This window comes from Arctopsyche grandis, chromosome 11, assembly GCF_051622035.1.
Source record: "Arctopsyche grandis isolate Sample6627 chromosome 11, ASM5162203v2, whole genome shotgun sequence".
Taxonomy (NCBI): Eukaryota; Metazoa; Arthropoda; class Insecta; order Trichoptera; family Hydropsychidae; genus Arctopsyche; species Arctopsyche grandis.
Genome location: NC_135365.1, coordinates 29,520,068 through 29,664,246, shown reverse-complemented (window position 1 = coordinate 29,664,246; position 144,179 = coordinate 29,520,068). Strand labels below are relative to the sequence as shown.

At 38.7% G+C, this 144,179-nt stretch overlaps 3 protein-coding genes across 3 annotated transcripts; 2 read left to right on the top strand and 1 right to left on the bottom strand.

Annotated features, from left to right (window-relative positions):
* Positions 1-40,516: 40,516 nt before the first annotated feature.
* On the top strand, positions 40,517-134,760 carry LOC143918646 (uncharacterized). The gene is made up of 4 exons (XM_077440588.1): positions 40,517-41,236; positions 134,267-134,392; positions 134,545-134,597; positions 134,697-134,760. Exons 1-4 carry the CDS (start codon positions 40,517-40,519, stop codon positions 134,758-134,760), a joined length of 963 nt encoding a protein of 320 aa, XP_077296714.1.
* A 2,909-nt stretch (positions 134,761-137,669) lies between these two features.
* LOC143918645 (zinc finger MYM-type protein 1-like) lies at positions 137,670-140,283 on the top strand. The gene is made up of 2 exons (XM_077440587.1): positions 137,670-137,989; positions 138,060-140,283. Exon 2 carries the CDS (start codon positions 138,103-138,105, stop codon positions 140,281-140,283), a length of 2,181 nt encoding a protein of 726 aa, XP_077296713.1. The 5' UTR covers positions 137,670-137,989; positions 138,060-138,102.
* Positions 140,284-140,766: 483 nt separating this feature from the next.
* Positions 140,767-142,234, bottom strand: Gbs-76A (Glycogen binding subunit 76A). The gene has a single exon (XM_077440586.1). It carries the CDS (start codon positions 142,231-142,233, stop codon positions 140,767-140,769), a length of 1,467 nt encoding a protein of 488 aa, XP_077296712.1. The 5' UTR covers position 142,234.
* Between the last annotated feature and the right edge of the window lie 1,945 nt (positions 142,235-144,179).

Sequence of the window (144,179 nt, the reverse complement as noted above, 5' to 3'; positions counted from 1 at the left end):
GGTTAGGTTGGGTTAGGTATTGTGAGGTAAGCTCGTTTTGTGGATATTTTGGCAATGCCTAATTCTTTGATTTCGGTGATCGTTAGGTTCAGATGGGTGAGGTTTGGTAGGATATGAACTCTTTGTGGATATTTTGGCAATGTCGAATTCTCTGACTTCGGTGATGGTAAGGTTAGGTTGGGTTAGGTATTAAGGGGTAAGCATGTTTTGTAGATATTTTGGCAATGTCTAATTCTTTAATTTCGTTGATGGTTAGGTTCAGATGGGTGAGGTTTGGTAGGATAAGAACTTTTTGTGGATATTTTGGCAATGTCGAATTCTCTGACTTCTATGATGGTTAGGTTAGGTTGGGTTAGGTATTGTAAAGTAAGCACGTTTTGTGGATATTTTATTAATGTCCAATTCTTTGATTTCGGTGATGGTTAGGTTCAGATGGGTGAGGTTTGGTAGGATAAGAACTTTTTGTGGATATTTTGGCAATGTCGAATTCTCTGACTTCGGTGATGGTTAGGTTAGGTTGAATAAGGTATAGTGAGGTAAGCACGTTTTGTGGATATTTTGGCAATGTCCATTTCTTCGATTTCGGTGATGGTTAGGATCAGATGGGTGAGGTTTGGTGGGGTATGAACTTTTTGTGGATATTTTGGCAATGTTGGATTCTCTAACTTCGGTGATGGTTAGGTTAGGTTGGATAAAATATAGTGAGGTAAGCACGTTTTGTGGATATTTTGGCAATGTCCATTTCTTCGATTTCGGTGATGGTAAGGTTCAGATGGGTGAGGTTTGGTAGGAAAAGAACTTTTTGTGGATATTTTGGCAATGTCGAATTCTCTGACTTCGGTGATGGTTAGGTTGGGTTAGGTATTGTGAGGTAAGCACGTTTTGTGGATATTTTCGCTATGTCCAATTCTTTGATTTCGGTGATGGTTAGGTTCAGATGGGTGAGGTTTGGTAGGATAAGAACTTTTTGTGGATATTTTGGCAATGTCGAATTCTCTGACTTCGGTGATGGTTAGGTTAGGTTGAATAAGGTATAGTGAGGTAAGCACGTTTTGTGGATATTTTGGCAATATCCATTTCTTCGATTTCGGTGATGGTTAGGATCAGATGGGTGAGGTTTGGTGGGGTATGAACTTTTTGTGGATATTTTGGCAATGTTGGATTCTCTGACTTCAGTGATGGTTAGGTAAGGTTGGGTTAGGTATTGTGAGGTAAGCACGTTTTGTGGATATTTTGGCAATGTCCAATTCTTTGATTTCGGTGATGGTTAGGTTCAGATGGGTGAGGTTTGGTAGGATAAGAACTTTTTGTGGATATTTTGGCAATGTCGAATTCTCTGACTTCGGTGATGGTAAGGTTAGGTAGGGTTAGGTATTGTGAGGTAAGCACGTTTTGTGGATATTTTCGCAATGTCCAATTCATTGATTTCGGTGATGGTTAGGTTCAGATGGGTGAGGTTTGGTATGATAAGAACTTTTTGTGGATATTTTGGCAATGTCGAATTCTCTGACTTCGGTGATGGTTAGGTTAGGTTGGGTTAGGTATTGTGAGGTAAGCACGTTTTGTGGATATTTAATCATTGTCCAATTCTTTGATTTCGGTGATGGTTAGGTTCAGATAAGTGAGGTTTGGTAGGATAAGAACTTTATGTGGATATTTTGGCAATGTCGAATTCTCTGACTTCGGTGATGGTTAGGTTAGGTTGGGTTAGGTATTGTGAGGTAAGCACGTTTTGTGGATATTTTGGCAATGCCTAATTCTTTGATTTCGGTGATCGTTAGGTTCAGATGGGTGAGGTTTGGTAGGATATGAACTCTTTGTGGATATTTTGGCAATGTCGAATTCTCTGACTTCGGTGATGGTTAGGTTAGGTTGGGTTAGGTATTAAGGGGTAAGCATGTTTTGTAGATATTTTGGCAATGTCTAATTCTTTAATTTCGTTGATGGTTAGGTTCAGATGGGTGAGGTTTGGTAGGATAAGAACTTTTTGTGGATATTTTGGCAATGTCGAATTCTCTGACTTCTATGATGGTTAGGTTAGGTTGGGTTAGGTATTGTGAAGTAAGCACGTTTTGTGGATATTTTGGCAATGTCCAATTCTTTGATTTCGGTGATGGTTAGGTTCAGATGGGAGAGGTTTGGTAGGATAAGAACTTTTTGTGGATATTTTGGCAATGTCGAATTCTCTGACTTCGGTGATAGTTAGGTTAGGTTGGGTTAGGTATTGTGAGGTAAGCACGTTTTGTGGATATTTTATTAATGTCCAATTCTTTGATTTCGGTGATGGTTAGGTTCAGATGGGTGAGGTTTGGTAGGATAAGAACTTTTTGTGGATATTTTGGCAATGTCGAATTCTCTATTTCCGGTGATGGTTAGGTTAGGTTGGATAAGGTATAGTGAGATAAGCACGTTTTGTGGATATTTTGGCAATGTCCATTTCTTCGACTTTGGTGATGGTTAGGTTCAGATGGGTGAGGTTTGGTGGGGTATGAACTTTTTGTGGATATTTTGGCAATGTTGAATTCTCTGACTTCGGTGATGGTTAGGTTAGGTTAGGTTAGGTATTGTGAGGTAAGCACGTTTTGTGGATATTTTGGCAATGTCGAATTCTTTGATTTCGGTGATGGTTAGGTTCAGATGGGTGAGGTTTGGTAGGATAAGAACTTTTTGTGGATATTTTGGCAATGTCGAATTCTCTGACTTCGGTGATGGTTAGGTTAGGTTGGGTTAGGTATTGTGAGGTAAGCACGTTTTGTGGATATTTTCGCTATATCCAATTCTTTGATTTCGGTGATGGTTAGGTTCAGATGGGTGAGGTTTGGTATGATAAGAACTTTTTGTGGATATTTTGGCAATGTCGAATTCTCTGACTTCGGTGATGGTTAGGTTAGGTTATGTTAGGTATTGTAAAGTAAGCACGTTTTTTGGGTATTTTCGCGATGTCCAATTCTTTGATTTCGGTGATGGTTAGGTTCAGATGGGTAAGGTTTGGTAGGATAAGACTTTTTTGTGGATATTTTGGCAATGTCGAATTCTCTGACTTCGGTGATGGTTAGGTTAGGTTATGTTAGGTATTGTAAAGTAAGCACGTTTTATGGGTATTTTCGCAATGTCCAATTCTTTGATTTCGGTGATGGTTAGGTTCAGATGGGTAAGGTTTGGTAGGATAAGAACTTTTTGTGGATATTTTGGCAATGTCGAATTCTCTGACTTCGGTGATGGTTAGGTTAGGTTGGTTTAGGTATTGTGAGGTAAGCACGTTTTGTGGATATTTTGGCAATGTCCATTTCTTCGATTTCGGTGATAGTTAGGTTCAGATGGGTGAGGTTTGGTGGGGTATGAACTTCTTGTGGATATTTTGGCATTGTTGGATTCTCTGACTTCAGTGATGGTTAGGTTAGGTTGGGTTAGGTATTGTGAGGTAAGCACGTTCTGTGGATATTTAGGCAATGTCCAATTCTTTGATTTCGGTGATGGTTAGGTTCAGATGGGTGAGGTTTGGTAGGATAAGAACATTTTGTGGATATTTTGGCAATGTCGAATTCTCTGACTTCGGTGATGGTAAAGTTAGGTTGGTTTAGGTATTGTAAGGTAAGCACGTTTTGTGTATATTTTCGCAATGTCCAATTTTTTGATTTCGGTGATGGTTAGGTTCAGATGGGTGAGGTTTGGTAGGATAAGAACTTTTTGTGGATATTTTGGCAATGTCGAATTCTCTGACTTCGGTGATGGTAAGGTTAGGTTGGGTTAGGTATTAAGGGGTAAGCATGTTTTGTAGATCTTTTGGCAATGTCTAATTCTTTAATTTCGTTGATGGTTAGGCTCAGATGGGTGAGGTTTGGTAGGATAAGAACTTTTTGTGGATATTTTGGCAATGTCGAATTCTCTGACTTCAGTGATGGTTAGGTTAGGTTAATTTAGGTATTGTGAGGTAAGCACGTTTTGTGGATATTTTTGCAATGTCCAATTCTTTGATTTCGGTGATGGTTAGGTTCAATTGGGTGAGGTTTGGTAGGATAAGAACTTTTTGTGGATATTTTGTCAATGTCGAATTCTCTATTTTCGGTGATGGTTAGGTTAGGTTGGATAAGGTATAGTGAGGTAAGCACGTTTTGTGGATATTTTGGCAATGTCCATTTCTTCGATTTCGGTGATGGTTAGGTTCAGATGGGTGAGGTTTGGTGGGGTATGAACTTTTTGTAGATATTTTGGCAATGTTGAATTCTCTGACTTCGGTGATGGTTAGGTTAGGTTAGGTTAGGTATTATGAGGTAAGCACGTTTTGTGGATATTTTGGCAATGTCGAATTCTTTATTTCGGTGATGGTTAGGTTCAGATGGGTGAGGTTTGGTAGGATAAGAACTTTTTTGTGGATATTTTGGCAATATCGAATTCTTTGACTTCGGTGATGGTTAGGTTAGGTTGGGTTAGGTATTGTGGGGTAAGAACGTTTTGTGGATATTTAATTAATGTCCAATTCTTTGATTTCGGTGATGGTTAGGTTCAGATGGGTGAGGTTTGGCAGGATAAGAACTTTTTGTGGATATTTTGGCAATGTCGAATTCTCTGACTTCGGTGATGGTTAGGTTAGGTTGAATAAGGTATAGTGAGGTAAGCACGTTTTGTGGATATTTTGGCAATGTCCATTTCTTCGATTTCGGTGATGGTTAGGTTCAGATGGGTGAGGTTTGGTGGGGTATGAACTTTTTGTAGATATTTTGGCAATGTTGGATTCTCTGACTTCAGTGATGGTTAGGTTAGGTTGGGTTAGGTTAGGTTAGGTTAGGTTAGGTTAGGTTAGGCTAGGTTAGGTAAGCACGTTTTGTGTATATTTTTGCAATGTCCAATTCTTTGATTTCGGTGATGGTTAGGTTCAGATGGGTGAGGTTTGGTAGGATAAGAACTTTTTGTGGATATTTTGGCAATGTCGAATTCTTTGACTTCGGTGATGGTTAGGTTAGGTTGGGTTAGGTATTGTGAGGTAAGCACGTTTTGTGGATATTTTATTATTGTCCAATTCTTTGATTTCGGTGATGGTTAGGTTCAGATAAGTGAGGTTTGGTAGGATAAGAACTTTTTGTGGATATTTTGGCAATGTCGAATTCTCTGACTTCGGTGCATGGTTAGGTTAGGTTGGGTTAGGTATTGTGAGGTAAGCACGTTTTGTGGATATTTTCGCAATGCCTAATTCTTTGATTTCGGTGATGGTTAGGTTCAGATGGGTGAGGTTTGGTAGGAAATGAACTTTTTGTGGATATTTTGGCAATGTCGAATTCTCTGACTTCGGTGATGGTTAGTTTAGGTTGGGTTAGGTATTAAGGGGTAAGCATGTTTTGTAGATATTTTGGCAATGTCTTATTCTTTAATTTCGTTGATGGTTAGGCTCAGATGGGTGAGGTTTGGTAGGATAAGAACTTTTTGTGGATATTTTGGCAATGTCGAATTCTCTGACTTCGGTGATGGTTAGGTTAGGTTAGGTTAGGTATTGTGAGGTAAGCACGTTTTGTGGATATTTAATTAATGTCCAATTCTTTGATTTCGGTGATAGTTAGGTTCAGATGGGTGAGGTTTGGTAGGATAAGAACTTTTTGTGGATATTTTGGCAATGTCGAATTCTCTATTTTCGGTGATGGTTAGGTTAGGTTGGATAAGGTATAGTGAGATAAGCACGTTTTGTGGATATTTTGGCAATGTCCATTTCTTCGACTTCGGTGATGGTTAGGTTCAGATGGGTGAGGTTTGGTAGGATAAGAACTTTTTGTGGATATTTTGGCAATGTCGAATTCTTTGACTTCGGTGATGGTTAGGTTAGGTTGGGTTAGGTATTGTGAGGTAAGCACGTTTTGTGGATATTTTATTATTGTCCAATTCTTTGATTTCGGTGATGGTTAGGTTCAGATAAGTGAGGTTTGGTAGGATAAGAACTTTTTGTGGATATTTTGGCAATGTCGAATTCTCTGACTTCGGTGATGGTTAGGTTAGGTTGGGTTAGGTATTGTGAGGTAAGCACGTTTTGTGGATATTTTGGCAATGCCTAATTCTTTGATTTCGGTGATGGTTAGGTTCAGATGGGTGAGGTTTGGTAGGAAATGAACTTTTTGTGGATATTTTGGCAATGTCGAATTCTCTGACTTCGGTGATGGTTAGGTTAGGTTGGGTTAGGTATTAAGGGGTAAGCATGTTTTGTAGATATTTTGGCAATGTCTTATTCTTTAATTTCGTTGATGGTTAGGCTCAGATGGGTGAGGTTTGGTAGGATAAGAACTTTTTGTGGATATTTTGGCAATGTCGAATTCTCTGACTTCGGTGATGGTAAGGTTAGGTAGGGTTAGGTATTGTGAGGTAAGCACGTTTTGTGGATATTTTCGCAATGTCCAATTCATTGATTTCGGTGATGGTTAGGTTCAGATGGGTGAGGTTTGGTAGGATAATAACTTTTTGTGGATATTTTGGCAATGTCGAATTCTTTGACTTCGGTGATGGTTAGGTTAGGTTGGGTTAGGTATTGTGAGGTAAGCACGTTTTGTGGATATTTATTCATTGTCCAATTCTTTGATTTCGGTGATGGTTAGGTTCAGATAAGTGAGGTTTGGTAGGATAAGAACTTTATGTGGATATTTTGGCAATGTCGAATATTCTGACTTCGGTGATGGTTAGGTTAGGTTGGGTTAGGTATTGTGAGGTAAGCACGTTTTGTGGATATTTTGGCAATGCCTAATTCTTTGATTTCGGTGATCGTTAGGTTCAGATGGGTGAGGTTTGGTAGGATATGAACTCTTTGTGGATATTTTGGCAATGTCGAATTCTCTGACTTCGGTGATGGTTAGGTTAGGTTGGGTTAGATATTAAGGGGTAAGCATGTTTTGTAGATATTTTGGCAATGTCTAATTCTTTAATTTCGTTGATGGTTAGGTTCAGATGGGTGAGGTTTGGTAGGATAAGAACTTTTTGTGGATATTTTGGCAATGTCGAATTCTCTGACTTCGGTGATAGTTAGGTTAGGTTGGGTTAGGTATTGTGAGGTAAGCACGTTTTGTGGATATTTTATTAATGTCCAATTCTTTGATTTCGGTGATGGTTAGGTTCAGATGGGTGAGGTTTGGTAGGATAAGAACTTTTTGTGGATATTTTGGCAATGTCGAATTCTCTATTTCCGGTGATGGTTAGGTTAGGTTGGATAAGGTATAGTGAGATAAGCACGTTTTGTGGATATTTTGGCAATGTCCATTTCTTCGACTTTGGTGATGGTTAGGTTCAGATGGGTGAGGTTTGGTGGGGTATGAACTTTTTGTGGATATTTTGGCAATGTTGAATTCTCTGACTTCGGTGATGGTTAGGTTAGGTTAGGTTAGGTATCGTGAGGTAAGCACGTTTTGTGGATATTTTGGCAATGTCGAATTCTTTGATTTCGGTGATGGTTAGGTTCAGATGGGTGAGGTTTGGTAGGATAAGAACTTTTTGTGGATATTTTGGCAATGTCGAATTCTCTGACTTCGGTGATGGTTAGGTTAGGTTATGTTAGGTATTGTAAAGTTAGCACGTTTTGTGGATATTTTCGCTATATCCAATTCTTTGATTTCGGTGATGGTTAGGTTCAGATGGGTGAGGTTTGGTATGATAAGAACTTTTTGTGGATATTTTGGCAATGTCGAATTCTCTGACTTCGGTGATGGTTAGGTTAGGTTATGTTAGGTATTGTAAAGTAAGCACGTTTTTTGGGTATTTTCGCAATGTCCAATTCTTTGATTTCGGTGATGGTTAGGTTCAGATGGGTAAGGTTTTGTAGGATAAGACTTTTTTGTGGATATTTTGGCAATGTCGAATTCTCTGACTTCGGTGATGGTTAGGTTAGGTTATGTTAGGTATTGTAAAGTAAGCACGTTTTATGGGTATTTTCGCAATGTCCAATTCTTTGATTTCGGTGATGGTTAGGTTCAGATGGGTAAGGTTTGGTAGGATAAGAACTTTTTGTGGATATTTTGGCAATGTCGAATTCTCTGACTTCGGTGATGGTTAGGTTAGGTTGGTTTAGGTATTGTGAGGTAAGCACGTTTTGTGGATATTTTGGCAATGTCCATTTCTTCGATTTCGGTGATGGTTAGGTTCAGATGGGTGAGGTTTGGTGGGGTATGAACTTCTTGTGGATATTTTGGCATTGTTGGATTCTCTGACTTCAGTGATGGTTAGGTTAGGTTGGGTTAGGTATTGTGAGGTAAGCACGTTCTGTGGATATTTAGGCAATGTCCAATTCTTTGATTTCGGTGATGGTTAGGTTCAGATGGGTGAGGTTTGGTAGGATAAGAACATTTTGTGGATATTTTGGCAATGTCGAATTCTCTGACTTCGGTGATGGTAAAGTTAGGTTGGTTTAGGTATTGTGGGGTAAGAACGTTTTGTGGATATTTAATTAATGTCCAATTCTTTGATTTCGGTGATGGTTAGGTTCAGATGGGTGAGGTTTGGCAGGATAAGAACTTTTTGTGGATATTTTGGCAATGTCGAATTCTCTGACTTCGGTGATGGTTAGGTTAGGTTGAATAAGGTATAGTGAGGTAAGCACGTTTTGTGGATATTTTGGCAATGTCCATTTCTTCGATTTCGGTGATGGTTAGGTTCAGATGGGTGAGGTTTGGTGGGGTATGAACTTTTTGTAGATATTTTGGCAATGTTGGATTCTCTGACTTCAGTGATGGTTAGGTTAGGTTGGGTTAGGTTAGGTTAGGTTAGGTTAGGTTAGGTTAGGTTAGGTTAGGTAAGCACGTTTTGTGTATATTTTTGCAATGTCCAATTCTTTGATTTCGGTGATGGTTAGGTTCAGATGGGTAAGGTTTGGTAGGATAAGAACTTTTTGTGGATATTTTGGCAATGTCGAATTCTTTGACTTCGGTGATGGTTAGGTTAGGTTGGGTTAGGTATTGTGAGGTAAGCACGTTTTGTGGATATTTTTTTCATTGTCCAATTCTTTGATTTCGGTGATGGTTAGGTTCAGATAAGTGAGGTTTGGTAGGATAAGAACTTTTTGTGGATATTTTGGCAATGTCGAATTCTCTGACTTCGGTGATGGTAAGGTTAGGTTGGGTTAGTTATTGTAAGGTAAGCACGTTTTGTGGATATTTTTGCAATGTCCAATTCTTTGATTTCGGTGATGGTTAGGTTCAGATGGGTGAGGTTTGGTAGGATATGAACCTTTTGTGGATATTTTGGCAATGTCGAATTCTCTGACTTCGGTGATGATTAGGTTAGGTTGGGTTAGGTATTAAGGGGTAAGCATGTTTTGTAGATATTTTGGCAATGTCTAATTCTTTAATTTCGTTGATGGTTAGGCTCAGATGGGTGAGGTTTGGTAGGATAAGAACTTTTTGTGGATATTTTGGCAATGTCGAATTCTCTGATTTCGGTGATGGTTAGGTTGGGTTAGGTTAAGTATTGTGAGGTAAGCACGTTTTGTGTATATTTTTGCAATGTCCAATTCTTTGATTTCGGTGATGGTTAGGTTCAGATGGGTGAGGTTTGGTAGGATAAGAACTTTTTGTGGATATTTTGGCAATGTCGAATTCTCTGACTTCGGTGATGGTAAAGTTAGGTTGGTTTAGGTCGTGTAAGGTAAGCACGTTTTGTGTATATTTTCGCAATGTCCAATTCTTTGATTTCGGTGATGGTTAGGTTCAGATGGGTGAGGTTTGGTAGGATAAGAACTTTTTGTGGATATTTTGGCAATGTCGAATTCTCTGACTTCGGTGATGGTAAGGTTAGGTTGGGTTAGGTATTGTGAGGTAAGCACGTTTTGTGGATATTTTATCATTGTCCAATTCTTTGATTTCGGTGATGGTTAGGTTCAGATAAGTGAGGTTTGGTAGGATAAGAACTTTTTGTGGATATTTTGGCAATGTCGAATTCTCGGACTTCGGTGATGGATAGTTTAGGTTGGGTTAGGTATTGTGAGGTAAGCACGTTTTGTGGATATTTTGGCAATGCCTAATTCTTTTATTTCGGTGATGGTTAGGTTCAGATGGGTGAGGTTTGGTAGGATATGAACTTTTTGTGGATATTTTGGCAATGTCGAATTCTCTGACTTCGGTGATGGTAAGGTTAGGTTGGGTTAGGTATTAAGGGGTAAGCATGTTTTGTAGATATTTTGGCAATGTCTAATTCTTTAATTTCGTTGATGGTTAGGCTCAGATGGGTGAGGTTTGGTAGGATAAGAACTTTTTGTGGATATTTTGGCAATGTCGAATTCTCTGACTTCGGTGATGGTTAGGTTAGGTTAGGTTAAGTATTGTGAGGTAAGCACGTTTTGTGTATATTTTTGCAATGTCCAATTCTTTGATTTCGGTGATGGTTAGGTTCAGATGGGTGAGGTTTTGTAGGATAAGAACTTTTTGTGGATATTTTGGCAATGTCGAATTCTCTGACTTCGGTGATGGTTAGGTTAGGTTGGGTTAGGTATTGTGAGGTAAGCACGTTTTGTGGTTATTTTGGCGATGTCCAATTCTCTGATTTCGGTGATGGTTAGGTTCAGATGGGAGAGGTTTGGTAGGATAAGAACTTTTTGTGGATATTTTGGCAATGTCGAATTCTCTGACTTCGGTGATGGTAAGGTTAGGTTGGGTTAGGTATTGTGAGGTTAGCACGTTTTGTGGATATTTTCGCAATGTCCAATTCATTGATTTCGGTGATGGTTAGGTTCAGATGGGTGAGGTTTGGTAGGATAAGAACTTTTTGTGGATATTTTGGCAATGTCGAATTCTTTGACTTCAGTGATGGTTAGGTTAGGTTGGGTTAGGTATTGTGAGGTAAGCACGTTTTGTGGATATTTTATCATTGTCCAGTTCTTTGATTTCGGTGATGGTTAGTTTCAGATAAGTGAGGTTTGGTAGGATAAGAACTTTTTGTGGATATTTTGGCAATGTCGAATTCTCGGACTTCGGTGATGGATAGGTTAGGTTGGGTTAGGTATTGTGAGGTAAGCACGTTTTGTGGATATTTTGGCATTGCCTAATTCTTTGATTTCGTTGATGGTTAGGTTCAGATGGGTGAGGTTTGGTAGGATATGAACTTTTTGTGGATATTTTGGCAATGTCGAATTCTCTGACTTCGGTGATGGTTAGGTTAGGTTGGGTTAGGTATTAAGGGGTAAGCATGTTTTGTAGATATTTTGGCAATGTCTAATTCTTTAATTTCGTTGATGGTTAGGCTCAGATGGGTGAGGTTTGGTAGGATAAGAACTTTTTGTGGATATTTTGGCAATGTCGAATTCTCTGACTTCGGTGATGGTTAGCTTAGGTTAGGTTAAGTATTGTGAGGTAAGCACGTTTTGTGTATATTTTTGCAATGTCCAATTCTTTGATTTCGGTGATGGTTAGGTTCAGATGGGTGAGGTTTGGTAGGATAAGAACTTTTTGTGGATATTTTGGCAATGTCGAATTCTCTGACTTCGGTGATGGTTAGGTTAGGTTGGGTTAGGTATTGTGAGGTAAGCACGTTTTGTGGATATTTTCGCAATGTCCAATTCATTGATTTCGGTGATGGTTAGGTTCAGATGGGTGAGGTTTGGTAGGATAAGAACTTTTTGTGGATATTTTGGCAATGTCGAATTCTTTGACTTCGGTGATGGTTAGGTTAGGTTGGGTTAGGTATTGTGAGGTAAGCACGTTTTGTGGATATTTTATTATTGTCCAATTCTTTGATTTCGGTGATGGTTAGGTTCAGATAAGTGAGGTTTGGTAGGATAAGAACTTTTTGTGGATATTTTGGCAATGTCGAATTCTCTGACTTCGGTGATGGTTAGGTTAGGTTGGGTTAGGTATTGTGAGGTAAGCACGTTTTGTGGATATTTTGGCAATGCCTAATTCTTTGATTTCGGTGATGGTTAGGTTCAGATGGGTGAGGTTTGGTAGGAAATGAACTTTTTGTGGATATTTTGGCAATGTCGAATTCTCTGACTTCGGTGATGGTTAGGTTAGGTTGGGTTAGGTATTAAGGGGTAAGCATGTTTTGTAGATATTTTGGCAATGTCTTATTCTTTAATTTCGTTGATGGTTAGGCTCAGATGGGTGAGGTTTGGTAGGATAAGAACTTTTTGTGGATATTTTGGCAATGTCGAATTCTCTGACTTCGGTGATGGTTAGGTTAGGTTAGGTTAGGTATTGTGAGGTAAGCACGTTTTGTGGATATTTAATTAATGTCCAATTCTTTGATTTCGGTGATGGTTAGGTTCAGATGGGTGAGGTTTGGTAGGATAAGAACTTTTTGTGGATATTTTGGCAATGTCGAATTCTCTATTTTCGGTGATGGTTAGGTTAGGTTGGATAAGGTATAGTGAGATAAGCACGTTTTGTGGATATTTTGGCAATGTCCATTTCTTCGACTTCGGTGATGGTTAGGTTCAGATGGGTGAGGTTTGGTAGGATAAGAACTTTTTGTGGATATTTTGGCAATGTCGAATTCTCTGACTTCGGTGATGGTTAGGTTAGGTTGGGTTAGGTATTGTGAGGTAAGCACGTTTTGTGGTTATTTTGGCGATGTCCAATTCTTTGATTTCGGTGATGGTTAGGTTCAGATGGGAGAGGTTTGGTAGGATAAGAACTTTTTGTGGATATTTTGGCAATGTCGAATTCTCTGACTTCGGTGATGGTTAGGTTAGGTTGGGTTAGGTATTGTGAGGTAAGCACGTTTTGTGGATATTTTGGCAATGCCTAATTCTTTGATTTCGGTGATGGTTAGGTTCAGATGGGTGAGGTTTGGTAGGAAATGAACTTTTTGTGGATATTTTGGCAATGTCGAATTCTCTGACTTCGGTGATGGTTAGGTTAGGTTGGGTTAGGTATTAAGGGGTAAGCATGTTTTGTAGATATTTTGGCAATGTCTTATTCTTTAATTTCGTTGATGGTTAGGCTCAGATGGGTGAGGTTTGGTAGGATAAGAACTTTTTGTGGATATTTTGGCAATGTCGAATTCTCTGACTTCGGTGATGGTTAGGTTAGGTAAGGTTAGGTATTGTGAGGTAAGCACGTTTTGTGGATATTTAATTAATGTCCAATTCTTTGATTTCGGTGATGGTTAGGTTCAGATGGGTGAGGTTTGGTAGGATAAGAACTTTTTGTGGATATTTTGGCAATGTCGAATTCTCTATTTTCGGTGATGGTTAGGTTAGGTTGGATAAGGTATAGTGAGATAAGCACGTTTTGTGGATATTTTGGCAATGTCCATTTCTTCGACTTCGGTGATGGTTAGGTTCAGATGGGTGAGGTTTGGTAGGATAAGAACTTTTTGTGGATATTTTGGCAAAGTCGAATTCTTTGACTTCGGTGATGGTTAGGTTAGGTTGGGTTAGGTATTGTGAGGTAAGCACGTTTTGTGGATATTTTATCATTGTCCAATTCTATGATTTCGGTGATGGTTAGGTTCAGATAAGTGAGGTTTGGTAGGATAAGAACTTTTTGTGGATATTTTGGCAATGTCGAATTCTCTGACTTCGGTGATGGTGAGGTTAGGTTAGGTTAGGTATTGTGAGGTAAGCACGTTTTGTGGATATTTTATTAATGTCGAATTCTTTGATTTCGGTGATGGTTAAGTTCAGATGGGTAAGGTTTGGTAGGATAAGAACTTTTTGTGGATATTTTGGCAATGTCGAATTCTCTATTTTCGGTGATGGTTAGGTTAGGTTGGATAAAATATAGTGAGGTAAGCACGTTTTGTGGATATTTTGGCAATGTCCATTTCTTCGATTTCGGTGATGGTTAGGTTCAGATGGGTGAGGTTTGGTAGGAAAAGAACTTTTTGTAGATATTTTGGCAATGTCGAATTCTCTGACTTCGGTGATGGTTAGGTTGGGTTAGGTATTGTGAGGTAAGCACGTTTTGTGGATATTTTCGCTATGTCCAATTTTTTGATTTCGGTGATGGTTAGGTTCAGATGGGTGAGGTTTGGTAGGATAAGAACTTTTTCTGAATATTTTGGCAATGTCGAATTCTCTGACTTCGGTGATGGTTAGGTTAGGTTGGATAAGGTATAGTGAGGTACGCACGTTTTGTGGATATTTTGGCAATGTCCATTTCTTCGATTTCGGTGATGGTAAGGTTCAGATGGGTGAGGTTTGGTAGGATAAGAACTTTTTGTGGATATTTTGGCAATGTCGAATTCTCTGACTTCGGTGATGGTTAGGTTAGGTTGGGTTAGGTATTAAGGGGTAAGCATGTTTTGTAGATATTTTGGCAATGTCTAATTCTTTAATTTCGTTGATGGTTAGGCTCAGATGGGTGAGGTTTGGTAGGATAAGAACTTTTTGTGGATATTTTTGCAATGTCGAATTCTCTGACTTCGGTGATGGTGAGGTTAGGTTAGGTTAGGTATTGTGAGGTAAGCACGTTTTGTGGATATTTTTGCAATGTCCAATTCTTTGATTTCGGTGATGGTTAGGTTCAATTGGGTGAGGTTTGGTAGGATAAGAACTTTTTGTGGATATTTTGGCAATGTCGAATTCTCTATTTTCGGTGATGGTTAGGTTAGGTTGGATAAGGTATAGTGAGGTAAGCACGTTTTGTGGATATTTTGGCAATGTTTATTTCTTCGATTTCGGTGATGGTTAGGTTCAGATGGGTGAGGTTTGGTGGGGTATGAACTTTTTGTAGATATTTTGGCAATGTTGAATTCTCTGACTTCGGTGATGGTTAGGTTAGGTTAGGTTAGGTATTGTGAGGTAAGCACGTTTTGTGGATATTTTGGCAATGTCGAATTCTTTGATTTCGGTGATGGTAAGGTTCAGATGGGTGAGGTTTGGTAGGATAAGAACTTTTTGTGGATATTTTGGCAATGTCGAATTCTTTGACTTCGGTGATGGTTAGGTTAGGTTGGGTTAGGTATTGTGAGGTAAGCACGTTTTGTGGATATTTTATCATTGTCTAATTCTATGATTTCGGTGATGGTTAGGTTCAGATAAGTGAGGTTTGGTAGGATAAGAACTTTTTGTGGATATTTTGGCAATGTCGAATTCTCTGACTTCGGTGATGGTTAGGTTAGGTTGGGTTAGGTATTGTAAAGTAAGCACGTTTTGTGGATATTTTATTAATGTCCAATTCTTTGATTTCGGTGATGGTTAGGTTCAGATGGGTGAGGTTTGGTAGGATAAGAACTTTTTGTGGATATTTTGGCAATGTCGAATTCTCTGACTTCGGTGATGGTTAGGTTAGGTTGAATAAGGTATAGTGAGGTAAGCACGTTTTGTGGATATTTTGGCAATGTCCATTTCTTCGATTTCGGTGATGGTTAGGATCAGATGGGTGAGGTTTGGTGGGGTATGAACTTTTTGTGGATATTTTGGCAATGTTGGATTCTCTAACTTCGGTGATGGTTAGGTTAGGTTGGATAAAATATAGTGAGGTAAGCACGTTTTGTGGATATTTTGGCAATGTCCAATTCTTTGATGTCGGTGATGGTAAGATTCAGATGGGTGAGGTTTGTTAGGATAAGAACTTTTTGTGGATATTTTGGCAATGTCGAATTCTCTGACTTCGGTGATGGTAAGTTAGGAAGGGGTTAGGTATTGGGAGGTAAGCACGTTTTGTGGATATTTTCGCAATGTCCAATTCATTGATTTCGGTGATGGTTAGGTTCAGATGGGTGAGGTTTGGTAGGATAAGAACTTTTTGTGGATATTTTGGCAATGTCGAATTCTTTGACTTCGGTGATGGTTAGATTAGGTTGGGTTAGGTATTGTGAGGTAAACACGTTTTGTGGATATTTTATCATTGTCCAATTTTTTGATTTCGCTGATGGTTTGGTTCAGATAAGTGAGGTTTGGTAAGATAAGAACTTTTTGTGGATATTTTGGCAATGTCGAATTCTCTGACTTCGGTGATGGTTAGGTTAGGTTGGGTTAGGTATTGTAAAGTAAGCACGTTTTGTGGATATTTTATTAATGTCCAATTCTTTGATTTCGGTGATGGTTAGGTTCAGATGGGTGAGGTTTGGTAGGATAAGAACTTTTCGTAGATTTTTTTGCAATGTCGAATTCTCTGACTTCGGTGATGGTTAGGTTAGGTTGAATAAGGTATAGTGAGGTAAGCACGTTTTGTGGATATTTTGGCAATGTCCATTGTTCGATTTCGGTGATGGTTAGGATCAGATGGGTGAGGTTTGGTGGGGTATGAACTTTTTGTGGATATTTTGGCAATGTTGGATTCTCTAACTTCGGTGATGGTTAGGTTAGGTTGGATAAAATATAGTGAGGTAAGCACGTTTTGTGGATATTTTGGCAATGTCCATTTCTTCGATTTTGGTGATGGTAAGGTTCAGATGGGTGAGGTTTGGTAGGAAAAGAACTTTTTGTGGATATTTTGGCAATGTCGAATTCTCTGACTTCGGTGATGGTTAGGTCGGGTTAGGTATTGTGAGGTAAGCACGTTTTGTGGATATTTTTGCAATGTCCAATTCTTTGATTTCGGTGATGGTTAGGTTTAATTGGGTGAGGTTTGGTAGGATAAGAACTTTTTGTGGATATTTTGGCAATGTCGAATTCTCTGACTTTGGTGATGGTTAGGTTAGGTTGGGTTAGGTATTGTGAGGTAAGCACGTTTTGTGGATATTTTCGCTATGTCCATTTCTTTGATTTCGGTGATGGTTAGGTTCAGATGGGTGAGGTTTGGTAGGAAAAGAACTTTTTGTGGATATTTTGGCAATGTCGAATTCTCTGACTTTGGTGATGGTTAGGTCGGGTTAGGTATTGTGAGGTAAGCACGTTTTGTGGATATTTTTGCAATGTCCAATTCTTTGATTTCGGTGATGGTTAGGTTTAATTGGGTGAGGTTTGGTAGGATAAGAACTTTTTGTGGATATTTTGGCAATGTCGAATTCTCTGACTTTGGTGATGGTTAGGTTAGGTTGGGTTAGGTATTGTGAGGTAAGCACGTTTTGTGGATATTTTCGCTTTGTCCAAATCTTTGATTTCGGTGATGGTTAGGTTCAGATGGGTGAGGTTTGGTAGGATAAGAACTTTTTGTGGATATTTTGGCAATGTCGAATTCTCTGACTTCGGTGATGGTTAGGTTAGGTTGGATAAGGTATAGTGAGGTAAGCACGTTTTGTGGATATTTTGGCAATGTCCATTTCTTCGATTTCGGTGATGGTTAGGTTCAGATGGGTGAGGTTTGGTAGGATAAGAACTTTTTGTGGATATTTTGGCAATGTCGAATTCTCTGACTTCGGTGATGGTTAGGTTAGGTTGGGTTAGGTATTAAGGGGTAAGCATGTTTTGTAGATATTTTGGCAATGTCTAATTCTTTAATTTCGTTGATGGTTAGGCTCAGATGGGTGAGGTTTGGTAGGATAAGAACTTTTATGTGGATATTTTGGCAATGTCGAATTCTCTGACTTCGGTGATGGTGAGGTTAGGTTAGGTTAGGTATTGTGAGGTAAGCACGTTTTGTGGATATTTTTGCAATGTCCAATTCTTTGATTTCGGTGATGGTTAGGTTTAATTGGGTGAGGTTTGGTAGGATAAGAACTTTTTGTGGATATTTTGGCAATGTCGAATTCTCTGACTTCGGTGATGGTTAGGTTAGGTTGGGTTAGGTATTGTGAGGTAAGCACGTTTTGTGGATATTTTATTAATGTCGAATTCTTTGATTTCGGTGATGGTTAAGTTCAGATGGGTAAGGTTTGGTAGGATAAGAACTTTTTGTGGATATTTTGGCAATGTCGAATTCTCTATTTTCGGTGATGGTTAGGTTAGGTTGGATAAAATATAGTGAGGTAAGCACGTTTTGTGGATATTTTGGCAATGTCCATTTCTTCGATTTCGGTGATGGTTAGGTTCAGATGGGTGAGGTTTGGTAGGAAAAGAACTTTTTGTGGATATTTTGGCAATGTCGAATTCTCTGATTTCGGTGATGGTTAGGTTGGGTTAGGTATTGTGAGGTAAGCACGTTTTGTGGATATTTTCGCTATGTCCAATTCTTTGATTTCGGTGATGGTTAGGTTCAGATGGGTGAGGTTTGGTAGGATAAGAACTTTTTGTGGATATTTTGGCAATGTCGAATTCTCTGACTTCGGTGATGGTTAGGTTAGGTTGGGTTAGGTATTAAGGGGTAAGCATGTTTTGTAGACATTTTGGCAATGTCTAATTCTTTAATTTCGTTGATGGTTAGGCTCAGATGGGTGAGGTTCGGTAGGATAAGAACTTTTTGTGGATATTTTTGCAATGTCGAATTCTCTGACTTCTGTGATGGTGAGGTTAGGTTAGGTTAGGTATTGTGAGGTAAGCACGTTTTGTGGATATTTTTGCAATGTCCAATTCTTTGATTTCGGTGATGGTTAGGTTCAATTGGGTGAGGTTTGGTAGGATAAGAACTTTTTGTGGATATTTTGGCAATGTCGAATTCTCTATTTTCGGTGATGGTTAGGTTAGGTTGGATAAGGTATAGTGAGGTAAGCACGTTTTGTGGATATTTTGGCAATGTCTATTTCTTCGATTTCGGTGATGGTTAGGTTCAGATGGGTGAGGTTTGGTGGGGTATGAACTTTTTGTAGATATTTTGGCAATGTTGAATTCTCTGACTTCGGTGATGGTTAGGTTAGGTTAGGTTAGGTATTGTGAGGTAAGCACGTTTTCTGGATTTTTTGGCAATGTCGAATTCTTTGATTTCGGTGATGGTAAGGTTCAGATGGGTGAGGTTTGGTAGGATAAGAACTTTTTGTGGATATTTTGGCAATGTCGAATTCTTTGACTTCGGTGATGGTTAGGTTAGGTTGGGTTAGGTATTGTGAGGTAAGCACGTTTTGTGGATATTTTATCATTGTCCAATTCTATGATTTCGGTGATGGTTAGGTTCAGATTAGTGAGGTTTGGTAGGATAAGAACTTTTTGTGGATATTTTGGCAATGTCGAATTCTCTGACTTCGGTGATGGTAAGGTTAGGTTGGGTTAGGTATTGTAAAGTAAGCACGTTTTGTGGATATTTTATTATTGTCCAATTCTTTGATTTCGGTGATGGTTAGGTTCAGATGGGTGAGGTTTGGTAGGATAAGAACTTTTTGTGGATATTTTGGCAATGTCGAATTCTCTGACTTCGGTGATGGTTAGGTTAGGTTGAATAAGGTATAGTGAGGTAAGCACGTTTTGTGGATATTTTGGCAATGTCCATTTCTTCGATTTCGGTGATGGTTAGGATCAGATGGGTGAGGTTTGGTGGGGTATGAACTTTTTGTGGATATTTTGGCAATGTTGGATTCTCTAACTTCGGTGATGGTTAGGTTAGGTTGGATAAAATATAGTGAGGTAAGCACGTTTTGTGGATATTTTGGCAATGTCCATTTCTTCGATTTCGGTGATGGTAAGGTTCAGATGGGTGAGGTTTGTAGGAAAAGAACTTTTTGTGGATATTTTGGCAATGTCGAATTCTCTGACTTCGGTGATGGTTAGGTTGGGTTAGGTATTGTGAGGTAAGCACGTTTTGTGATATTTTCGCTATGTCCAATTCTTTGATTTCGGTGAAAGTTAGGTTCAGATGGTGAGTTTGGTAGGATAAGAACTTTTTTGTGGATATTTTGGCAATGTCGAATTCTCTGACTTCGGTGATGGTTAGGTTAGGTTGGGTTAGTATTAAGGGGTAAGCATGTTTTGTAGATATTTTGGCAATGTCTAATTCTTAATTTCGTTGATGGTTAGGCTCAGATGGGTGAGGTTTGGTATGATAAGAACTTTTTGTGGATATTTTTGCAATGTCGAATTCTCTGACTTCTGTGATGGTGAGGTTAGGTTAGGTTAGGTATTGTGAGGTAAGCACGTTTTGTGGATATTTTTGCAATGTCCAATTCTTTGATTTCGTGATGGTTAGGTTCAATTGGGTGAGGTTTGGTAGGATAAGAACTTTTTGTGGATATTTTGGCAATGTCGAATTCTCTATTTTCGGTGATGGTTAGGTTAGGTTGGATAAGGGTATAGTGAGGGTAAGCACGTTTTGTGGATATTTTGGCAATGTCTATTTCTTCGATTTCGGTGATGGTTAGGTTCAGATGGGTGAGGTTTGGTGGGTATGAACTTTTTGTAGAATATTTTGGCAATGTTGAATTCCTCTGACTTCGGTGATGGTTAGGTTAGGTTAGGTTAGGTATTGTGAGGTAAGCACGTTTTGTTGGATATTTTGGCAATGTCGAATTCTTTGATTTCGGTGATGGTAGAGGTTCAGATGGGTGAGGTTTGGGTAGGATAAGAACTTTTTGTGGATATTTTGGCAATGTCGAATTCTTTTGACTTCGGTGATGGTTAGGTTAGGTTGGGTTAGGTATTGTGAGGTAAGCAACGTTTTGTGGATATTTTATCATTGTCCAATTCTATGATTTCGGTGATGGTTAGGTTCAGATTAGTGAGGTTTGTAGGATAAGAGTTTTTTGTGGATATTTTGGCAATGTCGAATTCTCTGACTCGTGATAGGTTAGGTTAGGTTGGGTTAGGTATGTAAAGTAAGCACGTTTATGTGGATATTTTATTAATGTCCAATTCTTTGATTTCGGTGATGGTTAGGTTCAGATGGGTGAGGTTTGGTAGAATAAGAATCTTTTGTGGATATATTTGCAATGTCGAATTCTCTGACTTCGGTGATGGTAGTTTAGGTTGAATAATGGTATAGTGAGGTATAGCACGTTTTGTGGATATTTTGGCAATGTCTCATTTCTTCGATTTCGGTGATGGTTAGGATCAGATGGTGAGGTTTGGTGGGGTATGAACTTTTTGTGATAATTTTGGCAATGTTGGATTCTCTAACTTCGGTGATGGTTAGGTTAGGTTGGATAAAATATAGTGAGTAAGCACGTTTTGTGGATATTTTGGCAATGTCCATTTCTTCGATTTCGGTGATGGTAAGGTTCAGATGGGTGAGGTTTGTAGGAAAAGAACTTTTTGTGGATATTTTGGCAATGTCGATAATTCTCTGACTTTCGGTGATGGTTAGGTTTGGTTAAGGTATTGTGAGGTAAGCACGTTTTGTGGATATTTTCGCTATGTCCAATTCTTTGATTTCTGGTGATGGTTAGGTTCAGATGGTGAAGGTTTTGGTAGTGATAAGGAACTTTTTGTGGATATTTTGGTAATGTCGAATTCTCTGACTTCGTGATGGTTAGGTTAGGTTGAATAAGGTATAGTGAGGTAAGCACGTTTTGTGGATATTTGGCAATGTCCAATTCTTCGAATTCGGTGATGGTTAGGATCAGATGGGTGAGGTTTGGTGGGGTATGAACTTTTTGTGGATTATATTTTGGCAATGTTGGATTCTCTGACTTCAGTGTATGGTTAGGTAAGGTTGGGTTAGGTATTGTGAGGTAAGCACGTTTGTGGATTTTTGGCAATGTCCAATCTTGATTTCGATGATGGTTAGGTTTCAGATGGGTGAGGTTTGTAGGATAAGAACTTTTGTGATATTTTGTGGCAATGTCCGAATTCTCTGACTTCGGTGATGGTAAGTGTTAGGTAGGGTTAGGTATTGTGAGGTAAGCACGTTTTGTGGATATTTCGCAATGTCCAATTCATTGATTTCGGTGATGGTTAGGTTCAGATGGGTGAGGTTTGGTAGGATAAGAACTTTTTGTGGATATTTGGCAATGTCGAATTCTTTGACTTCGGTGATGGTTAGGTTAGGTTGGGTTAGTATTGTGAGGTAAGCACGTTTTGTGGATATTTAATCATTGTCCAATTCTTTGATTTCGGTGATGGTTAGGTTCAGATAAGTGAGGTTTGGTAGGATAAGAATTTTTTGTGGATATTTTGGCAATGTCGAATTCTCTGACTTCGGTGATGGTTAGGTTAGGTGGGTTAGGTATTGTGAGGTAAGCACGTTTTGTGGATATTTTTGCAATGCCTAATTCTTTGATTTCGGTGATGTTAGGTTCAGATGGGTGAGGTTTGGTAGGATAAGAACTTTTGTGGATATTTTGGCAATGTCGAATTCTCTGACTTCGGTGATGGTTAGGTTAGGTGGGTTAGGTATTAAGGGTAAGCATGTTTTGTAGATATTTTGGCAATGTCTAATTCTTTAATTTCGTTGATGGTTAGGCTCAGATGGTGAGGTTTGGTAGGATAAGAACTTTTGTGGATATTTTTGCAAATGTCGAATTCTCTGACTTCTGTGATGGTGAGGTTAGGTTAGGTTAGGTATTGTGAGGTAAGCACGTTTTGTGGATATTTTTGCAATGTCCAATTCTTTGATTTCCGGTGATGGTTAGGTTCAATTGGTGAGGTTTGTAGGATAAGAACTTTTGTGGATATTTTGGCAATGTCGAATTCTCTATTTTCGGTGATGGTTAGGTTAGGTTGGATAAGGTATAGTGAGATAAGCACGTTTGTGGATATTTTGGCAATGTCCATTTCTTCGACTTTGGTGATGGTTAGGTTCAAATGGTGAGGTTGGTGGGGTATGAACTTTTTGTGGATATTTTGGCAATGTTGAATTCTCTGACTTCGGTGATGGTTAGGTTAGGTTAGGTTAGGTATTGTGAGGTAAGCACGTTTTGTGGATATTTAAGCAATGTCGAATTCTTTGATTTCGGTGATGGTTAGGTTCAGATGGGTGAGGTTTGGTAGGATAAGAACTTTTTGTGGATATTTTGGCAATGTCGAATTCTCTGACTTCGGTGATGGTTAGGTTAGGTTGGGTTAGGTATTAAGGGGTAAGCATGTTTTGTAGATATTTTGGCAATGTCTAATTCTTTAATTTCGTTGATGGTTAGGCTCAGATGGGTGAGGTTTGGTAGGATAAGAACTTTTTGTGGATATTTTTGCAATGTCGAATTCTCTGACTTCTGTGATGGTGAGGTTAGGTTAGGTTAGGTATTGTGAGGTAAGCACGTTTTGTGGATATTTTTGCAATGTCCAATTCTTTGATTTCGGTGATGGTTAGGTTCAATTGGGTGAGGTTTGGTAGGATAAGAACTTTTTGTGGATATTTTGGCAATGTCGAATTCTCTATTTTCGGTGATGGTTAGGTTAGGTTGGATAAGGTATAGTGAGGTAAGCACGTTTTGTGGATATTTTGGCAATGTCTATTTCTTCGATTTCGGTGATGGTTAGGTTCAGATGGGTGAGGTTTGGTGGGGTATGAACTTTTTGTAGATATTTTGGCAATGTTGAATTCTCTGACTTCGGTGATGGTTAGGTTAGGTTAGGTTAGGTATTGTGAGGTAAGCACGTTTTGTGGATATTTTGGCAATGTCGAATTCTTTGATTTCGGTGATGGTAAGGTTCAGATGGGTGAGGTTTGGTAGGATAAGAACTTTTTGTGGATATTTTGGCAATGTCGAATTCTTTGACTTCGGTGATGGTTAGGTTAGGTTGGGTTAGGTATTGTGAGGTAAGCACGTTTTGTGGATATTTTATCATTGTCCAATTCTATGATTTCGGTGATGGTTAGGTTCAGATTAGTGAGGTTTGGTAGGATAAGAACTTTTTGTGGATATTTTGGCAATGTCGAATTCTCTGACTTCGGTGATGGTTAGGTTAGGTTGGGTTAGGTATTGTAAAGTAAGCACGTTTTGTGGATATTTTATTAATGTCCAATTTTTTGATTTCGGTGATGGTTAGGTTCAGATGGGTGAGGTTTGGTAGGATAAGAACTTTTTGTGGATATTTTGGCAATGTCGAATTCTCTGACTTCGGTGATGGTTAGGTTAGGTTGAATAAGGTATAGTGAGGTAAGCACGTTTTGTGGATATTTTGGCAATGTCCATTTCTTCGATTTCGGTGATGGTTAGGATCAGATGGGTGAGGTTTGGTGGGGTATGAACTTTTTGTGGATATTTTGGCAATGTTGGATTCTCTAACTTCGGTGATGGTTAGGTTAGGTTGGATAAAATATAGTGAGGTAAGCACGTTTTGTGGATATTTTGGCAATGTCCATTTCTTCGATTTCGGTGATGGTAAGGTTCAGATGGGTGAGGTTTGGTAGGAAAAGAACTTTTTGTGGATATTTTGGCAATGTCGAATTCTCTGACTTCGGTGATGGTTAGGTTGGGTTAGGTATTGTGAGGTAAGCACGTTTTGTGGATATTTTCGCTATGTCCAATTCTTTGATTTCGGTGATGGTTAGGTTCAGATGGGTGAGGTTTGGTAGGATAAGAACTTTTTGTGGATATTTTGGCAATGTCGAATTCTCTGACTTCGGTGATGGTTAGGTTAGGTTGAATAAGGTATAGTGAGGTAAGCACGTTTTGTGGATATTTTGGCAATGTCCATTTCTTCGATTTCGGTGATGGTTAGGATCAGATGGGTGAGGTTTGGTGGGGTATGAACTTTTTGTGGATATTTTGGCAATGTTGGATTCTCTGACTTCAGTGATGGTTAGGTAAGGTTGGGTTAGGTATTGTGAGGTAAGCACGTTTTGTGGATATTTTGGCAATGTCCAATTCTTTGATTTCGGTGATGGTTAGGTTCAGATGGGTGAGGTTTGGTAGGATAAGAACTTTTTGTGGATATTTTGGCAATGTCGAATTCTTTGACTTCGGTGATGGTTAGGTTAGGTTGGGTTAGGTATTGTGAGGTAAGCACGTTTTGTGGATATTTAATCATTGTCCAATTCTTTGATTTCGGTGATGGTTAGGTTCAGATAAGTGAGGTTTGGTAGGATAAGAATTTTTTGTGGATATTTTGGCAATGTCGAATTCTCTGACTTCGGTGATGGTTAGGTTAGGTTGGGTTAGGTATTGTGAGGTAAGCACGTTTTGTGGATATTTTGGCAATGCCTAATTCTTTGATTTCGGTGATCGTTAGGTTCAGATGGGTGAGGTTTGGTAGGATATGAACTCTTTGTGGATATTTTGGCAATGTCGAATTCTCTGACTTCGGTGATGGTTAGGTTAGGTTGGGTTAGGTATTAAGGGGTAAGCATGTTTTGTAGATATTTTGGCAATGTCTAATTCTTTAATTTCGTTGATGGTTAGGTTCAGATGGGTGAGGTTTGGTAGGATAAGAACTTTTTGTGGATATTTTGGCAATGTCGAATTCTCTGACTTCGGTGATAGTTAGGTTAGGTTGGGTTAGGTATTGTGAGGTAAACACGTTTTGTGGATATTTTATTAATGTCCAATTCTTTGATTTCGGTGATGGTTAGGTTCAGATGGGTGAGGTTTGGTAGGATAAGAACTTTTTGTGGATATTTTGGCAATGTCGAATTCTCTATTTCCGGTGATGGTTAGGTTAGGTTGGATAAGGTATAGTGAGATAAGCACGTTTTGTGGATATTTTGGCAATGTCCATTTCTTCGACTTTGGTGATGGTTAGGTTCAAATGGGTTAGGTTTGGTGGGGTATGAACTTTTTGTGGATATTTTGGCAATGTTGAATTCTCTGACTTCGGTGATGGTTAGGTTAGGTTAGGTTAGGTATTGTGAGGTAAGCACGTTTTGTGGATATTTTAGCAATGTCGAATTCTTTGATTTCGGTGATGGTTAGGTTCAGATGGGTGAGGTTTGGTAGGATAAGAACTTTTTGTGGATATTTTGGCAATGTCGAATTCTCTGACTTCGGTGATGGTTAGGTTAGGTTGGGTTAGGTATTGTGAGGTAAGCACGTTTTGTGGATATTTTCGCTATATCCAATTCTTTGATTTCGGTGATGGTTAGGTTCAGATGGGTGAGGTTTGGTATGATAAGAACTTTTTGTGGATATTTTGGCAATGTCGAATTCTCTGACTTCGGTGATGGTTAGGTTAGGTTGGGTTAGGTATTGTAAAGTAAGCACGTTTTGTGGATATTTTATTAATGTCCAATTCTTTGATTTCGGTGATGGTTAGGTTCAGATGGGTGAGGTTTGGTAGGATAAGAACTTTTTGTGGATATTTTGGCAATGTCGAATTCTCTGACTTCGGTGATGGTTAGGTTAGGTTGAATAAGGTATAGTGAGGTAAGCACGTTTTGTGGATATTTTGGCAATGTCCATTTCTTCGATTTCGGTGATGGTTAGGATCAGATGGGTGAGGTTTGGTGGGGTATGAACTTTTTGTGGATATTTTGGCAATGTTGGATTCTCTAACTTCGGTGATGGTTAGGTTAGGTTGGATAAAATATAGTGAGGTAAGCACGTTTTGTGGATATTTTGGCAATGTCCATTTCTTCGATTTCGGTGATGGTAAGGTTCAGATGGGTGAGGTTTGGTAGGAAAAGAACTTTTTGTGGATATTTTGGCAATGTCGAATTCTCTGACTTCGGTGATGGTTAGGTTGGGTTAGGTATTGTGAGGTAAGCACGTTTTGTGGATATTTTCGCTATGTCCAATTCTTTGATTTCGGTAATGGTTAGGTTCAGATGGGTGAGGTTTGGTAGGATAAGAACTTTTTGTGGATATTTTGGCAATGTCGAATTCTCTGACTTCGGTGATGGTTAGGTTAGGTTGAATAAGGTATAGTGAGGTAAGCACGTTTTGTGGATATTTTGGCAATGTCCATTTCTTCGATTTCGGTGATGGTTAGGATCAGATGGGTGAGGTTTGGTGGGGTATGAACTTTTTGTGGATATTTTGGCAATGTTGGATTCTCTGACTTCAGTGATGGTTAGGTAAGGTTGGGTTAGGTATTGTGAGGTAAGCACGTTTTGTGGATATTTTGGCAATGTCCAATTCTTTGATTTCGGTGATGGTTAGGTTCAGATGGGTGAGGTTTGGTAGGATAAGAACTTTTTGTGGATATTTTGGCAATGTCGAATTCTCTGACTTCGGTGATGGTAAGGTTAGGTAGGGTTAGGTATTGTGAGGTAAGCACGTTTTGTGGATATTTTCGCAATGTCCAATTCATTGATTTCGGTGATGGTTAGGTTCAGATGGGTGAGGTTTGGTAGGATAAGAACTTTTTGTGGATATTTTGGCAATGTCGAATTCTTTGACTTCGGTGATGGTTAGGTTAGGTTGGGTTAGGTATTGTGAGGTAAGCACGTTTTGTGGATATTTAATCATTGTCCAATTCTTTGATTTCGGTGATGGTTAGGTTCAGATAAGTGAGGTTTGGTAGGATAAGAATTTTTTGTGGATATTTTGGCAATGTCGAATTCTCTGACTTCGGTGATGGTTAGGTTAGGTTGGGTTAGGTATTGTGAGGTAAGCACGTTTTGTGGATATTTTGGCAATGCCTAATTCTTTGATTTCGGTGATCGTTAGGTTCAGATGGGTGAGGTTTGGTAGGATATGAACTCTTTGTGGATATTTTGGCAATGTCGAATTCTCTGACTTCGGTGATGGTTAGGTTAGGTTGGGTTAGGTATTAAGGGGTAAGCATGTTTTGTAGATATTTTGGCAATGTCTAATTCTTTAATTTCGTTGATGGTTAGGTTCAGATGGGTGAGGTTTGGTAGGATAAGAACTTTTTGTGGATATTTTGGCAATGTCGAATTCTCTGACTTCGGTGATAGTTAGGTTAGGTTGGGTTAGGTATTGTGAGGTAAACACGTTTTGTGGATATTTTATTAATGTCCAATTCTTTGATTTCGGTGATGGTTAGGTTAGGTTAGGTTAGGTTAGGTTAGGTTAGGTTAGGTTAGGTTAGGTTAGGTTAGGTTAGGTTAGGTTAGGTTAGGTTAGGTTAGGTTAGGTTAGGTTAGGTTAGGTATTGTGAGGTAAGCACGTTTTGTGGATATTTTAGCAATGTCGAATTCTTTGATTTCGGTGATGGTTAGGTTCAGATGGGTGAGGTTTGGTAGGATAAGAACTTTTTGTGGATATTTTGGCAATGTCGAATTCTCTGACTTCGGTGATGGTTAGGTTAGGTTGGGTTAGGTATTGTGAGGTAAGCACGTTTTGTGGATATTTGCGCTATATCCAATTCTTTGATTTCGGTGATGGTTAGGTTCAGATGGGTGAGGTTTGGTATGATAAGAACTTTTTGTGGATATTTTGGCAATGTCGAATTCTCTGACTTCGGTGATGGTTAGGTTAGGTTATGTTAGGTATTGTAAAGTAAGCACGTTTTGTGGGTATTTTCGCAATGTCCAATTCTTTGATTTCGGTGATGGTTAGGTTCAGATGGGTAAGGTTTGGTAGGATAAGACTTTTTTGTGGATATTTTGGCAATGTCGAATTCTCTGACTTCGGTGATGGTTAGGTTAGGTTATGTTAGGTATTGTAAAGTAAGCACGTTTTATGGGTATTTTCGCAATGTCCAATTCTTTGATTTCGGTGATGGTTAGGTTCAGATGGGTAAGGTTTGGTAGGATAAGAACTTTTTGTGGATATTTTGGCAATGTCGAATTCTCTGACTTCGGTGATGGTTAGGTTAGGTTGGTTTAGGTATTGTGAGGTAAGCACGTTTTGTGGATATTTTGGCAATGTCCATTTCTTCGATTTCGGTGATGGTTAGGTTCAGATGGGTGAGGTTTGGTGGGGTATGAACTTCTTGTGGATATTTTGGCATTGTTGGATTCTCTGACTTCAGTGATGGTTAGGTTAGGTTGGGTTAGGTATTGTGAGGTAAGCACGTTCTGTGGATATTTAGGCAATGTCCAATTCTTTGATTTCGTAATGGTTAGGTTCAGATGGGTGAGGTTTGGTAGGATAAGAACATTTTGTGGATATTTTGGCAATGTCGAATTCTCTGACTTCGGTGATGGTAAAGTTAGGTTGGTTTAGGTATTGTAAGGTAAGCACGTTTTGTGTATATTTTCGCAATGTCCAATTTTTTGATTTCGGTGATGGTAAGGTTCAGATGGGTGAGGTTTGGTAGGATAAGAACTTTTTGTGGATATTTTGGCAATGTCGAATTCTCTGACTTCGGTGATGGTAAGGTTAGGTTGGGTTAGGTATTAAGGGGTAAGCATGTTTTGTAGATATTTTGGCAATGTCTAATTCTTTAATTTCGTTGATGGTTAGGCTCAGATGGGTGAGGTTTGGTAGGATAAGAACTTTTTGTGGATATTTTGGCAATGTCGAATTCTCTGACTTCAGTGATGGTTAGGTTAGGTTAATTTAGGTATTGTGAGGTAATCACGTTTTGTGGATATTTTTGCAATGTCCAATTCTTTGATTTCGGTGATGGTTAGGTTCAATTGGGTGAGGTTTGGTAGGATAAGAACTTTTTGTGGATATTTTGTCAATGTCGAATTCTCTATTTTCGGTGATGGTTAGGTTAGGTTGGATAAGGTATAGTGAGGTAAGCACGTTTTGTGGATATTTTGGCAATGTCCATTTCTTCGATTTCGGTGATGGTTAGGTTCAGATGGGTGAGGTTTGGTGGGGTATGATTTTTTTGTAGATATTTTGGCAATGTTGAATTCTCTGACTTCGGTGATGGTTAGGTTAGGTTAGGTTAGGTATTATGAGGTAAGCACGTTTTGTGGATATTTTGGCAATGTCGAATTCTTTGATTTCGGTGATGGTTAGGTTCAGATGGGTGAGGTTTGGTAGGATAAGAACTTTTTGTGGATATTTTGGCAATATCGAATTCTTTGACTTCGGTGATGGTTAGGTTAGGTTGGGTTAGGTATTGTGGGGTAAGCACGTTTTGTGGATATTTAATTAATGTCCAATTCTTTGATTTCGGTGATGGTTAGGTTCAGATGGGTGAGGTTTGGTAGGATAAGAACTTTTTGTGGATATTTTGGCAATGTCGAATTCTCTGACTTCGGTGATGGTTAGGTTAGGTTGGGTTAGGTATTAAGGGGTAAGCATGTTTTGTAGATATTTTGGCAATGTCTAATTCTTTAATTTCGTTGATGGTTAGGCTCAGATGGGTGAGGTTTGGTAGGATAAGAACTTTTTGTGGATATTTTGGCAATGTCGAATTCTCTGACTTCGGTGATGGTTAGGTTGGGTTAGGTTAAGTATTGTGAGGTAAGCACGTTTTGTGTATATTTTTGCAATGTCCAATTCTTTGATTTCGGTGATGGTTAGGTTCAGATGGGTGAGGTTTGGTAGGATAAGAACTTTTTGTGGATATTTTGGCAATGTCGAATTCTCTGACTTCGGTGATGGTAAAGTTAGGTTGGTTTAGGTCTTGTAAGGTAAGCACGTTTTGTGTATATTTTCGCAATGTCCAATTCTTTGATTTCGGTGATGGTTAGGTTCAGATGGGTGAGGTTTGGTAGGATAAGAACTTTTTGTGGATATTTTGGCAATGTCGAATTCTCTGACTTCGGTGATGGTAAGGTTAGGTTGGGTTAGGTATTAAGGGGTAAGCATGTTTTGTAGATATTTTGGCAATGTCTAATTCTTCAATTTCGTTGATGGTTAGGCTCAGATGGGTGAGGTTTGGTAGGATAAGAACTTTTTGTGGATATTTTGGCAATGTCGAATTCTCTGACTTCGGTGATGGTTAGGTTAGGTTAATTTAGGTATTGTGAGGTAAGCACGTTTTGTGGATATTTAATTAATGTCCAATTCTTTGATTTCGGTGATGGTTAGGTTCAGATGGGTGCGGTTTGGTAGGATAAGAACTTTTTGTGGATATTTTGGCAATGTCGAATTCTCTGACTTCGGTGATGGTAAGGTTAGGTTGGGTTAGGTATTGTGAGGTTAGCACGTTTTGTGGATATTTTCGCAATGTCCAATTCATTGATTTCGGTGATGGTTAGGTTCAGATGGGTGAGGTTTGGTAGGATAAGAACTTTTTGTGGATATTTTGGCAATGTCGAATTCTTTGACTTCGGTGATGGTTAGGTTAGGTTGGGTTAGGTATTGTGAGGTAAGCACGTTTTGTGGATATTTTATCATTGTCCAATTCTTTGATTTCGGTGATGGTTAGGTTCAGATAAGTGAGGTTTGGTAGGATAAGAACTTTTTGTGGATATTTTGGCAATGTCGAATTCTCGGACTTCGGTGATGGATAGTTTAGGTTGGGTTAGGTATTGTGAGGTAAGCACGTTTTGTGGATATTTTGGCAATGCCTAATTCTTTGATTTCGGTGATGGTTAGGTTCAGATGGGTGAGGTTTGGTAGGATATGAACTTTTTGTGGATATTTTGGCAATGTCGAATTCTCTGACTTCGGTGATGGTAAGGTTAGGTTGGGTTAGGTATTAAGGGGTAAGCATGTTTTGTAGATATTTTGGCAATGTCTAATTCTTTAATTTCGTTGATGGTTAGGCTCAGATGGGTGAGGTTTGGTAGGATTAGAACTTTTTGTGGATATTTTGGCAATGTCGAATTCTCTGACTTCGGTGATGGTTAGGTTAGGTTAGGTTAAGTATTGTGAGGTAAGCACGTTTTGTGTATATTTTTGCAATGTCCAATTCTTTGATTTCGGTGATGGTTAGGTTCAGATGGGTGAGGTTTTGTAGGATAAGAACTTTTTGTGGATATTTTGGCAATGTCGAATTCTCTGACTTCGGTGATGGTTAGGTTAGGTTGGGTTAGGTATTGTGAGGTAAGCACGTTTTGTGGTTATTTTGGCGATGTCCAATTCTTTGATTTCGGTGATGGTTAGGTTCAGATGGGAGAGGTTTGGTAGGATAAGAACTTTTTGTGGATATTTTGGCAATGTCGAATTCTCTGACTTCGGTGATGGTAAGGTTAGGTTGGGTTAGGTATTGTGAGGTTAGCACGTTTTGTGGATATTTTCGCAATGTCCAATTCATTGATTTCGGTGATGGTTAGGTTCAGATGGGTGAGGTTTGGTAGGATAAGAACTTTTTGTGGATATTTTGGCAATGTCGAATTCTTTGACTTCGGTGATGGTTAGGTTAGGTTGGGTTAGGTATTGTGAGGTAAGCACGTTTTGTGGATATTTTATCATTGTCCAATTCTTTGATTTCGGTGATGGTTAGTTTCAGATAAGTGAGGTTTGGTAGGATAAGAACTTTTTGTGGATATTTTGGCAATGTCGAATTCTCGGACTTCGGTGATGGATAGGTTAGGTTGGGTTAGGTATTGTGAGGTAAGCACGTTTTGTGGATATTTTGGCAATGCCTAATTCTTTGATTTCGTTGATGGTTAGGTTCAGATGGGTGAGGTTTGGTAGGATATGAACTTTTTGTGGATATTTTGGCAATGTCGAATTCTCTGACTTCGGTGATGGTTAGGTTAGGTTGGGTTAGGTATTAAGGGGTAAGCATGTTTTGTAGATATTTTGGCAATGTCTAATTCTTTAATTTCGTTGATGGTTAGGCTCAGATGGGTGAGGTTTGGTAGGATAAGAACTTTTTGTGGATATTTTGGCAATGTCGAATTCTCTGACTTCGGTGATGGTTAGGTTAGGTTAGGTTAAGTATTGTGAGGTAAGCACGTTTTGTGTATATTTTTGCAATGTCCAATTCTTTGATTTCGGTGATGGTTATGTTCAGATGGGTGAGGTTTGGTAGGATAAGAACTTTTTGTGGATATTTTGGCAATGTCGAATTCTCTGACTTCGGTGATGGTTAGGTTAGGTTGGGTTAGGTATTGTGAGGTAAGCACGTTTTGTGGTTATTTGGCGATGTCCAATTCTTTGATTTCGGTGATGGTTAGGTTCAGATGGGAGAGGTTTGGTAGGATAAGAACTTTTTGTGGATATTTTGGCAATGTCGAATTCTCTGACTTCGGTGATAGTTAGGTTAGGTTGGGTTAGGTATTGTGAGGCAAGCACGTTTTGTGGATATTTTGGCAATGTCTAATTCTTTAATTTCGTTGATGGTTAGGCTCAGATGGGTGAGGTTTGGTAGGATAAGAACTTTTTGTGGATATTTTGGCAATGTCGAATTCTCTGACTTCGGTGATGGTTAGGTTAGGTTAGGTTAAGTATTGTGAGGTAAGCACGTTTTGTGTATATTTTTGCAATGTCCAATTCTTTGATTTCGGTGATGGTTAGGTTCAGATGGGTGAGGTTTGGTAGGATAAGAACTTTTTGTGGATATTTTGGCAATGTCGAATTCTCTGACTTCGGTGATGGTTAGGTTAGGTTGGGTTAGGTATTGTGAGGTAAGCACGTTTTGTGGTTATTTTGGCGATGTCCAATTCTTTGATTTCGGTGATGGTTAGGTTCAGATGGGAGAGGTTTGGTAGGATAAGAACTTTTTGTGGATATTTTGGCAATGTCGAATTCTCTGACTTCGGTGATGGTAAGGTTAGGTTGGGTTAGGTATTGTGAGGTTAGCACGTTTTGTGGATATTTTCGCAATGTCCAATTCATTGATTTCGGTGATGGTTAGGTTCAGATGGGTGAGGTTTGGTAGGATAAGAACTTTTTGTGGATATTTTGGCAATGTCGAATTCTTTGACTTCGGTGATGGTTAGGTTAGGTTGGGTTAGGTATTGTGAGGTAAGCACGTTTTGTGGATATTTTATCATTGTCCAATTCTTTGATTTCGGTGATGGTTAGTTTCAGATAAGTGAGGTTTGGTAGGATAAGAACTTTTTGTGGATATTTTGGCAATGTCGAATTCTCGGACTTCGGTGATGGATAGGTTAGGTTGGGTTAGGTATTGTGAGGTAAGCACGTTTTGTGGATATTTTGGCAATGCCTAATTCTTCGATTTCGTTGATGGTTAGGTTCAGATGGGTGAGGTTTGGTAGGATATGAACTTTTTGTGAATATTTTGGCAATGTCGAATTCTCTGACTTCAGTGATGGTTAGGTTAGGTTGGGTTAGGTATTAAGGGGTAAGCATGTTTTGTAGATATTTTGGCAATGTCTAATTCTTTAATTTCGTTGATGGTTAGGCTCAGATGGGTGAGGTTTGGTAGGATAAGAACTTTTTGTGGATATTTTGGCAATGTCGAATTCTCTGACTTCGGTGATGGTTAGGTTAGGTTAGGTTAAGTATTGTGAGGTAAGCACGTTTTGTGTATATTTTTGCAATGTCCAATTCTTTGATTTCGGTGATGGTTAGGTTCAGATGGGTGAGGTTTGGTAGGATAAGAACTTTTTGTGGATATTTTGGCAATGTCGAATTCTCTGACTTCGGTGATGGTTAGGTTAGGTTGGGTTAGGTATTGTGAGGTAAGCACGTTTTGTGGTTATTTTGGCGATGTCCAATTCTTTGATTTCGGTGATGGTTAGGTTCAGATGGGAGAGGTTTGGTAGGATAAGAACTTTTTGTGGATATTTTGGCAATGTCGAATTCTCTGACTTCGGTGATAGTTAGGTTAGGTTGGGTTAGGTATTGTGAGGCAAGCACGTTTTGTGGATATTTTATTAATGTCCAATTCTTTGATTTCGGTGATGGTTAGGTTCAGATGGGTGAGGTTTGGTATGATAAGAACTTTTTGTGGATATTTTGGCAATGTCGAATTCTCTGACTTCGGTGATGTTCAGGTTAGGTTATGTTAGGTATTGTGAAGTAAGCACGTTTTGTGGATATTTTCGCAATGTCCAATTCTTTGATTTCGGTGATGGTTAGGTTCAGATGGGTAAGGTTTGGTAGGATAAGAACTTTTTGTGGATATTTTGGCAATGTCGAATTCTCTGACTTCGGTGATGGTTAGGTTAGGTTGGTTTAGGTAATGTGAGGTAAGCACGTTTTGTGGATATTTTCGCAATGTCCAATTCTTTGATTTCGGTGATGGTTAGGTTCAGATGGGTGAGGTTTGGTAGGATAAGAACTTTTTGTGTATATTTTGGCAATTTCGAATTCTCTGACTTCGGTGATGGTTAGGTTAGGTTGGGTTAGGTATTGTGAGGTAAGCACGTTTTGTGGATATTTTTGCAATTCCCAATTCTTTGATTTCGGTGATGGTTAAGTTCAGATGGGTAAGGTTTGGTAGTTTAAGAACTTTTTGTGGATATTTTGGCAATGTCGAATTCTCTAACTTCGGTGATGGTTAGGTTAGGTTGGATAAAATATAGTGAGGTAAGCACGTTTTGTGGATATTTTGGCAATGTCCATTTCTTCGATTTCGGTGATGGTTAGGTTCAGATGGGTGAGGTTTGGTAGGATAAGAACTTTTTGTGGATATTTTGGCAATGTCGAATTCTCTGACTTCGGTGATGGTTAGGTTGGGTTAGGTATTGTGAGGTAAGCACGTTTTGTGGATATTTTCGCTATGTCCAATTCTTTGATTTCGGTGATGGTTAGGTTCAGATGGGTGAGGTTTGGTAGGATAAGAACTTTTTGTGGATATTTTGGCAATGTCGGATTCTCTGACTTCGGTGATGGTTAGGTTAGGTTGGGTTAGGTATTGTGAGGTAAGCAAGTTTTGTGGATATTTTATCATTGTCCAATTCTTTGATTTCGGTGATGGTTAGGTTCAGATAAGTGAGGTTTGGTAGGATAAGAACTTTTTGTGGATATTTTGGCAATGTCGAATTCTCTGACTTCGGTGATGGTTAGGTTAGGTTGGGTTAGGTATTGTGAGGTAAGCACGTTTTGTGGTTATTTTGGCGATGTCCAATTCTTTGATTTCGGTGATGGTTAGGTTCAGATGGGAGAGGTTTGGTAGGATAAGAACTTTTTGTGGATATTTTGGCAATGTCGAATTCTCTGACTTCGGTGATGGTAAGGTTAGGTTGGGTTAGGTATTGTGAGGTTAGCACGTTTTGTGGATATTTTCGCAATGTCCAATTCATTGATTTCGGTGATGGTTAGGTTCAGATGGGTGAGGTTTGGTAGGATAAGAACTTTTTGTGGATATTTTGGCAATGTCGAATTCTTTGACTTCGGTGATGGTTAGGTTAGGTTGGGTTAGGTATTGTGAGGTAAGCACGTTTTGTGGATATTTTATCATTGTCCAATTCTTTGATTTCGGTGATGGTTAGTTTCAGATAAGTGAGGTTTGGTAGGATAAGAACTTTTTGTGGATATTTTGGCAATGTCGAATTCTCGGACTTCGGTGATGGATAGGTTAGGTTGGGTTAGGTATTGTGAGGTAAGCACGTTTTGTGGATATTTTGGCAATGCCTAATTCTTCGATTTCGTTGATGGTTAGGTTCAGATGGGTGAGGTTTGGTAGGATATGAACTTTTTGTGAATATTTTGGCAATGTCGAATTCTCTGACTTCAGTGATGGTTAGGTTAGGTTGGGTTAGGTATTAAGGGGTAAGCATGTTTTGTAGATATTTTGGCAATGTCTAATTCTTTAATTTCGTTGATGGTTAGGCTCAGATGGGTGAGGTTTGGTAGGATAAGAACTTTTTGTGGATATTTTGGCAATGTCGAATTCTCTGACTTCGGTGATGGTTAGGTTAGGTTAGGTTAAGTATTGTGAGGTAAGCACGTTTTGTGTATATTTTTGCAATGTCCAATTCTTTGATTTCGGTGATGGTTAGGTTCAGATGGGTGAGGTTTGGTAGGATAAGAACTTTTTGTGGATATTTTGGCAATGTCGAATTCTCTGACTTCGGTGATGGTTAGGTTAGGTTGGGTTAGGTATTGTGAGGTAAGCACGTTTTGTGGTTATTTTGGCGATGTCCAATTCTTTGATTTCGGTGATGGTTAGGTTCAGATGGGAGAGGTTTGGTAGGATAAGAACTTTTTGTGGATATTTTGGCAATGTCGAATTCTCTGACTTCGGTGATAGTTAGGTTAGGTTGGGTTAGGTATTGTGAGGCAAGCACGTTTTGTGGATATTTTATTAATGTCCAATTCTTTGATTTCGGTGATGGTTAGGTTCAGATGGGTGAGGTTTGGTATGATAAGAACTTTTTGTGGATATTTTGGCAATGTCGAATTCTCTGACTTCGGTGATGTTCAGGTTAGGTTATGTTAGGTATTGTGAAGTAAGCACGTTTTGTGGATATTTTCGCAATGTCCAATTCTTTGATTTCGGTGATGGTTAGGTTCAGATGGGTAAGGTTTGGTAGGATAAGAACTTTTTGTGGATATTTTGGCAATGTCGAATTCTCTGACTTCGGTGATGGTTAGGTTAGGTTGGTTTAGGTAATGTGAGGTAAGCACGTTTTGTGGATATTTTCGCAATGTCCAATTCTTTGATTTCGGTGATGGTTAGGTTCAGATGGGTGAGGTTTGGTAGGATAAGAACTTTTTGTGTATATTTTGGCAATTTCGAATTCTCTGACTTCGGTGATGGTTAGGTTAGGTTGGGTTAGGTATTGTGAGGTAAGCACGTTTTGTGGATATTTTTGCAATTCCCAATTCTTTGATTTCGGTGATGGTTAAGTTCAGATGGGTAAGGTTTGGTAGTTTAAGAACTTTTTGTGGATATTTTGGCAATGTCGAATTCTCTAACTTCGGTGATGGTTAGGTTAGGTTGGATAAAATATAGTGAGGTAAGCACGTTTTGTGGATATTTTGGCAATGTCCATTTCTTCGATTTCGGTGATGGTTAGGTTCAGATGGGTGAGGTTTGGTAGGATAAGAACTTTTTGTGGATATTTTGGCAATGTCGAATTCTCTGACTTCGGTGATGGTTAGGTTGGGTTAGGTATTGTGAGGTAAGCACGTTTTGTGGATATTTTCGCTATGTCCAATTCTTTGATTTCGGTGATGGTTAGGTTCAGATGGGTGAGGTTTGGTAGGATAAGAACTTTTTGTGGATATTTTGGCAATGTCGGATTCTCTGACTTCGGTGATGGTTAGGTTAGGTTGGGTTAGGTATTGTGAGGTAAGCAAGTTTTGTGGATATTTTATCATTGTCCAATTCTTTGATTTCGGTGATGGTTAGGTTCAGATAAGTGAGGTTTGGTAGGATAAGAACTTTTTGTGGATATTTTGGCAATGTCGAATTTTCTGACTTCGGTGATGGTTAGGTTAGGTTGGGTTAGGTATTGTGAGGTAAGCACGTTTTGTGGATATTTTGGCAATGCCTAATTCTTTGATTTCGGTGATGGTTAGGTTCAGATGGGTGAGGTTTGGTAGGATATGAACTTTTTGTGGATATTTTGGCAATGTCGAATTCTCTGACTTCGGTGATGGTTAGGTTAGGTTAGGTTAGGTATTGTGAGGTAAGCACGTTTTGTGTATATTTTTGCAATGTCCAATTCTTTGATTTCGGTGATGGTTAGGTTCAGATGGGTGAGGTTTGGTAGGATAAGAACTTTTTGTGGATATTTTGGCAATGTCGAATTTTTTGACTTCGGTGATGGTTAGGTTAGGTTGGGTTAGGTTTTGTGAGGTAAGCACGTTTTGTGGATATTTTGGCAATGTCCAATTCTTTGATTTCGGTGATGGTTAGGTTCAGATGGGAGAGGTTTGGTAGGATAAGAACTTTTTGTGGATATTTTGGCAATGTCGAATTCTCTGACTTCGGTGATAGTTAGGTTAGGTTGGGTTAGGTATTGTGAGGTAAGCACGTTAGTCGGGTATGAGCAGCCGTGGTGAGCGGACGGGATAGCGGCGGTCTTTGCTGCTTTTGCTGAAGCTGACTGCAACTGCTCTCCAACGTCGCATTGCGGTGTCCAGAGGACTTCATTGACTCCAAAGTAATGTATTAGCATTCTAATAGCATCTGCATCAGCTCCAGACGAGGTAAGGAATCGAGGTAAGTTTTCATTAAAAATCCGTTACGTTGCATAGATACGCTAACCTTGTTTACAGCTGGCTACGCTTGCGGTTGATCGTAATACCACTAACTCCGAACAAGTGAAGCATTGCGCATGCGCGTGTTCAAAAAAAAAAGTAAATAAAAACCAACGGCTACGAAGAACTTTGCGTCGAAAAAATTGCAATCTGCGATCACATCGAATACATAGAAGACGTTGCATGGAAGCAATCAAGTTTATTTCATTATCGTCGCGGTGAATTTTGGGACTGTCAACTGGTGCTAAAAGGCATAGTTGGCGTTCACATCTCAATCACAACACAAACGCCCAACGAAAAGGCATCGATAACAATTGTGTTGCTAACAGCTGTTTTTTAACAGTGCAATCGAGTGCCGATTGAAAAATCAACGACCACGGTGAACGTTGTATCGGAAGGATTGGATTCGTTTTACATATTGCACAAAAGCACTTCAACTTTTGTAATTTATAGCTGGAATTGGAGGCAAGAGACAGATTTGGGTTTCATTTCCTCAGCACAATACAGGTGGCTAAGGAAAACTTATCGTTACCAACAACAACTACGTTGCTAACGGCTTTATGCGCTTGCAGCAAAACGAAATAACATTAAATATGACCAATGCGCATGTGTGTGCTGTATAAATAATAAACGGCAACGGTGAATTTTTGCATTGGTTAGATTGGATTCGGCAAACGAATTAGACACATTGCTTTGAAAAACTCGAATTACTATCATTTACACACACCCACGGTGAATCGTATCACTGTTGACTGGAGACAAGAGACAAAGTTAGTGTTAAAGTGTCCATCAAAACATAAACGTCTTACAACAGCTCATTAATAACAATAACAACTACGTTGCTAACGACTTGTTGCGATTACGGCAGATCAAAGTACCACTAACAACGACCAAAATAAATAGTGTGCGAGCGCGTACCGATTGAAAAATTAACGATCACGGTGAACTTTTTAGTCGGAGAAATTGGAATAATGACATCAATGGCTAGCATATCTTTGGAAATGTGTGAGATTACTGCTAAAGAAGCTCTCGAGCAGAAGGTATTCCACAAATTAGAATTAATTCTAATTGATCTCAATAGCAAAATACGTAAAAATACCTACGTTCCTATCAAGGATGGAATTGAAGAGGCAATGATAGCCTTTAATACATATAAAGACATAAAACTATACCTGTTAAAGCATAGATTACAAACTAAAACACTAATAGAACTCAATCCCACCTCGAGCGATGTTTTAAAGAATCCTCCAAATGCTTTAATACCGGAAAATCCCGCAATCATGGACTCGGCATCCTCACTAGATCAACCAAAAGAGGATTCCTGGAAAGAAGTAAGGTCAAAAAGAAGGCGGAATAAAAAGAATAAAAGAACAAATGATACAAAGAACACCAACAACAACAACGATCGGCGTCAGCCAAACATTGAAAATAGCTTTCAAGATCGATATGCGCGATTTCCACCAGGCCCCAGAAATGAGGCTATAACAATAAAGTCAGACGGCACGGTGACATATGCAGACACCTTAAAGAAAATCAGAAAAGAAATTCCAATGGAGAATGTAGATGTTGCCGCTATTCGTCAAACAAAGGGTGGAGAAGTTCTTATAAAAATGCAAAAAGGAACAACAAAAACGGAAGAGCTAATGGGTGCGATTTCCGCGATTCTGGGCAATGGTGCGACTGTGAAGAAGCTCGTCCCTGGAGTCGTCATTGAAATACGGGACATCGATGGGGCCACGGATGAGACAGAATTGATGGAGGCATTAGCAAGCGCTTCACCACATGTGGTGAGAAATGCGCGATTGATCACGTTCAAACCGGCTTATGGAGGCACTCAGATTGCGATGGTCAAACTCCCGAGAGACGATGCCACTGAATTGATTAAGGCCGGAAGAATTCGAATCGGATGGGTCAATTGTCGTTTGAGGCCCCGAGTCCATATAATAAGATGCTTCAGGTGTCGGGGATTCGGACACATTGCGGTAGAATGCGCCAGCAAACAAGACAGAAGCAAAGAATGCAACAAGTGCGGCCAGGAAGGCCATAAAGCTGTGATTTGTAAGAACGACCCACACTGCAGCATTTGTGAAGGAGAAAAAATAAACAGCGGTCATCAGACTGGTAGTCGAAGCTGTGCAGCCCTCCGGACTGCTCTGAAAGGACGAACACAACAATGATCCGCATACTCCAGATCAATCTGAATGGATGCCAGGCGGCGCAGGATGTGATGATACAGACAGCAGAGGAGCGGCGAGCGGACCTCGTGATTGTGTCTGAACAGTACCGCAACATTCCTCATCGATGGTATTCGGATGCAAGCTCAAGATCTGCAATCTACACACCAACTGCCCACCTGCGAATCACGAATGCTGTTTCAATTGGCGTCCAAGGCTGGACGTGGGTGGAGATGAGGGGAGTGAGGTTCTATAGCTGCTATTTTTCTCCTAGTGCAACAATAGAGGAGTTCAAGAGAGATCTCGTCTGCCTTGAAGATGACGTGAGAACATCGACCTTACCTGTTGTCGTTGCCGGAGATTTTAACTCAAAAGCTCCAGAGTGGGGCTCTCAAAAAACGGATCGCAGAGGTATTTTACTCTCTGAAATGGCATCGCATTTACATCTGCATGCGGCCAACGTAGGAAGTGCTTACACGTTCGTTCGGGGCAGCACCGGATCGGTCATCGATGTCACATTTGCAGGTGAAACAATAATTGGCAGGATCCGAAAATGGCAAGTGCTTGACAGCTACTCTCACAGCGACCATCGCTACATTGGCTTCGAGTTGGAAGATCGCCTCGCCGGGCCACAAATGTTACCTTCTAGTTCTGGCTGGGGAGCTCGTAAGCTGGACATCGTAGCTTTGGACGAAGCCGTTGCAGAACTAAGATCAAAAGTGACTGACGTCGCAAGCAGCGGGGTTGGAGCCGAAGACATTGCCAACTCATTAAATGACCTATTGAGTGAGAGCTGCGACGCATCGATGCCGAGACGCGGAGGTAAAAAGAGGCGCCCGGTCTTCTGGTGGACCGAAAACATCGCCATTCTTCGCCGCGAGTGCTTAACCTGCAGACGCCGAGCACAACGACGGTCAAGCAATGAACAGCACAGAGTGAAATATCAAGAAGCCAGGATAGCTTTACGAAAAGCTATAAAAGAAAGTAAAGAGAGATGCTGGAAAGAGCTCTGCAAATCGATTGATGTGAATCCGTGGGGGAGCCCATATAAGATCATAAGGAAAAAGCTCCGAATTGGAACTGTCGATCCATATCTTGAAAATAAGGCGAGTCTTGAATTGGTCATAGATGGCCTCTTTCCGCAACACCCAGTGATGGAAAGACGATCGGCGAGCAGTACTGGTGATGAGATGCCGATTTTCACGGAGGAAGAAGTCGTAGCAGCCGCCAAACGAATAAATATTGAAAAGGCGCCGGGACCGGACTGCATTCCAAACGCAGTTATTAAAAGAATTGCCTTGAGCGATCCTGCGTTGCTGTTGACGACCTTCAATGCTTGTCTGTCGGAAGGAACCTTTCCAAAACCATGGAAAAGACAAAAACTCGTGCTGATTTCAAAAGGAAAGGGAGGCCCACCAGGACCTTCATCATACAGGCCACTCTGCCTACTTGACGGGGTAGGAAAGTTACTAGAGAGACTTCTCCTACAGCGACTACAACAACAGCTAGAAAACAGCGACACAGGACTGTCATCGCAGCAATTTGGATTTCAACCCGGTCGCTCAACTATTGACGCGATCAGTGAAGTCGTAAACACCGTAAGACTTGCATGGCGTGGGAGCGTCAAGGCGAGCAAACATGTTGTGATGATCGCGCTCGACATAAAAAATGCATTCAACACTGCCAACTGGGGAAGGACTCTCGATGCATTAGTCACTATCAATGCTCCGGAAAAACTTATCAAGATGATCGAGAGCTATTTTTCGGACAGAATCCTTCTGTATGAATGCATGGGCAAAAAATACGAACGATCAGTCACTGCGGGCGTACCACAGGGATCGGTCCTGGGCCCGGCGCTTTGGAATGTAATGTACGACGGCTTGTTGAAGATCCCAATGCCAGATGAAACGAGCCTGGTCGCCTTTGCTGACGATGTCGCGTTGCTTGTCACCGCAAAGAACACAACATCTTTACGCCTAAGAAGCGAAGAAACCATAAGAAGGGTTAAAAAATGGCTCGTGGATGCGGGCTTGGAGCTCGCCGTCCAGAAAACCGAAGCTGTATTCTTCACAAGACGTAGAAAGCTGCTGCCTCCTCAAATAACAGTCAACGGTTTTGAGGTGACGTTCAGCAGATCACTGCGGTATTTGGGAGTGCAGTTAGATGACAAACTACGCTTTGCAAAACATGCGGAAAAAGCGGGAGCTAGGGCGGCCCAAATAGCAGAAGACCTCGCCAGACTGATGCCCAACATCGGTGGACCGAAACAGAGGAGAAGAAAACTATACTGTGAAGTAGTACACTCAGTCCTCCTGTACGGTGCTCCGATTTGGGCGGAAAAAAACAAAGGTTGAGAGGACGAGGCTCAGCCTCGCTAGAGTACAAAGAAGAGCTGCATTAAGAGTCGCAGCGGCATACCGTACAGTATCTGAAGATGCCATCCTGGTGTTGTGCGCCATTCCACCGATCGACTTACTCGCTCTAGAACGACAAGCGATCTACAGAGGTGAAAAGAAGAGTGCAGCCAGAGAGACAACGATGATCAAATGGCAAGACAGATGGAACAACTCAGAAAAAGGTCGATGGACACACCATCTCATCGGAGACCTAAAAGCGTGGTGCCAAAGAAAGCACGGCGAACTGAATCACCACACGACCCAAATACTCACAGGTCACGGGTGCTTCGGGACCTACCTACACAAAATAGGAAAGGAAACAACTCCGAAGTGCCACCACTGTGAAAACGAGAAAGACGACGCGGCCCACACAACCTTTGATTGTCCAGCATGGGAAGACGACAGAAGAACATTCAGAACTGTAATCGGCGTAGAACACCTGACGCCGATAAACATAATCTTCGTCATACTGGATAGCGCAACTGCCTGGTCAGCGTGGGAAGCATTTGCTTCGATGATAATGAAAAATAAAGAAGAAGCAGAAAGAACCCGAGAACTCGAAGGAAGAGCCATAAATGGCTAAGACAAAACTGCTTTCCCGAAGCAAAACATGAAAATGTGTCCGGGGAGCAGGGGAGTCAAGGGGGTGGGGTTTAGTCGGTAAAAATCCGACACTATCCTCCAGTTCGGGCTGGAGGATGTCTTTGGAAGATTCCCCACCTCCGACGATAAAAAAAAAAAAAAAAAAAAAAAAAAGGTAAGCACGTTTTGTGGATATTTTATTAATGTCCAATTCTTTGATTTCGGTGATGGTTAGGTTCAGATGGGTGAGGTTTGGTAGGATAAGAACTTTTTGTGGGTATTTTGGCAATGTCGAATTCTCTATTTTCGGTGATGGTTAGGTTAGGTTGGATAAGGTATAGAGAGATAAGCACGTTTTGTGGATATTTTGGCAATGTCCATTTCTTCGACTTCGGTGATGGTTAGGTTCAGATGGGTGAGGTTTGGTGGGGTATGAACTTTTTGTGGATATTTTGGCAATGTTGAATTCTCTGACTTCGGTGATGGTTAGGTTAGGTTGGTTTAGGTAATGTGAGGTAAGCACGTTTTGTGGATATTTTCGCAATGTCCAATTCTTTGATTTCGGTGATGGTTAGGTTCAGATGGGTGAGGTTTGGTAGGATAAGAACTTTTTGTGGATATTTTGGCAATTTCGAATTCTCTGACTTCGGTGATGGTTAGGTAAGGTTGGTTTAGGTATTGTGAGGTAAGCACGTTTTGTGGATATTTTCGCAATGTCCAATTCTTTGATTTCGGTGATGGTTAGGTTCAGATGGGTGAGGTTTGGTAGGATAAGAACTTTTTGTGGATATTTTGGCAATTTCGAATTCTCTGACTTCGGTGATGGTTAGGTTGGGTTAGGTATTGTGAGGTAAGCACGTTTTGTGGATATTTTCGCTATGTCCAATTCTTTGATTTCGGTGATGGTTAGGTTCAGATGGGTGAGGTTTGGTAGGATAAGAACTTTTTGTGGATATTTTGGCAATGTCGGATTCTCTGACTTCGGTGATGGTTAGGTTAGGTTGGGTTAGGTATTGTGAGGTAAGCACGTTTTGTGGATATTTTATCATTGTCCAATTCTTTTATTTCGGTGATGGTTAGGTTCAGATAAGTGAGGTTTGGTAGGATAAGAACTTTTTGTGGATATTTTGGCAATGTCGAATTCTCTGACTTCGGTGATGGTTAGGTTAGGTTGGGTTAGGTATTGTGAGGTAAGCACGTTTTGTGGATATTTTAGCAATGCCTAATTCTTTGATTTCGGTGATGGTTAGGTTCAGATGGGTGAGGTTTGGTAGGATATGAACTTTTTGTGGATATTTTGGCAATGTCGAATTCTCTGACTTCGGTGATGGTTAGGTTAGGTTAGGTTAGGTATTGTGAGGTAAGCACGTTTTGTGTATATTTTTGTAATGTCCAATTCTTTGATTTCGGTGATGGTTAGGTTCAGATGGGTGAGGTTTGGTAGGATAAGAACTTTTTGTGGATATTTTGGCAATGTCGAATTCTCTGACTTCGGTGATGGTTAGGTTAGGTTGGGTTAGGTTTTGTGAGGTAAGCACGTTTTGTGGATATTTTATTATTGTCCAATTCTTTGATTTCGGTGATGGTTAGGTTCAGATAAGTGAGGTTTGGTAGGATAAGAACTTTTTGTGGGTATTTTGGCAATGTCGAATTCTCTATTCTCGGTGATGGTTAGGTTAGGTTGGATAAGGTATAGTGAGATAAGCACGTTTTGTGGATATTTTGGCAATGTCCATTTCTTCGACTTCGGTGATGGTTAGGTTCAGATGGGTGAGGTTTGGTGGGGTATGAACTTTTTGTGGATATTTTGGCAATGTTGAATTCTCTGACTTCGGTGATAGTTAGGTTAGGTTGGGTTAGGTATTGTGAGGTAAGCACGTTTGTGGATATTTTATTATTGTCCAATTCTTTGATTTCGGTGATGGTTAGGTTCAGATAAGTGAGGTTTGGTAGGATAAGAACTTTTTGTGGGTATTTTGGCAATGTCGAATTCTCTATTCTCGGTGATGGTTAGGTTAGGTTGGATAAGGTATAGTGAGATAAGCACGTTTTGTGGATATTTTGGCAATGTCCATTTCTTCGACTTCGGTGATGGTTAGGTTCAGATGGGTGAGGTTTGGTGGGGTATGAACTTTTTGTGGATATTTTGGCAATGTTGAATTCTCTGACTTCGGTGATGGTTAGGTTAGGTTAGGTTAGGTATTGTGAGGTAAGCACGTTTTGTGGATATTTTGGCAATGTCGAATTCTTTGATTTCGGTGATGGTTAGGTTCAGATGGGTGAGGTTTCGTAGGATAAGAACTTTTTGTGGATATTTTGGCAATGTCGAATTCTCTGACTTCGGTGATGGTTAGGTTAGGTTGGGTTAGGTATTGTGAGGTAAGCACGTTTTGTGGATATTTTAGCAATGCCTAATTCTTTGATTTCGGTGATGGTTAGGTTCAGATGGGTGAGGTTTGGTAGGATATGAACTTTTTGTGGATATTTTGGCAATGTCGAATTCTCTGACTTCGGTGATGGTAAGGTTAGGTAAGGTTAGGTATTGTGAGGTAAGCACGTTTTGTGTATATTTTTGCAATGTCCAATTCTTTGATTTCGGTGATGGTTAGGTTCAGATGGGTGAGGTTTGGTAGGATAAGAACTTGTTGTGGATATTTTGGCAATGTCGAATTCTCTGACTTCGGTGATGGTTAGGTTAGGTAAGGTTAGGTTTTGTGAGGTAAGCACGTTTTGTGGATATTTTGGCAATGTCTAATTCTTTGATTTCGGTGATGGTTAGGTTCAGATGGGAGAGGTTTGGTAGGATAAGAACTTTTTGTGGATATTTTGGCAATGTCGAATTCTCTGACTTCGGTGATAGTTAGGTTAGGTTGGGTTAGGTATTGTGAGGTAAGCACGTTTTGTGGATATTTTATTAATGTCCAATTCTTTGATTTCGGTGATGGTTAGGTTCAGATGGGTGAGGTTTGGTAGGATAAGAACTTTTTGTGGATATTTTGGCAATGTCGAATTCTCTGACTTCGGTGATGGTTAGGTTAGGTTGGGTTAGGTTTTGTGAGGTAAGCACGTTTTGTGGATATTTTATTATTGTCCAATTCTTTGATTTCGGTGATGGTTAGGTTCAGATGGGTGAGGTTTGGTAGGATAAGAACTTTTTGTGGGTATTTTGGCAATGTCGAATTCTCTATTTTCGGTGATGGTTAGGTTAGGTTGGATAAGGTATAGAGAGATAAGCACGTTTTGTGGATATTTTGGCAATGTCCATTTCTTCGACTTCGGTGATGGTTAGGTTCAGATGGGTGAGGTTTGGTGGGGTATGAACTTTTTGTGGATATTTTGGCAATGTTGAATTCTCTGACTTCGGTGATGGTTAGGTTAGGTTGGTTTAGGTAATGTGAGGTAAGCACGTTTTGTGGATATTTTCGCAATGTCCAATTCTTTGATTTCGGTGATGGTTAGGTTCAGATGGGTGAGGTTTGGTAGGATAAGAACTTTTTGTGGATATTTTGGCAATTTCGAATTCTCTGACTTCGGTGATGGTTAGGTAAGGTTGGTTTAGGTATTGTGAGGTAAGCACGTTTTGTGGATATTTTCGCAATGTCCAATTCTTTGATTTCGGTGATGGTTAGGTTCAGATGGGTGAGGTTTGGTAGGATAAGAACTTTTTGTGGATATTTTGGCAATTTCGAATTCTCTGACTTCGGTGATGGTTAGGTTAGGTTGGGTTAGGTATTGTGAGGTAAGCACGTTTTGTGGATATTTTATTAATGTCCAATTCTTTGATTTCGGTGATGGTTAAGTTCAGATGGGTAAGGTTTGGTAGTATAAGAACTTTTTGTGGATATTTTGGCAATGTCGAATTCTCTAACTTCGGTGATGGTTAGGTTAGGTTGGATAAAATATAGTGAGGTAAGCACGTTTTGTGGATATTTTGGCAATGTCCATTTCTTCGATTTCGGTGATGGTTAGGTTCAGATGGGTGAGGTTTGGTAGGATAAGAACTTTTTGTGGATATTTTGGCAATGTCGAATTCTCTGACTTCGGTGATGGTTAGGTTGGGTTAGGTATTGTGAGGTAAGCACGTTTTGTGGATATTTTCGCTATGTCCAATTCTTTGATTTCGGTGATGGTTAGGTTCAGATGGGTGAGGTTTGGTAGGATAAGAACTTTTTGTGGATATTTTGGCAATGTCGGATTCTCTGACTTCGGTGATGGTTAGGTTAGGTTGGGTTAGGTATTGTGAGGTAAGCACGTTTTGTGGATATTTTATCATTGTCCAATTCTTTTATTTCGGTGATGGTTAGGTTCAGATAAGTGAGGTTTGGTAGGATAAGAACTTTTTGTGGATATTTTGGCAATGTCGAATTCTCTGACTTCGGTGATGGTTAGGTTAGGTTGGGTTAGGTATTGTGAGGTAAGCACGTTTTGTGGATATTTTAGCAATGCCTAATTCTTTGATTTCGGTGATGGTTAGGTTCAGATGGGTGAGGTTTGGTAGGATATGAACTTTTTGTGGATATTTTGGCAATGTCGAATTCTCTGACTTCGGTGATGGTTAGGTTAGGTTAGGTTAGGTATTGTGAGGTAAGCACGTTTTGTGTATATTTTTGTAATGTCCAATTCTTTGATTTCGGTGATGGTTAGGTTCAGATGGGTGAGGTTTGGTAGGATAAGAACTTTTTGTGGATATTTTGGCAATGTCGAATTCTCTGACTTCGGTGATGGTTAGGTTAGGTTGGGTTAGGTTTTGTGAGGTAAGCACGTTTTGTGGATATTTTATTATTGTCCAATTCTTTGATTTCGGTGATGGTTAGGTTCAGATAAGTGAGGTTTGGTAGGATAAGAACTTTTTGTGGGTATTTTGGCAATGTCGAATTCTCTATTCTCGGTGATGGTTAGGTTAGGTTGGATAAGGTATAGTGAGATAAGCACGTTTTGTGGATATTTTGGCAATGTCCATTTCTTCGACTTCGGTGATGGTTAGGTTCAGATGGGTGAGGTTTGGTGGGGTATGAACTTTTTGTGGATATTTTGGCAATGTTGAATTCTCTGACTTCGGTGATAGTTAGGTTAGGTTGGGTTAGGTATTGTGAGGTAAGCACGTTTGTGGATATTTTATTATTGTCCAATTCTTTGATTTCGGTGATGGTTAGGTTCAGATAAGTGAGGTTTGGTAGGATAAGAACTTTTTGTGGGTATTTTGGCAATGTCGAATTCTCTATTCTCGGTGATGGTTAGGTTAGGTTGGATAAGGTATAGTGAGATAAGCACGTTTTGTGGATATTTTGGCAATGTCCATTTCTTCGACTTCGGTGATGGTTAGGTTCAGATGGGTGAGGTTTGGTGGGGTATGAACTTTTTGTGGATATTTTGGCAATGTTGAATTCTCTGACTTCGGTGATGGTTAGGTTAGGTTAGGTTAGGTATTGTGAGGTAAGCACGTTTTGTGGATATTTTGGCAATGTCGAATTCTTTGATTTCGGTGATGGTTAGGTTCAGATGGGTGAGGTTTCGTAGGATAAGAACTTTTTGTGGATATTTTGGCAATGTCGAATTCTCTGACTTCGGTGATGGTTAGGTTAGGTTGGGTTAGGTATTGTGAGGTAAGCACGTTTTGTGGATATTTTAGCAATGCCTAATTCTTTGATTTCGGTGATGGTTAGGTTCAGATGGGTGAGGTTTGGTAGGATATGAACTTTTTGTGGATATTTTGGCAATGTCGAATTCTCTGACTTCGGTGATGGTAAGGTTAGGTTAGGTTAGGTATTGTGAGGTAAGCACGTTTTGTGTATATTTTTGCAATGTCCAATTCTTTGATTTCGGTGATGGTTAGGTTCAGATGGGTGAGGTTTGGTAGGATAAGAACTTGTTGTGGATATTTTGGCAATGTCGAATTCTCTGACTTCGGTGATGGTTAGGTTAGGTAAGGTTAGGTTTTGTGAGGTAAGCACGTTTTGTGGATATTTTGGCAATGTCTAATTCTTTGATTTCGGTGATGGTTAGGTTCAGATGGGAGAGGTTTGGTAGGATAAGAACTTTTTGTGGATATTTTGGCAATGTCGAATTCTCTGACTTCGGTGATAGTTAGGTTAGGTTGGGTTAGGTATTGTGAGGTAAGCACGTTTTGTGGATATTTTATTAATGTCCAATTCTTTGATTTCGGTGATGGTTAGGTTCAGATGGGTGAGGTTTGGTAGGATAAGAACTTTTTGTGGATATTTTGGCAATGTCGAATTCTCTGACTTCGGTGATGGTTAGGTTAGGTTGGGTTAGGTTTTGTGAGGTAAGCACGTTTTGTGGATATTTTATTATTGTCCAATTCTTTGATTTCGGTGATGGTTAGGTTCAGATAAGTGAGGTTTGGTAGGATAAGAACTTTTTGTGGGTATTTTGGCAATGTCGAATTCTCTATTCTCGGTGATGGTTAGGTTAGGTTGGATAAGGTATAGTGAGATAAGCACGTTTTGTGGATATTTTGGCAATGTCCATTTCTTCGACTTCGGTGATGGTTAGGTTCAGATGGGTGAGGTTTGGTGGGGTATGAACTGTTTGTGGATATTTTGGCAATGTTGAATTCTCTGACTTCGGTGATAGTTAGGTTAGGTTGGGTTAGGTATTGTGAGGTTAGCACGTTTGTGGATATTTTATTATTGTCCAATTCTTTGATTTCGGTGATGGTTAGGTTCAGATAAGTGAGGTTTGGTAGGATAAGAACTTTTTGTGGGTATTTTGGCAATGTCGAATTCTCTATTCTCGGTGATGGTTAGGTTAGGTTGGATAAGGTATAGTGAGATAAGCACGTTTTGTGGATATTTTGGCAATGTCCATTTCTTCGACTTCGGTGATGGTTAGGTTCAGATGGGTGAGGTTTGGTGGGGTATGAACTTTTTGTGGATATTTTGGCAATGTTGAATTCTCTGACTTCGGTGATGGTTAGGTTAGGTTAGGTTAGGTATTGTGAGGTAAGCACGTTTTGTGGATATTTTGGCAATGTCGAATTCTTTGATTTCGGTGATGGTTAGGTTCAGATGGGTGAGGTTTCGTAGGATAAGAACTTTTTGTGGATATTTTGGCAATGTCGGATTCTCTGACTTCGGTGATGGTTAGATTAGGTTGGGTTAGGTATTGTGAGGTAAGCACGTTTTGTGGATATTTTATCATGGTCCAATTCTTTGATTTCGGTGATGGTTAGGTTCAGATGGGTGAGGTTTGGTAGGATATGAACTTTTTGTGGATATTTTGGCAATGTCGAATTCTCTGACTTCGGTGATGGTAAGGTTAGGTTAGGTTAGGTATTGTGAGGTAAGCACGTTTTGTGTATATTTTTGCAATGTCCAATTCTTTGATTTCGGTGATGGTTAGGTTCAGATGGGTGAGGTTTGGTAGGATAAGAACTTGTTGTGGATATTTTGGCAATGTCGAATTCTCTGACTTCGGTGATGGTTAGGTTAGGTTGGGTTAGGTTTTGTGAGGTAAGCACGTTTTGTGGATATTTTGGCAATGTCTAATTCTTTGATTTCGGTGATGGTTAGGTTCAGATGGGAGAGGTTTGGTAGGATAAGAACTTTTTGTGGATATTTTGGCAATGTCGAATTCTCTGACTTCGGTGATAGTTAGGTTAGGTTGGGTTAGGTATTGTGAGGTAAGCACGTTTTGTGGATATTTTATTAATGTCCAATTCTTTGATTTCGGTGATGGTTAGGTTCAGATGGGTGAGGTTTGGTAGGATAAGAACTTTTTGTGGGTATTTCTGCAATGTCGAATTCTCTATTTTCGGTGATGGTTAGGTAAGGTTGGATAAGGTATAGTGAGATAAGCACGTTTTGTGGATATTTTGGCAATGTCCATTTCTTCGACTTCGGTGATGGTTAGGTTCAGATGGGTGAGGTTTGGTGGGGTATGAACTTTTTGTGGATATTTTGGCAATGTTGAATTCTCTGACTTCGGTGATGGTTAAGTTAGGTTAGGTTAGGTATTGTGAGGTAAGCACGTTTTGTGGATATTTTTTTGCAATGTCGAATTCTTTGATTTCGGTGATGGTTAGGTTCAGATGGGTGAGGTTTGGTAGGATAAGAATTTTTTGTGGATATTTTGGCAATGTCGAATTCTCTGACTTTGGTGATGGTTAGGTTAGGTTGGGTTAGGTATTGTGAGGTAAGCACGTTTTGTGTATATTTTTGCAATGTCCAATTCTTTGATTTCGGTGATGGTTAGGTTCAGATGGGTGAGGTTTGGTAGGATAAGAACTTTTTGTGGATATTTTGGCAATGTCGAATTCTCTGACTTCGGTGATGGTTAGGTTAGGTTGGGTTAGGTTTTGTGAGGTAAGCACGTTTTGTGGATATTTTGGCAATGTCCAATTCTTTGATTTCGGTGATGGTTAGGTTCAGATGGGAGAGGTTTGGTAGGATAAGAACTTTTTGTGGATATTTTGGCAATGTCGAATTCTCTGACTTCGGTGATAGTTAGGTTAGGTTGGGTTAGGTATTGTGAGGTAAGCACGTTTTGTGGATATTTTATTATTGTCCAATTCTTTGATTTCGGTGATGGTTAGGTTCAGATAAGTGAGGTTTGGTAGGATAAGAACTTTTTGTGGGTATTTTGGCAATGTCGAATTCTCTATTCTCGGTGATGGTTAGGTTAGGTTGGATAAGGTATAGTGAGATAAGCACGTTTTGTGGATATTTTGGCAATGTCCATTTCTTCGACTTCTGTGATGGTTAGGTTCAGATGGGTGAGGTTTGGTGGGGTATGAACTTTTTGTGGATATTTTGGCAATGTTGAATTCTCTGACTTCGGTGATGGTTAGGTTAGGTTAGGTTAGGTATTGTGAGGTAAGCACGTTTTGTGGATATTTTGGCAATGTCGAATTCTTTGATTTCGGTAATGGTTAGGTTCAGATGGGTGAGGTTTCGTAGGATAAGAACTTTTTGTGGATATTTTGGCAATGTCGGATTCTCTGACTTCGGTGATGGTTAGGTTAGGTTGGGTTAGGTATTGTGAGGTAAGCACGTTTTGTGGATATTTTATCATGGTCCAATTCTTTGATTTCGGTGATGGTTAGGTTCAGATGGGTGAGGTTTGGTAGGATATGAACTTTTTGTGGATATTTTGGCAATGTCGAATTCTTTGACTTCGGTGATGGTAAGGTTAGGTTAGGTTAGGTATTGTGAGGTAAACACGTTTTGTGTATATTTTTGCAATGTCCAATTCTTTGATTTCGGTGATGGTTAGGTTCAGATGGGTGAGGTTTGGTAGGATAAGAACTTGTTGTGGATATTTTGGCAATGTCGAATTCTCTGACTTCGGTGATGGTTAGGTTAGGTTGGGTTAGGTTTTGTGAGGTAAGCACGTTTTGTGGATATTTTGGCAATGTCCAATTCTTTGATTTCGGTGATGGTTAGGTTCAGATGGGAGAGGTTTGGTAGGATAAGAACTTTTTGTGGATATTTTGGCAATGTCGAATTCTCTGACTTCGGTGATAGTTAGGTTAGGTTGGGTTAGGTATTGTGAGGTAAGCACGTTTTGTGGATATTTTATTAATGTCCAATTCTTTGATTTCGGTGATGGTTAGGTTCAGATGGGTGAGGTTTGGTAGGATAAGAACTTTTTGTGGGTATTTCTGCAATGTCGAATTCTCTATTTTCGGTGATGGTTAGGTAAGGTTGGATAAGGTATAGTGAGATAAGCACGTTTTGTGGATATTTTGGCAATGTCCATTTCTTCGACTTCGGTGATGGTTAGGTTCAGATGGGTGAGGTTTGGTGGGGTATGAACTTTTTGTGGATATTTTGGCAATGTTGAATTCTCTGACTTCGGTGATGGTTAAGTTAGGTTAGGTTAGGTATTGTGAGGTAAGCACGTTTTGTGGATATTTTTTTGCAATGTCGAATTCTTTGATTTCGGTGATGGTTAGGTTCAGATGGGTGAGGTTTGGTAGGATAAGAACTTTTTGTGGATATTTTGGCAATGTCGAATTCTCTGACTTTGGTGATGGTTAGGTTAGGTTGGGTTAGGTATTGTGAGGTAAGCACGTTTTGTGGATATTTTCGCTATGTCCAATTCTTTGATTTCGGTGATGGTTAGGTTCAGATGGGTGAGGTTTGGTATGATAAGAATTTTTTGTGGATATTTTGGCAATGTCGAATTCTCTGACTTCGGTGATGGTTAGGTTAGGTTATGTTAGGTATTGTGAAGTAAGCACGTTTTGTGGATATTTTCGCAATGTCCAATTTTTTGATTTCGGTGATGGTTAGGTTCAGATGGGTAAGGTTTGGTAGGATAAGAATTTTTTGTGGATATTTTGGCAATGTCGAATTCTCTGACTTCGGTGATGGTTAGGTTAGGTTGGGTTAGGTATTGTGAGGTAAGCACGTTTTGTGGATATTTTATTATTGTCCAATTCTTTAATTTCGGTGATGGTTAGGTTCAGATAAGTGAGGTTTGGTAGGATAAGAACTTTTTGTGGATATGTTGGCAATGTCAAATTCTCTTACTTCGGTGATGGTTAGGTTAGGTTGGGTTAGGTATTGTGAGGTAAGCACGTTTTGTGGATATTTTGGCAATGCCTTATTCTTTGATTTCGGTGATGGTTAGGTTCAGATGGGTGAGGTTTGGTAGGATAAGAACTTTTTGTGGGTATTTTGGCAATGTCGAATTCTCTATTCTCGGTGATGGTTAGGTTAGGTTGGATAAGGTATAGTGAGATAAGCACGTTTTGTGGATATTTTGGCAATGTCCATTTCTTCGACTTCGGTGATGGTTAGGTTCAGATGGGTGAGGTTTGGTGGGGTATGAACTTTTTGTGGATATTTTGGCAATGTTGAATTCTCTGACTTCGGTGATAGTTAGGTTAGGTTGGGTTAGGTATTGTGAGGTAAGCACGTTTGTGGATATTTTATTATTGTCCAATTCTTTGATTTCGGTGATGGTTAGGTTCAGATAAGTGAGGTTTGGTAGGATAAGAACTTTTTGTGGGTATTTTGGCAATGTCGAATTCTCTATTCTCGGTGATGGTTAGGTTAGGTTGGATAAGGTATAGTGAGATAAGCACGTTTTGTGGATATTTTGGCAATGTCCATTTCTTCGACTTCTGTGATGGTTAGGTTCAGATGGGTGAGGTTTGGTGGGGTATGAACTTTTTGTGGATATTTTGGCAATGTTGAATTCTCTGACTTCGGTGATGGTTAGGTTAGGTTAGGTTAGGTATTGTGAGGTAAGCACGTTTTGTGGATATTTTGGCAATGTCGAATTCTTTGATTTCGGTAATGGTTAGGTTCAGATGGGTGAGGTTTCGTAGGATAAGAACTTTTTGTGGATATTTTGGCAATGTCGGATTCTCTGACTTCGGTGATGGTTAGGTTAGGTTGGGTTAGGTATTGTGAGGTAAGCACGTTTTGTGGATATTTTATCATGGTCCAATTCTTTGATTTCGGTGATGGTTAGGTTCAGATGGGTGAGGTTTGGTAGGATATGAACTTTTTGTGGATATTTTGGCAATGTCGAATTCTTTGACTTCGGTGATGGTAAGGTTAGGTTAGGTTAGGTATTGTGAGGTAAACACGTTTTGTGTATATTTTTGCAATGTCCAATTCTTTGATTTCGGTGATGGTTAGGTTCAGATGGGTGAGGTTTGGTAGGATAAGAACTTGTTGTGGATATTTTGGCAATGTCGAATTCTCTGACTTCGGTGATGGTTAGGTTAGGTTGGGTTAGGTTTTGTGAGGTAAGCACGTTTTGTGGATATTTTGGCAATGTCCAATTCTTTGATTTCGGTGATGGTTAGGTTCAGATGGGAGAGGTTTGGTAGGATAAGAACTTTTTGTGGATATTTTGGCAATGTCGAATTCTCTGACTTCGGTGATAGTTAGGTTAGGTTGGGTTAGGTATTGTGAGGTAAGCACGTTTTGTGGATATTTTATTAATGTCCAATTCTTTGATTTCGGTGATGGTTAGGTTCAGATGGGTGAGGTTTGGTAGGATAAGAACTTTTTGTGGGTATTTCTGCAATGTCGAATTCTCTATTTTCGGTGATGGTTAGGTAAGGTTGGATAAGGTATAGTGAGATAAGCACGTTTTGTGGATATTTTGGCAATGTCCATTTCTTCGACTTCGGTGATGGTTAGGTTCAGATGGGTGAGGTTTGGTGGGGTATGAACTTTTTGTGGATATTTTGGCAATGTTGAATTCTCTGACTTCGGTGATGGTTAAGTTAGGTTAGGTTAGGTATTGTGAGGTAAGCACGTTTTGTGGATATTTTTTTGCAATGTCGAATTCTTTGATTTCGGTGATGGTTAGGTTCAGATGGGTGAGGTTTGGTAGGATAAGAACTTTTTGTGGATATTTTGGCAATGTCGAATTCTCTGACTTTGGTGATGGTTAGGTTAGGTTGGGTTAGGTATTGTGAGGTAAGCACGTTTTGTGGATATTTTCGCTATGTCCAATTCTTTGATTTCGGTGATGGTTAGGTTCAGATGGGTGAGGTTTGGTATGATAAGAATTTTTTGTGGATATTTTGGCAATGTCGAATTCTCTGACTTCGGTGATGGTTAGGTTAGGTTATGTTAGGTATTGTGAAGTAAGCACGTTTTGTGGATATTTTCGCAATGTCCAATTTTTTGATTTCGGTGATGGTTAGGTTCAGATGGGTAAGGTTTGGTAGGATAAGAACTTTTTGTGGATATTTTGGCAATGTCGAATTCTCTGACTTCGGTGATGGTTAGGTTAGGTTGGGTTAGGTATTGTGAGGTAAGCACGTTTTGTGGATATTTTATTATTGTCCAATTCTTTAATTTCGGTGATGGTTAGGTTCAGATAAGTGAGGTTTGGTAGGATAAGAACTTTTTGTGGATATGTTGGCAATGTCAAATTCTCTTACTTCGGTGATGGTTAGGTTAGGTTGGGTTAGGTATTGTGAGGTAAGCACGTTTTGTGGATATTTTGGCAATGCCTTATTCTTTGATTTCGGTGATGGTTAGGTTCAGATGGGTGAGGTTTGGTAGGATAAGAACTTTTTGTGGATATTTTGGCAATGTCGAATTCTCTGACTTCGGTGATGGTAAGGTTAGGTTGGGTTAGGTATTAAGGGGTAAGTGGAAAAGACTTCGATAATGGTTTGATGTAGTTTATTGAAATGTAAAATCTGCACGTGGATATGGGCCAGCGGAGCGTACGAGAACACAAGTTGTCCGTACGCCGTCTGCTCGCTGACTGACCCGACCGTCGCGTACTTCCGCTTGGGCCGACACTAATGCCAACTCGTCAATAATGCCAATCGACAATCAGTTAATAAGACTGTTTGCCACACGTCATTATAAAAGTCGGAACATAGTCCCACATAGGAAAACTGTTGAACCATACAGTTATTCTACAGAGTTACAGCATTACTGACGAGTCGTTTACAATAAATCATAGCTCTTAAAATAATTAAATAGAGGGTGAATAATGAAACCTTTGCCTCATCCAGTGTGAGGATAAAATCAATTTATTGGTTCAGTAATATTTCAACTTATAGGTGTACCTCTGGTGAAGGTTATTTCTATTTACATTAAAATTTTTGAAATCTCCTTTGAAGCTGTGAATAAGCATTACAAGATAAGTTTACTTTAAAGAAGAGAGAGTGGACTGTATATGGTTTAAAACTTAAGCATTCCTCATCTTGATGTTAACTTAGACAATACAATGTTGACACCATTACAGTTGTCAAGACAGATCAGCTATTACCGATCAACTAAACTTGATTAGTGAGTGTAATGCTCCTAAGTTAACTTGATTTCATCAACAAGTAGCACAAACATTGCTAAATTAAAAGTAAATTGAAAAGTCATTCATTCATTCCTACAAGCAGGAAATGAAGGCGAACTATGACTATAGATGTCTCTACGTTAAACATTGAAATGTTCAGTATTATAATATTTACTTATTCTATGATTCACATAGATACTATAAACAGTAAGAGTTAACTTATGTTTTCATAACAAGAAACATAAGACCTGCGGATGACTCCCGGCAGGTTATAATTAAGTAGACATGAAATAATTTAAGATGCTCCATTAAGTGTGGCTTGGAGACTAACATTAACAAATCATGAATCTAATTTTAACTGTCAAATTTGAACAGTTTATTTTAAACTCGGATATAATCCTTCCGAGTGATGACATGAGACAAGTCTTATATTATAAAGACAAAATGATTAGATTAAATTCGGAGATATATACTGCCGAATGTTAAAATGAAAATAGCTTAAATTATACACACAACACAATTAAAGTGAATTACGGAGTACTACTATTAACATTGAATGATTTAAACTCATGATTACATCTAATAAGTAATATGAGTTGGGGGTAGTGTCTTCGGGTTAAACTAAGCTACCGAAGTTGACGGAATTGAAGCTGCTGTTTCTCCTCCCTCTTGCTGATCTTCCTTCCTGTCAAGTGGTCCTTGTGGTAGAATCGGCAATGGCGCCACTAGATGACTGGACCGACGAAACTCTCCGCTGGCAGTAAAGACGTCGACGACTCGAACTCTGCCATCTGGTCCGGGATACGATTTAGTGACTCGACCCAAGACCCATCGGGTTGGCAGCATGTGTTCCTCCTTTAACAGGACCATTTGACCCACACTCAGATTGTTGCTCGAGTCCTTCTTCCATTTGTGTCGTAACTGCAAAGAATGTAAATATTCCGCCGACCAACGTTTCCAAAATGCTGCTGTGGTCAATTGTATCTGAAGCAGATTGGCATGGACATTAGTGTTATATTTAACCTCCATTGGAAGAGCGAGTAAGGATCTGCCAATTAAGAAATGTCCAGGTGTGAGGGGTAAAAGGTCTAGTGGATCCGAAGACAAGGGACTAAGAGGACGGGAATTCATGCAAGCTTCTATTTGAGTCAATACCGTACAAAATGATTCGAAATTTAAGGTGGTGGCCTTTAACACCTTGTTTAAATGAATTTTCATGGATTTAACCGCTGCTTCCCACAGCCCTCCCATGTGAGGCGCCCTTGGCGGGTTAAACTTCCAACGAATCCCTTCGGAGGCTACATACCGTAGTAGCTTCTCCTCATGAGGACGTTCGTAAATTAATTTTACTAAATTAACGAGTTCACGACTTGCACCGACAAAATTAGTAGCATTGTCGGAATATATCGTATTGGGCCTGCCACGTCTGGCTACGAATCTTCTTAAACAATTTAAGAAATTTGAACTCGTTAAGTCTCCGACAAGTTCCAAGTGAACTGCCTTACTGGAAAAACACACAAAGACACAAACGTAACCCTTTATTATCTTAGAATTCTTATTGCAACCACTCTTCACAGGAAAAGGTCCTGCGAAATCTATCCCCACATGACTGAAAGGAAAATTCGCAGTGGTACGTTCAAGCGGGAGTAATCCCATTAATCTATTGTGTGACAGTGGTTTATTTCTGAAACAAATGACACATGAACGCACCACTCCTTTGACAGTATTATGTCCGGCCAATGGCCAATAGGTCTGCCGCAATAACGACAGTAAGGCTTGAGTACCCAAGTGAATATATTTCAAGTGCGCATCTCGGACAATCATGTGTGTAAGTTTATGCTTATTTGACAAGATAATGGGTGACGTTGATAGAGTTGTTCCCAGAGGAAGTCTACTTCCAACACAAATTAAATTCTCGTGGAATAGAGGGGACAATTTAGCTAATTTACTGCTACTGGGAATTGGATGTCCCTTGCTCAGCAAACGATATTCCAATGGAAATGATTCCATTTGCGATAACCTTATCAAATTATTTAAAGCATCTTTTAATTCTAAAGCGGACGGTTCGTTATTTTCTTTAACGTTTAATTGTTTATTCCTTAGTGGCCGACGAACATATGATAAAACTCGAAGGAGTCTTGGAAGATGAGAATATTTATCTATCCAATTATTTTCCCTCACAAGGGTAGCGTTAGTGACTACCCTTCTCTCTGGAAGATCTATTGTGATCTCAGGAGGTCTTCGAGGCCATCGTGATTCATCTAATTTCAACCAACTAGGGCCGTCCCACCATAACGAATTATGATTTAATTCTGATGGTTGAGTCCCTCGAGAAATTAAATCTGCTGGATTGTCTGTAGAGGAGACATGGTACCACTCAATGGGTTGAGATATTGATTGGATTTCGGCCACTCGATTGGCAACGAAGGTGGTCCATTTACATGACTCTCCTCTAATCCAATGCAATGCGACGGTTGAATCCGTCCAATAATATTTTTCATTAATATGAATTGTTAATTGGTCTATTGTTGACTTCATTAACTTTGATAATAACATAGCGGAGCACAGCTCTAAACGCGGAATAGTTACAAAACTGAGCGGAGCGACTCTCGAACGAGAACACACAAGATGACATTTGGAATTTCCCAATTGATCAGTACATTTTACATAAATACAAGCACCATAAGCTTTCTCGGATGCGTCACAAAATCCGTGTGCCTGTATATTAATGACATTATTTAGTATTATCAATCTAGGAATTTTATAAAGTTTCATGACTGTATTGGATAATTGACAATCTTTCCATTTTTCGAAGATTGTCTGAGGAATGAATTCATCCCAACCAATGGTTTGTTGCCAGACAGATTGCATTAATATCTTATAATTAATTAACAATGGAGATAATAGTCCTAATGGGTCGAAGATCTGACTAATTACTGATAAAAAGTTTCTTTTTGTTATATTTTCAGTCTCGACTTCGGTTTGAACCTTAAATACAAAAACGTCTTCCCGCGGTTTCCAAAATAAACCTAAAGTTTTGTGTGATTCGTTAGAGAAGTTAAAATCTGAACAATCGTCAGCTTTAACATCCGTGATTATATCGGAGTTGTTCGATGTCCATTTGCTTAAGGGCATACCGGCTGATAATAATATGGTTTCCAGTTGAACCTTTAATAATTTACCAGCTTCAATAGTATTAGTTCCCGTGAGCAAATCATCAACATAAAAATCACGTTCGATCACTTTACTAGCGATGGGATATTTGTTTCTATTCTCCTCTGCTAACTGATTTAGACATCTAGTAGCTAAAAATGGGGCTGAAGCAGTTCCGAATGTTACTGTATTAAGCTTGTAATGCTTGAATTTACTCTGGGGATCTGTTCGCCAAATGATTCGTTGTACATTTTTATTTTTCTCTGCTATTTGAATCTGTCGGTACATCTGCTTAATATCCGCAGTAATCACGTATTTATGGAGTCGAAAGTTGAGTAGTAAACTTAACAAATCTGATTGGACACTAGGTCCCACCATCAAAATATTATTTAGTGAGATATTGGACGTTGTCTTTGCGGACGCATCAAAAACTACACGATATTTAGTGGTAAGGCTAGACTCCTTAACCACGACGTGATGAGGTAAATAACAATGAACCTCATGTGCCTCCGGAGGTTCACACTCTGACATATGTCCTAAATTTATGTACTCTTCTAAAACTTTATTGTATTCCATTTTTAAATTATTATTGGCTAAAAAACGTCTTTCCAAAGTTTTGTGTCTTTTCTCCGCAATGTGCAATGAACTTCCTAATACTACCGGGGAATTTTTATATGGTAAAGCTACACAAAATCTACCGTTTTTATCTCGTGATGTGTGTGCTTGGAAATGTTCCTCACATCTTTTCTCCTCAAGAGATTGATGTTTTACCATAGGAACCTGTTCTATCATCCAAAAGTTTTGAATGTGACTGTCTAATTGACTTAAGCCTATGTGGCTCTTCCCTGGAGCATTATTTACTTCGGGATATGGACCAACTATTGTCCATCCGAATTCGGTATCCTTTAAGATAGGCATACCTTTTCCTAACTGGATGGTTCCTGCTTTCATAGCATGAACGCAAATCTCGGCGCCGAGCAATAAATCGATTGGCGTCGGTTTATTCCAAAGGGGATCTGATAACTTGATTCCCGCTGGTATTGAAATTAACTGTTGATCCAGTTTCACAGTTGGAATTTCGCCAGTAATTTCTGGTAATACCAAACACAACACTTTGGTTGAGTAATTAGTGGTTGAAGACCTTATGGTCACCTTGGTGATGTGACGAATGCTACTTTCTTGATTAGCGATACCTACAATTTTTTGAGAGATTTTCTCTAATTTGAAGTTATTCTTCTTAGCGAAAGATGTGGTAACATAGTTGACTTGTGAGCCGGAATCTAATAATGTGCGACCCTTAACGACCGTTCCATTGGCCGTTATAATGTCTACTTGTACCGTCGGTAAAATTATCTCCCTTTGAGAGAAATGAGTAGAATGAGCATTAATTGACTTCCTTCCCGTATTATTGGAACTAAATGTATCGTCCTGATGCAACAAAGTGTGATGGTTTTGTTTGCACCTTAAGCAATTATAGTTAGACTTGCAATTTGTTATCTTATGCGATGAATTTAAACATTTAAAACACATGTTATTAGATTTAACGAATTCATTTCTTTCCAAACTGGATTTTGCTTTGAATTTATCACATTTGCCTATGAAATGATTATTTCGACAGAATGCGCATGCGTTTACCTTACTTGATGGGTTTTTGTTCGCGACATGAGTTCTCATGATTCTTTGACGACTATGAGGGAATTCCTTCACCGTAGTTACAGATGCAGTAGATTGTAATACATTACATCTATTCTGCAAGAATGTCTCTAAACTTTCATATGGTGGCATTTCTCTGCTAACCAGCGATATTTCCCAGTCTCTTACTAGATTAAAAGGTAATTTCCTTAGAACTAAACATGTTACCCATGGATCTAAAATTTCTCTCGCGTAACCCAACGATTCAATGTTTTTAATACACACTGTTACCTGATTCAATAGATTTCTCAATTCGATATGTGATTCTCTTGTGATTAATTTTAAGTCACAAAGTGAGTTAATCCTAGTTTTGAGATTAAGTCTTGGTAAATTATATTGCTTGTCTAAAATACTCCAAGCTATTTCGTAATTGTCTGAGCTAATATCTAAACCTGATACAGCTGCCAAAGCGGGACCGATTAAGGATTGATGCAAATATTGCAATTTCGTGACATTCGAATATTCCGTTTTGTTTCCTATTATATTCTTAAAAGCTTGTTGAAACGATTGCCATTCAGATGGATCTCCCTGAAATGTGGGAATGGTTAACGTCGGTAACTTATCTCTAGCAAATTTAATTGTTGCTTGCTCTACCTTCAGTTTACTATCTTGAATGGATTGTCTCTCTAATGCTGCTTTAAGATTTTGAATTGTCATTGTGATTATGTAGAACTCTTCGTCTATTTGATCCGCCTGCTCTATATCTGTGATGTTGTCTAAATACTCATAATGGAGTTTTTGGAGATAGTCGTATGCTTTTTCAATAAATTGATACTGTCCTTCATTTATTTCGGAGATTCTGTCTATTTTCTCCTGTAGTCTTTTAAACGCGCCCGAATACCTTAATTCTATTGACGTCATTGTAACTTCTACTTTATTTTCTTTCGCTAATGTTTTTATCGATTGAGTCTGACTTCGAGTCTGATGTATTCTAGAGCTTGACCTGTCTCTAATAGGTTCTACGTCCCTAGTTGGATTTCGACCTTTATGCGACTGGGAAGTCGAAGCTTCTATTTCCTCGTTTTCAGCACTTGACATTTGTTTCAGAAAGTTGCACTATTTCGTCTCATAAATACAGTTATTCTCTACTATAGCTGTCAATTGAACTATTCGTAGAGATAAGGTAATAATATTCAATGATTAACCGTGAATCTTAATATTCTACTTTAACTATTATCACCAGAATCTATCCAACATATTTTGGAAGAAATAACAACCCTAAATTGGTGGGTGCTTGATTTAAACCACTTTGGGGCTACAAGTCTTGTGATTTATTTTAAATCACCACTGTTTCATCACACATTATGAAACAAAGAGATCTACCGATGTATGAATATACCGGTATGTACTTGATTTAATCCACTTTGGGGCTACAAGTGTAATTCCACATTTATTGTGGAGGGGGGAGGGGGGAGAAAGTTTCTACACACATTAAGAAACAAAGAGATCTGCCGATATATGAATATACCGGTAAGTACTTGGTTTAAGCCACTTTGGGGCTACAAGTATAATTCCACATTTATTGTGGAGGGGGGAGGGGGGAGAAAGTTTCTACACACATTAAGAAACAAAGAGATCTGCCGGTATATGAATATACCGGTAAGTACTTGGTTTAAGCCACTTTGGGGCTACAAGTATAATTCCACATTTATCGTGGAGGGGGGGGGGGAGGATGTTTCTACACACATTAAGAAACAAATAGATCTACCGATGTATGAATATACCGGTATGTACTTGCTTTAAACCACTTTGGGGCTACAAGTATAATTCCCCACGTGCTTTGCTAATTTTACACTACATCTGATTTTACACTTTTAATACGAAATTCGATGCGACCGATGAAACATTCCTTCGTAGCGCGATATTATTATATACAATCGCGTTAATTAATTGTTATACTTTAAACCATATTTTTAAAAACTGACCTACCCACATGATTGCCTTTTGAACAGATTGCCTGAGATTGAATACATTCACTTACTTGAATATCCTTTACGATGCTGATGTGATCGTTCCGATAATTTTGGATTACCTCTGTGTCCCATGCGTCTTTGTAGGTTATGTTTTTATTTATATATTTTCTGCGTCCAATCACGCGGTCATGTACCTCTGTACATCAATCAATATATTGCTGAAATAGAAGCAAACATGTAATTAGTATTGGAAAGGTACGGAAAGTAACAAAGGAACGATACCAATTTCTTAATTGACATCCATTTTTTTCTCGACCACGTTTTTTCCTATTGGTTTTCCCGTTTGGTGTTGTGGCCTAGGTTACTGGTGTCCGGTTCGAAATGACCATCATGGAAAAGACTTCGATAATGGTTTGATGTAGTTTATTGAAATGTAAAATCTGCACGTGGATATGGGCCAGCGGAGCGTACGAGAACACAAGTTGTCCGTACGCCGTCTGCTCGCTGACTGACCCGACCGTCGCGTACTTCCGCTTGGGCCGACACTAATGCCAACTCGTCAATAATGCCAATCGACAATCAGTTAATAAGACTGTTTGCCACACGTCATTATAAAAGTCGGAACAGTAAGCATGTTTTGTAGATATTTTGGCAATGTCTAATTCTTTAATTTCGTTGATGGTTAGGCTCAGATGGGTGAGGTTTGGTAGGATAAGAACTTTTTGTGGATATTTTGTCAATGTCGAATTCTCTGACTTCGGTGATAGTTAGGTTAGGTTGGGTTAGGTATTGTGAGGAAAGCACGTTTTGTGAATATTTTATTAATGTCCAATTCTTTGATTTCGGTGATGGTTAGGTTCAGATGGGTGAGGTTTGGTAGGATAAGAACTTTTTGTGGATATTTTGGCAATGTCGAATTCTCTATTATCGGTGATGGTTAGGTTAGGTTAGAGTAGGTATTGTGAGGTAAGCACGTTTTGTGTATATTTTTGCAATGTCCAATTCTTTGATTTCGGTGATGGTAAGGTTCAGATGGGTGAGGTTTGGTAGGATAGGAACTTTTTGTGGATATTTTGGCAATGTCGAATTCTCTGACTTCGGTGATGGTTAGGTTAGGTTGGTTTAGGTATTGTGAAGTAAGCACCTTTTGTGGATATTTTCGCAATGTCTTATTCTTTGATTTCGGTGATGGTTAGGTTCAGATGGGTGAGGTTTGGTAGGATAAGAACTTTTTGTGGATATTTTGGCAATTTCGAATTCTCAGACTTCGGTGATGGTTAGGTTAGGTTGGGTTAGGTATTGTGAGGTAAGCACGTTTTGTGGATATTTTTGCAATGTCCAATTCTTTGATATTGGTGATTGTTAGGTTCAGATGGGTGAGGTTTGGTAGGATAAGAACTTTTTGTCGATATTTTGGCAATGTCGAATTCTCTGACTTCGGTGATGGTTAGGTTAGGTTGGGTTAGGTATTGTGAGGTAAGCACGTTTTGTGGATATTTTATTAATGTCGAATTCTTTGATTTCGGTGATGGTTAAGTTCAGATGGGTGAGGTTTGGTAGGATAAGAACTTTTTGTGGATATTTTGGCAATGTCGAATTCTCTGATTTTAGTGATGGTAAGGTTAGGTTGGATAAGGTATAGTGAGGTAAGCACGTTTTGTGGATATTTTGGCAATGTCTATTTCTTCGATTTCGGTGATGGTTAGGTTCAGATGGGTGAGGTTTGGTAGGATAAGAACTTTTTGTGGATATTTTGGCAATGTCGAATTCTCTGACTTCGGTGATAGTTAGGTTAGGTTGGGTTAGGTATTGTGAGGTAAGCACGTTTTGTGGATATTTGATTAATGTCCAATTCTTTGATTTCGGTGATGGTTAGGTTCAGATGGGTGAGGTTTGGTAGGATAAGAACTTTTTGTGGATATTTTGGCAATGTCGAATTCTCTATTTTCGGTGATGGTTAGGTTAGGTTAGATAAGGTATAGTGAGATAAGCACGTTTTGTGAATATTTTGGCAATGTCCATTTCTTCGATTTCGGTGATGGTTAGGTTCAGATGGGTGAGGTTTGGTATGATAAGAACTTTTTGTGGATATTTTGGCAATGTCGAATTCTCTGACTTCGGTGATGGTTAGGTAAGGTTGGGATAAGTATTGTGAGGTAAGCACGTTTTGTGGTTATTTTCGCAATCTCCATTTCTTTGATTTTGGTGATATTTAGGTTCAGATGGGTGAGGTTTGGTAGGATAAGAACTTTTTTGTGGATATTTTGGCAATGTCGAATTCTCTAATTTCGGTGATGGTTAGGTTAGGTTGGATAAGGTATAGTGAGATAAGCACGTTTTGTGGATATTTTGGCAATGTTCATTTCTTCGATTTCGGTGATGGTTAGGTTCAGATGGGAGAGGTTTGGTGGGGAATGAACTTTTTGTGGATATTTTGGCAATGTTGAATTCTTTGACTTCGGTGATGGTTAGGTTAGGTAAGGTTAGGTTTTGTGAGGTAAGCACGTTTTGTGGATATTTTGGCAATGTCGAATTCTTTGATTTCGGTGATGGTTAGGTTCAGATGGGTGAGGTTTGGTATGATAAGAACTTTTTGTGGATATTTTGGCAATGTCGAATTCTCTGACTTCGGTGATGGTTAGGTAAGGTTGGGTTAGGTATTGTGAGGTAAACACGTTTTGTGGTTATTTTCGCAATGTCCAATTCTTTGATTTCGGTGATATTTAGGTTCAGATGGGTGAGGTTTGGTAGGATAAGAACTTTTTGTGGATATTTTGGCAATGTCAAATTCTCTGACTTCGGTGATGGTTAGGTTAAATTGGTTTAGGTATTGTGAGGTAAGCACCTTTTGTGGATATTTTCGCAATGTCCAATTCTTTGATTTCGGTGATAGTTAGGTTCAGATGGGTGAGGTTTGGTAGGATAAGAACTTTTTGTGGATATTTTGGCAATGTCGAATTCTCTGACTTCGGTGATGGTTAGGTTAGGTTAAGTTAGGTGCTGTGAGGTAAGCACGTTTTGTGGATATTTTATTAATGTCCAATTCTTTGATTTCGGTGATGGTTAAGTTCAGATGGGTAAGGTTTGGTAGGATAATAACTTATTGAGGATATTTTGGCAATGTCGAATTCTCTAACTTCGGTGATGGTTAGGTTAGGTTGGATAAAGTATAGTGAGGTAAGCACGTTTTGTGGATATTTTGGCAATGTCCATTTCTTCGATTTCGGTGATGGTTAGGTTCAGATGGGTGAGGTTTGGTAGGATAAGAACTTTTTGTGGATATTTTGGCAATGTCGAATTTTCTGACTTCGGTGATGGTTAGGTAAGGTTGGGTTAGGTATTGTGAGGAAAGCACGTTTTGTGGATATTTTCGCTATGTCCAATTCTTTGATTTCGGTGATGGTTAGGTTCAGATGGGTTAGGTTTGGTAGGATAAGAACTTTTTGTGGATATTTTGGCAATGTCGAATTCTCTGACTTCGGTGATGGTAAGGTTAGGTTGGATAAGGTCTAGTGAGGTAAGCACGTTTTGTGGATATTTTGGCAATGTCCATTTCTTCGATTTCGGTGATGGTTAGGTTCAGATGGGTGAGGTTTGGTAGGATAAGAACTTTTTGTGGATATTTTGGCAATTTCGAATTCTCAGACTTCGGTGATGGTTAGGTTAGGTTGGGTTAGGTATTGTGAGGTAAGCACGTTTTGTGGATATTTTATTAATGTCCAGTTCTTTGATTTCGGTGATGGTTAAGTTCAGATGGGTGAGGTTTGGTAGGATAAGAACTTTTTGTGGATATTTTGGCAATGTCGAATTCTCTGACTTCGGTGATGGTTAGGTTAGGTTGGGTTAGGTATTGTGAGGTAAGCACGTTTTGTGGATATTTTATTAATGTCCAATTCTTTGATTTCGGTGATGGTTAAGTTCAGATGGGTGAGGTTTGGTAGGATAAGAACTTTTTGTGGATATTTTGGCAATGTCGAATTCTCTGACTTTAGTGATGGTTAGGTTAGGTTGGATAAGGTATAGTGAGGTAAGCACGTTTTGTGGATATTTTGGGAATGTCTATTTCTTCGATTTCGGTGATGGTTAGGTTCAGATGGGTGAGGTTTGGTAGGATAAGAACTTTTTGTGGATATTTTGGCAATGTCGAATTCTCTGACTTCGGTGATAGTTAGGTTAGGTTGGGTTAGGTATTGTGAGGTAAGCACGTTTTGTGGATATTTTATTAATGTCCAATTCTTTGATTTCGGTGATGGTTAGGTTCAGATGGGTGAGGTTTGGTAGGATAAGAACTTTTTGTGGATATTTTGGCAATGTCGAATTCTCTATTTTCGGTGATGGTTAGGTTAGGTTGGATAAGGTATAGTGAGATAAGCACGTTTTGTGAATATTTTGGCAATGTCCATTTCTTCGATTTCGGTGATGGTTAGGTTCAGATGGGTGAGGTTTGGTATGATAAGAACTTTTTGTGGATATTTTGGCAATGTCGAATTCTCTGACTTCGGTGATGGTTAGGTAAGGTTGGGTTAGGTATTGTGAGGTAAGCACGTTTTGTGGTTATTTTCGCAATCTCCATTTCTTTGATTTTGGTGATATTTAGGTTCAGATGGGTGAGGTTTGGTAGGATAAGAACTTTTTGTGGATATTTTGGCAATGTCAAATTCTCTGACTTCGGTGATGGTTAGGTTAGGTTGGTTTAGGTATTGTGAGGTAAGCACCTTTTGTGGATATTTTCGCAATGTCCAATTCTTTGATTTCGGTGATGGTAAGGTTCAGATGGGTGAGGTTTGGTAGGATAAGAACTTTTTGTGGATATTTTGGCAATGTCGAATTCTCTGATTTCGGTGATGGTTAGGTTAGGTTGGGTTAGGTATTGTGAGGTAAGCACGTTTTGTGGATATTTTATTAATGTCCAATTCTTTGATTTCGGTGATGGTTAAGTTCAGATGGGTGAGGTTTGGTAGGATAAGAACTTTTTGTGGATATTTTGGCAATGTCGAATTCTCTGACTTCGGTGATGGTTAGGTTAGGTTAGGTTGGGTTAGGTATTGTGAGGTAAAAACGTTTTGTGGATTATTTATCAATGTCCAATTCTTTGATTTCGGTGATGGTTAGGTTCAGATGGGTGAGGTTTTGTAGGATAAGAACTTTTTGTGGATATTTTGGCAATGTCGAATTCTCTGACTTCGGTGATGGTTAGGTAAGGTTGGGTTAGGTATTGTGAGGTAAGCACGTTTTGTGGATATTTTAACAATGTCTAATTCTTTTATTTCGGTGATGGTAAGGTTCAGATGGGTGAGGTTTGGTAGGATAAGAACTTTTTGTGGATATTTTGGCAATGTCGAATTCTCTGACTTCAGTGATAGTTAGGTTAGGTTGGAGTAGGTATTGTGAGGTAAGCACGTTTTGTGGATATTTTATTAATGTCCAATTCTTTGATTTCGGTGATGGTTAGGTTCAGATGGGTGAGGTTTGGTAGGATAAGAACTTTTTGTGGATATTTTGGCAATGTCGAATTCTCTATTTTCGGTGATGGTTAGGTTAGGTTGGATAAGGTATAGTGAGATAAGCACGTTTTGTGGATATTTAGGCAATGTCCATTTCTTCGATTTCGGTGATGGTTAGGTTCAGATGGGTGAGGTTTGGTGGGGTATGAACTTTTTGTGGATATTTTGGCAATGTTGAATTCTCTGACTTCGGTGATGGTTAGGTTAGGTTAGGTTAGGTTTTGTGAGGTAAGCACGTTTTGTGGATATTTTGGCAATGTCGAATTCTTTGATTTCGGTGATGGTTAGGTTCAGATGGGTGAGGTTTGGTATGATAAGAACTTTTTGTGGATATTTTGGCAATGTCGAATTCTCTGACTTCGGTGATGGTTAGGTAAGGTTGGGTTAGGTATTGTGAGGTAAGCACGTTTTGTGGTTATTTTCGCAATGTCCAATTCTTTGATTTCGGTGATATTTAGGTTCAGATGGGTGAGGCTTGGTAGGATAAGAACTTTTTGTGGATATTTTGGCAATGTCAAATTCTCTGACTTCGGTGATGGTTAGGTTAGGTCTGTTTAGGTATTGTGAGGTAAGCACCTTTTGTGGATATTTTCGCAATGTCCAATTCTTTGATTTCGGTGATGGTTAGGTTCAGATGGGTGAGGTTTGGTAGGATAAGAACTTTTTGTGGATATTTTGGCAATGTCGAATTCTCTGACTTCGGTGATGGTTAGGTTAGGTTGGGTTAGGTATTGTGAGGTAAGCACGTTTTGTGGATATTTTATTAATGTCCAATTCTTTGATTTCGGTGATGGTTAAGTTCAGATGGGTAAGGTTTGGTAGGATAATAACTTATTGTGGATATTTTGGCAATGTCGAATTCTCTAACTTCGGTGATGGTTAGGTTAGGTTGGATAAAGTATAGTGAGGTAAGCACGTTTTGTGGATATTTTAACAATGTCCATTTCTTCGATTTCGGTGATGGTTAGGTTCAGATGGGTGAGGTTTGGTGGGGTACGAACTTCTTGTGGATATTTTGGCAATGTTGGATTCTCTGACTTCAGTGATGGTTAGGTTAGGTTGGGTTAGGTATTGTGAGGTAAGCACGTTTTGTGGATATTTTGGCAATGTCCAATTCTTTGATTTCGGTGATGGTTAGGTTCAGATGGGTGAGGTTTGGTAGGATAAGAACTTTTTGTGGATATTTTGGCAATGTCGAATTCTCTGACTTCGGTGATGGTTAAGTAAGGTTGGGTTAGGTATTTTGAGGTAAGCACGTTTTGTGGATATTTTATTAATGTCCAATTCTTTGATTTCGGTGATGGTTAGGTTCAGATGGGTGAGGTTTGGTAGGATAAGAACTTTTTGTGGATATTTTGGCAATGTCGAATTCTCTATTTTCGGTGATGGTAAGGTTAGGTTGGATAAGGTATAGTGAGATAAGCACGTTTTGTGGATATTTTGGCAATGTCCATTTCTTCGATTTCGGTGATGGTTAGGTTCAGATGGGTGAGGTTTGGTATGATAAGAACTTTTTGTGGATATTTTGGCAATGTCGAATTCTCTGACTTCGGTGATGGTTAGGTAAGGTTGGGTTAGGTATTGTGAGGTAAGCACGTTTTGTGGTTATTTTCGCAATGTCCAATTCTTTGATTTCGGTGATATTTAGGTTCAGATGGGTGAGGTTTGGTAGGATAAGAACTTTTTGTGGATATTTTGGCAATGTCAAATTCTCTGACTTCGGTGATGGTTAGGTTAGGTCTGTTTAGGTATTGTGAGGTAAGCACCTTTTGTGGATATTTTCGCAATGTCCAATTCTTTGATTTCGGTGATGGTTAGGTTCAGATGGGTGAGGTTTGGTAGGATAAGAACTTTTTGTGGATATTTTGGCAATGTCGAATTCTCTGACTTCGGTGATGGTTAGGTTAGGTTGGGTTAGGTATTGTGAGGTAAGCACGTTTTGTGGATATTTTATTAATGTCCAATTCTTTGATTTCGGTGATGGTTAAGTTCAGATGGGTAAGGTTTGGTAGGATAATAACTTATTGTGGATATTTTGGCAATGTCGAATTCTCTGACTTCGGTGATGGTAAGGTTAGGTTGGGTTAGGTATTGTGAGGTAAGCACGTTTTGTGGATATTTTATTAATGTCCAATTCTTTGATTTCGGTGATGGTTAAGTTCAGATGGGTGAGGTTTGGTAGGATAAGAACTTTTTGTGGATATTTTGGCAATGGCGAATTCTCTGACTTTAGTGATGGTTAGGTTAGGTTGGATAAGGTATAGTGAGGTAAGCACGTTTTGTGGATATTTTGGCAATGTCTATTTCTTCGATTTCGGTGATGGTTAGGTTCAGATGGGTGAGGTTTGGTAGGATAAGAACTTTTTGTGGATATTTTGGCAATGTCGAATTCTCTGACTTCGGTGATAGTTAGGTTAGGTTGGGTTAGGTATTGTGAGGTAAGCACGTTTTGTGGATATTTTATTAATGTCCAATTCTTTGATTTCGGTGATGGTTAGGTTCAGATGGGTGAGGTTTGGTAGGATAAGAACTTTTTGTGGATATTTTGGCAATGTCGAATTCTCTATTTTCGGTGATGGTTAGGTTAGGTTGGATAAGGTATAGTGAGATAAGCACGTTTTGTGAATATTTTGGCAATGTCCATTTCTTCGATTTCGGTGATGGTTAGGTTCAGATGGATGAGGTTTGGTATGATAAGAACTTTTTGTGGATATTTTGGCAATGTCGAATTCTCTGACTTCGGTGATGGTTAGGTAAGGTTGGGTTAGGTATTGTGAGGTAAGCACGTTTTGTGGTTATTTTCGCAATCTCCATTTCTTTGATTTTGGTGATATTTAGGTTCAGATGGGTGAGGTTTGGTAGGATAAGAACTTTTTGTGGATATTTTGGCAATGTCAAATTCTCTGACTTCGGTGATGGTTAGGTTAGGTCTGTTTAGGTATTGTGAGGTAAGCACCTTTTGTGGATATTTTCGCAATGTCCAATTCTTTGATTTCGGTGATGGTTAGGTTCAGATGGGTGAGGTTTGGTAGGATAAGAACTTTTTGTGGATATTTTGGCAATGTCGAATTCTCTGACTTCGGTGATGGTTAGGTTAGGTTGGGTTAGGTATTGTGAGGTAAGCACGTTTTGTGGATATTTTATTAATGTCCAATTCTTTGATTTCGGTGATGGTTAAGTTCAGATGGGTAAGGTTTGGTAGGATAATAACTTATTGTGGATATTTTGGCAATGTCGAATTCTCTGACTTCGGTGATGGTAAGGTTAGGTTGGGTTAGGTATTGTGAGGTAAGCACGTTTTGTGGATATTTTATTAATGTCCAATTCTTTGATTTCGGTGATGGTTAAGTTCAGATGGGTGAGGTTTGGTAGGATAAGAACTTTTTGTGGATATTTTGGCAATGGCGAATTCTCTGACTTTAGTGATGGTTAGGTTAGGTTGGATAAGGTATAGTGAGGTAAGCACGTTTTGTGGATATTTTGGCAATGTCTATTTCTTCGATTTCGGTGATGGTTAGGTTCAGATGGGTGAGGTTTGGTAGGATAAGAACTTTTTGTGGATATTTTGGCAATGTCGAATTCTCTGACTTCGGTGATAGTAAGGTTAGGTTGGGTTAGGTATTGTGAGGTAAGCACGTTTTGTGGATATTTTATTAATGTCCAATTCTTTGATTTCGGTGATGGTTAGGTTCAGATGGGTGAGGTTTGGTAGGATAAGAACTTTTTGTGGATATTTTGGCAATGTCGAATTCTCTATTTTCGGTGATGGTTAGGTTAGGTTGGATAAGGTATAGAGAGATAAGCACGTTTTGTGAATATTTTGGCAATGTCCATTTCTTCGATTTCGGTGATGGTTAGGTTCAGATGGATGAGGTTTGGTATGATAAGAACTTTTTGTGGATATTTTGGCAATGTCGAATTCTCTGACTTCGGTGATGGTTAGGTAAGGTTGGGTTAGGTATTGTGAGGTAAGCACGTTTTGTGGTTATTTTCGCAATCTCCATTTCTTTGATTTTGGTGATATTTAGGTTCAGATGGGTGAGGTTTGGTAGGATAAGAACTTTTTGTGGATATTTTGGCAATGTCAAATTCTCTGACTTCGGTGATGGTTAGGTTAGGTTGGTTTAGGTATTGTGAGGTAAGCACCTTTTGTGGATATTTTCGCAATGTCCAATTCTTTGATTTCGGTGATGGTTAGGTTCAGATGGGTGAGGTTTGGTAGGATAAGAACTTTTTGTGGATATTTTGGCAATGTCGAATTCTCTGACTTCGGTGATGGTTAGGTTAGGTTAGGTTAGGTATTGTGAGGTAAGCACGTTTTGTGGATATTTTCGCTATGTCCAATTCTTTGATTTCGGTGATGGTTAGGTTCAGATGGGTGAGGTTTGGTAGGATAAGAACTTTTTGTGGATATTTTGGCAATGTCGAATTCTCTGACTTCGGTGATGGTTAGGTTAGGTTAGGTTAGGTATTGTGAGGTAAGCACGTTTTGTGGATATTTTGGCAATGTCGAATTCTTTGATTTCGGTGATGGTTAGGTTCAGATGGGTGAGGTTTGGTATGATAAGAACTTTTTGTGGATATTTTGGCAATGTCGAATTCTCTGACTTCGGTGATGGTTAGGTAAGGTTGGGTTAAGTATTGTGAGGTAAGCACGTTTTGTGGTTATTTTCGCTATGTCCAATTCTTTGATTTCGTTGATGGTTAGGTTCAGATGGGTGAGGTTTGGTAGGATAAGAACTTTTTGTGGATATTTTGGCAATTTCGAATTCTCTGACTTCGGTGATGGTTAGGTTAGGTTGGGTTAGGTATTGTGAGGTAAGCACGTTTTGTGGATATTTTATTAATGTCCAATTCTTTGATTTCGGTGATGGTTAAGTTCAGATGGGTGAGGTTTGGTAGGATAAGAACTTTTTGTGGATATTTTGGCAATGTCAAATTCTCTGACTTCGGTGATGGTTAGGTTAGGTTAGGTTGGGTTAGGTATTGTGAGGTAAAAACGTTTTGTGGATTATTTATCAATGTCCAATTCTTTGATTTCGGTGATGGTTAGGTTCAGATGGGTGAGGTTTTGTAGGATAAGAACTTTTTGTGGATATTTTGGCAATGTCGAATTCTCTGACTTCGGTGATGGTTAGGTAAGGTTGGGTTAGGTATTGTGAGGTAAGCACGTTTTGTGGATATTTTCGCAATGTCTAATTCTTTGATTTCGGTGATGGTTAGGTTCAGATGGGTGAGGTTTGGTAGGATAAGAACTTTTTGTGGATATTTTGGCAATGTCGAATTCTCTGACTTCAGTGATAGTTAGGTTAGGTTGGGTTAGGTATTGTGAGGTAAGCACGTTTTGTGGATATTTTATTAATGTCCAATTCTTTGATTTCGGTGATGGTTAGGTTCAGATGGGTGAGGTTTGGTAGGATAAGAACTTTTTGTGGATATTTTGGCAATGTCGAATTCTCTATTTTCGGTGATGGTTAGGTTAGGTTGGATAAGGTATAGTGAGATAAGCACGTTTTGTGGATATTTTGGCAATGTCCATTTCTTCGATTTCGGTGATGGTTAGGTTCAGATGGGTGAGGTTTGGTAGGATAAGAACTTTTTGTGGATATTTTGGCAATTTCGAATTCTCTGACTTCGGTGATGGTTAGGTTAGGTTGGGTTAGGTATTGTGAGGTAAGCACGTTTTGTGGATATTTTATTAATGTCCAATTCTTTGATTTCGGTGATGGTTAAGTTCAGATGGGTGAGGTTTGGTAGGATAAGAACTTTTTGTGGATATTTTGGCAATGTCGAATTCTCTGACTTCGGTGATGGTTAGGTTAGGTTAGGTTGGGTTAGGTATTGTGAGGTAAAAACGTTTTGTGGATTATTTATCAATGTCCAATTCTTTGATTTCGGTGATGGTTAGGTTCAGATGGGTGAGGTTTTGTAGGATAAGAACTTTTTGTGGATATTTTGGCAATGTCGAATTCTCTGACTTCGGTGATGGTTAGGTAAGGTTGGGTTAGGTATTGTGAGGTAAGCACGTTTTGTGGATATTTTCGCAATGTCTAATTCTTTGATTTCGGTGATGGTTAGGTTCAGATGGGTGAGGTTTGGTAGGATAAGAACTTTTTGTGGATATTTTGGCAATGTCGAATTCTCTGACTTCAGTGATAGTTAGGTTAGGTTGGGTTAGGTATTGTGAGGTAAGCACGTTTTGTGGATATTTTATTAATGTCCAATTCTTTGATTTCGGTGATGGTTAAGTTCAGATGGGTGAGGTTTGGTAGGATAAGAACTTTTTGTGGATATTTTGGCAATGTCGAATTCTCTGACTTCGGTGATGGTAAGGTTAGGTTAGGTTGGGTTAGGTATTGTGAGGTAAAAACGTTTTGTGGATTATTTATCAATGTCCAATTCTTTGATTTCGGTGATGGTTAGGTTCAGATGGGTGAGGTTTTGTAGGATAAGAATTTTTTGTGGATATTTTGGCAATGTCGAATTCTCTGACTTCGGTGATGGTTAGGTAAGGTTGGGTTAGGTATTGTGAGGTAAGCACGTTTTGTGGATATTTTCGCAATGTCTAATTCTTTGATTTCGGTGATGGTAAGGTTCAGATGGGTGAGGTTTGGTAGGATAAGAACTTTTTGTGGATATTTTGGCAATGTCGAATTCTCTGACTTCAGTGATAGTTAGGTTAGGTTGGGTTAGGTATTGTGAGGTAAGCACGTTTTGTGGATATTTTATTAATGTCCAATTCTTTGATTTCGGTGATGGTTAGGTTCAGATGGGTGAGGTTTGGTAGGATAAGAACTTTTTGTGGATATTTTGGCAATGTCGAATTCTCTATTTTCGGTGATGGTTAGGTTAGGTTGGATAAGGTATAGTGAGATAAGCACGTTTTGTGGATATTTTGGCAATGTCCATTTCTTCGATTTCGGTGATGGTTAGGTTCAGATGGGTGAGGTTTGGTGGGGTATGAACTTTTTGTGGATATTTTGGCAATGTTGAATTCTCTGACTTCGGTGATGGTTAGGTTAGGTTAGGTTAGGTTTTGTGAGGTAAACACGTTTTGTGGATATTTTGGCAATGTCGAATTCTTTGATTTCGGTGATGGTTAGGTTCAGATGGGTGAGGTTTGGTATGATAAGAACTTTTTGTGGATATTTTGGCAATGTCGAATTCTCTGACTTCGGTGATGGTTAGGTAAGGTTGGGTTAGGTATTGTGAGGTAAGCACGTTTTGTGGTTATTTTCGCAATGTCCAATTCTTTGATTTCGTTGATATTTAGGTTCAGATGGGTGAGGTTTGGTAGGATAAGAACTTTTTGTGGATATTTTGGCAATGTCAAATTCTCTGACTTCGGTGATGGTTAGGTTAGGTTGGTTTAGGTATTGTGAGGTAAGCACCTTTTGTGGATATTTTCGCAATGTCCAATTCTTTGATTTCGGTGATGGTTAGGTTCAGATGGGTGAGGTTTGGTAGGATAAGAACTTTTTGTGGATATTTTGGCAAAGTTGAATTCTCTGACTTCGGTGATGGTTAGGTTAGGTTGGGTTAGGTATTGTGAGGTAAGCACGTTTTGTGGATATTTTATTAATGTCCAATTCTTTGATTTCGGTGATGGTTAAGTTCAGATGGGTAAGGTTTGGTAGGATAATAACTTATTATGGATATTTTGGCAATGTCGAATTCTCTAACTTTGGTGATGGTTAGGTTAGGTTGGATAAAGTATAGTGAGGTAAGCACGTTTTGTGGATATTTTGGCAATGTCCATTTCTTCGATTTCGGTGATGGTTAGGTTCAGATATGTGAGGTTTGGTGGGGTACGAACTTCTTGTGGATATTTTGGCAATGTTGGATTCTCTGACTTCAGTGATGGTTAGGTTAGGTTGGGTTAGGTATTGTGAGGTAAGCACGTTTTGTGGATATTTTGGCAATGTCCAATTCTTTGATTTCGGTGATGGTTAGGTTCAGATGGGTGAGGTTTGGTAGGATTAGAACTTTTTGTGGATATTTTGGCAATGTCGAATTCTCTGACTTCGGTGATGGTTAAGTAAGGTTAGGTTAGGTATTGTGAGGAAAGCACGTTTTGTGGATATTTTCGCAATGTCCAATTCTTTGATTTCGGTGATGGTTAGGTTCAGATGGGTAAGGTTTGGTAGGATAAGAACTTTTTGTGGATATTTTGGCAATGTCGAATTCTCTGACTTCGGTGATGGTTAGGTTAGGTTGGGTTAGGTATTGTGAGGTAAAAACGTGTTGTGGATTATTTATCAATGTCCAATTCTTTGATTTCGGTGATGGTTAGGTTCAGATGGGTGAGGTTTTGTAGGATAAGGACTTTTTGTGGATATTTTGGCAATGTCGAATTCTCTGACTTCGGTGATGGTTAGGTAAGGTTGGTTTAGGTATTGTGAAGTAAGCACCTTTTGTGGATATTTTCGCAATGTCTAATTCTTTGATTTCGGTGATGGTTAGGTTCAGATGGGTGAGGTTTGGTAGGATAAGAACTTTTTGTGGATATTTTGGCAATTTCGAATTCTCAGACTTCGGTGATGGTTAGGTTAGGTTGGGTTAGGTATTGTGAGGTAAGCACGTTTTGTGGATATTTTATTAATGTCCAATTCTTTGATTTCGGTGATGGTTAAGTTCAGATGGGTGAGGTTTGGTAGGATAAGAACTTTTTGTGGATATTTTGGCAATGTCGAATTCTCTGACTTCGGTGATGGTTAGGTTAGGTTGGGTTAGGTATTGTGAGGTAAGCACGTTTTGTGGATATTTTATTAATGTCCAATTCTTTGATTTCGGTGATGGTTAAGTTCAGATGGGTGAGGTTTGGTAGGATAAGAACTTTTTGTGGATATTTTGGCAATGTCGAATTCTCTGACTTTAGTGATGGTTAGGTTAGGTTGGATAAGGTATAGTGAGGTAAGCACGTTTTGTGGATATTTTGGGAATGTCTATTTCTTCGATTTCGGTGATGGTTAGGTTCAGATGGGTGAGGTTTGGTAGGATAAGAACTTTTTGTGGATATTTTGGCAATGTCGAATTCTCTGACTTCGGTGATAGTTAGGTTAGGTTGGGTTAGGTATTGTGAGGTAAGCACGTTTTGTGGATATTTTATAATTGTCCAATTCTTTGATTTCGGTGATGGTTAGGTTCAGATGGGTGAGGTTTGGTAGGATAAGAACTTTTTGTGGATATTTTGGCAATGTCGAATTCTCTATTTTCGGTGATGGTTAGGTTAGGTTGGATAAGGTATAGTGAGATAAGCACGTTTTGTGAATATTTTGGCAATGTCCATTTCTTCGATTTCGGTGATGGTTAGGTTCAGATGGGTGAGGTTTGGTATGATAAGAACTTTTTGTGGATATTTTGGCAATGTCGAATTCTCTGACTTCGGTGATGGTTAGGTAAGGTTGGGTTAGGTATTGTGAGGTAAGCACGTTTTGTGGTTATTTTCGCAATCTCCATTTCTTTGATTTTGGTGATATTTAGGTTCAGATGGGTGAGGTTTGGTAGGATAAGAACTTTTTGTGGATATTTTGGCAATGTCAAATTCTCTGACTTCGGTGATGGTTAGGTTAGGTTGGTTTAGGTATTGTGAGGTAAGCACCTTTTGTGGATATTTTCGCAATGTCCAATTCTTTGATTTCGGTGATGGTTAGGTTCAGATGGGTGAGGTTTGGTAGGATAAGAACTTTTTGTGGATATTTTGGCAATGTCGAATTCTCTGACTTCGGTGATGGTTAGGTTAGGTTGGGTTAGGTATTGTGAGGTAAGCACGTTTTGTGGATATTTTATTAATGTCCAATTCTTTGATTTCGGTGATGGTTAAGTTCAGATGGGTGAGGTTTGGTAGGATAAGAACTTTTTGTGGATATTTTGGCAATGTCGAATTCTCTGACTTCGGTGATGGTTAGGTTAGGTTAGGTTGGGTTAGGTATTGTGAGGTAAAAACGTTTTGTGGATTATTTATCAATGTCCAATTCTTTGATTTCGGTGATGGTTAGGTTCAGATGGGTGAGGTTTTGTAGGATAAGAACTTTTTGTGGATATTTTGGCAATGTCGAATTCTCTGACTTCGGTGATGGTTAGGTAAGGTTGGGTTAGGTATTGTGAGGTAAGCACGTTTTGTGGATATTTTCGCAATGTCTAATTCTTTGATTTCGGTGATGGTTAGGTTCAGATGGGTGAGGTTTGGTAGGATAAGAACTTTTTGTGGATATTTTGGCAATGTCGAATTCTCTGACTTCAGTGATAGTTAGGTTAGGTTGGAGTAGGTATTGTGAGGTAAGCACGTTTTGTGGATATTTTATTAATGTCCAATTCTTTGATTTCGGTGATGGTTAGGTTCAGATGGGTGAGGTTTGGTAGGATAAGAACTTTTTGTGGATATTTTGGCAATGTCGAATTCTCTATTTTCGGTGATGGTTAGGTTAGGTTGGATAAGGTATAGTGAGATAAGCACGTTTTGTGGATATTTTGGCAATGTCCATTTCTTCGATTTCGGTGATGGTTAGGTTCAGATGGGTGAGGTTTGGTTGGGTATGAACTTTTTGTGGATATTTTGGCAATGTTGAATTCTCTGACTTCGGTGATGGTTAGGTTAGGTTAGGTTAGGTTTTGTGAGGTAAGCACGTTTTGTGGATATTTTGGCAATGTCGAATTCTTTGATTTCGGTGATGGTTAGGTTCAGATGGGTGAGGTTTGGTATGATAAGAACTTTTTGTGGATATTTTGGCAATGTCGAATTCTCTGACTTCGGTGATGGTTAGGTAAGGTTGGGTTAGGTATTGTGAGGTAAGCACGTTTTGTGGTTATTTTCGCAATGTCCAATTCTTTGATTTCGGTGATATTTAGGTTCAGATGGGTGAGGCTTGGTAGGATAAGAACTTTTTGTGGATATTTTGGCAATGTCAAATTCTCTGACTTCGGTGATGGTTAGGTTAGGTCTGTTTAGGTATTGTGAGGTAAGCACCTTTTGTGGATATTTTCGCAATGTCCAATTCTTTGATTTCGGTGATGGTTAGGTTCAGATGGGTGAGGTTTGGTAGGATAAGAACTTTTTGTGGATATTTTGGCAATGTCGAATTCTCTGACTTCGGTGATGGTTAGGTTAGGTTGGGTTAGGTATTGTGAGGTAAGCACGTTTTGTGGATATTTTATTAATGTCCAATTCTTTGATTTCGGTGATGGTTAAGTTCAGATGGGTAAGGTTTGGTAGGATAATAACTTATTGTGGATATTTTGGCAATGTCGAATTCTCTAACTTCGGTGATGGTTAGGTTAGGTTGGATAAAGTATAGTGAGGTAAGCACGTTTTGTGGATATTTTAACAATGTCCATTTCTTCGATTTCGGTGATGGTTAGGTTCAGATGGGTGAGGTTTGGTGGGGTACGAACTTCTTGTGGATATTTTGGCAATGTTGGATTCTCTGACTTCAGTGATGGTTAGGTTAGGTTGGGTTAGGTATTGTGAGGTAAGCACGTTTTGTGGATATTTTGGCAATGTCCAATTCTTTGATTTCGGTGATGGTTAGGTTCAGATGGGTGAGGTTTGGTAGGATAAGAACTTTTTGTGGATATTTTGGCAATGTCGAATTCTCTGACTTCGGTGATGGTTAAGTAAGGTTGGGTTAGGTATTTTGAGGTAAGCACGTTTTGTGGATATTTTATTAATGTCCAATTCTTTGATTTCGGTGATGGTTAGGTTCAGATGGGTGAGGTTTGGTAGGATAAGAACTTTTTGTGGATATTTTGGCAATGTCGAATTCTCTATTTTCGGTGATGGTAAGGTTAGGTTGGATAAGGTATAGTGAGATAAGCACGTTTTGTGGATATTTTGGCAATGTCCATTTCTTCGATTTCGGTGATGGTTAGGTTCAGATGGGTGAGGTTTGGTAGGATAAGAACTTTTTGTGGATATTTTGGCAATTTCGAATTCTCTGACTTCGGTGATGGTTAGGTTAGGTTGGGTTAGGTATTGTGAGGTAAGCACGTTTTGTGGATTTTTTATTAATGTCCAATTCTTTGATTTCGGTGATGGTTAGGTTCAGATGGGTGAGGTTTGGTAGGATAAGAACTTTTTGTGGATATTTTGGCAATGTCGAATTCTCTATTTTCGGTGATGGTTAGGTTGGGTTGGATAAGGTATAGTGAGATAAGCACGTTTTGTGGATATTTTGGCAATGTCCATTTCTTCGATTTCGGTGATGGTTAGGTTCAGATGGGTGAGGTTTGGTGGGGTATGAACTTTTTGTGGATATTTTGGCAATGTTGAATTCTCTGACTTCGGTGATGGTTAGGTTAGGTTAGGTTAGGTTTTGTGAGGTAAGCACGTTTTGTGGATATTTTGGCAATGTCGAATTCTTTGATTTCGGTGATGGTTAGGTTCAGATGGGTGAGGTTTGGTATGATAAGAACTTTTTGTGGATATTTTGGCAATGTCGAATTCTCTGACTTCGGTGATGGTTAGGTAAGGTTGGGTTAGGTATTGTGAGGTAAGCACGTTTTGTGGTTATTTTCGCAATGTCCAATTCTTTGATTTCGGTGATATTTAGGTTCAGATGGGTGAGGCTTGGTAGGATAAGAACTTTTTGTGGATATTTTGGCAATGTCAAATTCTCTGACTTCGGTGATGGTTAGGTTAGGTCTGTTTAGGTATTGTGAGGTAAGCACCATTTGTGGATATTTTCGCAATGTCCAATTCTTTGATTTCGGTGATGGTTAGGTTCAGATGGGTGAGGTTTGGTAGGATAAGAACTTTTTGTGGATATTTTGGCAATGTCGAATTCTCTGACTTCGGTGATGGTTAGGTTAGGTTGGGTTAGGTATTGTGAGGTAAGCACGTTTTGTGGATATTTTATTAATGTCCAATTCTTTGATTTCGGTGATGGTTAAGTTCAGATGGGTAAGGTTTGGTAGGATAATAACTTATTGTGGATATTTTGGCAATGTCGAATTCTCTAACTTCGGTGATGGTTAGGTTAGGTTGGATAAAGTATAGTGAGGTAAGCACGTTTTGTGGATATTTTAACAATGTCCATTTCTTCGATTTCGGTGATGGTTAGGTTCAGATGGGTGAGGTTTGGTGGGGTACGAACTTCTTGTGGATATTTTGGCAATGTTGGATTCTCTGACTTCAGTGATGGTTAGGTTAGGTTGGGTTAGGTATTGTGAGGTAAGCACGTTTTGTGGATATTTTGGCAATGTCCAATTCTTTGATTTCGGTGATGGTTAGGTTCAGATGGGTGAGGTTTGGTAGGATAAGAACTTTTTGTGGATATTTTGGCAATGTCGAATTCTCTGACTTCGGTGATGGTTAAGTAAGGTTGGGTTAGGTATTTTGAGGTAAGCACGTTTTGTGGATATTTTATTAATGTCCAATTCTTTGATTTCGGTGATGGTTAGGTTCAGATGGGTGAGGTTTGTTAGGATAAGAACTTTTTGTGGATATTTTGGCAATGTCGAATTCTCTATTTTCGGTGATGGTAAGGTTAGGTTGGATAAGGTATAGTGAGATAAGCACGTTTTGTGGATATTTTGGCAATGTCCATTTCTTCGATTTCGGTGATGGTTAGGTTCAGATGGGTGAGGTTTGGTAGGATAAGAACTTTTTGTGGATATTTTGGCAATTTCGAATTCTCTGACTTCGGTGATGGTTAGGTTAGGTTGGGTTAGGTATTGTGAGGTAAGCACGTTTTGTGGATTTTTTATTAATGTCCAATTCTTTGATTTCGGTGATGGTTAGGTTCAGATGGGTGAGGTTTGGTAGGATAAGAACTTTTTGTGGATATTTTGGCAATGTCGAATTCTCTATTTTCGGTGATGGTTAGGTTAGGTTGGATAAGGTATAGTGAGATAAGCACGTTTTGTGGATATTTTGGCAATGTCCATTTCTTCGATTTCGGTGATGGTTAGGTTCAGATGGGTGAGGTTTGGTGGGGTATGAACTTTTTGTGGATATTTTGGCAATGTTGAATTCTCTGACTTCGGTGATGGTTAGGTTAGGTTAGGTTAGGTTTTGTGAGGTAAGCACGTTTTGTGGATATTTTGGCAATGTCGAATTCTTTGATTTCGGTGATGGTTAGGTTCAGATGGGTGAGGTTTGGTATGATAAGAACTTTTTGTGGATATTTTGGCAATGTCGAATTCTCTGACTTCGGTGATGGTTAGGTAAGGTTGGGTTAGGTATTGTGAGGTAAGCACGTTTTGTGGTTATTTTCGCAATGTCCAATTCTTTGATTTCGGTGATATTTAGGTTCAGATGGGTGAGGTTTGGTAGGATAAGAACTTTTTGTGGATATTTTGGCAATGTCAAATTCTCTGACTTCGGTGATGGTTAGGTTAGGTCTGTTTAGGTATTGTGAGGTAAGCACCTTTTGTGGATATTTTCGCAATGTCCAATTCTTTGATTTCGGTGATGGTTAGGTTCAGATGGGTGAGGTTTGGTAGGATAAGAACTTTTTGTGGATATTTTGGCAATGTCGAATTCTCTGACTTCGGTGATGGTTAGGTTAGGTTGGGTTAGGTATTGTGAGGTAAGCACGTTTTGTGGATATTTTATTAATGTCCAATTCTTTGATTTCGGTGATGGTTAAGTTCAGATGGGTAAGGTTTGGTAGGATAATAACTTATTGTGGATATTTTGGCAATGTCGAATTCTCTGACTTCGGTGATGGTTAGGTTAGGTTGGGTTAGGTATTGTGAGGTAAGCACGTTTTGTGGATATTTTATTAATGTCCAATTCTTTGATTTCGGTGATGGTTAAGTTCAGATGGGTGAGGTTTGGTAGGATAAGAACTTTTTGTGGATATTTTGGCAAAGGCGAATTCTCTGACTTTAGTGATGGTTAGGTTAGGTTGGATAAGGTATAGTGAGGTAAGCACGTTTTGTGGATATTTTGGCAATGTCTATTTCTTCGATTTCGGTGATGGTTAGGTTCAGATGGGTGAGGTTTGGTAGGATAAGAACTTTTTGTGGATATTTTGGCAATGTCGAATTCTCTGACTTCGGTGATAGTTAGGTTAGGTTGGGTTAGGTATTGTGAGGTAAGCACGTTTTGTGGATATTTTGTTAATGTCCAATTCTTTGATTTCGGTGATGGTTAGGTTCAGATGGGTGAGGTTTGGTAGGATAAGAACTTTTTGTGGATATTTTGGCAATGTCGAATTCTCTATTTTCGGTGATGGTTAGGTTAGGTTGGATAAGGTATAGTGAGATAAGCACGTTTTGTGAATATTTTAGCAAGGTCCATTTCTTCGATTTCGGTAATGGTTAGGTTCAGATGGGTGATGTTTGGTATGATAAGAACTTTTTGTGGATATTTTGGCAATGTCGAATTCTCTGACTTCGGTGATGGTTAGGTAAGGTTGGGTTAGGTATTGTGAGGTAAGCACGTTTTGTGGTTATTTTCGCAATCTCCATTTCTTTGATTTTGGTGATATTTAGGTTCAGATGGGTGAGGTTTGGTAGGATAAGAACTTTTTGTGGATATTTTGGCAATGTCAAATTCTCTGACTTCGGTGATGGTTAGGTTAGGTTGGTTTAGGTATTGTGAGGTAAGCACCTTTTGTGGATATTTTCGCAATGTCCAATTCTTTGATTTCGGTGATGGTTAGGTTCAGATGGGTGAGGTTTGGTAGGATAAGAACTTTTTGTGGATATTTTGGCAATGTCGAATTCTCTGACTTTAGTGATGGTTAGGTTAGGTTAGGTTAGGTATTGTGAGGTAAGCACGTTTTGTGGATATTTTCGCTATGTCCAATTCTTTGATTTCGGTGATGGTTAGGTTCAGATGGGTGAGGTTTGGTAGGATAAGAACTTTTTGTGGATATTTTGGCAATGTCGAATTCTCTGACTTCGGTGATGGTTAGGTTAGGTTAAGTTAGGTATTGTGAGGTAAGCACGTTTTGTGGATATTTTGGCAATGTCGAATTCTTTGATTTCGGTGATGGTTAGGTTCAGATGGGTGAGGTTTGGTATGATAAGAACTCTTTGTGGATATTTTGGCAATGTCGAATTCTCTGACTTCGGTGATGGTTAGGTAAGGTTGGGTTAAGTATTGTGAGGTAAGCACGTTTTGTGGTTATTTTCGCTTTGTCCAATTCTTTGATTTCGGTGATGGTTAGGTTCAGATGGGTGAGGTTTGGTAGGATAAGAACTTTTTGTGGATATTTTGGCAATTTCGAATTCTCTGACTTCGGTGATGGTTAGGTTAGGTTGGGTTAGGTATTGTGAGGTAAGCACGTTTTGTGGATATTTTATTAATGTCCAATTCTTTGATTTCGGTGATGGTTAAGTTCAGATGGGTGAGGTTTGGTAGGATAAGAACTTTTTGTGGATATTTTGGCAATGTCAAATTCTCTGACTTCGGTGATGGTTAGGTTAGGTTAGGTTGGGTTAGGTATTGTGAGGTAAAAACGTTTTGTGGATTATTTATCAATGTCCAATTCTTTGATTTCGGTGATGGTTAGGTTCAGATGGGTGAGGTTTTGTAGGATAAGAACTTTTTGTGGATATTTTGGCAATGTCGAATTCTCTGACTTCGGTGATGGTTAGGTAAGGTTAGGTTAGGTATTGTGAGGTAAGCACGTTTTGTGGATATTTTCGCTATGTCCAATTCTTTGATTTCGGTGATGGTTAGGTTCAGATGGGTGAGGTTTGGTAGGATAAGAACTTTTTGTGGATATTTTGGCAATGTCGAATTCTCTGATGGTTAGGTTAGGTTGGGTTAGGTATTGTGAGGTAAGCACGTTTTGTGGATATTTTATTAATGTCCAATTCTTTGATTTCGGTGATGGTTAAGTTCAGATGGGTAAGGTTTGGTAGGATAATAACTTATTGTGGATATTTTGGCAATGTCGAATTCTCTAACTTCGGTGATGGTTAGGTTAGGTTGGATAAAGTATAGTGAGGTAAGCACGTTTTGTGGATATTTTAACAATGTTCATTTCTTCGATTTCGGTGATGGTTAGGTTCAGATGGGTGAGGTTTGGTGGGGTACGAACTTCTTGTGGATATTTTGGCTATGTTGGATTCTCTGACTTCAGTGATGGTTAGGTTAGGTTGGGTTAGGTATTGTGAGGTAAGCACGTTTTGTGGATATTTTGGCAATGTCCAATTCTTTGATTTCGGTGATGGTTAGGTTCAGATGGGTGAGGTTTGGTAGGATAAGAACTTTTTGTGGATATTTTGGCAATGTCAAATTCTCTGACTTCGGTGATGGTTAAGTAAGGTTGGGTTAGGTATTTTGAGGTAAGCACGTTTTGTGGATATTTTATTAATGTCCAATTCTTTGATTTCGGTGATGGTTAGGTTCAGATGGGTGAGGTTTGGTAGGATAAGAACTTTTTGTGGATATTTTGGCAATGTCGAATTCTCTATTTTCGGTGATGGTTAGGTTAGGTTGGATAAGGTATAGTGAGATAAGCACGTTTTGTGGATATTTTGGCAATGTCCATTTCTTCGATTTCGGTGATGGTTAGGTTCAGATGGGTGAGGTTTGGTAGGATAAGAACTTTTTGTGGATATTTTGGCAATTTCGAATTCTCTGACTTCGGTGATGGTTAGGTTAGGTTGGGTTAGGTATTGTGAGGTAAGCACGTTTTGTGGATATTTTATTAATGTCCAATTCTTTGATTTTGGTGATGGTTAGGTTCAGATGGGTGAGGTTTGGTAGGATAAGAACTTTTTGTGGATATTTTGGCAATGTCGAATTCTCTATTTTCGGTGATGGTTAGGTTAGGTTGGATAAGGTATAGTGAGATAAGCACGTTTTGTGGATATTTTGGCAATGTCCATTTCTTCGATTTCGGTGATGGTTAGGTTCAGATGGGTGAGGTTTGGTGGGGTATGAACTTTTTGTGGATATTTTGGCAATGTTGAATTCTCTGACTTCGGTGATGGTTAGGTTAGGTTAGGTTAGGTTTTGTGAGGTAAGCACGTTTTGTGGATATTTTGGCAATGTCGAATTCTTTGATTTCGGTGATGGTTAGGTTCAGATGGGTGAGGTTTGGTATGATAAGAACTTTTTGTGGATATTTTGGCAATGTCGAATTCTCTGACTTCGGTGATGGTTAGGTAAGGTTGGGTTAGGTATTGTGAGGTAAGCACGTTTTGTGGTTATTTTCGCAATGTCCAATTCTTTGATTTCGGTGATATTTAGGTTCAGATGGGTGAGGTTTGGTAGGATAAGAACTTTTTGTGGATATTTTGGCAATGTCAAATTCTCTGACTTCGGTGATGGTTAGGTTAGGTCTGTTTAGGTATTGTGAGGTAAGCACCTTTTGTGGATATTTTCGCAATGTCCAATTCTTTGATTTCGGTGATGGTTAGGTTCAGATGGGTGAGGTTTGGTAGGATAAGAACTTTTTGTGGATATTTTGGCAATGTCGAATTCTCTGACTTCGGTGATGGTTAGGTTAGGTTGGGTTAGGTATTGTGAGGTAAGCACGTTTTGTGGATATTTAATTAATGTCCAATTCTTTGATTTCGGTGATGGTTAAGTTCAGATGGGTAAGGTTTGGTAGGATAATAACTTATTGTGGATATTTTGGCAATGTCGAATTCTCTGACTTCGGTGATGGTAAGGTTAGGTTGGGTTAGGTATTGTGAGGTAAGCACGTTTTGTGGATATTTTATTAATGTCCAATTCTTTGATTTCGGTGATGGTTAAGTTCAGATGGGTGAGGTTTGGTAGGATAAGAACTTTTTGTGGATATTTTGGCAATGGCGAATTCTCTGACTTTAGTGATAATTAGGTTAGGTTGGATAAGGTATAGTGAGGTAAGCACGTTTTGTGGATATTTTGGCAATGTCTATTTCTTCGATTTCGGTGATGGTTAGGTTCAGATGGGTGAGGTTTGGTAGGATAAGAACTTTTTGTGGATATTTTGGCAATGTCGAATTCTCTGACTTCGGTGATAGTTAGGTTAGGTTGGGTTAGGTATTGTGAGGTAAGCACGTTTTGTGGATATTTTATTAATGTCCAATTCTTTGATTTCGGTGATGGTTAGGTTCAGATGGGTGAGGTTTGGTAGGATAAGAACTTTTTGTTGATATTTTGGCAATGTCGAATTCTCTATTTTCGGTGATGGTTAGGTTAGGTTGGATAAGGTATAGTGAGATAAGCACGTTTTGTGAATATTTTGGCAATGTCCATTTCTTCGATTTCGGTGATGGTTAGGTTCAGATGGATGAGGTTTGGTATGATAAGAACTTTTTGTGGATATTTTGGCAATGTCGAATTCTCTGACTTCGGTGATGGTTAGGTAAGGTTGGGTTAGGTATTGTGAGGATAGCACGTTTTGTGGTTATTTTCGCAATCTCCATTTCTTTGATTTTGGTGATATTTAGGTTCAGATGGGTGAGGTTTGGTAGGATAAGAACTTTTTGTGGATATTTTGGCAATGTCAAATTCTCTGACTTCGGTGATGGTTAGGTTAGGTTGGTTTAGGTATTGTGAGGTAAGCACCTTTTGTGGATATTTTCGCAATGTCCAATTCTTTGATTTCGGTGATGGTTAGGTTCAGATGGGTGAGGTTTGGTAGGATAAGAACTTTTTGTGGATATTTTGGCAATGTCGAATTCTCTGACTTCGGTGATGGTTAGGTTAGGTTAGGTTAGGTATTGTGAGGTAAGCACGTTTTGTGGATATTTTCGCTATGTCCAATTCTTTGATTTCGGTGATGGTTAGGTTCAGATGGGTGAGGTTTGGTAGGATAAGAACTTTTTGTGGATATTTTGGCAATGTCGAATTCTCTGACTTCGGTGATGGTTAGGTTAGGTTAGGTTAGGTATTGTGAGGTAAGCACGTTTTGTGGATATTTTGGCAATGTCGAATTCTTTGATTTCGGTGATGGTTAGGTTCAGATGGGTGAGGTTTGGTATGATAAGAACTTTTTGTGGATATTTTGGCAATGTCGAATTCTCTGACTTCGGTGATGGTTAGGTAAGGTTGGGTTAAGTATTGTGAGGTAAGCACGTTTTGTGGTTATTTTCGCTATGTCCAATTCTTTGATTTCGGTGATGGTTAGGTTCAGATGGGTGAGGTTTGGTAGGATAAGAACTTTTTGTGGATATTTTGGCAATTTCGAATTCTCTGACTTCGGTGATGGTTAGGTTAGGTTGGGTTAGGTATTGTGAGGTAAGCACGTTTTGTGGATATTTTATTAATGTCCAATTCTTTGATTTCGGTGATGGTTAAGTTCAGATGGGTGAGGTTTGGTAGGATAAGAACTTTTTGTGGATATTTTGGCAATGTCAAATTCTCTGACTTCGGTGATGGTTAGGTTAGGTTAGGTTGGGTTAGGTATTGTGAGGTAAAAACGTTTTGTGGATTATTTATCAATGTCCAATTCTTTGATTTCGGTGATGGTTAGGTTCAGATGGGTGAGGTTTTGTAGGATAAGAACTTTTTGTGGATATTTTGGCAATGTCGAATTCTCTGACTTCGGTGATGGTTAGGTAAGGTTGGGTTAGGTATTGTGAGGTAAGCACGTTTTGTGGATATTTTCGCAATGTCTAATTCTTTGATTTCGGTGATGGTTAGGTTCAGATGGGTGAGGTTTGGTAGGATAAGAACTTTTTGTGGATATTTTGGCAATGTCGAATTCTCTGACTTCAGTGATAGTTAGGTTAGGTTGGGTTAGGTATTGTGAGGTAAGCACGTTTTGTGGATATTTTATTAATGTCCAATTCTTTGATTTCGGTGATGGTTAGGTTCAGATGGGTGAGGTTTGGTAGGATAAGAACTTTTTGTGGATATTTTGGCAATGTCGAATTCTCTATTTTCGGTGATGGTAAGGTTAGGTTGGATAAGGTATAGTGAGATAAGCACGTTTTGTGGATATTTTGGCAATGTCCATTTCTTCGATTTCGGTGATGGTTAGGTTCAGATGGGTGAGGTTTGGTAGGATAAGAACTTTTTGTGGATATTTTGGCAATTTCGAATTCTCTGACTTCGGTGATGGTTAGGTTAGGTTGGGTTAGGTATTGTGAGGTAAGCACGTTTTGTGGATATTTTATTAATGTCCAATTCTTTGATTTCGGTGATGGTTAAGTTCAGATGGGTGAGGTTTGGTAGGATAAGAACTTTTTGTGGATATTTTGGCAATGTCGAATTCTCTGACTTCGGTGATGGTTAGGTTAGGTTAGGTTGGGTTAGGTATTGTGAGGTAAAAACGTTTTGTGGATTATTTATCAATGTCCAATTCTTTGATTTCGGTGATGGTTAGGTTCAGATGGGTGAGGTTTTGTAGGATAAGAACTTTTTGTGGATATTTTGGCAATGTCGAATTCTCTGACTTCGGTGATGGTTAGGTAAGGTTGGGTTAGGTATTGTGAGGTAAGCACGTTTTGTGGATATTTTCGCAATGTCTAATTCTTTGATTTCGGTGATGGTTAGGTTCAGATGGGTGAGGTTTGGTAGGATAAGAACTTTTTGTGGATATTTTGGCAATGTCGAATTCTCTGACTTCAGTGATAGTTAGGTTAGGTTGGGTTAGGTATTGTGAGGTAAGCACGTTTTGTGGATATTTTATTAATGTCCAATTCTTTGATTTCGGTGATGGTTAGGTTCAGATGGGTGAGGTTTGGTAGGATAAGAACTTTTTGTGGATATTTTGGCAATGTCGAATTCTCTATTTTCGGTGATGGTTAGGTTAGGTTGGATAAGGTATAGTGAGATAAGCACGTTTTGTGGATATTTTGGCAATGTCCATTTCTTCGATTTCGGTGATGGTTAGGTTCAGATGGGTGAGGTTTGGTGGGGTATGAACTTTTTGTGGATATTTTGGCAATGTTGAATTCTCTGACTTCGGTGATGGTTAGGTTAGGTTAGGTTAGGTTTTGTGAGGTAAGCACGTTTTGTGGATATTTTGGCAATGTCGAATTCTTTGATTTCGGTGATGGTTAGGTTCAGATGGGTGAGGTTTGGTATGATAAGAACTTTTTGTGGATATTTTGGCAATGTCGAATTCTCTGACTTCGGTGATGGTTAGGTAAGGTTGGGTTAGGTATTGTGAGGTAAGCACGTTTTGTGGTTATTTTCGCAATGTCCAATTCTTTGATTTCGTTGATATTTAGGTTCAGATGGGTGAGGTTTGGTAGGATAAGAACTTTTTGTGGATATTTTGGCAATGTCAAATTCTCTGACTTCGGTGATGGTTAGGTTAGGTCTGTTTAGGTATTGTGAGGTAAGCACCTTTTGTGGATATTTTCGCAATGTCCAATTCTTTGATTTCGGTGATGGTTAGGTTCAGATGGGTGAGGTTTGGTAGGATAAGAACTTTTTGTGGATATTTTGGCAAAGTTGAATTCTCTGACTTCGGTGATGGTTAGGTTAGGTTGGGTTAGGTATTGTGAGGTAAGCACGTTTTGTGGATATTTTATTAATGTCCAATTCTTTGATTTCGGTGATGGTTAAGTTCAGATGGGTAAGGTTTGGTAGGATAATAACTTATTATGGATATTTTGGCAATGTCGAATTCTCTAACTTTGGTGATGGTTAGGTTAGGTTGGATAAAGTATAGTGAGGTAAGCACGTTTTGTGGATATTTTGGCAATGTCCATTTCTTCGATTTCGGTGATGGTTAGGTTCAGATATGTGAGGTTTGGTGGGGTACGAACTTCTTGTGGATATTTTGGCAATGTTGGATTCTCTGACTTCAGTGATGGTTAGGTTAGGTTGGGTTAGGTATTGTGAGGTAAGCACGTTTTGTGGATATTTTGGCAATGTCCAATTCTTTGATTTCGGTGATGGTTAGGTTCAGATGGGTGAGGTTTGGTAGGATAAGAACTTTTTGTGGATATTTTGGCAATGTCGAATTCTCTGACTTCGGTGATGGTAAAGTAAGGTTGGGTTAGGTATTTTGAGGTAAGCACGTTTTGTGGATATTTTATTAATGTCCAATTCTTTGATTTCGGTGATGGTTAGGTTCAGTTGGGTGAGGTTTGGTAGGATAAGAACTTTTTGTGGATATTTTGGCAATGTCGAATTCTCTATTTTCGGTGATGGTTAGGTTAGGTTGGATACGGTATAGTGAGATAAGCACGTTTTGTGGATATTTTGGCAATGTCCATTTCTTCGATTTCGGTGATGGTTAGGTTCAGATGGGTGAGGTTTGGTAGGATAAGAACTTTTTGTGGATATTTTGGCAATTTCGAATTCTCTGACTTCGGTGATGGTTAGGTTAGGTTGGGTTAGGTATTGTGAGGTAAGCACCTTTTGTGGATATTTTCGCAATGTCCAATTCTTTGATTTCGGTGATGGTTAGGTTCAGATGGGTGAGGTTTGGTAGGATAAGAACTTTTTGTGGATATTTTGGCAATGTCGAATTCTCTGACTTCGGTGATGGTTAGGTTAGGTTAGGTTAGGTATTGTGAGGTAAGCACGTTTTGTGGATATTTTCGCAATGTCTAATTCTTTGATTTCGGTGATGGTTAGGTTCAGATGGATGAGGTTTGGTATGATAAGAACTTTTTGTGGATATTTTGGCAATGTCGAATTCTCTGACTTCGGTGATGGTTAGGTAAGGTTGGGTTAGGTATTGTGAGGATAGCACGTTTTGTGGTTATTTTCGCAATCTCCATTTCTTTGATTTTGGTGATATTTAGGTTCAGATGGGTGAGGTTTGGTAGGATAAGAACTTTTTGTGGATATTTTGGCAATGTCAAATTCTCTGACTTCGGTGATGGTTAGGTTAGGTTGGTTTAGGTATTGTGAGGTAAGCACCTTTTGTGGATATTTTCGCAATGTCCAATTCTTTGATTTCGGTGATGGTTAGGTTCAGATGGGTGAGGTTTGGTAGGATAAGAACTTTTTGTGGATATTTTGGCAATGTCGAATTCTCTGACTTCGGTGATGGTTAGGTTAGGTTAGGTTAGGTATTGTGAGATAAGCACGTTTTGTGAATATTTTGGCAATGTCCATTTCTTCGATTTCGGTGATGGTTAGGTTCAGATGGATGAGGTTTGGTATGATAAGAACTTTTTGTGGATATTTTGGCAATGTCGAATTCTCTGACTTCGGTGATGGTTAGGTAAGGTTGGGTTAGGTATTGTGAGGATAGCACGTTTTGTGGTTATTTTCGCAATCTCCATTTCTTTGATTTTGGTGATATTTAGGTTCAGATGGGTGAGGTTTGGTAGGATAAGAACTTTTTGTGGATATTTTGGCAATGTCAAATTCTCTGACTTCGGTGATGGTAAGGTTAGGTTGGTTTAGGTATTGTGAGGTAAGCACCTTTTGTGGATATTTTCGCAATGTCCAATTCTTTGATTTCGGTGATGGTTAGGTTCAGATGGGTGAGGTTTGGTAGGATAAGAACTTTTTGTGGATATTTTGGCAATGTCGAATTCTCTGACTTCGGTGATGGTTAGGTTAGGTTAGGTTAGGTATTGTGAGGTAAGCACGTTTTGTGGATATTTTCGCTATGTCCAATTCTTTGATTCGGTGATGGTTAGGTTCAGATGGGTGAGGTTTGGTAGGATAAGAACTTTTTGTGGATATTTTGGCAATGTCGAATTCTCTGACTTCGGTGATGGTTAGGTTAGGTTAGGTTAGGTATTGTGAGGTAAGCACGTTTTGTGGATATTTTGGCAATGTCGAATTCTTTGATTTCGGTGATGGTTAGGTTCAGATGGGTGAGGTTTGGTATGATAAGAACTTTTTGTGGATATTTTGGCAATGTCGAATTCTCTGACTTCGGTGATGGTTAGGTAAGGTTGGGTTAAGTATTGTGAGGTAAGCACGTTTTGTGGTTATTTTCGCTATGTCCAATTCTTTGATTTCGGTGATGGTTAGGTTCAGATGGGTGAGGTTTGGTAGGATAAGAACTTTTTGTGGATATTTTGGCAATTTCGAATTCTCTGACTTCGGTGATGGTTAGGTTAGGTTGGGTTAGGTATTGTGAGGTAAGCACGTTTTGTGGATATTTTATTAATGTCCAATTCTTTGATTTCGGTGATGGTTAAGTTCAGATGGGTGAGGTTTGGTAGGATAAGAACTTTTTGTGGATATTTTGGCAATGTCAAATTCTCTGACTTCGGTGATGGTTAGGTTAGGTTAGGTTGGGTTAGGTATTGTGAGGTAAAAACGTTTTGTGGATTATTTATCAATGTCCAATTCTTTGATTTCGGTGATGGTTAGGTTCAGATGGGTGAGGTTTTGTAGGATAAGAACTTTTTGTGGATATTTTGGCAATGTCGAATTCTCTGACTTCGGTGATGGTTAGGTAAGGTTGGGTTAGGTATTGTGAGGTAAGCACGTTTTGTGGATATTTTCGCAATGTCTAATTCTTTGATTTCGGTGATGGTTAGGTTCAGATGGGTGAGGTTTGGTAGGATAAGAACTTTTTGTGGATATTTTGGCAATGTCGAATTCTCTGACTTCAGTGATAGTTAGGTTAGGTTGGGTTAGGTATTGTGAGGTAAGCACGTTTTGTGGATATTTTATTAATGTCCAATTCTTTGATTTCGGTGATGGTTAGGTTCAGATGGGTGAGGTTTGGTAGGATAAGAACTTTTTGTGGATATTTTGGCAATGTCGAATTCTCTATTTTCGGTGATGGTAAGGTTAGGTTGGATAAGGTATAGTGAGATAAGCACGTTTTGTGGATATTTTGGCAATGTCCATTTCTTCGATTTCGGTGATGGTTAGGTTCAGATGGGTGAGGTTTGGTAGGATAAGAACTTTTTGTGGATATTTTGGCAATTTCGAATTCTCTGACTTCGGTGATGGTTAGGTTAGGTTGGGTTAGGTATTGTGAGGTAAGCACGTTTTGTGGATATTTTATTAATGTCCAATTCTTTGATTTCGGTGATGGTTAAGTTCAGATGGGTGAGGTTTGGTAGGATAAGAACTTTTTGTGGATATTTTGGCAATGTCGAATTCTCTGACTTCGGTGATGGTTAGGTTAGGTTAGGTTGGGTTAGGTATTGTGAGGTAAAAACGTTTTGTGGATTATTTATCAATGTCCAATTCTTTGATTTCGGTGATGGTTAGGTTCAGATGGGTGAGGTTTTGTAGGATAAGAACTTTTTGTGGATATTTTGGCAATGTCGAATTCTCTGACTTCGGTGATGGTTAGGTAAGGTTGGGTTAGGTATTGTGAGGTAAGCACGTTTTGTGGATATTTTCGCAATGTCTAATTCTTTGATTTCGGTGATGGTTAGGTTCAGATGGGTGAGGTTTGGTAGGATAAGAACTTTTTGTGGATATTTTGGCAATGTCGAATTCTCTGACTTCAGTGATAGTTAGGTTAGGTTGGGTTAGGTATTGTGAGGTAAGCACGTTTTGTGGATATTTTATTAATGTCCAATTCTTTGATTTCGGTGATGGTTAGGTTCAGATGGGTGAGGTTTGGTAGGATAAGAACTTTTTGTGGATATTTTGGCAATGTCGAATTCTCTATTTTCGGTGATGGTTAGGTTAGGTTGGATAAGGTATAGTGAGATAAGCACGTTTTGTGGATATTTTGGCAATGTCCATTTCTTCGATTTCGGTGATGGTTAGGTTCAGATGGGTGAGGTTTGGTGGGGTATGAACTTTTTGTGGATATTTTGGCAATGTTGAATTCTCTGACTTCGGTGATGGTTAGGTTAGGTTAGGTTAGGTTTTGTGAGGTAAGCACGTTTTGTGGATATTTTGGCAATGTCGAATTCTTTGATTTCGGTGATGGTTAGGTTCAGATGGGTGAGGTTTGGTATGATAAGAACTTTTTGTGGATATTTTGGCAATGTCGAATTCTCTGACTTCGGTGATGGTTAGGTAAGGTTGGGTTAGGTATTGTGAGGTAAGCACGTTTTGTGGTTATTTTCGCAATGTCCAATTCTTTGATTTCGTTGATATTTAGGTTCAGATGGGTGAGGTTTGGTAGGATAAGAACTTTTTGTGGATATTTTGGCAATGTCAAATTCTCTGACTTCGGTGATGGTTAGGTTAGGTCTGTTTAGGTATTGTGAGGTAAGCACCTTTTGTGGATATTTTCGCAATGTCCAATTCTTTGATTTCGGTGATGGTTAGGTTCAGATGGGTGAGGTTTGGTAGGATAAGAACTTTTTGTGGATATTTTGGCAAAGTTGAATTCTCTGACTTCGGTGATGGTTAGGTTAGGTTGGGTTAGGTATTGTGAGGTAAGCACGTTTTGTGGATATTTTATTAATGTCCAATTCTTTGATTTCGGTGATGGTTAAGTTCAGATGGGTAAGGTTTGGTAGGATAATAACTTATTATGGATATTTTGGCAATGTCGAATTCTCTAACTTTGGTGATGGTTAGGTTAGGTTGGATAAAGTATAGTGAGGTAAGCACGTTTTGTGGATATTTTGGCAATGTCCATTTCTTCGATTTCGGTGATGGTTAGGTTCAGATATGTGAGGTTTGGTGGGGTACGAACTTCTTGTGGATATTTTGGCAATGTTGGATTCTCTGACTTCAGTGATGGTTAGGTTAGGTTGGGTTAGGTATTGTGAGGTAAGCACGTTTTGTGGATATTTTGGCAATGTCCAATTCTTTGATTTCGGTGATGGTTAGGTTCAGATGGGTGAGGTTTGGTAGGATAAGAACTTTTTGTGGATATTTTGGCAATGTCGAATTCTCTGACTTCGGTGATGGTAAAGTAAGGTTGGGTTAGGTATTTTGAGGTAAGCACGTTTTGTGGATATTTTATTAATGTCCAATTCTTTGATTTCGGTGATGGTTAGGTTCAGTTGGGTGAGGTTTGGTAGGATAAGAACTTTTTGTGGATATTTTGGCAATGTCGAATTCTCTATTTTCGGTGATGGTTAGGTTAGGTTGGATACGGTATAGTGAGATAAGCACGTTTTGTGGATATTTTGGCAATGTCCATTTCTTCGATTTCGGTGATGGTTAGGTTCAGATGGGTGAGGTTTGGTAGGATAAGAACTTTTTGTGGATATTTTGGCAATTTCGAATTCTCTGACTTCGGTGATGGTTAGGTTAGGTTGGGTTAGGTATTGTGAGGTAAGCACCTTTTGTGGATATTTTCGCAATGTCCAATTCTTTGATTTCGGTGATGGTTAGGTTCAGATGGGTGAGGTTTGGTAGGATAAGAACTTTTTGTGGATATTTTGGCAATGTCGAATTCTCTGACTTCGGTGATGGTTAGGTTAGGTTAGGTTAGGTATTGTGAGGTAAGCACGTTTTGTGGATATTTTCGCAATGTCTAATTCTTTGATTTCGGTGATGGTTAGGTTCAGATGGGTGAGGTTTGGTAGGATAAGAACTTTTTGTGGATATTTTGGCAATGTCGAATTCTCTGACTTCGGTGATGGTTAGGTTAGGTTAGGTTAGGTATTGTGAGGTAAGCACGTTTTGTGGATATTTTGGCAATGTCGAATTCTTTGATTTCGGTGATGGTTAGGTTCAGTTGGGTGAGGTTTGGTATGATAAGAACTTTTTGTGGATATTTTGGCAATGTCGAATTCTCTGACTTCAGTGATAGTTAGGTTAGGTTGGGTTAGGTATTGTGAGGTAAGCACGTTTTGTGGATATTTTATTAATGTCCAATTCTTTGATTTCGGTGATGGTTAGGTTCAGATGGGTGAGGTTTGGTAGGATAAGAACTTTTTGTGGATATTTTGGCAATGTCGAATTCTCTATTTTCGGTGATGGTTAGGTTAGGTTGGATAAGGTATAGTGAGATAAGCACGTTTTGTGGATATTTTGGCAATGTCCATTTCTTCGATTTCGGTGATGGTTAGGTTCAGATGGGTGAGGTTTGGTGGGGTATGAACTTTTTGTGGATATTTTGGCAATTTCGAATTCTCTGACTTCGGTGATGGTTAGGTTAGGTTAGGTTAGGTTTTGTGAGGTAAGCACGTTTTGTGGATATTTTGGCAATGTCGAATTCTTTGATTTTGGTGATGGTTAGGTTCAGATGGGTGAGGTTTGGTAGGATAAGAACTTTTTGTGGATATTTTGGCAATTTCGAATTCTCTGACTTCGGTGATGGTTAGGTTAGGTTGGGTTAGGTATTGTGAGGTAAGCACGTTTTGTGGATATTTTATTAATGTCCAATTCTTTGATTTCGGTGATGGTTAAGTTCAGATGGGTGAGGTTTGGTAGGATAAGAACTTTTTGTGGATATTTTGGCAATGTCAAATTCTCTGACTTTGGTGATGGTTAGGTTAGGTTAGGTTGGGTTAGGTATTGTGAGGTAAAAACGTTTTGTGGATTATTTATCAATGTCCAATTCTTTGATTTCGGTGATGGTTAGGTTCAGATGGGTGAGGTTTTGTAGGATAAGAACTTTTTGTGGATATTTTGGCAATGTCGAATTCTCTGACTTCGGTGATGGTTAGGTAAGGTTGGGTTAGGTATTGTGAGGTAAGCACGTTTTGTGGATATTTTCGCAATGTCTTATTCTTTGATTTCGGTGATGGTTAGGTTCAGATGGGTGAGGTTTGGTAGGATAAGAACTTTTTGTGGATATTTTGGCAATGTCGAATTCTCTGACTTCAGTGATAGTTAGGTTAGGTTGGGTTAGGTATTGTGAGGTAAGCACGTTTTGTGGATATTTTATTAATGTCCAATTCTTTGATTTCGGTGATGGTTAGGTTCAGATGGGTGAGGTTTGGTAGGATAAGAACTTTTTGTGGATATTTTGGCAATGTCGAATTCTCTATTTTCGGTGATGGTTAGGTTAGGTTGGATAAGGTATAGTGAGATAAGCACGTTTTGTGGATATTTTGGCAATGTCCATTTCTTCGATTTCGGTGATGGTTAGGTTCAGATGGGTGAGGTTTGGTAGGATAAGAACTTTTTGTGGATATTTTGGCAATTTCGAATTCTCTGACTTCGGTGATGGTTAGGTTAGGTTGGGTTAGGTATTGTGAGGTAAGCACCTTTTGTGGATATTTTCGCAATGTCCAATTCTTTGATTTCGGTGATGGTTAGGTTCAGATGGGTGAGGTTTGGTAGGATAAGAACTTTTTGTGGATATTTTGGCAATGTCGAATTCTCTGACTTCGGTGATGGTTAGGTTAGGTTAGGTTAGGTATTGTGAGGTAAGCACGTTTTGTGGATATTTCTGCAATGTCTAATTCTTTGATTTCGGTGATGGTTAGGTTCAGATGGGTGAGGTTTGGTAGGATAAGAACTTTTTGTGGATATTTTGGCAATGTCGAATTCTCTGACTTCGGTGATGGTTAGGTTAGGTTAGGTTAGGTATTGTGAGGTAAGCACGTTTTGTGGATATTTTGGCAATGTCGAATTCTTTGATTTCGGTGATGGTTAGGTTCAGTTGGGTGAGGTTTGGTATGATAAGAACTTTTTGTGGATATTTTGGCAATGTCGAATTCTCTGACTTCGGTGATGGTTAGGTAAGGTTGGGTTAAGTATTGTGAGGTAAGCACGTTTTGTGGTTATTTTCGCTATGTCCAATTCTTTGATTTCGGTGATGGTTAGGTTCAGATGGGTGAGGTTTGGTAGGATAAGAACTTTTTGTGGATATTTTGGCAATTTCGAATTCTCTGACTTCGGTGATGGTTAGGTTAGGTTGGGTTAGGTATTGTGAGGTAAGCACGTTTTGTGGATATTTTATTAATGTCCAATTCTTTGATTTCGGTGATGGTTAAGTTCAGATGGGTGAGGTTTGGTAGGATAAGAACTTTTTGTGGATATTTTGGCAATGTCAAATTCTCTGACTTCGGTGATGGTTAGGTTAGGTTAGGTTGGGTTAGGTATTGTGAGGTAAAAACGTTTTGTGGATTATTTATCAATGTCCAATTCTTTGATTTCGGTGATGGTTAGGTTCAGATGGGTGAGGTTTTGTAGGATAAGAACTTTTTGTGGATATTTTGGCAATGTCGAATTCTCTGACTTCAGTGATAGTTAGGTTAGGTTGGGTTAGGTATTGTGAGGTAAGCACGTTTTGTGGATATTTTATTAATGTCCAATTCTTTGATTTCGGTGATGGTTAGGTTCAGATGGGTGAGGTTTGGTAGGATAAGAACTTTTTGTGGATATTTTGGCAATGTCGAATTCTCTATTTTCGGTGATGGTTAGGTTAGGTTGGATAAGGTATAGTGAGATAAGCACGTTTTGTGGATATTTTGGCAATGTCCATTTCTTCGATTTCGGTGATGGTTAGGTTCAGATGGGTGAGGTTTGGTGGGGTATGAACTTTTTGTGGATATTTTGGCAATGTTGAATTCTCTGACTTCGGTGATGGTTAGGTTAGGTTAGGTTAGGTTTTGTGAGGTAAGCACGTTTTGTGGATATTTTGGCAATGTCGAATTCTTTGATTTCGGTGATGGTTAGGTTCAGATGGGTGAGGTTTGGTATGATAAGAACTTTTTGTGGATATTTTGGCAATGTCGAATTCTCTGACTTCGGTGATGGTTAGGAAAGGTTGGGTTAGGTATTGTGAGGTAAGCACGTTTTGTGGTTATTTTCGCAATGTCCAATTCTTTGATTTCGGTGATATTTAGGTTCAGATGGGTGAGGTTTGGTAGGATAAGAACTTTTTGTGGATATTTTGGCAATTTCGAATTCTCTGACTTCGGTGATGGTTAGGTTAGGTTGGGTTAGGTATTGTGAGGTAAGCACGTTTTGTGGATATTTTATTAATGTCCAATTCTTTGATTTCGGTGATGGTTAAGTTCAGATGGGTGAGGTTTGGTAGGATAAGAACTTTTTGTGGATATTTTGGCAATGTCAAATTCTCTGACTTCGGTGATGGTTAGGTTAGGTTAGGTTGGGTTAGGTATTGTGAGGTAAAAACGTTTTGTGGATTATTTATCAATGTCCAATTCTTTGATTTCGGTGATGGTTAGGTTCAGATGGGTGAGGTTTTGTAGGATAAGAACTTTTTGTGGATATTTTGGCAATGTCGAATTCTCTGACTTCGGTGATGGTTAGGTAAGGTTGGGTTAGGTATTGTGAGGTAAGCACGTTTTGTGGATATTTTCGCAATGTCTAATTCTTTGATTTCGGTGATGGTTAGGTTCAGATGGGTGAGGTTTGGTAGGATAAGAACTTTTTGTGGATATTTTGGCAATGTCGAATTCTCTGACTTCAGTGATAGTTAGGTTAGGTTGGGTTAGGTATTGTGAGGTAAGCACGTTTTGTGGATATTTTATTAATGTCCAATTCTTTGATTTCGGTGATGGTTAGGTTCAGATGGGTGAGGTTTGGTAGGATAAGAACTTTTTGTGGATATTTTGGCAATGTCGAATTCTCTATTTTCGGTGATGGTTAGGTTAGGTTGGATAAGGTATAGTGAGATAAGCACGTTTTGTGGATATTTTGGCAATGTCCATTTCTTCGATTTCGGTGATGGTTAGGTTCAGATGGGTGAGGTTTGGTAGGATAAGAACTTTTTGTGGATATTTTGGCAATTTCGAATTCTCTGACTTCGGTGATGGTTAGGTTAGGTTGGGTTAGGTATTGTGAGGTAAGCACGTTTTGTGGATATTTTATTAATGTCCAATTCTTTGATTTCGGTGATGGTTAAGTTCAGATGGGTGAGGTTTGGTAGGATAAAAACTTTTTGTGGATATTTTGGCAATGTCGAATTCTCTGACTTCGGTGATGGTTAGGTTAGGTTAGGTTGGGTTAGGTATTGTGAGGTAAAAACGTTTTGTGGATTATTTATCAATGTCCAATTCTTTGATTTCGGTGATGGTTAGGTTCAGATGGGTGAGGTTTTGTAGGATAAGAACTTTTTGTGGATATTTTGGCAATGTCGAATTCTCTGACTTCGGTGATGGTTAGGTAAGGTTGGGTTAGGTATTGTGAGGTAAGCACGTTTTGTGGATATTTTCGCAATGTCTAATTCTTTGATTTCGGTGATGGTTAGGTTCAGATGGGTGAGGTTTGGTAGGATAAGAGCTTTTTGTGGATATTTTGGCAATGTCGAATTCTCTGACTTCGGTGATGGTTAGGTTAGGTTGGTTTAGGTATTGTGAGGTAAGCACCTTTTGTGGATATTTTCGCAATGTCTTATTCTTTGATTTCGGTGATGGTTAGGTTCAGATGGGTGAGGTTTGGTAGGATAAGATCTTTTTGTGGATATTTTGGCAATTTCGAATTCTCTGACTTTGGTGATGGTTAGGTTAGGTTGGGTTAGGTATTGTGAGGTAAGCACGTTTTCTGGATATTTTTGCAATGTCCAATTCTTTGATATTGGTGATTGTTAGGTTCAGATGGGTGAGGTTTGGTAGGATAAGAACTTTTTGTGGATATTTTGGCAATGTCGAATTCTCTGACTTCGGTGATGGTTAGGTTAGGTTGGGTTAGGTATTGTGAGGTAAGCACGTTTTGTGGATATTTTATTAATGTCCAATTCTTTGATTTCGGTGATGGTTAAGTTCAGATGGGTGAGGTTTGGTAGGATAAGAACTTTTTGTGGATATTTTGGCAATGTCGAATTCTCTGACTTTAGTGATGGTTAGGTTAGGTTGGATAAGGTATAGTAAGGTAAGCACGTTTTGTGGATATTTTGGCAATGTCTATTTCTTCGATTTCGGTGATGGTTAGGTTCAGATGGGTGAGGTTTGGTGGGGTATGAACTTCTTGTGGATATTTTGGCAATGTTGGATTCTCTGACTTCAGTGATGGTTAGGTTAGGTTGGGTTAGGTATTGTGAGGTAAGCACGTTTTGTGGATATTTTGGCAATGTCCAATTCTTTGATTTCGGTGATGGTTAGGTTCAGATGGGTGAGGTTTGGTAGGATAAGAACTTTTTGTGGATATTTTGGCAATGTCGAATTCTCTGACTTCGGTGATAGTTAGGTTAGGTTGGGTTAGGTATTGTGAGGTAAGCACGTTTTGTGGATATTTTATTAATGTCCAATTCTTTGATTTCGGTGATGGTTAGGTTCAGATGGGTGAGGTTTGGTAGGATAAGAACTTTTTGTGGATATTTTGGCAATGTCGAATTCTCTATTTTCGGTGATGGTTAGGTTAGGTTGGATAAGGTATAGTGAGATAAGCACGTTTTGTGGATATTTTGGCAATGTCCATTTCTTCGATTTCGGTGATGGTTAGGTTCAGATGGGTGAGGTTTGGTAGGATAAGAACTTTTTGTGGATATTTTGGCAATGTCAAATTCTCTGACTTCGGTGATGGTGAGGTTAGGTTGGTTTAGGTATTGTGAGGTATGCACCTTTTGTGGATATTTTCGCAATGTCCAATTCTTTGATTTCGGTGATGGTTAGGTTCAGATGGGTGAGGTTTGGTAGGATAAGAACTTTTTGTGGATATTTTGGCAATGTCGAATTCTCTGACTTCGGTGATGGTTAGGTTAGGTTGGGTTAGGTATTGTGAGGTAAGCACGTTTTGTGGATATTTTATTAATGTCCAATTCTTTGATTTCGGTGATGGTTAAGTTCAGATGGGTAAGGTTTGGTAGGATAATAACTTATTGTGGATATTTTGGCAATGTCGAATTCTCTAACTTCGGTGATGGTTAGGTTAGGTTGGATTAAATATAGTGAGGTAAGCACGTTTTGTGGATATTTTGGCAATGTCCATTTCTTCGATTTCGGTGATGGTTAGGTTCAGATGGGTGAGGTTTGGTAGGATAAGAACTTTTTGTGGATATTTTGGCAATGTCGAATTCTCTGACTTCGGTGATGGTTAGGTTAGGTTGGTTTAGGTATTGTGAGGTAAGCACCTTTTGTGGATTTTTTCGCAATGTCTTATTCTTTGATTTCGGTGATGGTTAGGTTCAGATGGGTGAGGTTTGGTAGGATAAGAGCTTTTTGTGGATATTTTGGCAATGTCGAATTCTCTGACTTCGGTGATGGTTAGGTTAGGTTGGTTTAGGTATTGTGAGGTAAGCACCTTTTGTGGATTTTTTCGCAATGTCTTATTCTTTGATTTCGGTGATGGTTAGGTTCAGATGGGTGAGGTTTGGTAGGATAAGATCTTTTTGTGGATATTTTGGCAATTTCGAATTCTCTGACTTTGGTGATGGTTAGGTTAGGTTGGGTTAGGTATTGTGAGGTAAGCACGTTTTCTGGATATTTTTGCAATGTCCAATTCTTTGATATTGGTGATTGTTAGGTTCAGATGGGTGAGGTTTGGTAGGATAAGAACTTTTTGTGGATATTTTGGCAATGTCGAATTCTCTGACTTCGGTGATGGTTAGGTTAGGTTGGGTTAGGTATTGTGAGGTAAGCACGTTTTGTGGATATTTTATTAATGTCCAATTCTTTGATTTCGGTGATGGTTAAGTTCAGATGGGTGAGGTTTGGTAGGATAAGAACTTTTTGTGGATATTTTGGCAATGTCGAATTCTCTGACTTTAGTGATGGTTAGGTTAGGTTGGATAAGGTATAGTAAGGTAAGCACGTTTTGTGGATATTTTGGCAATGTCTATTTCTTCGATTTCGGTGATGGTTAGGTTCAGATGGGTGAGGTTTGGTGGGGTATGAACTTCTTGTGGATATTTTGGCAATGTTGGATTCTCTGACTTCAGTGATGGTTAGGTTAGGTTAAGTTAGGTATTGTGAGGTAAGCACGTTTTGTGGATATTTTGGCAATGTCCAATTCTTTGATTTCGGTGATGGTTAGGTTCAGATGGGTGAGGTTTGGTAGGATAAGAACTTTTTGTGGATATTTTGGCAATGTCAAATTCTCTGACTTCGGTGATAGTTAGGTTAGGTTGGGTTAGGTATTGTGAGGTAAGCACGTTTTGTGGATATTTTATTAATGTCCAATTCTTTGATTTCGGTGATGGTTAGGTTCAGATGGGTGAGGTTTGGTAGGATAAGAACTTTTTGTGGATATTTTGGCAATGTCGAATTCTCTATTTTCGGTGATGGTTAGGTTAGGTTGGATAAGGTATAGTGAGATAAGCACGTTTTGTGGATATTTTGGCAATGTCCATTTCTTCGATTTTGGTGATGGTTAGGTTCAGATGGGTGAGGTTTGGTGGGGTATGAACTTCTTGTGGATATTTTGGCAATGTTGGATTCTCTGACTTCAGTGATGGTTAGGTTAGGTTGGGTTAGGTATTGTGAGGTAAGCACGTTTTGTGGATATTTTGGCAATGTCCAATTCTTTGATTTCGGTGATGGTTAGGTTCAGATGGGTGAGGTTTGGTAGGATAAGAACTTTTTGTGGATATTTTGGCAATGTCGAATTCTCTGACTTCGGTGATGGTTAGGTTAGGTTGGGTTAGGTATTGTGGGGTAAGCACGTTTTGTGGATATTTTTGCAATGTCCAATTCTTTGATATTGGTGATTGTTAGGTTCAGATGGGTGAGGTTTGGTAGGATAAGAACTTTTTGTGGATATTTTGGCAATGTCGAATTCTCTGACTTCGGTGATGGTTAGGTTAGGTTGGGTTAGGTATTGTGAGGTAAGCACGTTTTGTGGATATTTTATTAATGTCCAATTCTTTGATTTCGGTGATGGTTAAGTTCAGATGGGTGAGGTTTGGTAGGATAAGAACTTTTTGTGGATATTTTGGCAATGTCGAATTCTCTGACTTTAGTGATGGTTAGGTTAGGTTGGATAAGGTATAGTAAGGTAAGCACGTTTTGTGGATATTTTGGCAATGTCTATTTCTTCGATTTCGGTGATGGTTAGGTTAAGATGGGTGAGGTTTGGTGGGGTATGAACTTCTTGTGGATATTTTGGCAATGTTGGATTCTCTGACTTCAGTGATGGTTAGGTTAGGTTAAGTTAGGTATTGTGAGGTAAGCACGTTTTGTGGATATTTTATTAATGTCCAATTCTTTGATTTCGGTGATGGTTAGGTTCAGATGGGTGAGGTTTGGTAGGATAAGAACTTTTTGTGGATATTTTGGCAATGTCGAATTCTCTATTTTCGGTGATGGTTAGGTTAGGTTAGATAAGGTATAGTGAGATAAGCACGTTTTGTGGATATTTTGGCAATGTCCATTTCTTCGATTTTGGTGATGGTTAGGTTCAGATGGGTGAGGTTTGGTAGGATAAGAACTTTTTGTGGATATTTTGGCAATGTCAAATTCTCTGACTTCGGTGATGGTTAGGTTAGGTTGGTTTAGGTATTGTGAGGTATGCACCTTTTGTGGATATTTTCGCAATGTCCAATTCTTTGATTTCGGTGATGGTTAGGTTCAGATGGGTGAGGTTTGGTAGGATAAGAACTTTTTGTGGATATTTTGGCAATGTCGAATTCTCTGACTTCGGTGATGGTTAGGTTAGGTTGGATAAGGTATAGTGAGGTAAGCACGTTTTGTGGATATTTTGGCAATGTCCATTTCTTCGATTTCGGTGATGGTTAGGTTCAGATGGGTGAGGTTTGGTGGGGTACGAACTTCTTGTGGATATTTTGGCAATGTTGGATTCTCTGACTTCAGTGATGGTTAGGTTAGGTTGGGTTAGGTATTGTGAGGTAAGCACGTTTTGTGGATATTTTGGCAATGTCCAATTCTTTGATTTCGGTGATGGTTAGGTTCAGATGGGTGAGGTTTGGTAGGATAAGAACTTTTTGTGGATATTTTGGCAATGTCGAATTCTCTGACTTCGGTGATGGTTAAGTAAGGTTGGGTTAGGTATTGTGAGGTAAGCACGTTTTGTGGATATTTTCGCAATGTCCAATTCTTTGATTTCGGTGATGGTTAGGTTCAGATGGGTAAGGTTTGGTAGGATAAGAACTTTTTGTGGATATTTTGGCAATGTCGAATTCTCTGACTTCGGTGATGGTTAGGTTAGGTTAGGTTGGGTTAGGTATTATGAGGTAAAAACGTTTTGTGGATTATTTATCAATGTCCAATTCTTTGATTTCGGTGATGGTTAGGTTCAGATGGGTGAGGTTTTGTAGGATAAGAACTTTTTGTGGATATTTTGGCAATGTCGAATTCTCTGACTTCGGTGATGGTTAGGTAAGGTTGGGTTAGGTATTGTGAGGTAAGCACATTTTGTGGATATTTTCGCAATGTCTAATTCTTTGATTTCGGTGATGGTAAGGTTCAGATGGGTGAGGTTTGGTAGGATAAGAGCTTTTTGTGGATATTTTGGCAATGTCGAATTCTCTGACTTCGGTGATGGTTAGGTTAGGTTGGTTTAGGTATTGTGAGGTAAGCACCTTTTGTGGATTTTTTCGCAATGTCTTATTCTTTGATTTCGGTGATGGTTAGGTTCAGATGGGTAAGGTTTGGTAGGATAAGATCTTTTTGTGGATATTTTGGCAATTTCGAATTCTCTGACTTTGGTGATGGTTAGGTTAGGTTGGGTTAGGTATTGTGAGGTAAGCACGTTTTCTGGATATTTTTGCAATGTCCAATTCTTTGATATTGGTGATTGTTAGGTTCAGATGGGTGAGGTTTGGTAGGATAAGAACTTTTTGTGGATATTTTGGCAATGTCGAATTCTCTGACTTCGGTGATGGTTAGGTTAGGTTGGGTTAGGTATTGTGAGGTAAGCACGTTTTGTGGATATTTTTTTAATGTCCAATTCTTTGATTTCGGTGATGGTTAAGTTCAGATGGGTGAGGTTTGGTAGGATAAGAACTTTTTGTGGATATTTTGGCAATGTCGAATTCTCTGACTTTAGTGATGGTTAGGTTAGGTTGGATAAGGTATAGTAAGGTAAGCACGTTTTGTGGATATTTTGGCAATGTCTATTTCTTCGATTTCGGTGATGGTTAGGTTCAGATGGGTGAGGTTTGGTGGGGTATGAACTTCTTGTGGATATTTTGGCAATGTTGGATTCTCTGACTTCAGTGATGGTTAGGTTAGGTTGGGTTAGGTATTGTGAGGTAAGCACGTTTTGTGGATATTTTGGCAATGTCCAATTCTTTGATTTCGGTGATGGTTAGGTTCAGATGGGTGAGGTTTGGTAGGATAAGAACTTTTTGTGGATATTTTGGCAATGTCGAATACTCTATTTTCGGTGATGGTTAGGTTAGGTTGGATAAGGTATAGTGAGATAAGCACGTTTTGTGGATATTTTGGCAATGTCCATTTCTTCGATTTTGGTGATGGTTAGGTTCAGATGGGTGAGGTTTGGTAGGATAAGAACTTTTTGTGGATATTTTGGCAATGTCAAATTCTCTGACTTCGGTGATGGTTAGGTTAGGTTGGTTTAGGTATTGTGAGGTATGCACCTTTTGTGGATATTTTCGCAATGTCCAATTCTTTGATTTCGGTGATGGTTAGGTTCAGATGGGTGAGGTTTGGTAGGATAAGAACTTTTTGTGGATATTTTGGCAATGTCGAATTCTCTGACTTCGGTGATGGTTAGGATAGGTTGGGTTAGGTATTGTGAGGTAAGCACGTTTTGTGGATATTTTCGCAATGTCCAATTCTTTGATTTCGGTGATGGTTAGGTTCAGATGGGTAAGGTTTGGTAGGATAAGAACTTTTTGTGGATATTTTGGCAATGTCGAATTCTCTGACTTCGGTGATGGTTAGGTTAGGTTAGGTTGGGTTAGGTATTGTGAGGTAAAACGTTTTGTGGATTATTTATCAATGTCCAATTCTTTGATTTCGGTGATGGTTAGGTTCAGATGGGTGAGGTTTTGTAGGATAAGAACTTTTTGTGGATATTTTGGCAATGTCGAATTCTCTGACTTCGGTGATGGTTAGGTAAGGTTGGGTTAGGTATTGTGAGGTAAGCACGTTTTGTGGATATTTTCGCAATGTCTAATTCTTTGATTTCGGTGATGGTTAGGTTCAGATGGGTGAGGTTTGGTAGGATAAGAGCTTTTTGTGGATATTTTGGCAATGTCGAATTCTCTGACTTCGGTGATGGTTAGGTTAGGTTGGTTTAGGTATTGTGAGGTAAGCACCTTTTGTGGATATTTTCGCAATGTCTTATTCTTTGATTTCGGTGATGGTTAGGTTCAGATGGGTGAGGTTTGGTAGGATAAGATCTTTTTGTGGATATTTTTGCAATTTCGAATTCTCTGACTTTGGTGATGGTTAGGTTAGGTTGGGTTAGGTATTGTGAGGTAAGCACGTTTTCTGGATATTTTTGCAATGTCCAATTCTTTGATATTGGTGATTGTTAGGTTCAGATGGGTGAGGTTTGGTAGGATAAGAACTTTTTGTGGATATTTTGGCAATGTCGAATTCTCTATTTTCGGTGATGGTTAGGTTAGGTTGGATAAGGTATAGTGAGATAAGCACGTTTTGTGGATATTTTGGCAATGTCCATTTCTTCGATTTTGGTGATGGTTAGGTTCAGATGGGTGAGGTTTGGTAGGATAAGAACTTTTTGTGGATATTTTGGCAATGTCAAATTCTCTGACTTCGGTGATGGTAAGGTTAGGTTGGTTTAGGTATTGTGAGGTATGCACCTTTTGTGGATATTTTCGCAATGTCCAATTCTTTGATTTCGGTGATGGTTAGGTTCAGATGGGTGAGGTTTGGTAGGATAAGAACTTTTTGTGGATATTTTGGCAATGTCGAATTCTCTGACTTCGGTGATGGTTAGGTTAGGTTGGGTTAGGTATTGTGAGGTAAGCACGTTTTGTGGATATTTTCGCAATGTCCAATTCTTTGATTTCGGTGATGGTTAGGTTCAGATGGGTAAGGTTTGGTAGGATAAGAACTTTTTGTGGATATTTTGGCAATGTCGAATTCTCTGACTTCGGTGATGGTTAGGTTAGGTTAGGTTGGGTTAGGTATTGTGAGGTAAAACGTTTTGTGGATTATTTATCAATGTCCAATTCTTTGATTTCGGTGATGGTTAGGTTCAGATGGGTGAGGTTTTGTAGGATAAGAACTTTTTGTGGATATTTTGGCAATGTCGAATTCTCTGACTTCGGTGATGGTTAGGTAAGGTTGGGTTAGGTATTGTGAGGTAAGCACGTTTTGTGGATATTTTCGCAATGTCTAATTCTTTGATTTCGGTGATGGTTAGGTTCAGATGGGTGAGGTTTGGTAGGATAAGAGCTTTTTGTGGATATTTTGGCAATGTCGAATTCTCTGACTTCGGTGATGGTTAGGTTAGGTTGGTTTAGGTATTGTGAGGTAAGCACCTTTTGTGGATATTTTCGCAATGTCTTATTCTTTGATTTCGGTGATGGTAAGGTTCAGATGGGTGAGGTTTGGTAGGTTAAGATCTTTTTGTGGATATTTTGGCAATTTCGAATTCTCTGACTTTGGTGATGGTTAGGTTAGGTTGGGTTAGGTATTGTGAGGTAAGCACGTTTTCTGGATATTTTTGCAATGTCCAATTCTTTGATATTGGTGATTGTTAGGTTCAGATGGGTGAGGTTTGGTAGGATAAGAACTTTTTGTGGATATTTTGGCAATGTCGAATTCTCTGACTTCGGTGATGGTTAGGTTAGGTTGGGTTAGGTATTGTGAGGTAAGCACGTTTTGTGGATATTTTATTAATGTCCAATTCTTTGATTTCGGTGATGGATAAGTTCAGATGGGTGAGGTTTGGTAGGATAAGAACTTTTTGTGGATATTTTGGCAATGTCGAATTCTCTGACTTTAGTGATGGTTAGGTTAGGTTGGATAAGGTATAGTAAGGTAAGCACGTTTTGTGGATATTTTGGCAATGTCTATTTCTTCGATTTCGGTGATGGTTAGGTTCAGATGGGTGAGGTTTGGTGGGGTATGAACTTCTTGTGGATATTTTGGCAATGTTGGATTCTCTGACTTCAGTGATGGTTAGGTTAGGTTGGGTTAGGTATTCTGAGGTAAGCACGTTTTGTGGATATTTTGGCAATGTCCAATTCTTTGATTTCGGTGATGGTTAGGTTCAGATGGGTGAGGTTTGGTAGGATAAGAACTTTTTGTGGATATTTTGGCAATGTCGAATTCTCTGACTTCGGTGATAGTTAGGTTAGGTTGGGTTAGGTATTGTGAGGTAAGCACGTTTTGTGGATATTTTATTAATGTCCAATTCTTTGATTTCGGTGATGGTTAGGTTCAGATGGGTGAGGTTTGGTAGGATAAGAACTTTTTGTGGATATTTTGGCAATGTCGAATTCTCTATTTTCGGTGATGGTTAGGTTAGGTTGGATAAGGTATAGTGAGATAAGCACGTTTTGTGGATATTTTGGCAATGTCCATTTCTTCGATTTCGGTGATGGTTAGGTTCAGATGGGTGAGGTTTGGTAGGATAAGAACTTTTTGTGGATATTTTGGCAATGTCAAATTCTCTGACTTCGGTGATGGTTAGGTTAGGTTGGTTTAGGTATTGTGAGGTATGCACCTTTTGTGGATATTTTCGCAATGTCCAATTCTTTGATTTCGGTGATGGTTAGGTTCAGATGGGTGAGGTTTGGTAGGATAAGAACTTTTTGTGGATATTTTGGCAATGTCGAATTCTCTGACTTCGGTGATGGTTAGGTTAGGTTGGGTTAGGTATTGTGAGGTAAGCACGTTTTCTGGATATTTTCGCAATGTCCAATTCTTTGATTTCGGTGATGGTTAGGTTCAGATGGGTAAGGTTTGGTAGGATAAGAACTTTTTGTGGATATTTTGGCAATGTCGAATTCTCTGACTTCGGTGATGGTTAGGTTAGGTTAGGTTGGGTTAGGTATTGTGAGGTAAAACGTTTTGTGGATTATTTATCAATGTCCAATTCTTTGATTTCGGTGATGGTTAGGTTCAGATGGGTGAGGTTTTGTAGGATAAGAACTTTTTGTGGATATTTTGGCAATGTCGAATTCTCTGACTTCGGTGATGGTTAGGTAAGGTTGGGTTAGGTATTGTGAGGTAAGCACGTTTTGTGGATATTTTCGCAATGTCTAATTCTTTGATTTCGGTGATGGTTAGGTTCAGATGGGTGAGGTTTGGTAGGATAAGAGCTTTTTGTGGATATTTTGGCAATGTCGAATTCTCTGACTTCGGTGATGGTTAGGTTAGGTTGGTTTAGGTATTGTGAGGTAAGCACCTTTTGTGGATATTTTCGCAATGTCTTATTCTTTGATTTCGGTGATGGTAAGGTTCAGATGGGTGAGGTTTGGTAGGTTAAGATCTTTTTGTGGATATTTTGGCAATTTCGAATTCTCTGACTTTGGTGATGGTTAGGTTAGGTTGGGTTAGGTATTGTGAGGTAAGCACGTTTTCTGGATATTTTTGCAATGTCCAATTCTTTGATATTGGTGATTGTTAGGTTCAGATGGGTGAGGTTTGGTAGGATAAGAACTTTTTGTGGATATTTTGGCAATGTCGAATTCTCTGACTTCGGTGATGGTTAGGTTAGGTTGGGTTAGGTATTGTGAGGTAAGCACGTTTTGTGGATATTTTATTAATGTCCAATTCTTTGATTTCGGTGATGGTTAAGTTCAGATGGGTGAGGTTTGGTAGGATAAGAACTTTTTGTGGATATTTTGGCAATGTCGAATTCTCTGACTTTAGTGATGGTTAGGTTAGGTTGGATAAGGTATAGTAAGGTAAGCACGTTTTGTGGATATTTTGGCAATGTCTATTTCTTCGATTTCGGTGATGGTTAGGTTCAGATGGGTGAGGTTTGGTGGGGTATGAACTTCTTGTGGATATTTTGGCAATGTTGGATTCTCTGACTTCAGTGATGGTTAGGTTAGGTTGGGTTAGGTATTGTGAGGTAAGCACGTTTTGTGGATATTTTGGCAATGTCCAATTCTTTGATTTCGGTGATGGTTAGGTTCAGATGGGTGAGGTTTGGTAGGATAAGAACTTTTTGTGGATATTTTGGCAATGTCGAATTCTCTGACTTCGGTGATAGTTAGGTTAGGTTGGGTTAGGTATTGTGAGGTAAGCACGTTTTGTGGATATTTTATTAATGTCCAATTTTTTGATTTCGGTGATGGTTAGGTTCAGATGGGTGAGGTTTGGTAGGATAAGAACTTTTTGTGGATATTTTGGCAATGTCGAATTCTCTGACTTCGGTGATAGTTAGGTTAGGTTGGGTTAGGTATTGTGAGGTAAGCACGTTTTGTGGATATTTTATTAATGTCCAATTCTTTGATTTCGGTGATGGTTAGGTTCAGATGGGTGAGGTTTGGTAGGATAAGAACTTTTTGTGGATATTTTGGCAATGTCGAATTCTCTATTTTCGGTGATGGTTAGGTTAGGTTGGATAAGGTATAGTGAGATAAGCACGTTTTGTGGATATTTTGGCAATGTCCATTTCTTCGATTTCGGTGATGGTTAGGTTCAGATGGGTGAGGTTTGGTAGGATAAGAACTTTTTGTGGATATTTTGGCAATGTCAAATTCTCTGACTTCGGTGATGGTTAGGTTAGGTTGGTTTAGGTATTGTGAGGTATGCACCTTTTGTGGATATTTTCGCAATGTCCAATTCTTTGATTTCGGTGATGGTTAGGTTCAGATGGGTGAGGTTTGGTAGGATAAGAACTTTTTGTGGATATTTTGGCAATGTCGAATTCTCTGACTTCGGTGATGGTTAGGTTAGGTTGGGTTAGGTATTGTGAGGTAAGCACGTTTTGTGGATATTTTCGCAATGTCCAATTCTTTGATTTCGGTGATGGTTAGGTTCAGATGGGTAAGGTTTGGTAGGATAAGAACTTTTTGTGGATATTTTGGCAATGTCGAATTCTCTGACTTCGGTGATGGTTAGGTTAGGTTAGGTTGGGTTAGGTATTGTGAGGTAAAACGTTTTGTGGATTATTTATCAATGTCCAATTCTTTGATTTCGGTGATGGTTAGGTTCAGATGGGTGAGGTTTTGTAGGATAAGAACTTTTTGTGGATATTTTGGCAATGTCGAATTCTCTGACTTCGGTGATGGTTAGGTAAGGTTGGGTTAGGTATTGTGAGGTAAGCACGTTTTGTGGATATTTTCGCAATGTCTAATTCTTTGATTTCGGTGATGGTTAGGTTCAGATGGGTGAGGTTTGGTAGGATAAGAGCTTTTTGTGGATATTTTGGCAATGTCGAATTCTCTGACTTCGGTGATGGTTAGGTTAGGTTGGTTTAGGTATTGTGAGGTAAGCACCTTTTGTGGATATTTTCGCAATGTCTTATTCTTTGATTTCGGTGATGGTAAGGTTCAGATGGGTGAGGTTTGGTAGGTTAAGATCTTTTTGTGGATATTTTGGCAATTTCGAATTCTCTGACTTTGGTGATGGTTAGGTTAGGTTGGGTTAGGTATTGTGAGGTAAGCACGTTTTCTGGATATTTTTGCAATGTCCAATTCTTTGATATTGGTGATTGTTAGGTTCAGATGGGTGAGGTTTGGTAGGATAAGAACTTTTTGTGGATATTTTGGCAATGTCGAATTCTCTGACTTCGGTGATGGTTAGGTTAGGTTGGGTTAGGTATTGTGAGGTAAGCACGTTTTGTGGATATTTAATTAATGTCCAATTCTTTGATTTCGGTGATGGTTAAGTTCAGATGGGTGAGGTTTGGTAGGATAAGAACTTTTTGTGGATATTTTGGCAATGTCGAATTCTCTGACTTTAGTGATGGTTAGGTTAGGTTGGATAAGGTATAGTAAGGTAAGCACGTTTTGTGGATATTTTGGCAATGTCTATTTCTTCGATTTCGGTGATGGTTAGGTTCAGATGGGTGAGGTTTGGTGGGGTATGAACTTCTTGTGGATATTTTGGCAATGTTGGATTCTCTGACTTCAGTGATGGTTAGGTTAGGTTGGGTTAGGTATTGTGAGGTAAGCACGTTTTGTGGATATTTTGGCAATGTCCAATTCTTTGATTTCGGTGATGGTTAGGTTCAGATGGGTGAGGTTTGGTAGGATAAGAACTTTTTGTGGATATTTTGGCAATGTCAAATTCTCTGACTTCGGTGATGGTTAGGTTAGGTTGGTTTAGGTATTGTGAGGTATGCACCTTTTGTGGATATTTTCGCAATGTCCAATTCTTTGATTTCGGTGATGGTTAGGTTCAGATGGGTGAGGTTTGGTAGGATAAGAACTTTTTGTGGATATTTTGGCAATGTCGAATTCTCTGACTTCGGTGATGGTTAGGTTAGGTTGGGTTAGGTATTGTGAGGTAAGCACGTTTTGTGGATATTTTATTAATGTCCAATTTTTTGATTTCGGTGATGGTTAAGTTCAGATGGGTAAGGTTTGGTAGGATAATAACTTATTGTGGATATTTTGGCAATGTCGAATTCTCTAACTTCGGTGATGGTTAGGTTAGGTTGGATTAAGTATAGTGAGGTAAGCACGTTTTGTGGATATTTTGGCAATGTCCATTTCTTCGATTTCGGTGATGGTTAGGTTCAGATGGGTGAGGTTTGGTAGGATAAGAACTTTTTGTGGATATTTTGGCAATGTCGAATTCTCTGACTTCGGTGATGGTTAAGTAAGGTTGGGTTAGGTATTGTGAGGTAAGCACGTTTGTGGATATTTTCGCTATGTCCAATTCTTTGATTTCGGTGATGGTTAGGTTCAGATGGGTGAGGTTTGGTAGGATAAGAACTTTTTGTGGATATTTTGGCAATGTCGAATTCTCTGACTTCGGTGATGGTTAGGTTAGGTTGGATAAGGTATAGTGAGGTAAGCACGTTTTGTGGATATTTTGGCAATGTCCATTTCTTCGATTTCGGTGATGGTTAGGTTCAGATGGGTGAGGTTTGGTGGGGTACGAACTTCTTGTGGATATTTTGGCAATGTTGGATTCTCTGACTTCAGTGATGGTTAGGTTAGGTTGGGTTAGGTATTGTGAGGTAAGCACGTTTTGTGGATATTTTAGCAATGTCCAATTCTTTAATTTCGGTGATGGTTAGGTTCAGATGGGTGAGGTTTGGTAGGATAAGAACTTTTTGTGGATATTTTGGCAATGTCGAATTCTCTGACTTCGGTGATGGTTAAGTAAGGTTGGGTTAGGTATTGTGAGGTAAGCACGTTTTGTGGATATTTTCGCAATGTCCAATTCTTTGATTTCGGTGATGGTTAGGTTCAGATGGGTGAGGTTTGGTATGATAAGAACTTTTTGTGGATATTTTGGCAATGTCGAATTCTCTGACTTCGGTGATGGTTAGGTAAGGTTGGGTTAGGTATTGTGAGGTAAGCACGTTTTGTGGATATTTTATTAATGTCCAATTCTTTGATTTCGGTGATGGTTAAGTTCAGATGGGTAAGGTTTGGTAGGATAATAACTTATTGTGGATATTTTGGCAATGTCGAATTCTCTAACTTCGGTGATGGTTAGGTTAGGTTGGATAAAGTAAAGTGAGGTAAGCACGTTTTGTGGATATTTTGGCAATGTCCATTTCTTCGATTTCGGTGATGGTTAGGTTCAGATGGGTGAGGTTTGGTAGGATAAGAACTTTTTGTGGATATTTTGGCAATGTCGAATTTTTTGACTTCGGTGATGGTTAGGTTAGGTTGGGTTAGGTATTGTGAGGTAAGCACGTTTTGTGGATATTTTCGCAATGTCCAATTCTTTGATTTCGGTGATATTTAGGTTCAGATGGGTGAGGTTTGGTAGGATAAGAACTTTTTGTGGATATTTTGGCAATGTCAAATTCTCTGACTTCGGTGATGGTTAGGTTAGGTTGGTTTAGGTATTGTGAGGTAAGCACCTTTTGTGGATATTTTCGCAATGTCCAATTCTTTGATTTCGGTGATGGTTAGGTTCAGATGGGTGAGGTTTGGTAGGATAAGAACTTTTTGTGGATATTTTGGCAATGTCGAATTCTCTGACTTCGGTGATGGTTAGGTTAGGTTGGGTTAGGTATTGTGAGGTAAGCACGTTTTGTGGATATTTTATTAATGTCCAATTCTTTGATTTCGGTGATGGTTAAGTTCAGATGGGTAAGGTTTGGTAGGATAATAACTTATTGTGGATATTTTGGCAATGTCGAATTCTCTAACTTCGGTGATGGTTAGGTTAGGTTGGATAAAGTAAAGTGAGGTAAGCACGTTTTGTGGATATTTTGGCAATGTCCATTTCTTCGATTTCGGTGATGGTTAGGTTCAGATGGGTGAGGTTTGGTAGGATAAGAACTTTTTGTGGATATTTTGGCAATGTCGAATTTTTTGACTTCGGTGATGGTTAGGTTAGGTTGGGTTAGGTATTGTGAGGTAAGCACGTTTTGTGGATATTTTCGCTATGTCCAATTCTTTGATTTCAGTGATGGTTAGGTTCAGATGGGTGAGGTTTGGTAGGATAAGAACTTTTTGTGGATATTTTGGCAATGTCGAATTCTCTGACTTCGGTGATGGTAAGGTTAGGTTGGATAAGGTATAGTGAGGTAAGCACGTTTTGTGGATATTTTGGCAATGTCCATTTCTTCGATTTCGGTGATGGTTAGGTTCAGATGGGTGAGGTTTGGTGGGGTACGAACTTCTTGTGGATATTTTGGCAATGTTGGATTCTCTGACTTCAGTGATGGTTAGGTTAGGTTGGGTTAGGTATTGTGAGGTAAGCACGTTTTGTGGATATTTTGGCAATGTCCAATTCTTTGATTTCGGTGATGGTTAGGTTCAGATGGGTGAGGTTTCGTAGGATAAGAACTTTTTGTGGATATTTTGGCAATGTCGAATTCTCTGACTTCGGTGATGGTTAAGTAAGGTTGGGTTAGGTATTTTGAGGTAAGCACGTTTTGTGGATATTTTCGCAATGTCCAATTCTTTGATTTCGGTGATGGTTAGGTTCAGATGGGTAAGGTTTGGTAGGATAAGAACTTTTTGTGGATATTTTGGCAATGTCGAATTCTCTGACTTCGGTGATGGTTAGGTTAGGTTAGGTTGGGTTAGGTATTGTGAGGTAAAAACGTTTTGTGGATTATTTATCAATGTCCAATTCTTTGATTTCGGTGATGGTTAGGTTCAGATGGGTGAGGTTTTGTAGGATAAGAACTTTTTGTGGATATTTTGGCAATGTCGAATTCTCTGACTTCGGTGATGGTTAAGTAAGGTTGGGTTAGGTATTGTGAGGTAAGCACGTTTTGTGGATATTTTCGCAATGTCTAATTCTTTGATTTTGGTGATGGTTAGGTTCAGATGGGTGAGGTTTGGTAGGATAAGATCTTTTTGTGGATATTTTGGCAATTTCGAATTCTCTGACTTTGGTGATGGTTAGGTTAGGTTGGGTTAGGTATTGTGAGGTAAGCACGTTTTCTGGATATTTTTGCAATGTCCAATTCTTTGATATTGGTGATTGTTAGGTTCAGATGGGTGAGGTTTGGTAGGATAAGAACTTTTTGTGGATATTTTGGCAATGTCGAATTCTCTGACTTCGGTGATGGTTAGGTTAGGTTGGGTTAGGTATTGTGAGGTAAGCACGTTTTGTGGATATTTTATTAATGTCCAATTCTTTGATTTCGGTGATGGTTAAGTTCAGATGGGTGAGGTTTGGTAGGATAAGAACTTTTTGTGGATATTTTGGCAATGTCGAATTCTCTGACTTTAGTGATGGTTAGGTTAGGTTGGATAAGGTATAGTGAGGTAAGCACGTTTTGTGGATATTTTGGCAATGTCTATTTCTTCGATTTCGGTGATGGTTAGGTTCAGATGGGTGAGGTTTGGTGGGGTATGAACTTCTTGTGGATATTTTGGCAATGTTGGATTCTCTGACTTCAGTGATGGTTAGGTTAGGTTGGGTTAGGTATTGTGAGGTAAGCACGTTTTGTGGATATTTTGGCAATGTCCATTTTTTCGATTTTGGTGATGGTTAGGTTCAGATGGGTGAGGTTTGGTAGGATAAGAACTTTTTGTGGATATTTTGGCAATGTCGAATTCTCTATTTTCGGTGATGGTTAGGTTAGGTTGGATAAGGTATAGTGAGATAAGCACGTTTTGTGGATATTTTGGCAATGTCCATTTCTTCGATTTCGGTGATGGTTAGGTTCAGATGGGTGAGGTTTGGTAGGATAAGAACTTTTTGTGGATATTTTGGCAATGTCGAATTCTCTGACTTCGGTGATGGTTAGGTTAGGTTGGATAAAGTATAGTGAGGTAAGCACGTTTTGTGGATATTTTGGCAATGTCTATTTCTTCGATTTCGGTGATGGTTAGGTTCAGATGGGTGAGGTTTGGTAGGATAAGAACTTTTTGTGGATATTTTGGCAATGTCGAATTCTCTGACTTCGGTGATGGTTAGGTTAGGTTGGGTTAGGTATTGTGAGGTAAGCACGTTTTGTGGATATTTTCGCTATGTCCAATTCTTTGATTTCGGTGATGGTTAGGTTCAGATGGGTGAGGTTTGGTAGGATAAGAACTTTTTGTGGATATTTTTGCAATGTCGAATTCTCTGACTTCGGTGATGGCTAGGTTAGGTTGGGTGAGGTTGAGATAGCACGTAAGGTGTTTGTTTATCTCACATTGGTGAATACTTTGCTCCAGTGATGATTGTGTTAGGTTGAAAAAAGCACAAAAGGTGTATATCTTTCATCGGTGAATACTTTGCACCGGTGATGGCTAGGTAAGTTTGGGTTAGGTTGAAAAAGCACGTAAGGTCTTTGTATATCTCTCATTGTTAAATTCTCTGCTCCGGGACGATTCGGTCAGGTTGGGTTAGCGCGTAAGGTGTATATCTTTTATCGGTGAATTCTTTGCACCGGTGATGGCTAGGTTAGGTTCGGTTAGGTTGGAATAGCACGTAAGGTGTTTTTATATCTCGCATTGTTGAATACTTTGCTCTGGTGACGATAAGGTTAGGTTGGGTTAGCGCGTAAGATGTATATCTTTCATCGGTGAATACTCTGCACCGGTGATGGCTAGGTTAGGTTGGGTGAGGTTGAGATAGCACGTAAGGTGTTTGTTTATCTCACATTGTTGAATACTTTGCTCCAGTGACGATTGCGTTAGGTTGAAAAAAGCACAAAAGGTGTATATCTTTCATCGGTGAATACTTTGCACCGGTGATGGCTAGGTTAGGTTGGGTGAGGTTGAGATAGCACGTTAGGTGTTTGTTTATATCACATTGTTGAATACTTTGCTCCAGTGACGATTGTGTTAGGTTGGAAAAAGCACGAAAGGTGTATATCTTTCATCGGTGAATACTTTGCACCGGTGATAGCTAGGTTCGGTTGGGTTAGGTTGGGATAGCACGTAAGGTCTTTTATATCTCGCATTGTTGAATACTTTGCACCGGACATAGCTTGGTTACGTTGGGTTATGTTGGGATAGCACGTAAGGTGTTTTTATATCTTGCATTGTCGAATACTTTGCTCCGGTGACGATTGGGTAAGGTTGGGTTAGTGTGTAAGGTGTATATCTTTTACCGGTGAATACTTTGCACCGGTGATGGCTAGTTTAGGTCGGGTTAGGTTGAAAAAGCACGTAAGGTGTTTGTTTAATTTGCATTGTTGAATACTTTGCTTCGGTGACGATTGGGTTAAGTTGGATTACCGCGTAACGTGTATATCTTTTATCGGTGAATACTTTGCACCGGTGATGGCTAGGTTAGGTTGGGTAAGGTTGGGATAACACGTTAGGTGTTTGTATATCTCGCATTGTTAAATTCTCTGCTCCGGGACGATTCGGTCAGGTTGGGTTAGCGCGTAAGATGTATATCTTTTATCGGTGAATTCTTTGCACCGGTGATGGCTAGGTTAGGTTCGGTTAGGTTGGAATAGCACGTAAGGTGTTTTTATATCTCGCATTGTTGAATACTTTGCTCCGGTGACGATTGGGTTAGGTTGGGTTAGTGCATAAGGTGTATATCTTTCACCGGTGAATTCTTTGCACCGGTGATGGCTAGGTAAGGTTGGGTTAGGTTGAAAAAGCACGTAAGGTCTTTGTACATATATCTCTCATTGTTGAATACTTTGCTCCGGTGACGATTGGGTTAGGTTGGGTTAGCGCGTAAGGTGTATATCTTTCATCGGTGAATACTTTGCACCGGTGATGGCTAGGTTAGGTTGGGTAAGGTTGGGATAACACGTTAGGTGTTTGTATATCTCGCATTGTTAAATTCTCTGCTCCGGGACGATTCGGTCAGGTTGGGTTAGCGCGTAAGGTGTATATCTTTTATCGGTGAATTCTTTGCACCGGTGATGGCTAGGTTAGGTTCGGTTAGGTTGGAATAGCACGTAAGGTGTTTTTATATCTCGCATTGTTGAATACTTTGCTCCGGTGACGATAAGGTTAGGTTGGGTTAGCGCGTAAGATGTATATCTTTCATCGGTGAATACTCTGCACCGGTGATGGCTAGGTTAGGTTGGGTGAGGTTGAGATAGCACGTAAGGTGTTTGTTTATCTCACATTGTTGAATACTTTGCTCCAGTGACGATTGTGTTAGGTTGAAAAAAGCACAAAAGGTGTATATCTTTCATCGGTGAATACTTTGCACCGGTGATGGCTAGGTTAGGTTGGGTGAGGTTGAGATAGCACGTAAGGTGTTTGTTTATATCACATTGTTGAATACTTTGCTCCAGTGACGATTGTGTTAGGTTGAAAAAAGCACGAAAGGTGTATATCTTTCATCGGTGAATACTTTGCACCGGTGATAGCTAGGTTTGGTTGGGTTAGGTTGGGATAGCACGTAAGGTCTTTTTATATCTCGCATTGTTGAATACTTTGCACCGGACATAGCTTGGTTACGTTGGGTTAGGTTGGGATAGCACGTAAGGTGTTTTTATATCTCGCATTGTCGAATACTTTGCTCCGGTGACGATTGGGTAAGGTTGGGTTAGTGTGTAAGGTGTATATCTTTTACCGGTGAATACTTTGCACCGGTGATGGCTAGTTTAGGTTGGGTTAGGTTGAAAAAGCACGTAAGGTGTTTGTTTAATTCGCATTGTTGAATACTTTGCTTCGGTGACGATTGGGTTAAGTTGGATTACCGCGTAACGTGTATATCTTTTATCGGTGAATACTTTGCACCGGTGATGGCTAGTTTAGGTTGGGTTAGGTTGAAAAAGCACGTAAGGTGTTTGTTTAATTCGCATTGTTGAATACTTTGCTTCGGTGACGATTGGGTTAAGTTGGATTACCGCGTAACGTGTATATCTTTTATCGGTGAATACTTTGCACCGGTGATGGCTAGGTTAGGTTGGGTAAGGTTGGGATAACACGTTAGGTGTTTGTATATCTCGCATTGTTAAATTCTCTGCTCCGGGACGATTCGGTCAGGTTGGGTTAGCGCGTAAGATGTATATCTTTTATCGGTGAATTCTTTGCACCGGTGATGGCTAGGTTAGGTTCGGTTAGGTTGGAATAGCACGTAAGGTGTTTTTATATCTCGCATTGTTGAATACTTTGCTCCGGTGACGATTGGGTTAGGTTGGGTTAGTGCATAAGGTGTATATCTTTCACCGGTGAATTCTTTGCACCGGTGATGGCTAGGTTTAGGTTGGGTTAGGTTGAAAAAGCACGTAAGTTCTTTGTACATATATCTCTCATTGTTGAATACTTTGCTCCGGTTACGATTGGGTTAGGTTGGGTTAGCGCGTAAGGTGTATATCTTTCATCGGTGAATACTTTGCACCGGTGATGGCTAGGTTCGGTTGGGTTAGGTTGGGATAGCACGTAAGGTGTTTTTATATCTCGCATTGTTGAATACTTTGCTCCGGTGACGATTGGGTTAGGTTGGGTTAGCGCGTTAGTTGTATATCTTTTATCGGTGAATACTTTGCACCGGTGATGGCTAGGTTAGGTTGGGTTAGGTTGGGAAAGCACTTAAGGTGTTTGTTTATCTCGCATTGTTGAATACTTTGCTCCGGTGACGTTTGGGTTAGGTTGGGATAGCACGTAAGGTCTTTTTATATCTCGCATTGTTGAATACTTTGCTCCAGTGACGATTGTGGTTAGGTTGTGGGTTAGCGCGTAAGGTGCAGATCTTTCATCGGTGAATACTTTGCACCGGACATGGCTAGGTTAGGTTGGGTTAGGTTGGGATAGCACGTAAGGTGTTTGTATATCTCGCATTGTCGAATACTTTGCTCCGGTGACGATTGGGTTAGGTTGGGTTAGCGCGTAAGGTGTATATCTTTCAACGGTGAATATTTGGCACCGGTGATGGCTAGGTTAGGTTGGGTTAGGTTGGGATAGCACGTTAGGTGTTTTTATATCTCGCATTGTTTAATTCTCTGCTCCGGGACGATTGGGTCAGGTTGGGTTAGCGCTTTCGGTGTATATCTTTCATCGGTAAATACTTTGCACCGGTGATGGCTAGGTTAGGTTCGGTTAGGTTGGGATAGCACGTTAGGTGTTTGTTTATCTCGCATTGTTGAATTCTTTGCTCCGGTGACGATTGGGTAAGGTTGAGTTAGCGCGTAAGGTGTATATCTTTCACCGGTGAATACTTTGCACCGGTGATGGCTAGGTAAGTTTGGGTTAGGTTGAAAAAGCACGTAAGGTCTTTGTATATCTCTCATTGTTGAATACTTTGCTCCGGTGACGATTGGGTTAGGTTGGGTTAGCGCGTAAGGTGTATATCTTTTATCGGTGATTTCTTTGCACCGGTGATGGCTAGGTTAGGTTGGGTGAGGTTGGAATAGCACGTTAGGTGTTTGTATATCTCGCATACTTGAAAACTTTGCTCCGGTGGCGATTTGGTTAGGTTGGGTTAGCGCTTTAGGTGAATATCTTTCATCGGTGGAAACTTTGCACCGGTGATGGCAAGGTTAGGTTGGGTTAGGTTGGGATAGCACATAAGGTGTTTATATATCTCGCATTGTTGAATACTTTGCTCCGGTGACGATTGGGTTAGGTTGGGTTAGCGCGTAAGGTGTATATCTTTCATCGGTGAATACTTTGCACCGGTGATGGCTAGGTTAGGTTGGGTTAGGTTGGGATAGCACGTTAGGTGTTTGTATATCTCGCATTGTTGAATACTTTGCTCCGGTGACGATTGGGTTAGGTTGGGTTAGCGCGTAAGGTGTATATCTTTCATCGGTGAATACTTTGCACCGGTGATGGCTAGGTTAGGTTGGGTAAGGTTGGGATAACACGTTAGGTGTTTGTATATCTCGCATTGTTAAATTCTCTGCTCCGGGACGATTCGGTCAAGTTGGGTTAGCGCGTAAGGTTTATATCTTTTATCGGTGAATTCTTTGCACCGGTGATGGCTAGGTTAGGTTCGGTTAGGTTGGAATAGCACGTAAGGTGTTTTTATATCTCGCATTGTTGAATACTTTGCTCCGGTGACGATTGGGTTAGGTTGGGTTAGTGCATAAGGTGTATATCTTTCACCGGTGAATTCTTTGCACCGGTGATGGCTAGGTAAGGTTGGGTTAGGTTGGGATAGCACGTAAGGTGTTTGTATATTATTAATTAATCGGATTAAAACAAGGTACGAAGCCAAGGCCCCTAAAAGTTAAACTCGATGTACAGCAAACAGCAATATCATTACTTAGAAAAGGACCCAAACTAGGAATTAAAATAAAAAATGACCTAATGTACATGCAAAGACTACATATAAACAATTTGTGGAACGAAATGAATACCAGAAAAGACAAAGGTGAAACTGACTTAATAATAAAATATTTTAATGGAGTGCCTAAAATAATAAATAAAAATAGTACAAAAAACTAACAATATATTGCCAAAATGTCAGAAGCATTATATCTAAAATACAATTCCTTAAAAATGCTATAGCTGCTTCCGCATATGACATAATATTATTAACAGAAACGTGGCTAAACATCCTTATAAATGACTCCGAACTAAACTTTCATACATACAATATGTATAGATATGATAGAAACATAAACACCAGTACGAAGACTCGAGGCGGTGGCGTGGCAATTCTTATTAAAAAAGTTCATTCATTATCTGTCATCATCAACACAAACAATTCCATCGAACAAATATTTATATCAACCAAATTTTTCAATGTAAAGTGCATATTCGGTTGTGTTTACATCCCTCCATCCTCTGACATTTGTGTATATAATAATTTTATAAATAATATTGAAACAATCAGATTAAAATATCCTGATTCAAAATTCTTAATAACTGGTGATTTTAATCTACCAAATTTGGACTGGCAAAACCTTGAAATGAATGAAAATTCTCCAATTCATCAAGAAATTATAAATTTATCTTTAAATTTAGGTCTTAAACAATTTAATACTATTTCCAACTTGAATGATCGTGTCTTAGATTTAGTTTTTTCCAATTTCAAAAACACTAACGTTATGAAATCTCATGATGTTCTATCTCCAGTGGATGGCCATCATCCACCCCTAGATATTATTATTATTTTAAATAAATATACTAATCTACCTTTAATTCAGCAAAATATTTTTGATTTTCACAGAGCCGATTATAACGAAATCATGAACCAATTAAATGTCACTAATTGGTCGTTCTTAAACGATAACATTAACTTTGAATCAAAAGTCATTATGCTGAATGAATTATTAATCTCTTGTATATACAACCATGTTCTTCAATATAAAAATAAGTTGCATTTTTTTCCAAAATGGTTTAGTCCCGAATTAAAAAACCTAATATTTTACCAAAATTTATAACTCTACACACATATATATTGATTTCAAAAAACTAAGAGCTTTGTGTAAACTACATATATCCAAATGTTTTAAACTTTATATTAAAAAATTCGGGTGTGACCAACCCATGACTTTATCTATGTATTTGAGGAATATAAGAAGGTTACAAAACAAAATACGATATTGAACTAATAACTATGATAGCGATACAAATTGAGCGCAAATATATGCAAATACTTGCACAAGACAAAATTTCTACTTCCGTTTGGCGGATTTTGTTCAAATTTTTTTAATTATTTAAAATCAGTATAATTATTATACACATTTAATATCAAGATGATAAAAATAATTTAAAAGGTCAAAATAAAATAATGAAATATTGTTTTAAAAATAAATACTACTTCCGGTTTACGAATTCAGACCAAAACGTTACCAAATCTAAGTTAGTACATAAACAACACAAATATAAATTTTCAGCTTAATACGTTTAGGAGTGTGGACAGGATCCAGGCGACAACATTTTTGACCTTTCTATTAGGAGAAAATCCCACTTACGGTTCATTAAATTCGATGGTTTTATTTTTTATTTTTACTTAAAATCACTATCTTTATTATACACAATAAATATCAAGACGCTTAAAATAATTTAAAAGGTCAAAATAAAATAATGAAAAAATAATGAAATATTGTTTTTAAAAAAAATACTACTTCCGGTTTACAAATTCTGACCAAAACATTACCAAATCTAAGTTAGTACATAAACAACACAAATATAAATTTTCAGCTCAATACGTTTAGGAGTGTGGACAGGATCCAGGCGACAACATTTTTGACCTTTCTATTAGGAGAAAATCCCACTTCCGGTTCATTAAATTTGATGGTTTTATTTTTTATTTTTACTTAAAATCACTATCTTTAATATACACAATAAATATCAAGACGCTTAAAATAATTTAAAAGGTCAAAATAAAATAATGAAATATTGTTTTTATAAAAAATACTACTTCCGGTTTACGAATTCTGACCAAAACGTTACCAAATCTAAGTTAGTATATAAACAACACAAATATAAATTTTCAGCTTAATACGTTCAGGGGTGTGGACAGGATCCAGGCGACAACATTTTTGACCTTTCTAATAGGAGAAAATCCCACTTCCGGTTCATTGAATTTGCTGATTTTATTTTTTATTTTTACTTAAAATCACTATCTCTATTGTACACAATAAATATCAAGAAGCTGAAAATAATTTAAAAGGTCAAAATAAAATAATGAAAAAATAATGAAATATTGTTTTTAAAAAAAATACTACTTCCGGTTTACGAATTCTGACCAAAACGTTACCAAATCTAAGTTAGTACATAAAGAATATAAATATAAATTTTCAGCTTAATACGTTCAGGGGTGTGGTCAGGATCCAGGCGACAACATTTTTGACCTTCCTTCCGGATGCTTCCGGAAGGGAAAAATCCCACTTCCGGTTTATTAAATTTAGTGATTTTTTTTTATTTTAATCACATTGATACATGAATTATACTTGAATTTTTTTGTGAAAACCACACATGTTTAAGGGGTCGAAAAAAATAGTGGAAGACAAATCGAACAAGAGTAAACTGCCACTTCCGGTCGACGGACGCTTACCAAATTTTATACATAACTTGGTATTGAGCTTAAACTGATCGATATGAAATTTCAGTTCGATAAATCAAAAGACTTTTGAGAAAAACATAAAAAACCTCGATTCTCTAGAGTAAAAGTACTACTTCCGGTTCAGATAAAAATATTTAAAAAATATAAAATTATAAAAATTTTAATTTCTAGTACATGTAAAAAATAAAGTAAAAATCAGTCCGATTCAGTTAGTAGTTTGGGAGGAAATCGAATTCAAAAACTTAAAAAAAAGAGGACACCTATAAGGAGAGGTACCATTTCCGGTCAACTTAAAAATTTGAAAAAAAATTACGTAGTGTCAATAAGAATTTCAGTAACCGATACAAAGTTTCAGTTCGATAGGACTAACGGTGTTGAAAAAAATCCCCAAAGTACACAGACACACACACAGACACACACACACACATTTTTTTCTAGATCATGAAAACGTGATCAGTAATCGATTCTGAGTTCGAATCAGTCAAAATCTCGAGTTCGAATTTTCGCATGATCACAAAACTTCATCTATTGTTACTACGTACATAGATAAAGTAAAAAACAGAATCATTCATTGATTCAAATTCCAAATATTTTTGGTCATTTACTAAAGAATTAAACAACAATAAAACATATATACCAGAAAACATTCAACTTAACGGTAAATTTGTTGACAATACTAATGATTCAGTCAATCTTTTTGCTGATTTTTTCAAATCGATCTATGTCAAAAACAACAACAATAATTCTAATTATAGCATTGTAAATAATAATGTCCTGATTTCACCTTTACATTCTATAAATATATCTATTCAAAAATTGATTAACAAAATAAATGCCTTAGATATATCTAAATCTGCGGGTCCTGACAACATACCCCCAATTTTTATCAAGAATTGTGCCAATGTATTAACTTATCCTCTTTTTAATCTCTTTAATCAATCTATTTCCACTGGTATATTTCCCAATTCTTGGAAGTCTGGCTATTTAATACCTCTCCATAAAAATGGGGATAAACATAATGTAATGAACTATAGAGCCATCTGTCAACTATCAACTATTCCAAAACTTTTTGAAAGTATAGTATTAGACGAATTTATTCCTTTCATTAATAACATTATTATTCCACAACAACATGGTTTTACTTCTGGTAGATCTACCTTATCCAATTTATTATTATATGAAAATTTTATTTCTAGTGCCTTATCTGTTAAATTGCAAGTTGACTCAATTTACACTGATTTCAGTAAAGCATTTGACAAAGTTGATATTGAGATTTTATTATATAAACTAAACAGTATCGGAATCAGCGGTGTACTACTAAACTGGTTTCGGAGCTATTTGTCCAATAGATCATTATTAGTTAAAATCGGCCATTCTAAATCTTACTCCTTTAATCCAACTAGTGGCGTTCCCCAAGGATCTCACATGGGACCAGTCCTATTCAATATTTTTATAAATGATATTATAAATATATTTAATGATGTTAAAGTGCTCTTATTTGCAGACGATTTAAAAATATTTAAATGTATAAAAGACACTAACGATTGTGCTACTTTACAAACTAATTTAAACTCATTAAACGATTGGTGTTCTTTTAATAAATTATATTTAAACATTAAGAAGTGTTCTGTTGTCAGGTTCAGTAAGTCAAATAACAAAATTATTTAAAATTATCATATAAATAATGAATCATTACCATCATCATCGCTAATTAAAGATCTAGGAGTTATTTTTGACGACAAATTAACTTTTAATTCTCATATAAATTTTATCACAAAAAATGCCATCAAAACACTTGGTTTCTTAATAAGAAATAGTACTCACTTCAAAAATGTAAATACGATTAAAATTTTATACACCACTCTGGTTAGAAACCAATTAGAGTACAATTCTACCATTTGGTCTCCTTATTTAATGAAACAAATTAACATAATAGAGTCAGTGCAAATAAAGTTCATTAGATTCATCAAATTTAAATTTTTTAAAAGTCATAATCACTATGTCGGTAACGTTATTATTTATAGGAAACTTAATTTGCTAAAATTATATGACAGAAGGAAAATTAACGATATTTCAGTTCTGTGTGGTCTTCTTAATGGCACTATTAAATGCTCTGACTTGGTGAGTTTAGTGTGCTTCCATGTGCCGGGTGGATCAATTAGATGTAACCATATTTTTGATATGCCCAGGTTTACCACTAATTACTCATTGAACTCAGCTATGTTGAGACTGCACAGAGTTGGAAACGAATTGTCCATGGTCGATTTATTCATTGTAAGTAAATATAACATGAAATCTATTTTATTTAAATATTTTTTTTAATATAATGTAATTTATTTTGTAGTATATGAATGTATGTGTATTTTTCTTTTATATTTCATTTTAATATTTTTTTTTCTTTTTCTTTCTCTATTTCCAACATGTAAAATGGTCAATTTTTTCTTGACCGTAAAATAAAATAAATAAATAAATATCTCGCATTGTCGAATACTTTGCTCCAGTGACGATTGTGTTAGGTTGAAAAAAGCACAAAAGGTGTATATCTTTCATCGGTGAATACTTTGCACCGGTGATGGCTGGGTTAGGCTGGGTGAGGTTGGAATAGCACGTAAGGTGTTTGTTTATCTCGCATTGTTGAATACTTTGCTCCGGTGACGATTTGGTTAGGTTGGGTTTGCGCGTAAGGTGTATATCTTTCAACGGTGAATATTTTGCACCGGTGATGGCTAGGTTAGGTTGGGTGAGGTTGAGATAGTACGTAAGGTGTTTGTATATCTCGCATTGTTTAATTCTCTGCTCCGGGACGATTGGGTCAGGTTGGGTTAGCGCTTTAGGTGTATATCTTTTATCGGTGAATACTTTTCACCGGACATGGCTTGGTTACGTTGGGTTAGGTTGGGATAGCACGTAAGGTGTTTGTATATCTCGCATTGTTGAATACTTTGCTCCGGTGACGATTGGGCTAGGTTGGGTTAGCGCGTAAGGTGTATATCTTTCATCGGTGAATACTTTGCACCGGTGATGGCTAGGTTAGGTTGGGTAAGGTTGGGATAGCACGTAAGGTGTTTTTATATCTCGCATTGTTGAATACTTTGCTCCGGTGACGATTGGGTAAGGTTGGGTTAGTGCGTAAGGTGTATATGTATCTTTCACCGGTGAATACTTTGCACCGGTGATGGCTAGGTAAGGTTGGGTTAGGTTGAAAAAGCACGTAAGGTCTTTGTCTATCTCTCATTGTTGAATACTTTGCTCCGCTGACGATTGGGTTAGGTTGGGTTAGCGCGTAAGATGTATATCTTTCATCGGTGAATACTTTGCACCGGTGATGGCTAGGTTACGTTGGGTTAGGTTGGGATAGCACGTAAGGTGTTTGTATATCTCGCATTGTCGAATACTTTGCTCCGGTGACGATTGGGTAAGGTTGGGTTTGCGCGTAAGGTGTATATCTTTTATCGGTCAATTCTTTGCACCGGTGATGGCTAGGTTATGTTGGGTTAGGTTGGGATAGCACTTAAGGTCTTTTTATATCTCGCATTGTTGAATACTTTGCTGCGGTGACGATTAGGTTAGGTTGGGTTAGTGCGTAAGGTGTATATCTTTTACCGGTGAATACTTTGCACCGGTGATGGCTAGGTTAGGTTGGGTTAGGTTGAAAAAGCACGTAAGGTGTTTGTTTAATTCGCATTGTTGAATACTTTGCTCCGGTGACGATTGGGTTAGGTTGGATTACCGCGTAACGTGTATATCTTTTATCGGTGAATACTTTGCACCGGTGATGGCTAGGTTAGGTTGGGTTAGGTTGGGATAGTATGTAAGGTGTTTGTATATCTCGCATTGTCGAATACTTTGCTCCGGTGATGATTGTGTAAGGTTGGGTAAGCGCGTAAGGTGTATATCTTTTATCGGTGAATTCTTTGCACCGGTGATGGCTAGGTTAGGTGGGGTAAGGTTGGGATAGCACTTAAGGTCTTTTTATATCTCGCATTGTTGAATACTTTGCTGCGGTGACGATTGGGTTAGGTTGGGTTAGTGCGTAAGGTGTATATCTTTTACCGGTGAATTCTTTGCACCGGTGATGGCTAGGTTAGGTTGGGTGAGGTTGGAATAGCACGTAAGTTGTTTTGTATATCTCGCATACTTGAAAACTTTGCTCCGGCGACGATTTGGTTAGGTTGGGTTAGCGCTTTAGGTGAATATCTTTCATCGGTGGATACTTTGCACCAGTGATGGCTAGGTTGGGTTGGGTTAGGTTGGGATAGCACGTCAGGTGTTTGTATATCTCGCATTGTCGAATACTTTGCTCCGGTGACGATTGGGTTAGGTTGGGTTAACGCGTAAGGTGTATATCTTACATCGGTGAATGCTTTGCGCCGGTGAGGGTTAGGATAGGTTGAGTTAGGTTGGGTTAGTATGTTAGGTGTTTGTATATCTCGCATTGATGAATACTTTGCTCCGGTGACGGTTGGGTTAGGTTGGGTTAGCGCGTTAGGTGTATATCTTTCTTTGGTGAATGCTGTGCACCGGTGAGGGTTAGGTAAGTTGGGTTAGGTTGAGCTCGTTCGTAAGGTGTATATCTTTCATCGGTGAATACTTTGCACCGGTGATGCCTAGGTTAGGTTGGGTTAGGTTGGGTTAGCACGTTAGGTGTTGGTATATCTCGCATCTGTGAATACTTTGCTCCGGTGACGGTTGGGTTAGGATGGGTTAGCGCTTTAGGTGAATATCTTTCATCGGTGGATACTTTGCACCAGTGATGGCTAGGTTAGGTTGGGTTAGGTTGGGATAGCACGTCAGGTGTTTGTATATCTCGCATTGTTGAATACTTTGCTCCGGTAACGTTTGGGTTAGGTTGGGTTAGCGCCTAAGGTATCTTTCATCGGTGAAAACTTTGCTCCGGTGACGGTTGGGTGAGCACGTAAGGTGTAGATATATCTTTCATCGGATAATACTTTGCACCGGTGAGGGTTAGGTTAGGTTGGGTTAGGTAGGGATAGCACGTAAGATGTATATCTTTCATCGGTTAATACTTTGCACCGGTGAGGGTTAGGTTAGGTTGGGTTAGAATGGGTTAGCACGTAAGGTGTTTGTATATTTCGCATTTTTGAATACTTTGCTCCGGTGACGTTTGGGTTAGGTTGGGTAAGCGCGTAAGGTGTATGTCTTTCATCGGTGAATACTTGGCACCGGTGAGGGCTAGGTTAGGTTGGGTTAGGTTGGGTAAGCACTTAAGGTGTTTGTATATCTCGCATTGTTGAATACTTTGCTCCGGTGACGTTTGGTTTACGTTGGGTTAGCGCGTAAGGTGTATATCTTTCATCGGTGAATACTTTGCACCGGTGATGGCTAGGTTAGGTTGGGCTAGGTTGGTTTAGCACGTAAGGTGTATATCTTGTATTGGTGAATTCTTTGCACTGGTGAGGGTTAGGTTAGGTTGGGTTATGTTGGGTTAGCACGTAAGGTGTATTGTTGAATACTTTGAACCGGTGATGGTTAGGTTAGGTTGGGTTTGGTTGCATTGGTGAATTCTTTGCACCGGTGAGGGTTAGGTTAGGTTGGGTTAGTACGTAAGATACTTGTATATCTCGCATTGTTGAATAATTTGCTCCGGTGACGGTTGGGTTAGGTTGGGTTAGCACGTAAGGTGTATATCTTGTATTGGTGAATTCTTTGCACTGGTGAGGGTTAGGTTAGGTTGGGTTATGTTGGGTTAGCACGTAAGGTGTATTGTTGAATACTTTGAACCGGTGATGGTTAGGTTAGGTTGGGTTTGGTTGGGTTAGCACGTAAGGTGTATTGTTGAATACTTTGAACCGGTGATGGTTAGGTTAGGTTGGGTTTGGTTGGGTTAGCACGTTATGTGTTTGGTTATCTCGCATTGTTGAATACTTTGCTCCGGTGACGGTTGGGCTAGCACGTAAGGTGTATTGTTGAATACTTTGCACCGGTGATGTTTGGTTAGGTTGGGTTAGGTTCGGTTAGCACGTTAGGTGTATGTATATCTCGCATTGTTGAATAATTTGCTCCGGTGACGTTTGGATTAGGTTGGGTTAGCACGTAAGATGTATATCTTTTATTGGTGAATACTTTGCACCCGTGAGGGTCAGTATAGGTTAGGGTTAGTACGTAGGCGTCGGCGGACTAAACCAAAGCGAACCACGTCTTTAATCCAAGGTGTATGTACTCGTACTGAGGGATGGATGGCCTGTAGACGTTAAATAACAGGTCGTTAACGAAGCCTCAGTGGGCATGCCGACCCCCTGAGTGTATTTAGGCTTAGCTGGCCAAGCGGGGCTCTGGTCGGCTGGACAGCTTTTCCCTAGCTACTCGTGGGATCAAATATGACTAAAATAGTTCAAATAAAGGAAGCTTAAGCATAATAATATCTATAAGTGTTTTTATTCACAAAAGATCTTTTCAAAACCTCACAAGGAATAATAACTTTAGAAATCTAACAACAAAACAGTTGCAAGGATAGTCCGACCCTCATAAATAACATGGTTATCAAGTACCGTTAATGACCGATCTCCATTTCTGCATCCATTCCAAGAATATCCCGTTATCCATTTCCATTTTTTTTTGTTTTAATTGAGGTTTACTCATAAATCTTCAAACCCCTAGTCATAAATTCTTTGAAAATTACAATACCGAACAGAATTTAAAAAAAAAGTTCAAAAAAGATTGAAGGCGGCGTTTTTTATGTCCACCACTGTATATATTTATTCATTAGAAATTATTTTTAAATTTCACATTTATAATTTTGAATGATCTAATATTATTTTAATTGACACAAATTTTATATAATGCTTCCGACAAATGCTTTTTTGTTTTATAAAATGGGCGTTTAAATTGTCCTCATGTATTTTAAAACAAGTATTGTTATTGGTTCTTGTTCGTAGTCATTGTTGTTACAACTATGGACAAACAGCAATATTCGTTTGTTCATGGTCGTAATAAGTGTTGTTGCCGTCCGCTGTCACCGTCGTTCGTGTTTGACAATCGTTGTCAATGCGCCGTGCCGTGCCGTACCGCTAATGCTTTATGAACTTTAATCAATTTATCAATTGATATCTATGTGTTTCAATATTCGCACTTTCAAAATTCATTTAAATGCCATGCTAAAACAGTCCACAAACGAACATTGGCAAAACGGTAACCTGGTTATTGTTTTTCGTAGTTCATTTTGAATGACGAATTCGATTGGAAAAGTCAAAAACATCCTTGGCTGATGTATAAACCTAAATCGACCTGGAACGATGAACATGCGCTGTTATAAAAAATGGCTCCAAAAGGGTTTTTTTTTTTCATTCATGCGAGATGTTAATGTAGCCCATTCCATCACGTATTTCCTGAAATCCCACATATATCCATTCTGCAGTTCCCCCAATCTTAATTCCATTGAAAACATTTGGATCCTTCTAAAATGCAACGTCGTCCCATCTCAAACCTTCCAAAGGGAAGAATAAAATCAACATAGACATGTGACCTAATCAAACTAATGGTGCGGAGTTGCATGTTTAGTAGCGTGCCTATATATCAAATACTAAATGTTTATGTTTTTATTCTCATTTGCTTTTAATACTAATGAAAAGGAAGAGAATTTTTTTTTAGTAGGGTCTGCATACATATGTACATGTTTTATTTTTATGAAACATACCAAAAATGTCCTAAATTCAAAATTGACTTATAGGTTATTGTGGTTGAAAATATTACATAAATATTCCAAAAACATATGACTGTCAATTTTACACTTTATACATATTTCTAATTTTAAATTTTGCCCTGAATTCGAATAAAAAAAAATGGTGTCATTCCTGATTTCTATTTCCAATCTCATTTTAAAACTTGTTTAATATCTCAATATTGTGAAGTAACAAATACAAATACATCTTGTAGGGTTTCAAAAGTCTTTGTCAACAGCGAGTCATCAATGCCGATTTTCACAATATCTCGAAATTCGAAAATCAATCAGTTGGTTGAATTACGATTGTACATATGTATATACCTGGAAATGGTATTACGCTTATTGAAACATATGTATATGTACCTATGTACATACATTAGTATGTATATGCGTACAGAAGAAAAACCCCTAATGTGATATTTTTGAAACCGGAGACCAAAGTGTCTGTATGTTCATAGATGGAGTGACGTTTTTCTTCAAACAGCTCCACAGCTCTGAATTCAATAGTTATCTTCATGTTTTATCACTAATATATACCTGAACCAATTTCTTGCGAAACCAATGTGATGATGAATATGATGTTTTTTGCTATACAATTATATTAATATTTTTCTGTCCTGTTCCATGTGTACATGTGTATGTCTGTATTACTGCCATTTAGCAGCAAATTCATAAAACTAGTATAGAAATGATAACAATCCGTCTGATGAGGAATAGCGATTTCATGTTAAATATCTTATTAAGTTGGTAATAAAAATAAAATAAAAATAGTGATTGATTTGCTTCATGGGCAGTGTAGCTTCATAGCCCATGAACGCTATAACATAGGTATGTAAATGAAGATTCAAAAATTTTACCAACATTCTCATGGACTCGCCTCTATCTATTATGCACATATTCATGTCAATTATGTTGAGATTGAAAATGATTTATTTTTTAATATTTTCAGATTTTCATTATTCTTTCTTGTGTTCTTTTTTGAATTTATCTATGCACATGTTTGTGTATATGTGTACATATGTATAATATGTATGTATTACATGTGTATGTTCCTGTATGCATATTATTTGTGTTCATTATATTTTGATTTTTTGGTCACCTGTTATGTTGCTATGACCCAAAATGATGTAAAAAAATAAACATTAAAATAAATATTATCAATCTCCTGTCGGCCTGCAATATTCATAAGGGAAGGTGTATAATATGGTATATGGTGTATGCCAGCGAATAAATATTATATACAAAACAGAATAAAACAGGTACAATTTTTAAGTTTGTGTTGATTTTGTTCATTTGCTTTGCATCACATATGTATACTGGATTTAGCAAAAATATACATACTTTTTAACAAAAAAATCGAATAAAAATATTTATTTTTGTTTGTTACACGTTCACAAAATATTTCAGGTACTAAACATAAATAAAATTCATAGAAAACACAACTTAGAGATTAATTTTGAATAAATCTGTCATAAACAATCAAAGTTTGGCTTTATAATGTATAATAATACATATTATATAATATACATACAATATAATACAATTCCATTATTATAATATCCATTTTATCACTGAGTTCTTTACATAAAATACATACTCGTATATTATTAAGTGTGCCTCAATGTTGGAACAACTTCTATTGCTATGATAGTGATGAAATTGACTGTCCTTTATACTTTTTAACACTATTAAATTAATCGCATTATACATATAAAAAATAGTGAATAAATATACAAAATTTACACTTTAAACTTTACATCATCATTTAGCTTAAATGTTCAATAAAGTTTTAAACAGACTGAAATTTCTTTGTATTTAACCTTTTTCATTCACATAGTAATATTGATTGGGTAATGTAAAATATCTCAAAATAGAAAAAATTCGATCTGTATTTTACACAATTAGAAATATAATTATTATTTGAATAAAAATTTTCATCGTAAATATGAAATGGCATGTGACAGTCAAAGTTACATACATACAAATGTAGTACATACATATATTCAATATCCAATTATCTTTACATTTCATCAATCTTATATATAATATAATATATTTTTTTGCTTTTGCACACCCCCACATACACACCTATGTACTGTATGTATTATATTTATAATATCTACAATTTTATTGCAACGATTTTTAGACACAAGTACACATATACATACTACATACTTTCTACAAATTGATAGTTTGTTGCCGTCAATAAGATTTTATTAAAAATATGTATATGTGTATTGAAAACACATACTACATATATTCTATCAATGTATTTTACTTAAATTTATTGTATGTATGTACATATGTATGTATAATATTATAATTTATATTAATAACACTATGTAAATTTTCAGCCTTATACATTTATTTTGTTATAACTATTAGGAAGGTGTATATCAGTGGCGTGCGGTCCATGGATGCGGTGGATGCGGCGCATCCCCTATAACTTTAAAAAGCCAAGAGTATTTTTAATAAATATTTGAATTTCGCTTCGATGTATTCTTAGTGATGTACGTGATTATGATGTAGTTTATGAGTATATATATATATATTTCACATATCACGTGTTTTTTGTTACATGATGCATTATATAGGATCTTTTGATAATTTTTATTAAGGATTCGCATAGGCCGCATTCGCATAGGCCGGCCACAGGCGAGTGACGCTGGCGAGTAGACGCTGAGTGAAGTGCGCGCGCGTCATGGATTCGGAGTTCGGACCGATCCCATTTGCGCATGCGCACTATGAGGCTGTCATATTCGCGCGGACGCGTTGACACTTGTTTAACCTCTACGGTGGATTCGGTTTCTCTGTTTGCTTATCTATTGAGTTTCACTTGGAAGCCGCTGTTGATCGATATTTCCGCACGCTACGCCCCAAGTTATTTATCAAAAAGCTAGCCGATTCATTTCTTTAGACGAAGTTAATCATTTATACTGTAAGTTGGTTATTTTTTACTTTTGAATTAAGTTTTCATTTTAATTAGTTTCGTCTAACTTTATTTTTAGTTTACTGTTCCACTACTTACGAGTTTTCATTATTGCCTTTAATATGGATATCGAAAATAACAATGAGAGTGGACTTGTCGTCGAGATCAATAATAATTGCAATTGTTTAATTGAAAATGTGCTGAAAAGAAGATTTGCTTCTCTCCCATTTAATGAAAAGGAGATTATTGTTAAGAGCCCCAAACCCACACCAATATTAAATATTCAGTCTAAAACAAAAACATTTAAAAGGTATTTTAACACAGAAACATACGAAAAAATTTCATGGATTTGTGGATGTGCTCACTTAACGAAATTATTCTGTTGGCCATGTATTTTATTTTCTCAAGAAGTGAATGTCTGGAGTAAATTTGGATTTTCTGACCTAAACAATTTAAGTAAATCGCGCAAGAGACATGAATGTTCTCAAGCTCACATATGTTCTGCTGCTCAATTTAAAAAATTTGGAAAGGGACCTCGTATAGAAAATTTTTTAAGTGCTCAATTTAAAGCAAATATTGAAATGCACAACAAAGAAGTTACTGCAAATAGATACATTTTGTCGAAATTAATAAGCGCGATCTGTTTTTTAGCAAAACAAGAACAACCTTTACGAGGACATTTTGAGCACCAGGAATCGGAAAATAGAGGGAATTATATTGAATTGCTGTATCTGTTGAGTGAATCAGACATAAAATTGAAAACTCATTTAGATAACTCTACGGTGTTTACTGGACTATCGAACCATATACAAAATGACTTGGTATCCGCAATATCAAAAGTCTTGCTAGATGAGATTAAAACTGAAATACGTGCATCAAAATTTGTTTCCATAATTGTGGACGAATCTACAGATATCAGTCGCAAAGCTCAGCTATCTACTATTTTTAGATATGTAGATGAAAATAATGAAATTCAGGAGAGATTTGTTGGATTTGTCGATGTTAGTCCCAATAGAACAGCTAATGCTCTTTTTCAGCACATACGTGAGACCTTGGAAGAATTTGGTTGTTTGGACAAATTAATTGCACAAACGTACGATGGAGCGGCTGTAATGTCCGGGGAGCATAATGGAGTGCAACGAAAAATTCGAGATATTTGTCCTAATTCTTTATTTGTCCATTGTTACGCTCACAGATTGAATTTAGTTTTGTCGCAATCTGTTAAACATATATCCGGATGCAAACGTTTTTTCAGCCGTATGTTGTCATTTTCAACTTTTTTTTGTAAGTCTTCAAGAAGAATTTCCCTTCTCGATTGTCAAATAAAAAAACGATTTCCCACTGCTGCCCCTACACGATGGAACTACAATAGCAAAATTTTAAATATGATATTAGAATATCAAACAGAATTAATGGAAATATTTAATCAAATAATTAATGACGAAGACGAATGGGATACTGATGCTGTCATAAATGCTGAAGTCCTTCATCGTTATTTAAAAGAGTTTGAATTCAATTTCAATTTGCATTTATTTTCTGCAATATTTAATTCGGCAGATTTTTTATTTGAAATTTTACAAAAAAAAACCTTTGACATATCGTATTGCGTAAGTGAAATTAAAAAATTTGTAAAATATTTAGATAACAAAAAAGACGATTTTGATTCATTGTGGAACAAAGTAATAACTAAAAATTTTAATAGAAAAAGAAAATATGCTGAATGTGAAGAAGATGTGAAAACAACGTATAAACTTCACTATTCTGAAATTTTAGAAACTCTTTCAGTAAATACAACCAATCGATTTCGAGATATCGAAAATTTAAAATTTCTCGAATTTTTTAACGTCAAAAAATTTAAAGAATATGAAAATAATTTTCCAGATTTCCTATTTAAATCACTCCACCTAACTTATGGAAAATACTTTGATTTTATGAAATTAAAAAGCGAATTAATTTACATGTACTCAACGCAAGATTTTCATTTGAAATCTATAAATGACGTAAAGGAATTAATTGTGAAAGATGATCTAATAGACGTTTTGGAACAAGTATTTAGTTTAATACAATTAATTTGTACGATACCTTCCACGAGCGCATCGGCTGAACGATCATTTTCGACTATGAAAAGAATTAAAACGTTCACCAGAAGTAGTCAAAGTGAAGAAAGACTCTCTGGTCTTGCTTTAATTGCAATCGAAAAGAAAATAATGTCAAATTTAAAAAACAATAAAAAATTCTATGATGCGGTTATCGATGAATTTTGTAAAAAGGAACGAAGAATAAAATTAAATTTTAAAAAATAAATTGGTCGGTTTTTTTTTTCAAACAAGGGACAGCATCCCTTGTTTGAAAAGTCACCGCCCGCCACTGGTGTATATGTATATATATATATATATATATATATATATATATATATATATATATATATATATATATATATATATGCATGTATAATATAATATATTAATTTATCAATGCATTTCGACAAGTCATAATCTACATATAATATATTTGGTTTAATTAGAAAAGCGCTTCGCTTCCTTTCATCCTCGGAGAGGACAAGAAATCCATTTCACACTTAAATGTCAGACGAACTTATTATTGTATGTACATATGTAAGTATGTATATTTATGTATTTCCGACACAGACTAACGATACATACAAATAATCGATTCTCTTGGGGGAAAGTGTACTACGATGTGAATATCGGGACGGCTTCAACAGTATCAAATAGGTTTGAATAATTTGAGGTATGCCAAAAATGCGATGGCTTCAAAAAGGGCAGTTAGAAAAAGGAGGCGTGCCAAGTGTCGATGGGGTTAATATTGGGCGGCACGTAAAGGGATGCTGTCGAATTGGTCGAAGACAAGCATTGAAAACAATAATTGGCTCCGGAATTGTTGTCCCAGTACTGGCAGCCCTTGCACATAAATCTCACGGCGAATTCTAACGTTTGTCCGACTCGGACGGTGTGGGCGTACAACAGAAATTGGAATTTGTCGGCGAAACCGTCACACGAATTCGGCACATACGACGCTTGGAGATCAGAAAACGACTTCCAGTTGTCGAGAGTGTATCTGATCTGGACCGACTTGTGAAAGTCGAGATTCCTCACCCGGACAGTGCCGCTGATGGCAATCGTCGCACCTTCCTGCACGCGAGCATTCTCCAGGCAGACGTTTTTGCTATTCAAAATGTCCACGAAATTGGGCTGGTCGCCCGGCTGCTGAAACACGGCCACCAAACATTTCTCCGATGATGTCTTTGGAATTTCGTTCAGCACGAAACACTCGCCGCCAGACGAGTTGACGGCCTCGGCGTCTTGGAGATCTTCGAAAGCTGACTTCGGTATGTTGGGAATGTCGTCCATGAATGTTTTCACGTCAGCTAAATCCAATCCCAAAACATCCGCAAAGCGCACAATCTTCTTTCTTCCCGGGGTGCCGGGGGGCGTCTTTCCCGACCTTAAAGACGAACACCTTCTCACTCTCTGTGGGCGATCGTCATCGCCATCGCCATCGCCGTCTCCCTCGTTCGACAGATTACTCGAGTCGGTGTCGTCTTTTTTGGATTCTTCGATCGACTGCTCCTCGATGGCGCACTTGAGAACGCTCTCCTCCGAGGAAATTTCGTCACAGGACTTCGCAGGATGAAGGAAGGAGGAGTCGCCGGCAATGTGAGAGCAGTCGTCGAACTTAATCGGTGAATAGAGCACGTTGAAAGTGTCCAAGTGGCGAGTGGAGCCATAGTCCGTTTTGGAGATCGCGTCCCTTGCGAGTGGCTGCGTCTTGATCGGCGACTGATTTTCGGGAGTGTCGCTTCTGTTTTGGAACAAGTGGTCGATGGCATCGGGGGCCAGTTTGTTCGCTTTGTTCGCTTGGTTGTCTTTCAACTTGGTAGTAGAGTAGGAGGGAGGAGCGAGCTTGGGATCGGAATCGGCATCGATGTCGTAGTAGGTGGCGTCGCTGTCGCTGTTGCTGGGCGGGGAAGATGGCGACGCGTTGTCCTCGCCTGGCGGGGAACTGGACACCACGCAACCGGACTCCACGGGACTCTGGGGACTCTGCGGACTCGCGATCTCGGCTTCCAAGTCGAAGTAAACGTCGGAGCCCGAGGAGACTTCGCCCCCGGGTGGGGGCTCAGCCCCCAGGCTCCGCAGCCGCGTGTGGAGTCTCCTCGCGAAAGCCTCGGCTCGCCCGCGACACGACATTGGCACCAACGAACCCAATCCGCACTGTCGCTCCGACCCCATCACCACCTGAAACACCAATCGTGTACCAATTATTATACTAAAACTATATGCATATGTATATGTATATGACCAGACCACCCCTCGAGTAATCACAATCTCACCAGAATTCGAGACACGACTCGCAAAAGCTGCGCGAGCGGAAGATAGATGGTCAACATGGTCGACGCGGACCGACACTCGCGAGAGAATATTTTTGAGATTGGCCTGCATCCAGTCGATAAACAACATGTTCATCTGATGTGATCTCATGACGCGAAATTTAAACCAAATATGGGACTATTGCCAGGCAGCACGTGTGCATCTTGTTGATGCAGTCAATACACTCACTGACATTTTATTTTAATTTACATACATATTGTACATATATACCGGGAAGGCTTGACAATAAGACCCCAATACGCCTTCCTAGACAATTAATGCAGTATTTTTATTACATAAATCACTGTATTTCGAGAAGCTGAAGAACACGAAATTAACAATTAATTAATGATACATCTATGGATTGAGACTTGTACATAAATTTTTACAAATTGTACATACGTTAAATACGGAAGATTTGTGACAGCAGGTAGAATGATATTTTTTTTTCCAATATGGAGGAACCGTTTCAACAATGATCAGATAAAATTAGCAAACTCTGGTGAGAAACGATCGACTTGGAGTCACAAATATCCAAGTCTAACCAGCAGTATTCAAGAGTAGACCCCGGGATCGAACCCATCTCTTGGTGCTAAACAAGCACCAACGAATCTCTTGGTGCTAAACATAAACGCAACCACTGAGCCATGCTGACTATGTATATATTTTTTATTGTATATAATATAATATATTTTTATTTAAGTGTGATAATTCGAAAACCTACTGTATTTCAGATTTTAATAACATGGAAAAAGCCAATTACTTGTATCACCAAAAAAATGGAGCGAGTGATTTAATTTATTTAAAACCGTATCGGTTTACTATTTGGAACTTTTTCTGTTATCTAATCCGTCATATCTGATAATAATCAAACTATGTACATCGACGTTGATCCCGTGAACCAACATGTCGTCCAACAACATATGTATGTATGTACGTATCTGTTAAATACTTGATGCTGGTTTTTTCACTAAATTATACTCAATTGAAGATGTCTTTTATCCACAATTGACTAGGTCGTGAAATGACAAAAAGCTCTGTAATGCATACATACATTATAATAATAATAGATATGTGGGTGATAAATCGGTCGCTATGGATCAATGACGACGGATGAGTTTACTGACTTCGTTTGATGACTATTGTTTATACACATACATATGTACATATGTATTTGGGAATCCGAAGTTTTGTTTTTTGTTTGCATTTGAAAGACAAAACATTAACTTACTTACTAGGAATTAACTACACATATGTATGTATGAGAATAAACGACAAGAGGCATCAGAGCAGTCTCAATTATAAAAGCGAGGATGCATTTAATACGTAGATTGAACGGCAAATGTTTTTGCGGACTACGTAACACGAGATTTTAAATACATATGTACATATATGTAGTAACAAGCTTTGGGCTATATCGTCCTTCACTATTTGACCAGTGATGGTGAAATTTTAACACCCCTCGATAAAAGAAAAACACAAATAATTCACTCTGTATAGATACGTACATATGTAAGTATGTACATATGTACGTATCTATGTATATAGGAAATCACGAAATGACTAAGCTTTTCAAATAAAATATGTAATAAAAATTCAAGTCCTTGGAAAAATTAACGTTTTGTAATGCGGTAGTAAATGTTAGATATTATAGTTGTGAAATCGAAGAGAGACAACTGAAAATTTCTTGGCTCGATTTAAAAAATGTTCGCGATGCGGCACAAATATATGTATGTAATACAAACATATGTACATATGTATGCTTGACGAACCTTGACCCAACATCCTTGCCATTAACAGGCAATTCG

Excerpts from the sequence above, each read along its gene's own strand:
- Gbs-76A (XM_077440586.1), bottom strand. The coding sequence starts at position 142,233 with ATGGGGTCGGAGCGACAGTGCGGATTGGGTTCGTTGGTGCCAATGTCG.
- LOC143918646 (XM_077440588.1), top strand. The coding sequence starts at position 40,517 with ATGATCCGCATACTCCAGATCAATCTGAATGGATGCCAGGCGGCGCAG. Across the intron at positions 41,237-134,266 it reads TTGCAGAACTAAGATCAAAA|TCATTGTTGTTACAACTATG; the intron begins GTGACTGACGTC and ends TCTTGTTCGTAG. Across the intron at positions 134,598-134,696 it reads CAAAAACATCCTTGGCTGAT|CCCATTCCATCACGTATTTC; the intron begins GTATAAACCTAA and ends ATGTTAATGTAG.
- LOC143918645 (XM_077440587.1), top strand. The coding sequence starts at position 138,103 with ATGGATATCGAAAATAACAATGAGAGTGGACTTGTCGTCGAGATCAAT.